Raw genomic sequence first — 144,179 nt, 5'->3', positions numbered from 1 at the left:
CGCTTTGTACTGCATCGGGTATGAAGACGGTCGAGATGCGGTCGAAAAATTATATCCAAGCCTTGACTTGAGCAGCATCGTCTCTCCAAGATCGGAAGATGGAGTTATTGAAGAAGAAGCACTGACTGGGCCCGAAATCATTCAAGTCGACGATGCTATACCCGAGCAAAGGAACAGGAATGATGATGAAGCTTAGTCGGTGTATTCTTTTTTTTTATTTCTGTAATCTGATACTTGTAGTCGAACTTCGATCCAATTTTGTAACTCCTTTTTTTGACAGTGAATGAAAGTATTCTTTTTCTAAGTTTAGGCTCTTGTTTTACTTGTTCACAATGCTTGCAATGTAGAATAACTACCGAACATTAATCGGTGACCGATCATTCGATAGAACTTGTAGAATATCCATCAGTCACGTAGTCATTTTGATGTACTTAATAGAAATTAGGATAATGATTATAGGTCGAATATCTCGTGCCCGATATTTGGTCGGGCTTGTACGTTGAATTATTTGATAATCAGTGGCAAGCCGAATATCTTTCGACTGGCCGTAGCCTAGTCGGTATAATTTCTATCCGACCTTGATCATTTTGATATTTTTTATTCTGTTTAGTTGGGACTAAATCGGTATATTAGTCTTTCAACGATAGTCAGCTTTTACAATGGAGAGCCAACATTAAGAATTGAAGTATAATCGGCGATTCGACTTTTGTGGTGAAAGCCTGTGTAGTCGATGTCGGTTGAGATTACAGTCGGTATGTCAGTTTTTGCATGAGAATCGAAATACAGTCATCACCGAAGCAATTGATTCTTCAATTTTTATAGTGGAGGCTGAGATAAACTTCGTGTCAAAGTACAGTAGATAGCTCGACTTTGACAATGAAAGTCGATATATAGCCAGTAGTTGATAAAACTTATCAAAGACTTGTGATTCTAAAATTCTGATTGTATTTTAAATAATGTACATATCGATGACTTTATTGATAATACATTTTCAGATTGTCGGTATTCTATGTTCGAAAAATCGTCGATCCTTCGAGAGTTTCTAGTCGATATGCATCCGGTCTAAGAGTTTCGGATATTTTGTAAGGTCCTTCTCAGTTCGGAGATAATTTTTCTTAATCCAAGGATTTTGAGACTTCTACTTTGCTTAAGACTAAATCTCTTGATCAAAAGACCTTCGGCTTGACTCTTGTGTTGTAATACCGGGCTATCATTTACTGATATGTAGCCATTCGAACTTGAGCTTGCTGTCGGAGTTCTGAAAGGAGATCTAAGTCAGCTCTCCGATGTTCGGAGTTATTCGGCTCACTATATTGCTTCATTCTTATTGACGGCAATCCGATTTCAAGCGGTATCATTGCTTCTATCCCATAAGCTAAGTTGAAGGGGGATTTCTCAATCGATATGCGAAGAGTCGTTCAATACGTCCATAAGATCAGATATAATTCTTCTATCCAAAGGTCTTTGGCTTCATTCAGTCGGATTTTTAGCCCGTGTAGGATTGTCCGGTTGGTTACTTCCACCTTGCCATTTGACTGTGGATGGCCGACCGACATGAGTTTGTACGTAATATGAAACTTTGCACAAAACTCTCTAAAATTTTGGTTGTCAAATTATCGACCGTTGTCGGTGATGATGGTGTGTAGTAAATCGAATCTGTAAATGATGAATTTCTGAATGAAGCCTTCTATCTTGCTTTCAGTGATTTGCGCTAGAGGTTTGGCTTCTATCCATTTGGTAAAGTAGTCGATGGCGATCACTATGAATTTTTTCTGACCAGATGCCGGAGAAAAAGGATCAAGTATGTCAATCTTCCATTGTACGAAGGGCCATGGTGCTACAATCGACGTCAGTTGACTAGCCGGTTGATATTGTATATTTGCATACTTTTGACATGGTTCACATTTTCGGATGAGTTCAGTTGCATCTTTTTTCATAGTGGACCAATAATATCTTTGTTGTAAAACTTTATAAGCTAGAGACTTGCCCCCCAAGTGATTTCTGCAAATTCTTTTATGTACTTTTTTGAATGCATAGTCGGCATCTGTAGGTCCTAAATACTTCAGCAAGGAAAAAGAGAATGATCTTTTGTAAAGATAACCATTCATTATTACATATTGAGAGGTCATCCATCGGAGTCGTTTAGCCTCTGAGGAGTCCACAGGAAGGGTCCTATCGGTTAGGTATTGAACGATCGGATCCATCCAGCTTGGTTCGATAGTGAGCCAATACCTCCTCGACTTTATCAATACTCGACTGTTCGAGGCATTCAACAAATGTCCGACCCAGTGAGTTGAAAGCGATAGTAGCCAGTCGTGAAAGTACATCGGCTCGAATATTTTCGACTTTGAAAATATGAAAGATCTCAAAATATTTCAAGCTTGTCGTAAAATCTTTCACCTTCTGAAGGTACTTCATCATAATGGGGTCGCAGGCCTCAAATTCATCCTTGACCTATCCAGCGATCATTTGTGAGTTGTGAAGACCTTCAAACTATAAATCTCAAGCTCCTTGGCTATCTTCAAGCCGGCCAAAAGTGCTTCATATTTGGCTTGATTATTTGAGGCTTTAAAGTTGAACTGAAAGGCGTACTCGGTGACTACCCCTTCGAAATTCGTGAGTATGAAGCTAGCTCCACTACCTTGTGCATTAGATGCTCCATCAATGTGCAGCACCTAGGTCGACTTTAAGTCAGATTTGAGAGTTGTAGCCTCTTTTATTGTGTTGTCATCTGTATCTTCTGGCTTATTGTCGAATATAGTACATTCGGTGATAAAATCAACTAGGACTTCGCCTTTATGGACGGTCATGGGCGATATTGAATGTCGAACTCGCTAAGCTTCACTGCCCACTTTGCCATCCAACCTGACGTGTCAGGTCGATGTAAGATTGTCTTCAGCAGCTGATCTGTCAGAATTACAATCGAATGTACTTGAAAGTATAGATGAAGGCATTGTGCCGATATGATTAGGATGTAGATCATTTTCTCCGTCCTTGAGTATTGGACTTCGGCATTGTGAAGTACTTGGCTGGTATAGTAGATTGATCGATGGATTCAATTCTCATCCTCCTGGATGAGCACTAAACTAACTGCTTCTGCTGAAGTTGCCAAGTAGAGATACAATGTCTCTCCGACCTTTGGTTTTGTGAACAAAGGTGGAGAAGCCATGCATTGTTTTAAGTCTTCAAAAGATTATCGGCATTCATCCGACCATGAGAAATTCTTCATCTGCCGTAAAGTTTTGAAGAATGGCAAGCATCTCTCGGCCGACCTAGAAATAAATTGGCTGAGCGCGGTAATCCTTTCATTGAGTTGCTGTATCTCTTTCTTTGAACTCGGGTACTTCATGTTGATAATGGCTTTAATTTTTTTAGGATTAGCCTCGATTCCTTATTGTGAAATAAGAAATTCAAAAATTTTTTTGAAGGTTACCCCAAATGCACACTTAGTCAGGTTTAATTTCATCTGATGCCGTCGGAGTATGTTGAAAGCTTCTTCCAAGTCCCGAACATGATCTAAAGTTTGAAGACTTTTCACCAGTATGTCGTCCACATATACTTTCATGTTCCATCCGATCTGTGTCTTGAAGATCTTGTTGACGAGCCGTTGATAGGTAGCGCTAGCATTTTTTAGACCAAAAGGCATTACTTTGTAGCAGTATATACCTTTGTTGGTCACAAAAGCCACGTGCTCTTCATTTTCTAGTGTCATATGGATTTGATTATATCCAGCGAAGGCATCCATGAAACTCAGAAGTAGCATCAACCAATTGGTCAATCTTCGACAATGGGAAGCTATCCTTCGGACAAGCTACATTCAGCTTGGTATAGTCGATGTAGATCCTCCACTTTTCATTGACTTTTCTTACCATTACCATATTGACAAGCCAGTCAGGATATGTAGCTTCTCTGATGAAACCTGCTGCAAGAAGTTTGTCAACTTCTTCATCAATGATCTTTTATCTTTTAGGAGCAAAAAATCACTTCTTCTGTTTCACCGGCTTAATATTTGGATTGATGTTGAGTCAATGAGTTATTATTTTTGAAAAAATTTCGGGCATGTCGGTGGCTGACCAAGCAAAAATATCGGCATTGGCTTTGAGTAATTTTATTAGTTGTTGCCGCTTTGGGTCGGATAATTGTGATCTAATTTGGATCATTTTTTTGGGATCCTCTTCTTTTAACGGGATGGAAACCAGTTGTTCAGCTGGTTCACCCCTCTCCTGATTTTCTCTTTGGTCCAATTTATCAACAGACAAAGAGTCTTCAGGTTTATTATTTTAGGTGGAGACAAAGAAGCAACGTCGAGTGAGTTGTTGATCTCTACGCATCTCTCTGACTCCACATCTTGTCGAAAATCAGACTAACAAATGGTATATCGAAACCACTGCTCTTAGAGCATTAAGTCCAGGTCATCCGAGTATGGCATTATAAGCCGAAAGTACTCGAACCATCGTGAACGTTATGAAAATAATGCTCTATTGTGGTTCGGTCCCAATGATTAAGGGGAGAAAAATTTCTTCCTCCACTGTGATAGCATCTCCTGTGAAGCCGACCAGTGGCGTCGAGACTCTTCTGAGTCAGTCAGTCGGCAGTCGCATTCGGAAGAAAGTCGAATAAAATAAAACATCAGTTGAACTTTCATTATCTACAAGGATTCTTTTTACATCATAGTTCGCTATTATTATTGAAACAATAACAGCATCATCATGGAGAGTCTGAATTTTCTAAACATCTTTTTTTAAAAAAATTATTACATTGTCGAGTCATCGTCGCTTTGTCGACTCATCTTCGAAAGTTGCCCCTCCATCTAGTCGTCCCAAGATTATGTTGATTACCCCTGCAGTCGGTTGATTATTTACAGATTCCTCAGTTTGCAGTTGAGGTAATCGATCAGCAGGAGGTTGAGTCGATGAATTTCTCTGATATTTTTTGAGATAGCCTCGTCGAATCAGGGTTTCTATCTCATCCCTGAACTAGATGCATTATTCAGTATCATGATCATGATCACGATGGAACTGACAATACTTCCTCCGGTTGCGGTTCCTCGATAACACTTTAATCGATGGGGGGTGTCATAGATATTTCGCTCCTTCGATCTCCATAAGGATCTGCACACGAGGAGCGAAAAGAGGAGTATAGGAGTCATACCTGCCGTAATCCGATCTTGGACTCTGTCGTCAGGGTGAAGCTTGCTTATTGGACGGTGGCCAACTTGATTCAGCCAGAGCTCCTCCCTTCTTCTATTTCTTCTTCTTCTGACTTTTGCCTTCTGTCTGGCACCGGTCAGAAGCTCCTTCGTCTGCGCACACATATTTGTATGCACGCTCCAGAAGTTCGGCATAAGTCCGAGGGAGAGTTCTATCCAAAGAATATGTGAATCGAGATCCCCTCAGACCTCTTTTCATGATTGAGTTAGCCATATTTTTATTGAGGTCTTTGACCTCAAGTGTGGCCACATTAAAACGAGCCACGAAATCCCAAAGTATTTCAGTCTCTCCTTGCTTAATCGAGAAAAGACTATCAAAAGTTCGTGGCGGCCTTCGATTGGTGCTGAAGTGAGTCACAAAAGAATGTTCTAGTTGTCCGAAAGAATATATGCTTTCCGACTGAAGTCCGGAGTATCAGGCTCAAGCAGTTTTCTGAAGAATTGCCGGAAAGCCGATGCATAAGAGGGCGTCGGTCGTCTCCTGAATCGTTATGAGAGCCTTATAGCTCTCAAGGTAGTCGATCAGATCGGTGGATCTATTGTATGGCTCCACCTGAGGTATCTTGAATCGAGATGGGGTCGATTGGTCTAAGACGTGCCGAGAAAGCGACTGGGCGGTGTGAAAGTCGTAGTCATTGGAGGACTTCCGACCTTCCACTTGAAGCTGAGTGAGTTGGTGATTGATCTCCTGAAATTTACGTCCATAATCATCGAATCATCGTTGGAAAACTTCAGAGGTAGGACCACCTGACGAGTTTGAAGGAGACACGGAGGGCGTTCGCAGTTGTTTCCCCTTCCTAATACTATTGAGATGGAAAGGAGAGGAGAAATGCCGGGAACGATGAGTGGCATGCCAAGAGTGTCGAGAATGTCGTTGTTCGTCTCAACGGAGAAGCTGAGATGGTCGCTCTAGAGAAGGAGATGGTGATCGCCGTGGATGACAGCGGCTGTGCTTGGACGGCACCGATTGTGCCTGGACGGCATCGATTATGCCATCGGTTGCTCCGTTGGTGGCTATTGCTGTTGGGTTTGTTACTGTTGGAGGCTTTTGACTGCCTCTGTGAGGGCTTTCATCTGCTGCACGAGTGCAATGATCTGGATGTCCGTGGTGATCACAGGATGTGAAGAACTAAGCTCTGCTACTGGAGAAGGGGGAGGAACCTCTTTTCGATGGGAAAAGTGTCTCACCGACCCGATTGCAGTAAAATGTTGGGTCTTGATTTTTACCATAGTGAATACGATTGCTGTCCCCCTACTTGACGCGCCAATTTGTTGCGGCCAACTCTCCATCACCTGTCGTCAGAAATGAATACCTGCAAAACAACATTCACGTAGATCGAATTTATGTCCGGTGGAGATCCTACGATGCCTAAGTCAGAGAGAAAAATTGGTGAACAGGAGTTGAATGTAAGCAATAGCAGAGTTTTGGCCCAGAGTTGGCTTACCAGCCCTGTTTCTCTTATCCCTTTTTATAGATGAGATTTTCGTAACCGTCGGACGTGGTTCCATATTTTATGATGCTAAATCATCGGGCCATAATCGCATAGTGAATCGTTAATTCTCACTGATCATGCCGTGATATGCGGTCGGTAACTGTTCGTGATGGTTATGGTATATCTGAGTTGATTGGCCGACCATATGTCGGTAGAATCTGTGGGCGACTGTCGGTTATTAGTTCTGTTTTGCCAACGATCAAATTGTCTGTCATTGATCGGTAGTCGGTAGTCGAATATCAGTCAGTCGATCGATCTTAATTGATCAGCCGATAGTAGATCGATGTAATTAGTTCGGTCGGTCAATGAAAAATCAGAGTTGTCTGTTCGATCGATGCATAGTCGGAGTCATGGAGATTGAAGTCGGGGTCGATCGGTTTATCCCAACAGGCACAAATAGCCATTGTCTTTGCTTCACCTTCTTTGTGCTTGCCTCTTGCTAGGACTACGTAAAACTCAGCCCAAGAATAAAATAAAAACCCTGTCTACAAATTTAACTAATATAGGGTCTTATATGCAAATAACCACAGTGTCGTTCTTAACTAGTTCATTCATGGCACCCGCTGGTACTAGTTCAGGAATGAAATGAGAACCTATCCATAATTGTAAACATAACTAGATCTTATATGAATAAATATCATCCTTTTTTGATCACATCAAAAGGCCTACCTCAAGTAGCTAAAAATGTGCTGGACATGGTCGGAGAATATGTAGAGCTCGATAATAAGGGCTCGATATAGTCTTTGGCTTGTGGATGAGGAGATCCGAGCTAGCTAGAGTAGCTCTTTCTTTTAGAAGGAGATTTGTCAGTGAGCCCCCAATATAATTTCTCAAATAAGATGGCTTGTGGGGGATGGTAGGTCTGTAGACCTTCTATGAGACCCATGGGGGGCTGACTTGCTGTTGAGCCATTAACCGACTTTTCATTGCCTTGAGGCTGCTGCATCCTTGAGGGTTTGTGATCTTCTTCAGCCTGATGGCATCGAGTGAAATCAGGGGGCTCTCACTTGCTTTCATCAAGTAGATGGGGGAGCGAGTACGTTCCATTATGATTCCCATGCATAGATGCCATGATGTCAGAGTCTAAAGATCCTCTTGCATCCCGAGAATGATGACCACTGATCCATATTACCTATTTTGGCAAGAGACCACTAGGCATGTGGATGCTGGTTGAATTTGGAGGATAGGAGTGCATCTGAGGATGAGTCTATTTTTATAGAAGGTGACCTGGGATTGGCTTCCGACCAGAGTTATTATGAGAGATAAAGACTTGGATCTTCTGAATGGATGCCCGTCCTGCGATGCTAGGGATGAGACAGTGGAGCCTGTCCTCCTTCATCTTCTGTTTGGTATGAAGGATGGATGGAGGAGGTCCTATCATATTTGGTAAAATATGAAAAAATAGATGAAAATGATTCCTTCATTTATTTGGTATAGGAGGGATGAGAGAAAAGATGGATGATTTTTATATAATATTTTATTAAACTATCTTTAATAAAAATAATATTATTATCAATTTATAACACTTATTTATACTAAAGAAATAAAAATTTATAATCTTTATAATCTATAATTATATAAAAAATTATATAAATATTTAATTTAATATCTAATTTTATAAATTAATTATTAATAAATTAATTATATAAATAACTAATTAATTTATAATTTAGTTTAAATAGTTAATTAATATTATACAAATAGTTAACTAAAAAATAGTAAATATAAATAAAGAAATAAAAAATAATCTAATTATTTAATTATAATTATAGGACTTATATACCATAATTAAAATAATAACTAATAAAATTAATAGTATATGATTAATAGTATATATAAAAATATATATAAATAATATGAATGAAAAGTTAAAGAAGTATTATATTTTTATCAAAAAAATTAATGAGAGATAATTTTTTTAGTACCAAAGTCCATCCTTCAATGCTCCATCCATCCTTTCTTTATTCTTCTAATTTGAGAGGATGCAAAATGGTGGGCCAGGATGGATGGATAATTTTCACTTTGTCATCTATCCTTCTTGTAATATTTTGAGCCAAATAGTTGATGGAGGTCATTTATCTTTCTAATCCCATTCATCTACCCTCTCATGACCCCAACCAAACACAGGATCAGTGTCTGAAGGCTAGATAAGTATGGTATCTTGTGGGCCAGTATCATCGATTTGTTCATGTTGGGGCTTCGATCCAGACTTTCCCAGAGCTTCTGAGGTAGAGTTTTGGAAGTGAGGCAACTAGAGCGACTACCATCCAAGTCATTTATATTGCTTACCACATCTGATTAGCGAAGAATGGAGTGATCTTCAAGTTCAGATGGTGTCTGACGAGATTTATTTTGGAGTGAGCCCTCATCTCGACTATGGAGTTAACTGAAGTGACCTTGAGAACTCCAGAGATTTGGAACTCCCATTTTGCTCGTGAAACGATCCATCTGATTTTCATTTTCTGGGAACCCCCACTTCTGGTTTACTTCAAAGTTAACTTCGATGGTAGTGTCAAAGACGGATGGAGTGGTGCTGATTTTGTTATCCGGAGATTGGGCTCGGACCTTGCTGTAGCTGGAGGGAGCAGATTGGATGAGCCTATCATCCTCAAGGTAGAGCTCCATGCAACTTGGGCCAGGATTGTTTATACTCGCCAAACTTTGCATGCCAACCATCTCATTATCGAGAGGGACTTAGCCACTATAGTGACCTAACTATAGAATTGCAGATAGAGAGCCATTTTCCACCCTCTTTTGCAGGACATTACAATCTGGATGCAGGGCAGTGTTGGTCTTATCATTCATCATATTTTCAAGGAGGTTAATATGATAATTGATTGGGTGGCCGCCTATATTGCTGAGCATACTGAGAATATTTTTTGGATTTGTCTGGAGTCAGTCTCTCGATTTTTTAGGGATGTTATATTTTCTGATTCTTTTGAATACATTCACATAAGAATTGTATGAATGCTCGATGTTTGCTAAAAAAAAAGAAAAAAAGAAAGCTAAAAACGAGACATGAAATAAAATCAATAAAGTTGGGACTCTTTTGAAATTTTGCACTCCAATGGTGAACCATCCTCTCATCAGTTTTAGCCAGTCCCTGCGTTATGGGTAGGGCTAAAATCGGATCGGATATCATCATATCCATATCCATATTTGTTTTGTCCGATGAATATAAATACGGATATGAATATCATTCGGATACAAAAATTTATATTCATATTTATTTTGAATGGATATAGATACAATTTGGATATTTAAAATATAGATATAATTATAGATATAATTTAGATAATTAAATTTTATGATTATAAAGTCAAAAATATTATTAGATATATGATAAATCAAGTTAATAATATGTTTATATGATTGTATATTTTTTTTAAAAAATATTAAGTACTATATAAAATTATATGTAAATTTGAATATTCAGATATGGATCGAATAATTATTTATTTATATTTATATCTATTTTTTTTAGATGAACATAAGCACATGGATATAAATATAAATTAAATTTTTAAATTTTTATTTATATTAAATTTATTATTAAATCGAATATAAAAATAAATACGGACGGACAATATTCATGTTATTTTCATTCTGGTTACGGGACAAGTTTGGGCGGAAACACCGAACGAAATGATAACCCATTTATAAATTCATCCCAATACAGGGAGCTAGCGAAAATGGTCATCATCTCAGTTCGAGCAAGTATCGTTGGCCGCTCGCCGGAACTAGTTCGATCTTTGACAGTGTATATCTTCAAATAACCCTCTAAACAAATTTTAATTTACGTATCGATCTCAAATTTTTCTCCGCGCTCCTTTCTGCTTGTTCTCTCCGTCTCTCTTGTCCTCCTTTAAATCCTAACCCTAACCCTCGGCGGACGTACACTAGGAGCCCAAATCCGATTCATTGAGGATCTCATTAGCGATATCGAAGTGGAGCAATCTCGAGATTCTCGGAGGGATCGAGCATTTGGGGCGTCATGCCTCAAAGTATTAATCTCCTTTCAGAGCTCTTGTTCTTCTCAATGTCTTAATTCTTGGGTACATTCGAAGGTAAAAATTGAAAATTGGCATATTTCTTTGATTAGGAGATAAAGTCCGGCTTTTTAATTAATTTATTTTTTCCCCCATTCTTCAGTTCAAACAAGGGAAGTGATTCTGTTTATTTTTTGTATCTGTTGGATACATGGCCCGAAGACTACCATTCTACCGTTAAAAAGATCGTTCCTTTTTTTTTTTTTTTGGCGTGTAAGAAAAGAGGGATAGTGACAAAATTGGATTAGCCCTAGAATTTTACTCTCCATGATGAGGGCATTGATTGGAAAAACTACCCAATCAATAAAAGTAGGCTTTCCTAGGTTTTTGGCTGTTCACCCTTTTACATGAAGTTGCCTTGCCAGGAATTTAATTTGATGTTAATGTTGCAAATTGGTTGGAGGAATGCACAAGTTTTCGATAGTTTATACCTTCATCTGTAGTTTTTTTTAGTTAAGGTTCATACTCTTGTTCTAAGGTTCCGAAGTGATTATTCCTAACTCTTAATGACATTGTAGTTCATAAGTTGTTGAGAAGTTTAAGCTGTCTAGGTAAAAACATAACTTTATTCGACTTCTTCATTCCAGTGGTAAATTGCCGAAAATGACTGTGCCAGGTTCTTGTGACTGGTGATCTCCAATTAAATTATTTTGCTTCGGCGTCCTTGGTGGTTAGCTGAATGGATGACCATAAACTATACTAGGAATGTTATCTTCTAGCTGACATGATTATTGGTTTACTTCCTGCTTGTTTTGTCTGGGATCTGCATTTGATTTAATTTGGAAACATTTCATAATTAAACCATACACTTGCAGATTTTTCATAACGTAACATTACAGAAAAATCATAAATATCACATTAATAAGTGAATTAATACTGTCAGAATTATAACAGAGAGTGAGAGAGAGCGAGAAAAAAAGAGAGAACAGAATAACTGTGTGTTATTGTACTATCAATACAAGAGAATACAAGGCCTATATATAGGTGCAGGAAAAGACTATGCAAGGAAGGAGATCCTAATCTAATCAAATCAAATCAAGTCAAATCAAATCCTAATCATATCCTAGATTGATACAAAATGATATAAAAGTAGATATTGATATATATACATATATGTTAACATAAAATATTCTAACAAATACCATATAAAACTTTTGTGTTGAAGATCTCTAAGTGCCTAGAACTCCATTGCTCACTATCCAGCTTAAGTTTCATCCCTTTTGTTTTGCCAATTTAGGCTTCTATTTGATTAACTTGTATTGTTATATTTGTTTGTTATTTGAATTGTATATGAAATCCAAGACCTGCCATTCTAAATTCAATTCCTCTTAGCTTTGTTACTATACGTGGGAGAACTGTAACTATGTTGATATACTACAGAAAAGAACATTATCTTTTTTTCACTTGATCGTTCAATACCAGGGTCGGAGATTTTTTGTCAATAACAACTGAAAGCCACTGGCAGAAACAGAAGAAAAGGCTAAAAAAGGCTATTCCATTTGTTGGAGGGTAAAAGATAAACAATGTGCAATTGAAAGTCTGCATAGATCCTAAAATTAGCTCTCTCAGATGCTTTCTTTGCTGAGGTTATGCCAATGACACTGTGGTGAGTTCTCTGTTAATACTCATCTTGATCATTGGTACACTGGAATTTTTGGGCCTATTATCTGCTCCATTGGATTTAATAGTGTCAATTGACCCTTTCTTTTGTCCTTGAGTACAAGGATTCAAACAACAGGCTGTGTAAGGGAAAAATGTCTATGATATATTTATCTACTGTTTGAGTGGTTGCTGTTTTATAATGTTAAGTCATTAACACACATTAGAAAATATGCATATGACTGGATGAGTCATTGCAAATGTACATATAAACACATGCATAAGAGTAAAAAGAATTAGTTTATTTACATATTTACTTATTTCTATATTTGAAACTTGACAACATGCATTTCATTTTGAAGTTGGACAGTCTACTCAGAAATGAACTCTCTAAAAATACCGGAGTTCCTGATATTTTACACTGAGAAATAAGAGGTACCAAGCAACCCTGTTCTAATTCACACACTCCTACCTGTTAACTCACATGAATATATTTTATATATGCGATGAAACAAACATTCAAGTAGATACCGCTTCTTCCCTATATATGAACATACATAATACCAGTAGAAAAACCATATAGAAAGTTCCCTCAGTTACAGTTGGGCCAACTGCTGCACATTGACTGGGTACATGTCATTAGGAGGTCCAGTGAAAGCCCTTTGTCCGAGGATTAAGTTCACAGCTTGTGTTGGGTGGAAAGCATCCCAGAAGATATGTTGGCTCCTGTTGAGGCAAGGAACAGAAAATGGAAGGCAGGTGATCTGCCCCTGGAACCTTCCCAGCCCACAGCAACCCCTTTCAATGACCGTGAAACCTGCCTCCAGCAAAACTCATACATCTTGATCAGACCATTAATAAGCTTAGTAAATTTGAAGCCCTTCTTCTGGATAAAATCTTTTTAACAGGCTATTTTTAGATTATGCTAATTTGTTTTATTTAGATTTACATGCACTATATTCTACATAAGCTGTTTAACAAATATTTTGAGTATGCTGCTATGTTGTTTTATGCAGTGACTTACCATAAGTGCTTGGGTTGTTGAGGATGTCTCCAAGAGCACCATATGTGTTGCCATATACAAAAATTGCCCCTGGGTGATTGGTGTTCAGCTGTTGGACCAGTGATCTCAGCCCCCCATTGAAGAGACTAACCATCTGATTTACCTGATCAATGCATTGGTCAGCTGGGGCGAGCCCGGAGGCCCGTTGGTTGGGGATGCATCCTAGGGGCCCTACCCCTGACAGGACAAACTTCCTTAGACCTACACTGTATAGTGCCTGCAACAAAGAACAGCTTGGGAGACAATTGAAGACATCCTACTATAATGCAGGTATGCCTTGAAAGAGTTAGGCGACATGTTTGCTACAATGTTTTAAAGCACCAGTCTTCAAGATGTTCCACAGATATTTAATTTCTGTGGACATTTGTTTATCCTATCAGTTTTGAAGCATGTAGTTTATACCTAATTTTATCTATTGTAACTTGGAACCGGCCCTATGATCAAATTGTTAGTCCATAAAACATTGCTATCTGAAATGACATGCATTCTGTTGCATGACTAATAAATAGCTGGATCATGTTGTTTTTCGATACCAGTATCTGTCTGGTGTAGTGGTTGAGGAGGAGGTTGGCATACTCCTCGGGGGTGTAGTTGTAGCTGGTAGGGTATAGAGGTGGCAGAAGGTAGTTGTTGATGTAGTCATTGCTGCCAAAAACCATCACCACGATGGACCTTGCAAGGTATTGGCTCAGGTTTCTTTCACCACCCATCAGTGTCCTCAGTTCATCTAAGTTGTTTTCGAAGTTCAGCACCTGCTGATTTAGGCTAAACCTCTCTCCCTGCCATTCACAAATGAAATCATTGAGATTAATGTAAAAAATATAAGATAACACCAGCACGCTGCTGCACATAAAGGGTACACTGTTTTACATGGAGTCTTAAAGGTGACTGGGGAGTGATCAGGGCTAACATTGGTGGTTGACCTACCATGCAGCTTACCTTGTAATGGTCTATTATCATCCATTAGCAATGTTAGGGCTGCAAGTGGGTTGGCTAGCGTCTGGATCTAGCTTCACGTAGATCCAACCATACTGCCTTCAGGCTAAGATTTAGACCCATATCCAACATATCACTTTGGCGGGTCCAAGTGGATCTCAGTCAGGTTGGTTCAAGATTTAAAATGAAAATTTTCGTCTACGTTTTCTCAGATCAACCAGGTTTATTGGAGTTCAATTATGTCAGTTTAATCTCGCGAGCTTCATATCCAATTTGAGCTCATGCATGATAGATAAATCTTTACTTTAGGCATGGATCAGGTCTAAGTCAAATTGGACCTGGTTCTGCTTAAATCATAGAAAAGTCTGGATCAAGAAAAACTGCACTTTGTACATCCAGGGTTTTGTATGCTGTGTCCATCATTAAATAACTTATTCATCCAAGAATTGAGCAAGAATGATACTAGGTATTCGCCAGTCTCATCAAGGATGCCCCCAGCTGCTGAAGCATAGTTCACTCCACCAAGCAATCTCGTTCCATTCAAGCCAGGACTTGTGTATGGTGGGAGATATGGAAGACCCAGAAGATCACCTGGAAAGATTAAAGGGATCACATTCCAAACCATAGCCTATGAAAAAATCCACTCAGTAGTATGACACAAATTTATAAATTTATATTATGCAGCTTGAATGCTTTTTTACTTTTGGGCCCATAGAAAAAATGGTTGGTCTGCATGCTTTCATCTGATCTCAAGCCAGTTTTATCCAAATTTGACCCAAATTGGCCTTGGATTCTACTTTGTAGATCCATATCCGATCTATCACTTGGCCTAAATTGGGTTTAAAGTAACGGCATGGATCTAGACTTTTCAAACCCCCCACCTCCTCTTTCCCCTTCTTCTCCCCCTTGTTTAGGGGGATGGAGTGTCATATCAGGCATTGCCGGTTAGATCTAGTGAGTTCCATGGATGATAAATCCATATCTTAACCTAATTGGGGTCAGAACTTATTTCGGGACTCAGTCCTAACCTGTTCATAGCTTCGGGCATGGATCAGGTTTAAGTCAATTCAGGTATGGGGCAGAACTGCCCATCAAGGATGGCTATGTTCAGTTTGTCATCAACTAGGCCTACAGTGCCAGGGACTAACTTGGGCTAAAGTTTTTCTAGATAGCAATTGTAGACTGGGATGGGGAACTATTTTCGCTTAAACCAGCTAGGGCCACACTAAGTGAAATACACCCAATGTTGTGTTGCTCAAGTTTTTTTTTCTTTTCATATGTTTTCATTTTTCTTCTAGGAAAGGAAGATAGTTTCAAAAGTATGATTTTGGAGCTCTTGTGAGTTTTGACAAAAGAATCTTAGTTGTATAGCTTCATGTGAAATAATAAGCAATTCCATGATGAAGATGGAATTTGTTTGTTAGTAGCAAAAAATCAAGTAGAAGTGAAGACATAAAAACAATATCTAAGTGAAATGGTTTGAGTATTTAAAAATATTGAGACTGGATTATTGAAGGCAACAAATGATTATGGAATAAAAGCTGAAAAACAGACTTACACAATACATCTATTACGGTTTTCCCATTAGAAAACCTCCCTGTAGGCCCTTGAAAGAAATCAATCCCATAAGGGTAGTAGTTGGCCTTCGCAATGGAGCTTAGGTAATTGTTGTTTCCATCATCAATCAAGGAGTCTCCGAAGACAAACATGGCTGGGACCTGTAGTTCACCCAGCACTTGGCTTGAGCACTGGAGAATCACAGAAGTGGCGATAAAATGCCAGATGGGAAGCCAGTGGACAGTGTTCTTTGAGCTCATCTTTACCAGTTTTTCTTGATCTATGACAGCTAAAATCGATTATCCTGTTAATATGCTTAGTATCATGCTGTGGATATATACATATAACAATAAGGGACAAGAGAAGGTCTATCTGAAACGGCTAGCATGGAAGCGGTGCAGCTCATGAAATGCTTGTTTCTTGGTAAAACTTTTCTCCTCCTTTTCCTACTAGTTTTGGCCGTTACATGAGCAGATTCTTGCTTTTTCTATGTCATGTTGCTCTCCCCTTCTACAATGCTCTTTGCAGCTTAGCAGTCCAAGAATAGTGAATGACAAGCACAGGTCGTGAGAGTTCTACCTTTAACGTACTCATATCTCATGATTAAACACAAACACATGAGGGGTGTGTGTGTGTGTGTGTGTGTGAGAGAGAGAGAGAGAGAGAGAGAGAGTCTTCACCAGTTTGGAGTTGATAGAAGTGTAAGGTGGCCATGGCCTGATTTTCTTCTTAATAATGATGAGAGACATTTCAAAATTTGGAATGACAAGAATCTTGTATATTTTTTAGCTAATGATACTTTTAAGTCAATACTGAATGCAGTTTCTCAGTTCTTATGATGAGGAAAGATTGAGAGCATAAAGCAGTCTTAGTATGGTTGCTCAGTTAAAAAACAAACTCTCTCCTACGAAAAAAAAAAACTCTCAAATTTTGGTAATGGCATGAAGTCTTCATGATATGGTGCTTGCCCCTCCTTCATAGATTCTTTTCCAGTGCATGCTGTGCTAAAGTTGAAATCAGCCCTAAAGAAACAGCACCATCTCATCTTGTCCTCTAGTACTGTTGTTGGTGTGAATATATGGTCTGAATCATTGTCATGCTTACCCCAATCCATGCTTGATATTGCTAGATTGTGGATGGATGTATTGTGTGGACTATTACTCCATCTGTGAATTATTGGTGAACAGGGGAAGAATCATCATTTCAGTCATGGCTTGTAGGTCTCTCTAGGTAAATCAAAGTCATTTCAACCTCTGGTGGGGTTGTAACTTGTAAGCTCCATGGAATCTGATTGCAATGCTTTCTTTGCTGTTAAGCAACTCCCCAGTGTCGAACATTGCAGGGTTTGAGCAATGCCAGAACCTTCTTCAATATCCTTCATTTGCAAGAGAATTTGAGCTCAAGGATTCAAGCGAGGGTGGTTATTTCTGAGGAGATTGAGAGTGAGATGAATTGGCGAAGCAAAAACGATCTTGCACTGGTTTCTGAATAGATTATTCCTAAGGTGGAGAAGCGAAAACGATCTTGCATTGGTTTCGGAATGATCATTTCTCAATTACTCTAATCACATTGTGTTCAACAATGTCTACCATGCACTTTGGTTTGCTGAATGTTTGTATATGGCTGTAAGATCGATGGCCATTAGTTCCTTGATAGAAACTTTGAACACATACATAATAGTCCAAAGACTATAGAGCCAATATAACCAATACTACTAAGATCTTGCACATTAACCATACATAAACAATAAAAACAGAAAAGGTATTTGAGTGACAGCTGATTTGAACCTCCTGAATGCTTTACTTACACCAGCTGGAAGGATGTGAGTCCACCGATGAAGGAAGAGATTCTTTACAAGTCAATGGCATCCTTTCCATGAATTCCATCCTTGACAGGCCACCATGCACTCAAATGGTAGGTAGATATCTAATCAATTTGATGCTATTTCTACACAGTAGTCAACATTAAGTGTGACCACCAACATATTTGTCAAACAAAGATCTCTACCATCGTCTTCCCAAAGAAATGGTACTGATATATTCCACGGATTCTCGTCTAGCTAAACGAAAGGATAGCTATATGAAAAGATATGATAGTGGATATAGATAGGAATGGGAATTTCAACAACATTAAAGATGGCAGGTGTCCAGTTGGCACGTAGAAGCCTAAATTTCAAGCCAAGTTGGGCAATGCATAGGTCTATCAGTGGGCAGATCGAGGAAGGTGAGACTTCGCCCACTTGAGGAATTGGAATGGAGAAAGTGGCACCTTCTTTTGCATGATAAAAACTGAAAGAGGAGGTAAAGACATGGAAGAAACAACCCACTATGGGCATTCCTCACTAGGGGCCCAAAACCCAAGAAAAAGAAGAGTGCTGGGTTTCTACTCAATTGGCTATTCCCATAAGAAAGAGATGGAAGTGAAAGTTGCCCACCATCACTTACCATGGTTGGAGTCAAACTCGAGTATTTTTTTTCCAAAATAATACAATTTGACAAGGTCTTTAGACCTTATACAAGAATTCAATGTCTGATACCCCTCTGAATTCAATTCAATGCGCAAAGGTTTTGGTTTTGGTACATACTGTGACGAGTTCACCAATAGCTGGGCTTTTAGCTTTATCGTTAGTGCTGCTTTCCAGTCTCCGTCTGTATCCTTGAGATAAGAGTAGTGATTAGCTATCAGGCTACCTGTGGCTGTGGACAGAAGAGCTTCAAAAGCCTTTGTTAATTTTAAGCTCTAGAAATGGCTTCATGTCCAGTTGTTTTCTGACACTAGAAATCCATTTTGTAGGCCTATTCTTTTTTGGAGATCTTATCTTTGCTTAGCAGGCACCTTCTTATTTGAGTATGAAATGTAGAATACACAGTAAAAGAAGATCCTTGGCTATATTTTTCGAATTTGTCTATGCCACTGCTGAAACTTGTAAAGAGCTACGTAGATTCCAAAAAAAAAAAAGGAAATACTGCAATAGATAAACATAAAATGGAGCTAAGGGGGGAAAATCTTCTGTTGCACCTGAACAAATACAATTTGTGTTCAAGTTTATCTAGGACTTTTCTTTTTACTTTTATCTTAAATTAAGTAGGATTAGTGCAGCATCGGACTGATGTGATCACTTGACGAACAGAGTGAGGTCATCTTGGTTAAGTGATGATGAACTTTTTTCTTTAAGTATTGTTGGGATAAATCGTTCGATCTCGATAAACTGACTGATCTCCAATGCAGACCGAACCTGACTCTGCCCCCACAAACAGACATGATCTTGAAAGCAACTACCAACTTCGACTCAACAACAGCCGACCGACCGGACATACAACTCCGACTCTATATCGACTGAATATGCGGTTCCGACTCTTCATCGATCAACTGAGCAAACCGTATCAACTATTGCCGGCTGACCGACTAATGATTCGACTACTGCTGATCGACAACGAACGACTTAGATCATCGCTATAACAGAACTACTAGCCGACGGTCGTTCATGGATTCTACCGACATATGGTCGGTCAGTCAACTCAGATATATCATAACCATCACGAACGGTTACTAGCCGTATATCACGGTGCGATCAGTAAAAATTAACAATCCACTACGTGATTATGACCTGATGATTTAGTGCCATAAAATACGAGACCACATCCGACGGTTACGAAAACCTCATTTATAAAAGGGGATAAGGAAAAAGGGGCTGGTAAGCTGACGCTGGGCCAAAACTCTACTACTGTTTCTATTCATCTACTATTCACCAACTTTTCTCCCTAACAAGCATTGGAGGGTCCCATCGGACACAAATCCGATCAGTGCGGAAGTTATCTTGTAGGTGTTCGTTTCCGACGATAAGTGATGGAGAGTTGGTCGTAACAGATTGACGTGCTAGGAAGAGGAGAAGAGTGACAATATTCATCATGATGAAAATTAGAGCCCAACATTCAACAGCAATCGGATCGGCGAGGCACTCTTCCCATCGGGAAGAGGCTCCTCCCCTGCCTCCTGTAGCAGAGTTCAATTCTCCACGACCCGTGGTTACCACGGACGTTCAGATTACTGCAATCATGCAGCAAATGAATGTTCTTATGGAGGCAGTCAAAAGCCTCCAACAGCAGCAAACCCAGCAGCAACAGCCACCGGTGGAACAACCAATGGCACAATCGGTGCCATCCAGGCACAGCCACTGTCATCCACAGCACAGCGATCACCATCTCCTTCTCTTGGGCAACCATCTCGGCTTCCCCATCGAGACGAACAACGACATTCTTGACACTCTCTGCGTGCCACTCATCGTTCCCAGCGTTCCCCCTCTCTTTCCCATATCAATAGTATTAGGAAGGGAAACGACCACGAACACCCTCCATGTCTCCTTCAAACTCGTCAGGTGGTTCTACCCTCAGAATTTTGCAATGGCAATTCGATGATTATGAACGTAAATTTCAGGAGATCAATCGCCAACTCGCTCAGCTTCAAGTGGAAGGTCAGAAGTCCTCCAACGACTACGACTTTCACACCACCTAGCCACTTTCTCGACACATCTTGGACTAACCGATCCCATTTCGGTTCAAGATGCCTCAGGTGGAGCTATACGACAGATCTACCGATCCGATCGACCACTTTGAGAGCTACAAGGCTCTCATGACAATCCAAGAGGCAACCGATGTTTTTCTATGCATCGGCTTTCCGACCACACTTCGAAAAGCTGCTCGAGCCTGGTACTCTGAGCTTTGGTCGAGAAGCATCCACTCTTTCGAAAAATTAGAACATTCTTCGTGGCTCACTTCAGCATCAGTCGAAAGCCGCCATGAATTTCTGATAGTCTCTTCTTGATTAAGCAAGGAGAGACTGAATTACTTCGGGATTTGGTGGCCCGATTTAACGTGGCCACGCTCGAGGTCAAGGACCTCAACGAAAATATAGCTATCCCAGCCATGAAAAAGGTCTGAGGGGATCTCGATTTACATATTCTTTGGACAAGACTCTCCTCGAACGTATGCTGAACTCTTGGAGTGCACGTACAAGTACATGCACGTGGACGAAGAAACTTTTGACCGACGCCAAATCGAAAGTAAAGGTCAGAAGAAGAAGCAGAAGAAGAGTGAGGCTCCGACCGAATCAAGTAGGCCCCCGACTAATAAGCGAGCCTCACCTCGACGATAGAATCCAAAGCTGACGTATAACAGGTATGACTCCTATATCCCTCCTTCTGCTCCTCGTGCATAGATTTTCATGAAGATCGAAGGGGCGGAATATCTACGGTATCCTCCATCGATGAAAATGAGGAACCACGATCGAAGGAAGTATTGCCGATTTTACTGTGACCACGGCTGTTAGGTATAAAATACCCTCAGCCGAAGTTCTTAACAGGATTGACTCTCCCAAGACTCCTCCGGCTTTCAACTACGGATGGTATCTCTCCGGACCTCTCCAACAGCCGGATTTCCACAGTGCTGACTGAATTCCTCCGACGGACGAACTCCCACTGCACCACCCGAACTCCTTCAACATGAGTTCCTCCAGTCATCTATTAAGCCGCCCCAAGTGCTCACTGAGCTCCGCCGCCAGCTGACCTTCTACGACTATCAGCTGTTCCCCGAATCCCTTCCAGACTTCTCCCAGCCAGGCTCAACTCCAATCCGAACTATCCCGGACTTCGTCAACGGTTGAACTTCACCAACGGTAGATTCCTACAACTACCAGACTCTGTCCAGACTCCTACGGGAGCCGGACCTCATCCCCAACTCTGGTTGCAGGAAGACTCTGCCCGGACTCCTACAGGAGCCGACATTCGTCCCCAACCTCAACCGCTGGAAGGCTTCGCCCGGACTCCTACGGGAGCCGGGCACCGTCCTCGACCTCGACTGCTGGTAAGCTTCGTCCGGACTTCTAAGGGAGCCGAACTTCGCCCCTGACTTTAATTGCACGTAGACTTCGCCCGGACTCCTACGGGAGTCGGACCTCGTCCCCAACTCTGGTTGCAGGAAGACTCTGCCCGGACTCCTACGGGAGCCGGACATCATCCCCAACCTCAACCGCTGGAAGGCTTCGCCCGGACTCCTACGGGAGCCGGGCACCGTCCTCGACCTCGACTGCTGGTAAGCTTCGTCCGGACTCCTAAGGGAGCCGGACTTCGCCCCTGACTTTAATTGTAGGTAGACTTCGCTCGGACTCCTACGGGAGCCGGACCTCGTCCCCAACTTTGGTTGCAGGAAGACTCTGCCCGGACTCCTACGGGAGCCAGACTTCGTCCCCAACCTCAACCGCTGGAAGGCTTCGCCCGGACTCCTACGGGAGCCGAGCACCATCCTCGACCTCGACTGCTGGTAAGCTTCGTCCAGACTCCTAAGGGAGCCGGACTTCGCCCCTGACTTTAATTGCAGGTAGACTTCGTCCGGACTCCTACGGGAACCGGACCTCGTCCCCAACTCTGGTTGCAGGAAGACTCTGCTCGGACTCCTACGGGAGCCGGACTTCGTCCCCAACCTCAACTGCTGGAAGGCTTCGCCCGGACTCCTACGGGAGCCGGGCACCGTCCTTGACCTCGACTGCTGGTAAGCTTCGTCCGGACTCCTAAGGGAGCCGGACTTCGCCCCTGACTTTAATTGCAGGTAGACTTCGCCCGGACTCCTACGGGAGCCGGACCTCATCCCCAACTCTGGTTGCAGGAAGACTCTGCCCGGACTCCTACGGGAGCCGGACCTCGTCCCCAACTCTGGTTGCAGGAAGACTCTGCCCGGACTCTTACGGGAGCCGAACCTCATCCCCAACTCTGGTTGCAGGAAGACTCCGCCCGGACTCCTACGGGAGCCGGACCTCGTCCCCAACTCTGGTTGCAGGAAGACTCCACCCGGACTCCTACGGGAGCCGGACTTCGTCCCCAACCTCAACCGCTGGAAGGCTTCACCCGGACTCCTACGGGAGCCAGGCACCGTCGTCGACCTCGACTGCTGGTAGACTTCGCCCGGACTCCTACGGGAGCCGGATCTCGTCCCCAACTCTGGTTGCAGGAAGACTCTGCCCGGACTCCTACGAAAGCTGGACCTTGTCCCCAACTCTGGTTGCAGGAAGACTCTGCCCGGACTCCTACGGGAGTCGGACCTCGTCTCTGACTCCAACCACAGGAAGACTCCGTCCGAACTTCGTCTCCAATTTTGACTACTAGAAGGCTTCGCCCGGACTCCTACGGGAGCCGGGCTTCACCCTCGACCTCGACTGCTGGTAAACTTCGTCCGGACTCCTAAGGGAGCCGGACTTCGTCCCTGACTTTAATTGCAGGTAGACTTCACCCGAGCTCCTACGGGAGCCAGATCTCGTCTCCAACTCTGGCTGCAGGAAGACTCCGCCCGGACTCCTACGGGAGCCGGACCTCGTCCCCAGCTCCGGCTGCAGGCAGACTTCGTCCGGACTCCTACGGGAGCCAGACTCCGCCCGCGACTCCAATTGCAGGTAGACTTCGTCCGGACTCCTAAGGGAGCCGGACTTTGCCCCTAACTCCAATTGCAGGTAGACTTCGTCCGGACTCCTAAGGGAGCCGGACTTCGCCCCTAACTCCAATTGCAGGTAGACTCAGCCCGGACTCCTACGGGAGCTGGACCTCATCCCCGACTCCGGCTGAAGGCTGACTTCGTCCGGACTCCTACGGAAGCCGGGCTCCACCCACGACTTCAATCACAGGTAGACCTCGTCCGGACTCCTATGGGAGCCAAACTTCGAGCTCCTGTCGCAAGCGACCCACTCCAAGTCACCGCTGCTAACAAACTACTTCAAGTCTCTACCACGAGTGGCCTTGACCGAGACTCCTTGGCAAATGATTCCCGTCCGGGCTCCTACGGAGATCGGACCCCAACCGAACTTCGGCCGACAGGCCTGGGCCCCTTGGCAGGCCGCAGTGACGGCCACGACTCTGCTTCGCTCCCTGCGATGGATTCCGCACGGCTCCATCACTCCCTGACAGGCTGCAGTAACCACCACGATTCTGCTCCACTTCCCGCGATGGATGCTACGCAGTCTCTCCACCCTCTGGCAAGTGGCGACAACGGACGCCGCTCTACTACCTACAACAGGCTCCACATGGCAGGCCATAGTAATGGCCACGATCCCGTCCACTACTCCTCGTAACAGACCCCTTCTGGCCCTGAATGGTGCACTGACAGGCGGTTACAAACGTCGCCATCAATCCGTTGCCCCCTCCGCTTATAAAAGGAAGATCCCAGATACGCTATTCTCTAAGCTCTCATTTTCTACCTAGAAACTCTGCTAAAATTTTCGTTCGAGTGCTCCATTCTTGTTGAGGCAGAGAACTGACTTGAGCGTCGGAGGGTCTTGCCGGAGCAACCCCACCTCCGGTTTAGACTTTCTTTGCAGGTCCCGACGGCGATCACGACTTCCTCGACTCCAGCTTCTCCGACGCAGGTGAATTTTTGCACCAACATGATTGGCGCTAGAAGGAGGGCCGTATCTTCGCAGTACCCATGTTCTTAAAGGAGCGCTCAACGGGACCGCCTCCGATCGTCTTCTCTGGCATCCTCTCCTCCTTCCTCCACTCGATCCTCGCCCGATGCCTCCCCGCAGAGCATCCACATAACGATCCACGGCCTCCACTGCCAGATCTCAGGCTCCGGCCTCATCTCCAGTTTTCCAGCCTCTTCCCCCTCCCCCGGCTACGGCGGTTGGCGCAGAACAGTTCGACTTGCTGGCCCAGCAGGTCAAGGGCCTCGCTGAAGCGGTGCAGGCCATACAACAGCAGCAACAGTCACAGGCGTCAGTGCGGCCGGAGAGAATATCGTCAGAACTCCAAAATCCGACGGCAGGATGGGCCACTTGGGCCAGTCGCCCTGTCTTTCCTGGAAAGATGAATCCGAAGGTGGAGAGCCCTCAATCGGATCACGATTCCACCCCTGGGAGATCTCTACCTCCATTCTGCCAGAGGACCCTCGAGACCAGTAGTCGAGAGGATTTTCTGGACCGGAGACTCCAGGAGATAAACCGGCGGATCAAAGAACTCTGCCACGCTCCCCCCGCTTATGGTGAGGATATTTGTACTGACCCTCCCTTTTCTCAAATGATCATGCAGGAGCTAATCCTGCCGAACTTCAAGCTCTCCCAGTTTGAAAGCTACGATGGAACTTCAGACCCGGTTGACCACCTAGAGGCCTTCCGGACGATGATGCTGCTTCATGGCGCACCCGATGCCATTCTATGCCGAGCCTTCCCATCCACCTTGAAGGGAGCGGCGAGGAACTGGTACTCGGTGCTGAAGCCGGATACCATCTTTTTCTTCGATCAGATGAGCCACCAATTTGTGGCCCATTTTGTCAGCAGCCGGCACCCCCGGAAGGGTTCGGAGTCCCTCATCAACATCAAGCAGAGGGAGGGGGAGTCCATTCGGGCCTACATCAACCGTTTCAATGTCGCCGCACTGGAGGTCCAGAACTTGAACCAGTCGGTAGCGATGGCCACTCTGAAGGGCGGCCTTCAGAAGAACGACCTTTTGTTCTTCCTGGAGAAGAAGTACCCCAGAGATTTTGCTGACCTATTGGCTCGGGCTGAAGGGTACGCCCGAGCGGAAGAAGCCTTTAAAATGAAGGATGAGGAGACCGCGAGAGAGCGGCAGGCGGGAGACTCGAGTAAGCCCGCAGTCGAAAAAGGGTCGAGAGAAGCTCGGCCACGTTCTCGAACTCCTCTCGGGTACAAGCGTGTCCATACTCCTCTCCGGATATGCAGGCAGGGAAGCCCGGATCGTCGGGCTCGGCGAGGTTCTCCCCCAGGAAGGTTCCGCAAGTATGCCCCCCTCAATGCCTCGAAAATCCAAGTGCTGATGGAGGTCAGGGGGCAGCTGCCAAGGTCGGAAAGGATGCGCACACACCCTGGGAAGCGCAATCCTAACAAGTTCTGCCTCTACCATCGTGACCATGGCCACGATACAGAGGAGTGCATTCAGCTCCGAGACAAGATCGAGGAGCTCATCAGACGAGGTCGGCTTGACAGGTTCATTCGACACCGACCTGAAGGCAGAGAGGATCGGCCAAGGGCCTTGCCGCAACCTGAACCGTCGATGAGGGAAGAGCAGTCCGGAGATCGGCCTCCAATCGGGATCATCAACTCTATCACCGAAGGACCTTGAAGAGGAGCAGACCTTCCACGACCATGGGACTCGAAAAACCTGTAAATGTACTACTAACGACTTTGCTTTGAATCAAAATTCCTTTCGACTTTGCATGTCTTTTCCTTTTGGCATGGACTTGTTACGACTGGGGATAACCCCTTCAAACAATCAAAATAAGGTCATGTTAGAAACAGGAGAAGAACCTCATCCTAACATGAGCAAAATGAAAGTCCGATTATTTTAAGATCGGATGGGGGGAGAGGCCCATATAACGGCCCTTATGCGCCCCACAGCCATGTTAGGGACAGAAGGAGAACCTCGTCCTAACATGAGCAAAGTCAAAGGTCCGATTCTTTTAGACTAGATGGGGGGAGAGGCCCTACAACGCCCTTATGCGCCCCCACAGCCATGTTAGGGACATGAGGAGAATCTCGCCCTAACATGAGCAAAGTCAAAGGCCCGATTCTTTTAGATCGGATGGGGGGAGAGACCCTACAACGTCCTTATGCACCCCCACAGTCATGTTAGGGACAGGAGGAGAACCTCGTCCTAACATGAGCAAAGTCAAAGGCCCGATTCTTTTAGACCGGATGGAGGGAGAGGCCCTACAATGCCCTAATGTACCCTCACAGCCATATTAGGAACAGGAGGAGAATCTCGTCCTGACATGAGCAAAGTTGAAGACTCGATTCTTTTAGACCGGATGGGGAGAGAAGCCCTTGCAACGACCTTTATGTGCCCCCACAGCCCCGTTGGGAACAGGAGGAGAACCTCATCCTAACCTGAGCTGAGATCGACTACGTCAAGAATATAAGGAGAACCTCGTCCTGACGATGACAAAAATTTGATCGCCCAACATGATCGGATAAAGAGAAAAATCCCCTCAACGGCACCTCTACACCTCTACGCGACCCCGCGAAAAGTAAGGGGAGGATCCTCACTCAAGAAAGAGGAGAAAAATTGAAAAGAAAAGCGACGAACTACATCGACAACAGATGAAAAATAAACTACACCAAAAACATAGAGAACTTCGTCTCAATAAAGATGGGAGCTCCTATCGAACATCCCCGGTCTCTAAGAAGGCTCTCGACATGAGTCAAGAAAATAATGACTCCTTCAAGGTAATGCGAAGTTCAGACCACGAGCTCGAGCCCACGGCCATGGACGACAAGAAGAGCAAATCAACGTGGCGATGATTGGGCATCTCTGAGCGACACCGACGCCAAACAAGTCGAAAGACAAAAGAAGTTCAACGGACGATAATTTAATGCAATGCGTGGATGAGGTAACACAAAACCTCCTTTTCATTTCATTCACAAAATATACACTACAAGGCCCAGCAGGCTAAAGGAAGAAGAGCAAAACAACAAGAACAAGATAAAATAACAAAAGAAAAAATATATGAATGGAAAGATGGAAGGCAAAAAGAGCCCTAAGGGGGCCCGGCTTCCTCCGACCTCGAACTTTCGGCTTCGACCCTCGCTAGGGAGCGTCTTAAACTTTCGACTTCTGCCTCCAGTTCCCTCTCTCTCATTAATATCTCCATGTATCTACGGTGAAATCGCTGGCTTTCGTTCTCTGCCTCTCGATGCCTTTTTCTTAGGACCTCAGATTCTGCCTCCACGTCCTTGACGTCCTGCTGCTCGCATGCCAGCTGGATCTTCAATTGCTGCAGCTCGATCGTCCTCTCTCCAAGGATGACAGACAGCTCTTCTGCGGTTCTTCTCAGGGATTGGAGTTCGCTGGAATCCCGAGCGGAAGCAGGCTGAGCCCCTCCAGCTAGCTGCCCTTGAAGGCGGGCAACTTCGTCAGTCGCCATCCTGAGCCTCCCTCTGTATTCGTCCACCTGCTTGCGCCAGCCAGTCCGGTATGCGTCATAGCTCGCCTCGGCATCCTGGAGCTGTTGCTGGAGGGCGGAGACCTTCTTCGACCTTTCTCGGTCGCTGGCGGCCCGAGTCAAAAGTCGGGATGAGCTTCCTTCCAACTGGCTAATCCTCCCCTGAGCGGCCGACAGCTCCGCTCGGAGGGAACTGATCTTGGCAGCTTGAGCCCAAATTCGATCGCTGGCGCACTTTCTGTGTTCCTCGAGCTCCCTCTCGAAGTTCGCCTTTCTCCGACTGTACTCCATGATCCCCTTCACGTGGAGGTTTCGGAAGTGGGTGGCCTCCGCAGTGGCTTCGGAGTTACCCTCCCTCAACCTGCGGAGCTCGCCTTCCATCTTCTTCGACCTTTTCGTCAAATGAAGAACTTTCTTCTTCAGGCGCTGGATCATGGACTTCAGCGGAATCCCCTGGGGCAAGGGAAGCACCTTGGCAGGGTACTGCCATCGGGAGGTCAACGCGTTAAGACGCAGCTCATTACAAAGAAGAAGAAAGAAAGAAAAAGAAGAGAAGAAAAGTCTCCAATAAGGAGGAGACCAATTTTATTGACTGAATGTTTCTTGAAGACAAAAGAAAGAAGAAAAATTGCATTAAAGGAAGAATACAAGGTTAGAGGTCTCGGACCTCTGGATCAACAGGGGGACTCGGCACCTCTGGGAGGTGGTCCGCTGTGGCTACGACGGTGGTGGAGGGTCCGGCTTCATCCTCGGATGCCTCGTCCAAGAAGCTAAGGTCGAGCTCGAAGAATTTCTCGACCATCTTCTCCTGGCAGAGCTCGAACCCCCTATTGAATGCGGCTTGGCCGAACTCAACCTTCAACTTCTTCATTTCGGTGGAAGCCTTGAACTCCTCCATCGCTTGACCCCTGGCTTCCGAGACCAGGGTCGGGATCTGCTCCGCCATGTTGGCAATCTCGGCCTCCACCCTCCTCACCATCTCCTCCAAGGCGGCCTTTTGTTCCGTCGAGGTCTGTCTCTCTCTCTCAAGCACTTCTCGGAGGCCGGCCGCCTCGAGGGCCATTTCCTTAAGGCGGGCAGCCTCAGTTTGCTGACCTTCCACCGCCTTGTTTGTTGTCTCGATGTTAGCGAGGAGTTGGTGTCCGAGCTGCAAGGACGATCGGAGGGTCAGAATGGAAGCTGAGAAGTTAATTAAGTGAAGAAGCGAAAGGAAGGAAGGAAGATGAATCTGCTTACCTCGAGGAAGGCCCCCAGCGAGTCCCAGACTCGTTGTGCAGGATCGACGCGGACGATCCTCTGGACGACTTCGGACAGTGAGCATCCGTCAACCCGCTTTTTTATTAGGTCCCTGTCACTAAAGGGATCATTCCCCTGCTCCTCTTCAGAGCCGTGGGATTCTTCGATAGCAGCCCGGCGACTGCTGACCCTGCGGGCCAAGGTCTTCCTCCTCTTCCTCCTCTCACTCCCTGGCACCTCCTCAGGACGGGACTCCGAAGCGGGGACCTCGGTAGGAGAACTCAAACCCCTCGAGGAAGCCCGGGCAGCTGGAAGCTCAGTGTCTGCAAGGACATCGACGGCTGAGGTCGCTTGGGCGGGCGCGGTCGAACTCATCCCCTCCACTCTGATCTTCTTCACCAGCCCGGAGGTCGCGGCGCTCTTTCTTTTGAGAGCCTTCAGGCCCCTGGCAAGCATCTGTGCTTCTTCGACGTCCATGCCTAAAAAAAAAAAAAAAAAAAAAAGAGAGAAAAAGAAGAAAAAGAGAAAGAGGGGTGAAAAAGGAGAAAAAAAGAGAAGTAGGAGAAAGAGAGGAAAGGAAAGGAAAAGAAGAAAAGAAAATGAGAGATGAAATACTGGCGGAATCCAGGGGGCTCAAGCCGATGTTGAACAGAAACTGCTCCTTCAGGAGGTTGGGAAGAGAAAGAGTTGGACATTTGAGGAGTTTCTGAGAGGCTTGAAGATCGTCCCCCCCAGGCTGGGCGCCCGACGGACGAAGTCCCTCGAGGAGCCCCAAGGGGGCAACCCTAGCCTCAAGGTCGGGCATCGAACATAAAAAAACTTTCCCTTTCAGTTATGGATAGAAGAGGGGGCACCTTTCAGCAACCCCTTTCTATCGAACTGTGGGAAGAAGTACCACCAGTCCTTTATCGTGGGATGACGCTTGAAGGTGTAGAAGTATCTAAACAAGGAAAGGGTGGGCCGGACTTCGACTATATGACAAAGAGAGAGGAACCCTATAAAAAACCTAAAGGAGTTCGATGCAACCGAAGCCAAAGAAATATCCAGAAACTGAAAAAGAGCAATGACAAAAGGCGGAAGAGGAAGCCGAAGTCCGACACGAAAGGCCTCCTGGTACAGACAGAAGCAGTCAGGGGGAGGGGCACTAGCCCGGTCGGACGGGCCAGGAAGATCCAGTTCGTACTCCAGAGGAACCCCATACTGAACTCTTATCAGTTGGAGTTCGTCCGGAGTCAGAGAACAAGGAATGGCGTCCGATGCAAAAATCGGACGAGGTTCAGCTCTAGCTACCGATTCATCTACCGCCTGAGGATTCTGGGAGACCGAGACAGACGAACTCCTAGAGCCGCTAGAAGAAGAAGCCCTGGAAGATATCTAGAATCACACGGAGACCACTTACAGAGGCAAAATCCCTAAAAATTGGGGAAAATCGCGGATAAGATCTCGGGGGACTGATGTGCAGAGCAAGAGGAAGAAAGATCGAACGACAAAAGGAAGAACAAAAAGAGGAAGGAGTTCCGAGACTAATCTAAGCGATTCGGAGAGGTGCAAAGGTGCAGAAATGGGGACGGCTCGAGGAATGCCTAAGGCTGGAAAGGGCGCTGAGAAAAATCGGAGTTCTCAGGGAGAAGAAGGGCACCAGAACGAGACTGTCGGATAGAGCAGGACTCTTGGGGGAGGAGTGCGAGTTTAAATAGACCCCAGGATCTGGCATAATGATGATTGCGAATCCCCTCTGACCGGTCTCTTTTCGCCGCGTGTCCCACTCACCACAACGGGCGGTTAAAAAGTGGCAGACGGCCGACAGAGCCTTTATTGCGCCACACCTTGAGCACCGTTCCGCTGCAGGTTCCAAAAGAGTCTCTTCGGATCGCCTCGATTTGAAAAGACTCCAGCGCACGTGCATTGAATGCCAAATATCTGAGGACGATTGCGCACGGGCATCAAGGGAGCAACTTCGGCTGTGAAAATCTCTCTGTACTTCCTTCATTCGAAATTCGAACTCGGAAGTAGGGGGACTGGTGTTAGGTATAAAATACCCTCAGCCGAAGTTCTTAACAGGATTGACCATCCCAAGACTCCTCCGGCTTTCGACTACGGATGGTATCTCTCCGGACCTCTCCAACAGCCGGATTTTCACAGTGCTGACTGAATTCTCCCGACGGATGAACTCCCACTACACCACCCGAACTCCTTCAACATGAGTTCCCCCAGTCATCTATTAAGCCGCCCCAAGTGCTCACTGAGCTCCACCGCCAGCCGACCTTCTACGACTATCAGCTGTTCCCCGAATCCCTTCCAGACTTCTCCCAGCCAGGCTCAACTCCAATCCGAACTACCCCGGACTTCGTCAACAGCTGAACTTCACCAACAGTAGATTCCTACAACTACCAGACTCTGCCCGGACTCCTACGGGAGCCGGACCTCGTCTCCAACTCTGGTTGTAGGAAGACTCTGTCCGGACTCCTACGGGAGCCGGCATTCGTCCCCAACCTCAACCGCTGGAAGGCTTCGCCCGGACTCCTACGGGAGCCGGGCACCGTCATCGACCTCGACTGCTGGTAAGCTTCGTCCGGACTCCTAAGGGAGCCGGACTTTGCCCCTGACATTAATTGTAGGTAGACTTCGCCCGGACTCCTACAGGAGCCGGACCTCGTCTCCAACTCTGGTTGCAGGAAGACTCTGCCCGGACTCCTACGGGAGCCGGACTTCGTCCCCAACCTCAACCACTGGAAGGCTTCGTCCGGACTCCTACGGGAGCCGGGCACCATCCTCGACCTCGACTGCTGGTAAGCTTCGTCCGGACTCCTAAGGGAGCCGGACTTCGCTCCTGACTTTAATTGCAGGTAGACTTCGCCCGGACTCCTACGGGAGCCGGACCTCATCCCCAACTCTGGTTGCAGGAAGACTCTGCCCGGACTCCTACGGGAGCTGGACATCGTCCCCAACCTCAACCGCTGGAAGGCTTCGCCCGGACTCCTACGGGAGCCGGGCACCATCCTCGACCTCGACTGCTGGTAAGCTTCGTCCGGACTCCTAAGGGAGCCGGACTTTTCCCCTACTTTAATTGCAGGTAGACTTCGCCCGGACTCCTACGGGAGCCGGACCTCGTTTCCAACTCTGGTTGCAGGAAGACTCTGCCCGGACTCCTACGGGAGCCGGACTTCGTCCCCAACCTCAACCGCTGGAAGGCTTCGTCCGGACTCCTACGGGAGCCGGGCACCGTCCTCGACCTCGACTGCTGGTAAGCTTCGTCCGAACTCCTAAGGGAGCCGGACTTCGCCCCTGACTTTAATTGCAGGTAGACTTCGCCTGGACTCCTACGGGAGCCGGACCTCGTCTCCAACTCTGGTTGCAGGAAGACTCTGCCCGGACTCCTATGGGAGCCGGACATCATCCCCAACCTCAACCGCTGGAAGGCTTCGCCCGGACTCCTACGGGAGCCAGGCACCATCCTTGACCTCGACTGCTGGTAAGCTTCGTCCGGACTCCTAAGGGAGTCGGATTTCGCCCCTGACTTTAATTGCAGATAGACTTAGCCCAGACTCCTACGGGAGCCGGACCTCATCCCCAACTTTGGTTGCAGGAAGACTCTGTCCGGACTCCTACGGGAGCCGGACTTCGTCCCCAACCTCAACCGCTGGAAGGCTTCGCCTGGACTCCTACGAGAGTCGGGCACCGTCTTCGACCTCGACTGCTGGTAAGCTTCGTCCGGACTCCTAAGGGAGCCGGACTTTGTCCCTGACTTTGATTGCAGGTAGACTTTGCCCGGACTCCTACGGGAGCCAGACCTCGTCCCCAACTCTGGTTGCAGGAAGACTTTGTCCGGACTCCTACGGGAGCCAGACCTCGTCCCCAACTCTGGTTGCAGGAAGACTCTGCCCGGACTCCTACGGGAGTCGGACCTCGTCTCCAACTCTGATTGCAGGAAGACTCCGCCCAGACTCCTACGGGAGCCGGACCTCGTCCCCAACTTTGGTTGCAGGAAGACTCTACCCGGACTCCTACGGGAGCCGGACTTCGTCCCCAACCTCAACCGCTGGAAGGCTTCGCCCGGACTCCTACGGGAGCCGGGTATCGTCCTCGACCTCGACTGCTGGTAGACTTCGCCCGGACTCCTACGGGAGCCGGACCTCGTCCCCAACTCTGGTTGCAGGAAGACTCTGTCTGGACTCCTACGGGAGCCGGACCTCGTCCCCAACTTTGGTTGCAGGAAGACTCTGCCCGGACTCCTACGGGAGCCGGACCTCATCTCCGACTCCGACCGCAGGAAGACTCCGTCCGGACTTCATCCCCGATTTCGACTGCTGGAAGGCTTCGCCCGGACTCCTATGGGAGCCGGGCTTCGCCCTCGACCTCGACTGTTGGTAAACTTCGTCCGAACTCCTAAGGGAGCCAGACTTCGCCCCTGACTTTAATTACAGATAGACTTCACCCGAGCTCCTACGGGAGCCAGATCTCGTCTCCAAATCCGGCTGCAGGAAGACTCTGCCCGAACTCCTACGGGAGCCGGACCTCATCCCCAGCTCCGGCTGCAGGCAGACTTCGTCCGGACTCCTACGGGAGCCAGACTCCGCCCGCGACTCCAATTGCAGGTAGACTTCATCCGGACTCCTAAGGGAGTCGGACTTCGCCCCTAACTCCAATTGCAGGTAGACTTCGTCCAGACTCCTAAGGGAGCCGGACTCCGCCCCTAACTCCAATTGCAGGTAGACTCAGCCCGGACTCCTACGGGAGCCGGACCTCGTCCCCAACTCCGGCTGAAGGCTGACTTCGCCCGGACTCCTACGGAAGCCGGGCTCCGCCCATGACTTCAATCACAGGTAGACCTCGTTCGAACTCCTACGGGAGCCGGACTTCGAGCTCCTGTCGCAAGCGACCCACTCCGAGTCACCGCTGCTAACAAACTACTTCAAGTCTCTACCACGAGTGGCCTTGACCGAGACTCCTCGGCAAATGATTCCCGTCCGGGCTCCTAAGGAGACCGGACCCCAACCGAACTTCGACCGACAGGCCTGGGCCCCTTGGCAGGCCGCAGTGACGGCCACGACTCTGCTCCGCTCCCTGTGATGGATTTCACGCAGCTCCATCACTCCCTGACAGGCTGCAATAACCGCCACGACTCTGCTCCACTTCCCGCGATGGATGCCATGCAGTCTCTCCACCCTCTGGCAAGTGGTGGCAACGGACGTCGCTCTACTACCTACAACAGGCTCCACGTGGCAGGCCATAGTAATGGCCATGGTCCCGCTCCACTACTCCTCATAACAGACCCCTTCTGGCCCCGAACGGCGCACTGACAGACGGTTACAAACGTCGCCATCAATCCGTTGCCCCCTCCGCTTATAAACGGGAGATCCCAGATACGCTATTCTCTAAGCTCTCATTTTCTATCTAGAAATTCTGCTAAAATTTTTGTTCGAGCGCTCCATTCTTGTTGAGGCAGAGAACTGACTTGAGCATCGGAAGATCTTGCCGGAGCAACCCCACCTCCGGTTTAGACTTTCTTTGCAGGTCCCGACGGCGATCGCGACTCCCTCGACTCCAGCTTTTCCGACACAGATGGATTTTTGCACCAACAACGGCCATGACACCGAACAATACATCCAGCTCAAGGATGAAATAGAGGCCCTGATATGATGAGGCTACCTCAAAAAATATTAGAGCAATCCGCCGACTCAACCTCCAGCCGACTGAAGAAGCTGTAAATAATCAGCCGACTATAGGAGTCATCAATATGATCTCCAGACGACTAAACTGAGGGATAACTCCCGAAGAAGAGTCGGCGAAACGATAACAACTCAATGTAATAACTTTCTTGGAAGAGGATGTTTGGAGAATTTAAACTCCTCACGACGATGCTGTTGTTATTTCGACAATTAGCTAATAAAAGCATGACAGATGTTTTATTCTATTTGACTTCCTTCCGAATGCAACTACTCAGAGAATCAACTGCTTTAGTGTCGACTATATTTCAGTCCTTTTGCAAAAATCGACATCCCGACTGTGATTTTAAAACGACATCAAGTATGCAGGCTTTCACTGTAAAAGTCAGAAGATCAACTATCTTGACACCGAATATACTTCGGCTTTCACTGTAAAAGTCAGAGGATCGACTATCTCGACATCGAATATATTTTGGCTTTCACTGTAAAAGTTAGAAGATCGACTATCTCGACATCGAATATACTTCGACTTTCTTTGTAAAAGTCAGAAGATCGACTATCTCGACATCGAATATACTTCGACTTTCACTGTAAAAGTCAAAGGATCGACTATCTCAACATCGAATATACTTCGGCTTTCACTGTAAAAGCTAGAGGATCGACTATCTCGACATCGAATGTACTTCGATTTTTACTGTAAAAGTCAGAAGATCGACTATCTCAACATCGAATATACTTCAATTTTCATTGTAAAAGTTAGAAGATCGACTATCTCAACACCGACTACATTCTGGTTCCCTTGCAAAACTGACTTATCAACTTCCACTGAAGGTTAGTGCCGGCGACGCAGACTTTCTCCACAAAAGCCATGCTGCCCTTATAGTCAGCTCTCCATTGAAACAGCTGGCTAATTTGCCGACTTAGTATCAACTGAGAAAGGTAAAATGCCAAGACGATCAAGGTCGGCTTGGAACTATACTGACATGGTCACGGCCAGTCGAGAGATATTCGGCTTGCCACCGATTATCAAACAATACGATGAATAAACTTGATCAAGCTTCGGATAATGGATATTCGACTTACCATCGTTATTCTAACTAAATATGTCAGAAACTACGTGATTAGCAGATTCTATAAAGTCTGTAAAATGGTCGGATCTACAATCTACATCCAGAGAATGTGGTGGCAGAGTCGGGATTCGATATGACAGACAACAACTCCTTTCATTCAAGGTAACTAACCACGTGGCGATGCATGCGTCGACTCACCATTGAACTCAGAAATGAGGGGGGCAATTGTTGGGATAAACCGACCGACCCCGATAAACCGACTGATCTCCAATGCAGACCGACACCCGACTCTGCCCCCACAAACAGACATGATCTTGAAAGCGACTACCGACTTCGACTCAACAACAGCCGACCGATCGGATATATAACTCTGACTCTACATCTGCTGAATATGCGGTTCTGACTCTTCATCGACCAACTGAGCGAACCACACTGATCTATTGCCAGCTGACCGACTAATGATTCGACTACTACCGATCGGCAATGGATGACTTAGACCATCGATATAACAGAACTACTAGCCAACGGTCGTTCATGAATTCTACCGACATATGGTTGGTTCTACCGACATATGATCGGTCAGTCAACTCAAATATACCATAACCGTCATGAATGGTTACCGACCGCATATTACGGTACGATCAGTGGGAATTAACGATCCACTACATGATTATGGTCCGATAATTTAGCGCCATAAAATACGGGACCACATCCGACGGTTACGAAAACCTCATCTATAAAAGGGGGTAAGAAGAAAGAGGCTGGTAAGCTGACGCTGGGCCAAAACTCTGCTACTGTTTATATTCATCTACTGTTCATCAACTTTTTTCTCTAACTTAAGCATCGGAAGGTCCCCGTCGGATACAAATCGGGTCAGTGCGGATGTTGTTTTGCAGATGTTCGTTTTCGATGACAGAGATGGAGAGTTGGCTGCAACAAGTATGATATAATTTAGTAATCTGGAAGAATTTAGAACATATAGTTTCTCATGATGCATATCATAGACAGTATCATAAAGCAGCACTATAAGTATAATTAGAGACAAGACTTAAAATGGTTGGCATGTCTGAAGCTCCAAGAGCCTTGGTAGCTTCTTTTGCTAGTTGAGGATCTAGGAACAAAGGGGTTTTTGAGTGGGCACTAGGTCCTAGGCCCTTGTGGGTGCTCTTCTTGCACCTTCTATATAGGTATAAATTATCTTATCAGTGTCTCCCAAGTGGACCGCTTAAGCCTCATCAATATCTGTGGTTCCTATTGATCCATATGGTATCTTCTTCTTCTTTTTTCCTTTTTTTTGGTTGAACCATCATCCACAGGGTTCTCTCAGAATCCATCCTTACCCCTAATTAGATGGATAAAAAATAACCTCATCAAGTGTGGAGATGTTGTGTGATAAGTGGATCATGATGAAAGGCTAGGGTATGCTTTAGTCATTATGCGGTAGAAAATCACAGAAACAATATGATGGATGCTTTGTCGATGCTAAAACTAGCAAGAGATGACTCTCCACAGAATGATCGTTTGATAAAGCATATATACTTGCATGCAATTCCAAGACACACTTATTAGCATCAGGGTCTTTTCAAGCTACTGTCAGGTAAGTTGGCTGCATATCGCTGTTCTGTTTTTTGAGATAAAGATTGCATACTCGAAGCATATGCTCTTTCACATATCTTGCCTCATAGCAATACCAACTAGAGAGAGGATGGATGGGAATTCATAAAATCGTTCCAAAAAAAGATTTTATTTAGAAAATAAGAAAGAAATGGTGATGCACATAACTTGTGGAATGGATTAAATGATGGTTCCCCTGAGTAACAAGGACTCCGTCGTTCACATGACTCTTATTTTTTTCTACAAAACAGACACATGAATCCTTCCACTTTGATTACAGACATGTAATATATGATGTTGAATCTCGCAAATGTACAGTTCTCTTTCGATTACTTAGGTATTGCTATGTGGGGCATATTTTTTGTTTTCTAATGTGTTGAGAAGTATGGGAGGTGTCGCATCGAACAATGCATCACACCCCTTGATTATTCTATGGACCATGTCAGGAAAAGCCAGTTCAATTGGACAATATATCCCACACATGTCCAACCATTGTATTTGGCACCTACAAACCCATCGCCAACTTTGATGCACTTACGAATATCAAATACAACTGAGAGACGACTACTAGGAGGGCATGTTGTCGGCAAACGAAGGATGGTGTTTGTCCCAAGTGTCGCATCCCAAGAGGAACAGCGTGGCTTAGAAAGTGGTAGGGGACCCAACACCACTTCAGAAAATCTACAAAGCAAAGCAACGAATCCAGGGGGTGGTGACATATCACAAGATCCAGCCAATGAGAGGATGTGACGGCGGCGACTGGTGTCTTGATTCATCCTCTTATTAGAGTGCACGCACGGGTCATGAATGTGTTTGACATGCATTCTCCTTCTTCTCTTCACTTTTATTTTATCCCCAGATGTCCAAAAACATACTTTCAAGCAATGTCCACCTCTTTCCTTGGTCTCCTAGCTAGCTTAATGGAGGCGTGTGACATTGCTTAATTGCCTTCCCCTATTCTCTCTGTAAGACATTCTTGTTGAAACCAAGGTGGAGCCCAAGAGACCCCAGAGAGAGAGAGAGAGAGAGAGAGAGAGATGCATGCTATACATCAAGGTATGGGACCATAAGTGACACCTAATGTCTACAACACCAATGGTTGCCTTCCATTGTTAGCCGCCATATCAAACCAATATATGTATCATTTTTCAAATGGATACTCTGAGGTAGACTTTAGCTTAAATAATGCATCACTACTTGAAATAAAAGAACTTCATATGGTCTTGGTATACCGTTACCTTTGGCAAAAGGTCAAACGCCTTTGGAGAAAGGATGGCGTGCTGAAAGAGCCTCTCAAGATCTTCAAACAAGGATGGTTGGCACGCTTGGATATCAATCTATTGTGGTTGACAAGTCTTAGCCAAATCTAGTAGCAATGTCGCGAATCTATGTTGTCCATCGCACGTACCGACATGTAGAGGGCCCACCCATGCATGCAGCAAAGCTTTCCACCTCACGCCAAAGATTGTTTCACAAAGTCTCGACAATCCCACTAAATTACTTGAATCTTTTACTTGCTTAATCACCTACGTTTCATCCAATTCAATGCTGCCTTTAAGTGGAAGCCAGCCATAAAACTCCATTAATACAAGTGGATGCCACTCCACGTGGAATCTTATGAACCAAGTTAGAGAGAGAGAGAGAGAGAGAGAGCTTTTCTTGGAAAGACAGAGCACTATGAGGGAAGCCAGCAGGATCCGAGGCTCATAGAACAAGAGAAGAAATTATAAGAAAACATTATGTGGTACTTCTTGGGGTGCTCAACGACCAGTTAATCCGATTGGCCTCTGACTTTCTGGGTGAACAAAGCAATGGATACTGGAAAGTGCTCTTGGTCGGCAGAATTGTTCTCCAATGCTTGCTTTTATTTTATTTCTCCTTCTTTTTGTCTGCATTTAGTGGGTGGGGGAAAAAATTGGCCCCGCAGACTTTCTGAACTTGATGAGGTTGCAAGATTCAAACTAGTGTTGACTTCGAAAGAGGTGGTAATGATGGTTGGTAGCACACCACAACAGAAGGAAGGGGAAAGCCCCACCATTTCTATCCTATCAAGCCTAACCATGCTATAATTCCGCTTCCATTTGGAATAAAATATTCTAGAGTCCTCTTGATCTCTTTATGGTGACTATAACAGCAAAAAGATTCGGCCAGAACATCATGACAGCTGCACATGATGTTATATTTGCCTTTTTTTTTAAAAAAAAAGGCTAAGAAACATGAAGGAAACATCATCCTTTTGTCAGACAGAGCTGCATTAGTTTCTCAAAAGAAAAGAAGAGGACAATAATAATAATAATAATAATAATAATAATAATAATAATAATAATAATAATAATAGTAATAATAAATGGAATGATTTCAGTATGATCAGAGATATGAGCATAGATAAGCCTTATCCTTTCATATATTCTATGTTTCTGCTTAGTGGTCTCTATTCTGGTTTTGTTCTCTGAAATTGGAAAGAGTAATTTTAAATTCTTAGCAGTCTTCCCCTGCTTTCTTCACCCTGTGTACAGCATCTCCTCTAGATCAGTCCATTACATCATTAATTTTGAACCACCTCTATTATTTAATCCGCTCTCTAATCTAAACAAAGCTAATTCCTTCTCCTTTTGTTTGCAACATGTTTATCTCATTTTGCTCATTTTATATTATCATGCCTTCCTGGTGATTATCTTAGTGCGTGAGCATCCATAAACCAAACTGTATTAACAACTATCTTAATTCTGTAGTTACTGCTTCGTTAATAATCATGGAAAGACTACAAGTTCTATCAATTTGTGAAGTCCATGACATTATTAGGACATAATCAGGGAATTAAAATCCTCTTCTTGTGCTGGAGAGGTCTAATCTCCCATCATGAAGTCATTATGTTTTGTGAGGAAGTTGATGACCGAGCAGTGTAGAGACTACCATGTGGGGCATATATTTTGCAGGTCTTACCCAATCATCAATTATCCTACAATGCACAGGAGGTTGGTGATGGAAGGTTGGAAATCCACTGTTTAATCTTGAACCAGAGAACATTATGTTTCACACCACACTTGTGACACAATGTGTCATTACCAGATTTGTATTCTCACTTCTATTCTCAATATTTGCTTTCCCAGCATCTGGGCCATCTTCAATCTATTTTGCTATGTGTTAGTGCTAAAATTCATTGACGCCGGATTCGCTGGAGTTGTAAATGTGAACAGGGGCCTCCGAGTGGTGTATCTGCAAAAAGTCCAAACTGAAAAATGTTCCAAAAGGATCCTTCGACGCTCAAGTCAGCTAGTAGAATCAACAGATAGAGAAACGTGGGGCTTAGAAAAATTGTATACTTGGAGTCCCTCTTTTTCTCTCTTTTTATAGACGGAGGTCGAAATCATAATCGGCAAGTGGGCTAGCACGATTATGCGAGATTTGAGACAGATTTTGCATAATACACCAACTGTTCGAGAGATTTTCACGTTATGAAGATCATGATTGCCTTATCTGCTCCCTGATGGTTGTTATCTGAAGGCGCCAGCTTTTTAAATTTTGATTTGGTCGGTTCAGGCCGATCAAAGCTCGATGTTGGTCGATGATGAGTCGGAACTGTATACTGGCTAACTAAGAGTCAACATCAAATTATGGACATCAAAGGTTGGCGCTGAGAGCTGCTTGATGGGGGATCGAATGCAAGGCGATGGTCGAGATTCCATATTGCGGACAAATCAAACAAGAGTAAAAGAGAGGTACACCCTGGATACTAGTTGGCTTAAAGTCGTACTACACTTTATCCCACTAGAAGTCATCAAAATTTACAGACAACTAACAGTTGAGGGAGAGGAAGCTGTTTAATCAGAAATCGATCTAAGGTGCTGGTCGAGTAGCTGTTGGAACTAAAAGTCAGATGATTAGAGGTCAGACCAAGCGCTAGCCGATCAAGGATCGGATATCTGATCGGATAGCTTTTAGTTGAAATTACCGAATTTGGACGAGCGAGTTATGGTCAACCATTGGTGTGGTTGAGGCATATTGGCACGGGCTTAATGGGCTGGATATCTATCAATTTTTTCATATTATCAGTCCACTTCAAAATTTTCCCAAGACTATGTATAGAAGGCTAGCCTACCATAATTGCATAATTACACAAGATAGGCTGAAAGGAAGAATATTCTTTCTAGTTTTTACAAGTGGTTGGTCCATGGATCATATAATGGCTAATAATTGCACTTTTATCTCTTGTGACAAGGGAATTCATAAACACACCCTTCTGATAGATGCACTCTTTATCTTAATTTACATAAGTTTTGGAGAGAGCAAGACACAAAGTGAATAAGTGTACTAAAAGAATGTGTTCATATATCCATTTCCTGATCAGATGGTATCCAGGTTTGCCTTCTTGCCCTAAGGAAGGGAAAAAGAGAGAGGTGATGAGGTAATTGGAGCCTTTTACTTTGACAACCACTCACCGTGTTGTGAGGATTATGGGCTTACATGCCCCACATGATCATATGATCAGATGTTTCATTTTCTACAGCCATACCGAACCCACGCTGACACCGCAGCATTTTGACCGTACACCTGTTGCCAGTGTGGCCTCCTTATCCACGTGATTTGGGCTGGGCCCGAATAGGGCCCACCTGACCCACTGCTCGTGCGCGCCGATTCCGACCCTGTTCAGTCACTGTTGTCCAAATTTAAGGCATACATGGTTTTGATTCCATAATCAATGGACCATAATTGTTAGGGCACTCATCTTATCCAGCTAAGAAGAGTCCAAGAGCTGACTGTTGTGCAGAATTAGACTTTTTAAAAGGAAGGCCCAATGGACCTATTTACAAGCCCATGTTTTATCAATGGGCCAATGTTTCATGCTTTATATATTGCCGACATGTCTGATATTTTTTTTTTTAAAGAAAAATCGATTATGAGGTTTTATTATATGATAACCATGGCATGCCAATTGTGTGTAGGACTAAGATGGTGCGATAGAAGTTGGCACAGCAATAGCAAAAGTAGTGAAGTGGTAACTGGAAAGATAGGACCACTAAATAGTGGGCAGTAATTGGCAAACAAAGACATACCAACAACTACCAAGGGTGGTGGTAAATATCCGCAGTGGGAGTAATAGTGATCCTATATTTTGTTAGTAGGAGCAATAGCAGCAGCTTTAATTCGGCACTATCAAGCACTAACCAATGCTTTAGGGGTTGGTGAAGTTTGTATATATAAGATCATTGGTTTAGCAATTGTTAGATTGTCACACCCATCTTTTAACTTTAACATGAAGCAAAACATGTTTCACAAGTGAAACTGTTTCTAGCATTCAACATCAGTAAAAAATAAACAAGGGTAGAAAGCATCATATGTTTATGCCTCCTCATTAGCCATTTGGAGGGTTGAACTTTTTTCCTTATGGCCAGGAGAACTTTTTATGATGTAGAAGGATCCATTAATGTATGGAAGGACATATGAGGTCATGCTATTACTCATAGGAGCTAGTAGCGGCAGCACTACCAGCCAATACTTCAAAAGGTTGTCCAAGTTTTTACTAACCTATTTGTTCAGTATACATTGGATTTGTCACTTCATCCAAGCTGACATGACACAAAAATGTTTCATGTCTGAAATGCTTTCCGACATAGATAAAATAATTAAGGAAAGAGTATCGCATATCTAACACCTTCCTAGGAGAGGCGATCAAACCAATCCACCAACTTCTCATGTCACCATATGGTTTTAGGAAAAAAGAACTTAAAATTTTAGTTAGGTCTTAATGTATCTCCATCTATCATCCTAGCCTTCATTTTTTTTTTTTCCTTTTTCATAATTTTTTTCTGATGGAAGATGTAGCCAAATTGATGAATGAGACATTACACCACTCGACAACTAGATTCTCCATTCAGACAATATTCGCAAACGCAGAGCCGGGAGCCTTTCTTTTGTACCATTAGATGCCAAGCCTAAGAACAAAGTTCCACTGGGATATGAATCTGTGCCAAAGGCTTCCCTGCAGCCACAACTTGAAGCATGGTCTCTGGAGAGGTCTGAAAAAAAATGACCCAACCCTCAAAGATGCTGACAAACAAAATGTGACACGCATCGAGGATACAAACGGGAAAGTTATGGAGCAAATTATTGATCCCTTCCCATAGAAAAGATGGTAGATGTAACCAAGAAGACAAAGGAAAAGAGAGTGCAAAGGTGCCGGCCAACAATAGTGGCCAGGAGAGGGGAGTGCAGACTGTGGACACACGACTTTTAAAAGGTTAAGTCACATTGCTAGAATTTTTCTGGCTTGGGAGATTTGTTCTTGAGAAAAAAAGATTATTACCCACCCCATGCACTGTCCAAAGGAAACGAGCTCATACATGAGCAGGCGTTGTCATCGGAGTAGTGCTGAGAACACTAGTAATGCATTCAAGAGAAAGAATGAATGAGTGGTCGTGTAAAAAGTCATATAAGTGATTGAGATTCTCATCGAATAAATGCATTCCATTATTTTGTTTGTATGATCTTTTTGTTTCTCTACCTTGAAATATAAATTGAAATAGATAACGCCTAATACTTCAATTATTCTCATCAAAGAAAAAAGAACATATATATATACTTCAATTAATTTGAAAAGGAGCATGCAGGAAGAAGCAAAACAAGTGGCAGTCCTTTCACACAAGTGGAAGCTCAAGTTCATGGACAAAGGCTCAGAGCATCTGCATGATAATAGTAGACATTCTTTAGCAGTGAATTTTTTTTAAAAAAATATACTGAATCTAACTTTGCATTCTCATATGAAAATGTTGATCGATATACAGACATACATTATATATATATATATATATATTAACAATCCATTTCTTAGCAGCTTAAACATTTAGAATCAATTGATTCATTGACAAAAAAAAATGAATTTTGTGACACTTAGGATATGTGTTATGGTTGTAGAAATAGGTCAGGTTCTAACTTAGGACACACTTATATAAGATATGTTCAAGTTACCTGTGGAAAGTGCTTTGCATTCTGTCCTTTCCTGACCCATAAATATGTTTTTATGATCCTTGCCGCGTTATGTTTAACCGTCATTTTGCATGGAATTACTAGATACTCCTAACGCTTGCTTTTTTGTCCATTAATCTGCTATTCAATATTTTATCTCTCTTAATTTTTAGTCTCACCCATTCTTAGCAAGAAAAATGGTAAGACCCATGCATTCCCGTTATAGTAGCAGGATAGCAACATAAGCACGTTGTTAATAGAAGATAAAACCCATGCATGTGTTGACAAATCTGAGAGTTATATAGAAAGATGTAGAATGAATAATTCTGAATGGCACAAATTTCTTGTTTAGGGGCATGATGTGAGTTCACTTCCTTTTAACAAAGAATATGATACATGTGTATTTCTTTCTGTATGTCATGCATGAGGCATGAACATGCAAGCAGAGTTTCTGTGCTCAACATTCAACATCTATTATAGTCCATTGTCTCGTATTTCTTTATCTTCTTCGCATAATCTTCTCTCCCTATAGATCTATTTATAAAACTATAATTTAACTTTATCATTTTCTCCTCACAAAAAAAAAAAAAAAAAAAAGACAATTTAACTTATTTCTTGTCTTCCATGCATGGGTTAGACACCATTAATTTTTTTGCAAAAAAAAGAAAGACTATAATTAAAATTAAACTAATTAATCTAACATGTTTTATTGGTTGGATCAATAATTAGAAACATAGATTCCTATGTTCCATGTTAGACACCTTCTTGGTTGCCACCACATTAGATCATGTACATCATCAATTCATGATATGTCTGATATATACTTTTTGAGCAAAGGTACCATACAAAAAATAATTTACTTTATCTGTGCACACGTTTTTCTAAATTTTTAATGGATACGTAAGTGCATCTTAGTACATATGAAATTACGTATTAGGGCTACATGTACATATTATTTACACGTGCTTGTAGATATGTGTGTATCATGAACTCAATTATTTAATGTATGCACATGTACATGCAGCTTAGTATATATAAAATTAGGTATCAGGGATACGTGTACATAATATTTATGTAGCGTACTCAATTATTTAATTAATGTGTGAGCATATCATAATTGGTCCCATGGGAAAGGCCAACTTTCTGCGTTCCACACCACTTACATCACCACCAAGTTTTAGTTTTTCATCAAAATTTAGTTCATATTAAACAGATGATTGTGAAAAGATATGGGTGAAATGGGTTTTTGGGTGACTAAGGTTATTTCCTTAGCATCCTTTTCCTCAAAAAAAAAAAAAAAAAAAAAAAAAGATTGAAATGGATTTAATACAGCTGTCCGATTACCAGATTTTCTATGTCAAAAGTGTTTTTTTTTTTTTTTTAAATCATTATTTAGTTCATAATAATAAGAGAATAAGAAAAACAGATGATTGATAAAAGATAAGGATGAGAAATAGATTTAATAAGCCCTCCAATTCCAAGATTTTCTATGTGGGAGACCAGCGTTCAGCTATCCCCTCCACTTTGCTCCCTCTAAAGCACAACAGTCTCTGACCGTCCAACAGAGACTTGCACTATCCATTTGACTGTTCACAATCATCATTCCCCTCACCATGGGCTAAAGCATACCACACCAACCATAACATTTCCCCACCCTTCTCCCTCTCTCTCTCTATCTCTCCCCTCAGCTAACCATTATAAATAAGAGCATCAACTTGCCTTGGATTTACCAAGTTCTCTTGGAAGCAGAGCTTTCATTGTATAGTTGTTTGTGAGCTTTCCAAGAGATTCTTCCCACCTGTGGCAAATAGAGGAGAGAGTGTGTGCGTGCGTTTGTGTGAGAGGAAGAGGATATGGATGTTGAGACAAGACAAAATTTCAAAGGGGACTCGGTGCTTGCTGAGGTCTCTGTTGATTGGAGGGGCAAACCCTGCAAGCCCAGTAAGCATGGTGGCATGAAAGCTGCTGTCTTTGTTTTAGGTCTCTCTCTCTCTCTCTCTCTCTCTGTGAGCCCACACACACACACTCTCTGAATTTTGACTGGTTTTCTAACTGCTTTTTTTTCCAGAAGGCTTTTGAATTATTGACATAATAAGAAGGCTCTTAAGCTTATCCAAATGTATTTAATATGCCTATGTGTATTATTTTTCATTCATTTGTTGGGTTATTTGAGGGTCAATATTGCTAAAACACTATCTTTTGGGCAATTTCAGCTGCCTGGGAAAGCTCCACTGATTTTTTTTCCCCATCTCTCTTTGAGGAGCCGTGCTAAAGTTCTCCATTTTCTTTAAATTTAATGCTTTGGAATTAAGATAGTAGATTACATCTCAAACATCTTGCTTATTCCTGCTTTTGCTTTTCCAGGCATTCAAGCATTTGAAATCATGGCAATTGCTGCTGTGGGGAACAATCTCATAACATATGTATTCAATGAGATGCACTTTCCTCTGTCGAAATCAGCAAACATAGTTACCAACTTTGTGGGAACTATCTTTCTCTTGTCTCTGCTTGGGGGATTCCTTTCAGATTCTTATCTGGGGAGCTTCTGGACTATGTTGATATTTGGGTTTGTGGAGCTCTCTGTAAGTCTTGTGTTTCTTGTTCATTGAATTGTTCCTAACATCCAACTGCAACATGTCCACATGAACATCAAATTGAGCAGAGAGGACAGAGATAGATAAGAAGAAGAATCTGCAGGCTGTTATTAAACAGACATATATAATAAACTTTTCTTAGTCCTTCCCTAGTCACTTGAGAAAGGTGAAGAAAAGGAATCAAATCATCAAAAAAGGAAATTGTGAGCTTTCAAGATTCATATTTAAAAAATCAAGGTAAAACCATACCGTAGCTATCCATGATAAATAAATTTTTTCATAAGCACCCACTAGAATTGGAGAATCCTAAATCTTTTTCAAAGAAAAACTTTGTAGCCAAATTCTTTCTAAACAATAGGAAATGATACACCAAATATCAAAGGAGGAGAAAAGAAAAATGGGAGTTAACAAAGGGGAAACGAAGCTATTCTTTCACTGACATGGTGAGTATTTGTGTTGATTATATCCAGGGGTTCATACTACTATCAGTCCAAGCGCATCTCCCCCAGCTGAGGCCACCTCAATGCAACATGATGTCCATAGAAGAGCATTGCGTGGAGGCCAAAGGCTTCAAGGCCACTATATTCTTTATTGCTCTCTACTTGGTGGCCTTAGGGAGTGGATGCCTGAAGCCTAACATGATCGCCCATGGTGCTGACCAGTTCGGGAAAGATGACCCGAAACAGTCTAAGAAGCTCTCTACCTACTTCAACACAGCCTACTTCAGCTTCTGTGTTGGTGAGCTCATTGCTCTGACCGTGCTCGTTTGGGTCCAGACTCGGTCGGGGATGGATGTCGGTTTCGGAGTGTCGGCAGCTGCCATGGCAATGGGCCTTATCAGCTTGATATCTGGTATGGTCTTCTATATGAACAAGCCACCTCAGGGTAGCATCTTTACCCCAATTGCAAGAGTAAGTTTCAATATCATCGCTTTCCTTGCTCTTCACTTATTGGCTTCATAAGTTAAATTGACAGGGCTTGTTAGTTGTCATAGTGCATAGTACCTAGAGTTTCAATTATTAGCAGGTAATTCGGTCGATATCTTCTTCTTTGTTTATCATCCAAGATGTCATCAAAGCAATTGGATGGCCCAGATTGATTCTATCTAGGAAAACTCTGGTGATAAGCAAAAAACATGGCATGATTACCACTAGTAAGTGGGCTATTATGATGGTACTCATGTTTTCCTGGGCGTTAGGTCCACAAATTTTCATGAGGTGTACTCCTTTGGAGTTAAGTGCTTAATATGATTGCAATTATTCTATAATTACTCGTAGTGAGTGGGTAATTTCTCTAGGGTGTTGCTCAAGAATCCAAGGAATATCTTTTTGGTGCTACTGTGCTTGGTCAAACTAGTGGCCTTGTTATTTCCTCGAAACTAATAGAAATCTTCTTCTATTTTACTCGGAATTCATGGAATTAACAAATAAATTAGTATCTCTTTTATTTGTTGTGCTGTCTGCTTGTCTGCTTGCATCTTTTAGTTTTAATTTATATTAATGAGGAAATAGTTATATATTAGTGTTCCCTGTGATTGATTGTATCATATGAATTACTTTAAGCTTATTGTGAACAAATTTCCATCACTTGTAACAATATTATATTCAATTATAGGTGGTTTTTTGGACTGATCGATATTTTTTTAATGGTCAAACAGTAGAAACTCATGAGCATGCTTCTCTCGAGTCCTTAGGTTTGTACTTACATGAAAGTTCTTAATATATACATATATATATTTTATATGTGTTGGTTGTGGACATGCTTAGGTTGTTGCTGACGACACTGATCTGCTTTGGTCTAAATGAAATTTTGGTCGGTTTATAGGACTATTCTATGTTAAGAAAGATTAACTTTCGTTATAAATAAATTCCTCCCTCTAATGATTATTAAAAAGCCAGCTTGTATCTCCTGTTACCTCTATTTCAGCTGATGGAGAAGGGTCTAAAAAATTTACTGTAAGAATAGTTTGGGTGTCTGATTTCTCCAATTAATTAGAAGGGTGTATTCGCATCATATATAGATAAATAAACAAACATTGAAGTGTGTATACTGTTTAGTTAAGATTTAAGACTTCTGAAGACACTACCTTCTTTCTACCAACTTTATTCGGAATAAGAAATTGTAAACTCTGTGCAAATTCTTATCCTTAGATCCATTGGCTATGGTATCTAATACAGTTTGGAATTAAAAAATTTTGCAGGTCTTCATAGCTGCGATTACTAAAAGAAAGCAAGTTTGTCCATCTAGCTCTGAAATGCTTCACCGGCACCGAAACAATGCACCTGATCACCTCGTAGTGAGTGGCCTTCGACACACTGACAAATTCAGGTTTGCATTTCTATATATAATGTAAATCCCTCGGAGAGCAGTGCCTGCATTAACAAAGATTAAAAGCTGCCCTGAATTATTTAAACCCACTAGTATTAACAATGAAAACAAGATATATAGTTTAAACATCATGAACTCGGTTGCATTCATTTGGCTTTAGGGCTTTACTGCTCATGCGGATAACTTCAGGATAGGCTGCTCTCTCTCTCTCTCTCTCTACCTATGTTTCATGATATGTATAATAACGTGGCTAGCTCATTTCTTTTTTGGAAGAGAAGAGGAGGAAGTAGGCTAGCTAATTCTTTAACTACAAGATCTGTAAATTTCATACTTATTATGATTTTGTAATGAATGCAGGTTTCTAGACAAGGCCTGCATCAAAGTTCAAGATGATTCTAACATGGAGGAGAGCCCATGGAGGCTATGCACTATTTCTGAAGTTGAGCAAGTGAAGATAGTCCTCTCGGTGATCCCTATCTTTGCATGTACCATTATCTTCAACACAGTGTTAGCTCAACTTCAGACCTTCTCAGTCCAACAAGGAAGTGCCATGAACACCCAACTCACGAAATCCTTTCATATCCCTCCTGCTTCTCTCCAAGCCATCCCTTACATCATTCTCATTGTTCTTGTCCCCATCTATGAAATTTGCTTTGTCCCTCTAGCTCGAAGGCTCACTGGAAAGGAATCGGGGATCACTCCTCTCCAGCGCATTGGCATCGGCCTCTGCACCGTGACCTTCTCGATGGTTGCGGCAGCCTTAGTGGAGAAGAAGAGAAGGGAGGTTGCTATTGGTACAGATGAGCTTTTGTCCATCTTTTGGATAGCCCCACAGTTCCTCATCTTTGGAGTCTCCGAGATGTTCACTGCTGTGGGCCTCATCGAGTTCTTCTACAAGCAGTCATTGGGTGGGATGCAGTCCTTTTTGACAGCCATAACCTATTGCTCCTACTCATTTGGATTTTTCTTGAGCTCGCTTTTAGTCTCACTGGTGAACAAGATCACCTCAAGCTCATCAAAGGGTGGCTGGCTCAGTGACAATGACCTCAACAAGGATAGGCTGGACTACTTCTATTGGCTCCTTGCTGCCCTCAGCCTCCTCAATTTCTTCAATTACCTTTACTGGTCAAGATGGTACTCTTGCATTCCATCTCTATCAACTACTTCAGCACATGGTCCCAATGGTGAAGAGGACCACCTCAGCTTCAGTTCCTCAAAGCATGTAGAAGCTGAGAATATAGTGTGAAAAGGCTAGCTTCACCACTTTATTGGTTTTTTTTCTTTTCTTTTTTTTTCACTTTTATCTTGACCTTGTATTAAGCTAATGAAAGGTAGAATAAAGGAAAGCATAAATATATGATCATACCAAACTTGTTGCAGTGGCAGGTTAACATGTCCTCTAATGATGTCGGTCTTTGACTGGATTACAAAGATATTTAACCAAACACTACATTGTAAAAGTCTCAAAGAGAGTTATAAAGGAGTTAGGTCTAACAACATAGTCAAGATGTTTATTAGGCTCTGCTTTCTTCCTGTCTACCCTACTGTTGTTGTCATCAAAGTCCTTGTCACATATTGTTGTGTGAGAAATTAAGAGATGGATTCCTCTCAATAAAGAAATTGAGAGAAGGATGTGGTAGAGTAGTAACTTGTGTTGAGGTGGTTAAAAAAGGAGAAAGGTCCACCTAGAAACATTTCATGTATTGTGATTTGATGCATTATGGAAAGGTGAATGAAACCTGCAACACAGAATAAGATGGTGGATTGGAACAAAGCTCCTATGCCTCTGTCAGGTCACTTTTCTATCCAAACATGCCCTACATGTTCTGGTGGGAACATAGGCCCTCTCAATCAAAGCACATAGAGTTGAGGTTGGCATTATAATTGACACCCTTATGCTTGCCAAACAAAGATATTATGAACTCAATGGACCCCATGATTTACATGATCCTAAGCTCTGGAGTTGGCTTTTCTCTTGAAAGCTACCACATCTAGAAGCTGGAATTGTTAGTGAAACATATTTAAAATGGATCCTTTCCCGGAGATGTAGCTTTAAGAGCTTGGAGGGAAAAGAAAGATGCATGCTTTTGAGCTTTGTTCCCAAGGATATAATTGCAACTTCCATTGTCAGAGGAAATTAGAGATGAAAAAGTCATCCAATTATTTTATATGTTGTGATGCCACCATCAGATTCTAGCTACTCTTAGCAGTTTAAGCTCTTGATAGTCAATTATTTTGTTTAGAGTGTTCAAAATTGAGGTGTCTTAATTATCCGAAAGGCCCCCTTCAAAAATAAATTAAAAAAAGTATATATATATATATATATATTGGAAAGGCCATTGGACTGAGGTCGCCAGTGACCGAGTGAGGGGAAAGACAGCAAGGGGTCCAGCGTCGTCAGAAGCACTACAGAAGACTAGAGAGGATGTGACAAAGGATATGAAAGCCTAGTAAGTAGAAGCAATTGATGTTGCCCTGGAATTTTGAGCAGAGGTGGAGGATGAAGTAGTTTGGATGGAGCATTTCTTTGACAATATCTTGAATATTTTAGATAAAACATTTAAGTGAAATATTTGAAGTAAACAAAATTATTGTTTCTTGTTCATGGAAGAAAGAAAGAGAGCAGAAGTGACATCTACATATCATGAGGCATGCTCTGTTTTTTGGGATTTAGATAAGAATGAAACGAGTTCTGTATGGGCCCAGGGCTAGGACAAACTTAACATAGACATTAGACTAGCCTTGTTCTATTTAGATATCATGAGGCATGCTCTGGTTTTTGGGATTTAGATAAGAATGAAACGAGTTCAGTATGGGCCCAGGGCTTGTTCTATTTGGACCGTTCAGATGTATGTTTAATTCTACATTAGCTATGTAATGAATAGATCCTAAATATTTATATAAGATCAAAAAATTTAAATAATATCTTTTGACTATTTCTGAATAGTTATATATTTTGTGGATTAATGAATAAGCCACATGTATCTGCACTAATGCTAAGCTGCAGGTAAATTATGTTCAACTGCAAGAGTCTACATCTACCTGCACTGGTGCTAACCATGCAAAATTGAGCCAGTCTACATTTTCTGAAAGAAGCCTCACTAACTTCTTCTTTTCTTTCAACTGGACCACAGTATTAATCCATGCCCAGCTGCCAACTTGATTTAGCTGCTGAAAATTAACTACATATGTGCACTAAATACAAATATATCACCTTCTTTTCAACAGGGAGAGTTGTCCAAAGGTTGGGGCATTTCTCCATCAAGCAAAATCAGCTCGATCCATTGTATCTAAATTGGACTTACACAAAGCTTGACATGTCAAATAAAAATAATTTTGGTCAAGGCTAGTTGGATTGTGCCACATTAGTTGCTGCAGATTTTGGTGAGGTAAGCAGATTTCCTTGACAGTGTACCTTCCTTTTGTACTTGTTAGGGCTTAATGTCCTGAGCTAAGTATGATGCTCAGTTAGTTACAAACACTGCTAGATGGACCCAAGTGTAGGATAAGTTACATGGTATGGTTGATATGCTATGTTATAGAACCATTTTTCTTTGGAGAAAATCTTTGTGCACTGGTGCGGTGCAATAAAAGTGATGTGTAGCACACCATTTATCCATTTTGGAGTACGTAGCTACCACTTTCCAACGAGCATTTAATAGAGCATTTAGTCTCTGCAGTTCTATTTTTTCGTTTAAAATTTTAAATAACAAAAATATCTCTCCTATTCTGAAAAAAATTATGATATCTTGTGGCCATATTATGTCATCCTGCGATCAAATTATGACTTTCTGTATTTAGGAAGCCATAATTTTTTTCAAAAGTCATAAAGAAAGAAGGATATTTTTATGATTGAAAGTTTATGAAATTTTTAAATAATAAAAATACTCCTCTCTTTCTTATGACTTCCTAAGCTAAATTATGAATAGAAAGTCATAATTTAACTGCAAGATGTTATGATATGACTATAGGATATCATAACTTTTTCGAAAAGAAAGGATATTTTCGTCATTCAAAATTTCAAACAAAAAAAGTAGAATTACAAGCATTAAATGCACATTAGAAAGCGGTGGTTACGTGGCCCAATCAAAAGGCACAGTTATTTTTTTCTACATTGCATGTATGTGGTGTACAAAAAATTATTATTTTTCTCTCGTGTATGTCTCATAGGGTCATCAGCAAGATAAACTGAGCTGACCCAGGCTTGAAAATTTGGGCCAAGGCCTTCTCTAAATGTGGACCAACCTTTAAAGGTTATCAGCCCGGGCATGCCTCAATGATAGGGGTGCAAGGAGCTCAGATTGACCTAGCCTGGGTCTAATCAAGCTTAATTTCCAGATTGAAAGTGGAGATCGGGCTTGAATATTTTACATTGGTTCGTTTCAAATGAAGTCAGGACAGGTGCCTAATTGATCAGCTTTAAAAACTTAAATCAAACTAGAAAGCAATTCAAGCTTGCATCAAACTCAGTTCAAGCATCAATTAATGCTTTGTTGAAGCTTGGTTAGATGTTGGTTTCAAGCTCGGTACAAATTTTAATTGATATTTAATGAATTCAAAAACTAAATAGAAATGATCCTAATATTGTACGCTATTGGATCTAAGATCAAAGCAGAGTCCATTTTTGGCTCTTCACAAACTTCATTTCGAGTCTAGATTTCTGGTTCAAGCTTGGTACATTTAGTATGAAATGAGATTATACAATTTTAATTTACAAAAAGTCATACTCTCTTACCTTGATGAAAGCTCTAAAGATACTAATTTCCCTGCTATATCCTCTCCAAGTAGAAGAGTCCTTTAACATTCCTGATTATTATTTCTTTCACATTGCTATATTTTGATAGAAAGCTTTTGAGGTGAGTATCATTTCATTACATCTTCTAAGAACATCTATATATATATATATATAAATATATATTATATATATATAGAATAGTTATCTATCGTATTTCTCTATTTAGTTTCCTTATATAAATATATATTCTATATAAATTTTGTCTTGATTATGATATGTAACTTGAACATTTTGCCTGTTTTAACCATCTCGATGGCTCCACAACCCAAACACTATTTATTGGCTTTTTGCATGTGAAATATAGAGTTCCATTCAAAAGCGAGGGGGGGGGGGGGGGGCGAAAAAAAAAATCTTGAACAATATTTTTATTAAAAAAATAATTTTATTGTGGTAAAGGGAGGGGTTAGAAAAAAAAGAAAATAATAATAATAATAATGACAAAGACAAACCCTGGATTGAGCCACATCTCTAAAGTTTGTATTACAATAGCAAAAATAATGCACAATAAGAAAGGAAAAACAAAAATGAATATATGTATATATATATATATATATATATATATATCACTTTCTTGTTTGATGTAAGAACCGCGGGTAGAAAAGACCTCCTTCCTTTGATTTATTAAAACATAATACAAAATATAGAGTTTAGAAGTGGAAGCAAGAATTAGGAAGAAAATAGAGTGATACATGAACAAATATTAATCCCCAGTTTTCAATAGGATCTCCATTCTTCCTCCATTAACGCCCTTGCACAAATAGAATAAATTAACATCTTTTTTATAAAAATATCTTTGAGTTCTTCTCTTTTCAAATTTACGAAAACATTACTAGAACGTGCCAATCTCAAACTAGAAGCTGGCCATCCTCTCCAATTAAGGCAAGTTTTAACATCTGACCATTATTAAAAATTGTCTTGACTGGAGAGATAATGAGCTTCTTTACGGTCACCCTGGACATTTTTTCATTTTTCAATACCCTTCCATTGAGATGATTAGCGATTCTCTGAACGGCTCTACATAAGATGAAACCAAAACTCAAAAGCCATCCTTTTCCAGCTCAAAAGTCCTCAGCATAGGAGAAATTATTGGCTACACTGCATACACCACGTTTCCGTGCATATGGGCAATAACAACTATTGATTCCTTTAGGCCCCACTCATCAAGCACTTATCTTAGCGTACTACAAACCAACAGCCATGATGGGCTGCATGCACGTCCACGTTAGTGCACACATTATAGGCAATGATTTCTCGCAGTATGGATCCCTTTTCCAAGACGAGCTACAAGGACACTTTCACTTTCTTCAGTGCATTTATCTTCTATAATATTTTATAGCAGCGTCAAAAGAGTCCTCCGTTAATTGTTTAGAAAAGAGTAGAAGGAGCTCACCGAAAATTCACCGAAGTTCATGAGTTTCCATATCGGTGCATCTGGAATTCCAGAAGCTTGAATCAGGGTTATAAAGAAGAAGAAGGAGCTCTTCCAATGCGCTCTTCTCCTTTGAAACATACCCACTTTCAAAAGTCTTTAGACTTTTTTTATTTTAGATTTTTTTGGGGTACGATGTTAGAAATTTAATACTGACACCTCCTTTATATTTAGGCATACAATATCCTTTCCAGTTGATCAGACAAAAGCCACCAGAGATTGAATTAGATCTTTGGATGCAACCAACGCAGGAAAAAGCTTAATTTATGATAGTGCAAAGACGGACATATTATAATATTATGGTAGGGGAGAAAGAATTGAGTTGACTAAATTAAGCTGTCAACCTAAAGAGGATAGATACCATGTTTATGGTCAAGATGGTTAATTAATAAGTGGAAGTCCATGTTGCTGGATGGTGTGTGATCATGCAATGGCAAACCAAGGTGGTTGATTGGGTGCTTTTCCAATCTATGGTGAATAATTTCAGAAAATCTTTGGTCTTTAGCGTGACTGTTTCCCAGAAAAAATCATTGCTGAGTTGAAGAGTATTTGACGTGCAGGTACCTGAGAAGTTTTTAAAAGCATCTAGGTAAAGTATGATGGTGGTGAGCTGTTGAGTAGATGCTTTACAGAAGATTGTGTTTTCTGTAGATTAGACAGCAGATTCGTGCATTTGGAGGCCATGGACTGAGAGCAGTAATAAATCTAACATCTTGTCCTCTGGAGAATACATGGCCGATCGAGGATATCAACAACCGGCAGAAAAAGTTGAGAGTGGAACAGTACCTTGTCTCGGCCAACACTATTGAGATAACCAAGAACTTGGCTGGTTGTTTAGTACAAATATTGCCCATCTGGAAAGAGAATTGCACACAATAACCATGAGCAACACCTGGTTGTAAACCGTTTCTTTTGGAGAAATGTTAATAGAAAGTGAAGCTAACTTTGTCAATAGCTTCTTGAAATCAAGCTTAAGAAGGATTCCATTTTGCCGATAAAACTGATCCTTTCGTGTGAAGAAATAAACCATCCAGCATCAATTTGTCATGGAGGAAAATAGATTGTGATGAGTTTTTACTTGGTGGCAAACACTCTAAAGATTATTTTGGTAATTCCATGGATGAGACTAATAGGATTATTGTCCTACATATATATAGACAACTGAAGCACCTTTTTCAGGAAGTAAAAGATTAATAATCCACTGTTTCAGTGTATGTACAAAAGGGGAGAGGAGGGAGGGAGAGAGGAAGCACATTTTTTTAATAAACAGCAACTAAAAAATGTATTATAAATCTTTTATTGATTTATTTGTATTTCAAGGTTGGTCAAGCCACAAATGAAAAGGTCTAGCAGGTTGACAGTGAGCTGATTTTTGAACCAATCACAACTCGCTCCCAAGCAGCTTGCAAGCATTAATTATAAATGAGATTGCAATCATCCTATCAGTACTCTTTCTTTTTATACACACGTGAATGTTCGGACAGTCCTGGTAGGCCAGTACCATATAACAACAACTCTTGCCTTTGGATTTAGGGTGAATAAGTAAAGCCTCAGTTGCTGGTTGCAAGAGATCTAATTATTAAATTGTTCCAAAAACATACATGCAAAAAAGAAAAAAAAAAAAAAAAAAAAGAAGAGAGAGAAAAGAAAAATTATCTTTTAAGAACAGGCTAACAAGAATATAATTTAAAGATCTATTTTTCCACTGGATAACAATTGACAGTTGGACACTGGTTGGCATGTCACCGTATACCCAGCATTACATCATTATCCAAAGCCAAGATACCCAGCATAACATCATTATCCAAAGCCAAGGCCAAGGTTGTCATAATATGCACTGCATGCATATGTAGCATGGTCACGTGTATATCTTCGCTATCTATATTCCTCCGACCTAAATCTGGTGACACTTCCAGAGGACTTTATATCTTATTCCCTGTCACAAAGAATAGCATATCCGCTTGGATCCCGGATATCCCACCACCAAGCCCAGCTTCCCTTCTCCACCACCAAACCCGCCCAACTAACCTGCTCTAAAATGGGACAGCTTCCTCGCAATTAACGGGTCCAGAACGATACACCACCCGATACCCAAACAACTAACTGATCCTTATTCCCGGACTAATCCTAGTATAACTCGGAGACGATACACCAACCTAAACCCAAACAAGAACTGATCCTTATCCCCGGCGGAATCCCGGTAGAACTGGGAGCCGTGTCCAAATTACTATAATACCCTCGCCTAAGACTATTTAGACAGATATCACGCTCAGTAAATATGCGAGTCCTCATGGGCATCTTCGTAGATCCCCGTATTCAAAAAAAGGCAACGAATTATTCGCACCGCTGAAGGCCTCAAGTTCTCCCCCGAAAATACGGTGGGAAACGAAAATAGGGCTCCGCTTATCTCGTTTCCCCTCTCTGGTTTGGCAACCGCAAACCCAAATTTCTTGCCCTAACCCTAGCTTTCGTTTAAAATTATGGGAAAGCGGAGGGATCAAAGCCTAGGGAAAGCGGATCCAATCGCGGTCGACCACGGCCGCTCCGTCAAGCGGACCAACAGGCGGGTGACGGCGGAGATGTACGACTTCTTGACGTTCCCGGCCACCGGCGACGAGCCCTCCAGCGCTCTCGAGGGGCCGTTCCGGCGGAACGTGCGGGAATTCGTAGCGCGGTGCGGCCGGAGTGTCCCGCCGCTGTCGGCGCTGCTCCGGCCGACTCTGGCGACGTGGCGGGTGGCGTTTCGCGTCGGCGGCGAGGCGGATGACGGCGGGCGGCCGGACGTCGAGCTCGACGTGGTGGAGGACGACGTCGCCTGCTCGAAGGATGTCTACTGCGACGACTGCCGCGTCGTTGGTAAGAATCCAATCTCGGCGCATCCATTGCCGATCTTCATTGTTTCAATATATTAATGGCTGTGATTGCATCTGATTAAAATTCCCGGTTATTAAATTATTTGATCTTTTTCAATTCAAAATCTTACGATTCTGACGCACGAAAAGACATGGCGTCTATATCACGGCTCGTGCGCGAATCTCCATGCATACTATATCCCACTGGCCCTGATGGACTATTAAATAATTTTTACTTATTTTTTTCTCCAAAGTTAAAAAATAAAATTTTCTGAATAAGTTTTTATTCTTGTTCTTCGATTCAAGAAGCACGTAGAATAGACCTGTTTGATGGTTGTTATTGTTCCTGGGTCAATTTGATCACAGTTGCTAATAATTAGGGTTACATATGTTATTTTGTGGTTCCTTTAATCAAGATTTTTTTTAAAAAAAAATAAAAGTTTCGTTTAATTACGTAATAATTGTTGGTGTTATTATCTTGACAGGTTGGAGCGGTCATCCTGTTTGTGGAAAGCGATATCACTTCATTATCCGGCATAACGTTATGCGGATAACTGATTACTGGCAGGGATGTCCACGCTGTCGGGCTGTGTTGCCGTGTTCTTGCTTAAGGTGGGAAGGACTAACCTCATACTTATCCTATGCTAAAATAATAAAGCAGAATTCCGGCTTTTCCTGTGATAATAAGAATACATGGGAATAGCAATAGCAATTTGAGATTATACTATCCCAAAACTTAATGTAGCATTAATCTTGTATGATCGTGGGTTGTTTCACAGATGCAATACATGCAATTATGAGATTAAATCTGATGATGTAGAAGATTGGATGCATTTTTGCCTCGATGATCCTACTCATTTGCTGCATGGTGTGGTGCATGCTAATGGTTATGGCCATCTTCGTCGGATCAACGGCCGCGAAGGCGGCTCGAAGCTTTTGAGTGGATGTGATATAATGGATTTCTGGGACAGGCTATGTGAATTCCTCCGAGTCAGGTATATTTCAATCTATTTGAAGGTAATTAGTTGAATATTTGCATACTTTCAACGTGTTTAGACCAAGAATCACATGGGATTGCACCTTTAATTCAGTAGGTCATAAGACTCATACCAACGTTCTGTCAAGTTTTCACCATCATGATCATCATCAATCATCACTACAGCTAGAATTGCATCAGCTTGCACACTCAATTCAGCAGGTAGGTCATAAGACTCGTAACAACGTTCTGTCATGTTTTCACCATCATGATCATCATCAATCATCACTACAGCTAGAATTGCATCAGCTTACACACTCAATTCAGCAGGTAGATAGTGATAACGTTTTGTCATGTAAAGGTTTAGCTCGGAGAAAGTCAGTACTATCCGAAAATATAATGCTCCTAATAGCCAAAATGAAACAGTGTCCTCTCCATTAAGGCTTCCACAGTAAATATTAGTAATTACTGTACATAAGCAGGGTGATCACTCCTCAATTATGACTACCATCAGTGTCTCTGTTCAAATGGGACACAACCATCCGTCTAATACGGCAAACCTTCACTGGGGCTCGGATGGATGGATCTGTTGGTGGGATCCGGATCCTTTGGGTCTCTCAATTTATATTTATCTTAAAAGTGAAGTTGGTATTGCATGGGACCCAGCAGATATAATTTATATCTCCTTCCGTTGGTGACCTGCCACATGTGTTCGAAATGCTGTCACCTACCTACCTATGTGGAGATATAGATGAGAGAATACAAATGTGGTAGTCAAGAAATTAATATTATTATTTATAAGTAATGCTGCTCCTCATAGTTTATGCATCAATAAGAAAAGGATGGACGAGTGTACGAGGCTCCCATCATTACGAGTCTGGGAAGGATCAGATATACTGTTTTTGTGTTTCGAACCTGCCACCCTTAAATTATAATGAAGCAATTTTATCATTGTGCTGACGCTCATCTTCATAGTTTATATATCAATATCAAAAATAATTCAAGATGCAAGTGAGTTGGAGTAGGTTTTGGATCCAGCTTAACATTTGGACCGGGATTCAACCTTTAGCTTCGTAGGTCTGTTGCCGGTCAGCTATCCTTTTAGGTACACATCAAAGGTTTTAAGGGTGGGCCCGGATTTGTGATCTAAATTTTGTAGTTCAAAGTAGACCTATTAGGGTGTTTGACTGGGTCAGGTCTCAATTGGAAGTCGATAAGGACCTAACATGGGGACCCATGTCTAACCCATACATCTTGACTTTGACCAAGTCAGCTTCAGTTCCAATCTAGATCTACCCAATCCATTTTCACCCATGAGAAGATGCTAAATTCTTGCTAATTATGATTATGCATGATTGTCAGTAAGGACTCATGCTTAAAGTAATATTATTTATCATCATTAACTAAGGATGATATGTCTGTTGTTATGACAGAAAAGTTACAGTCATGGATGTGTCCATGAAGCGAGGCATGGTGTATCGGCTCCTCCATGCAGTCACTAGAGGCAGATCATGGTATGGAGACTGGGGATACCAATTTGGTTCTGGAAGCTTTGGTCTCACCGCTGATGTCTACCAGAAGGCAGTAAACACCCTCTCCAGCACGCCATTGTCTCTGTTCCTCCCCCACGACCGACCACCTCGCACCCAACTGCAAGGCACCATCTCCTTCTATCAAGCCCTGTCCGACCGGCCCCTGAGGACAGTGAGGGCCCTCTTCAAATACGTTATTCAGCTGCATCAGGATTCCCAGGAGCAGAATCATTCAGAATTTACAGAGAACATGGCGTGGACAGAGGAGGATGCCATGAAGGCCGAGGATGCCATCATCAAGGTTTTACGAGCAGTTGGTGGGTGCCGGTGGGTCACTCAGCGTTCTCTCAGGGGAGCCACATGCCGGATTATACGGTCACCCCAGCTGCTTGATTACTGCCTCAAGAGAATAGGTGGTAAATCGACTGATGATGGTGCCATTGTTGCGATCAGATGCACTGCTGGGACTAATGTTATCGAGTACAGGTTAGCCTCTTCTTCTTGGTTGAAACCATAAGATAAAGTTTCAAACCTGTCATTAGTAAGTGCTAGAGGGCGAGCCTTGGCACCATGATAAGATTGCTCTATTGTGACCTGAAGGTTATGGCTTCGAAATATGGAAACAGCCTCTCTATACTTGGTAGAAGGCTGTGTAGATACGACCTTTCCCAAATCCCACATGATGGGAGTCTCATGCACTGGACCATCTTTTTCTTTTTCTTTTTCTTTTTTTTTTGTCATTAATATGCACTGCTTTCTCAAGCTAGTTAGTTCTCTGCTTGCCTCTTTACAGACTTGAAGCTAATTGACCAAGCCATTGCCTGCTCAATACCTCCGCAGGCCATCAGCCCATCACCTTCTCCATGACATGAGGTTCCTCTATGATGCACTTCTTAACCCTGCAACCATGCAGCCCTACAAGCCTCAATTGAAATGGCAGCACGCCCGAAGAGCTGCATCGAAGCTCCTCGATTGCAAGCGGTTCGTTAAACACTATGACAAGATGGATGATCTTGGGGCTTCAAATCCATTTGCAATCCACGTATGTTGTCGCATCGAGGTGGTCGACTGGCCTAAGGATTACACCGCTCCCCCACCGGAGCTCCTGGTCCTTCCTGCAGCTGCTACAGTTGCAGACCTGAAGTCTGAAGTGTCCAAAGCATTCCAAGAGACTTACCTGATCTTCCAAACTTTCCAAGCTGAGCAGCTTCTAGTAGATCACAAAGGTGTGAATGATTCCACTCAAATTAAGCATATACTTGGATCGGACGAGAGTGTCCGAGTTGGAGGGAGGTGCCTGGGAGGTGAGGATAAGCTTGAGCGTTACCGGATGGAGAGGGGTATGGATGAATGGCTGGTGGACTGCATCTGTGGAGTCAAAGATGATGATGGTGAGAGAATGCTGGCTTGTGACATGTGTGGGGTGTGGCAGCACACCATATGTTCTGGGATCAGTGATTTGGATGAGGTACCTTCACAATTTGTCTGTAGGGAGTGTGGAAGCTCCAGTGAGAGCGCAGGCAGTGGTAGCACAATTTCTGGGGACACCACCACTTTGGGGAGGTGCCAGAATGTAGCAGTTTCATCGGCCACCATAGAGGGCAAATATAGAAGCTTGACCCCAGTGGGGTGACAATGTTAATAGAACTATACGAAATGATGTACATAGACAGATTATGGTTACCAGATTTGATTAATTACAATAGTTCCTATAAGATTCTTTTTTGATTAATGCTTTGCTCCAAGTTTTTTACTCTCTTCTTGCAATGGGTAAAAACAGCATAATATATCATATTCAGTCAATTCCGAACAACTAGGTCATGAAGTTTCTAAAGAAAGGAACAAGAAGATGAGAAAAAAAATGTAATATATTAAATTTAACTCTACGAGTCTTGGCACATTTAGATTCGAATGTGATGAGTTAGCTGCATTATAGGAGGTAAGACTGGAGCTATACATCCATTTTGAATAATAAAGTCCAAAATATTCATGATTAGCTGAAGTTCAAGTTAAATTAGAAAAAAAAAAAAAAAAAAAACTTTTAATGGGTTTTTTTGTTGAATCAGAAGGATTGTTGTAATGCTCTTATTTGGCAGGAACAGGTGTTCATTATTGGTCTAGGAGTTGCTATGGTGGGGAAGCCATGCTCATAAATTAATTGTGTGGTTCCTTGGTATAAGAATAAATGATCTTGTATTGGATTGTGCAAAACTAAGCGTGACACTAGGGCCCCATATCGGCAACGAAGTTATGCTCGTATGGCCATAATATTATGGACACAGCCGTGTTGCCTGCCATGGCGGAGAAAGTGATTGTTGGGGCCCATGCATCGCTGCCGTTGATACGGTCATGAGTTATGGTTTGGAGGTCCCAAGACTTGGCGCTGACTTTCTTTTAAGAAAACAACTAGGTATTAGAAGGAGCTAGTCGCAGAAATATGTGAGACTCTTATGTTATTTTTGGTTCACTGAAATGAGCATTGGAATGGAATGGAGAATCCCATTTCAGCCTTATTCAAAAATTTGGTGTTACATTAAAGGTTGAAATAATAATTCCTTTAGAATCATGACTTATTTATTTAAAGAATGACAATTCCACTCGATCACTCACATAAAATAGAAATGAATGATATCTTTTATGATTTACTAAATTAATAATATTTAAGGTATAAATAGTAACAAAGATATTTTACATATAAGTCGTTATCAATCATTATGGTAAAAATTTATAAATAAAGGATTAAATAAATATAAATGGATCAATATTACTGTATAAAAATAATAAAATATCAAATACCATGCAATGTAATATCGTATTAACTATGATTTATAAGATTATTTCGTACCATGTACCAGCAAATGGGCAATGCATGTTAAAACAAATAGAACAATAAACTACTACATATTATCTAATATAAAAGATAAAATAGATAAATATTAAAAATCAAAGAAAATAAACAACTAGAAAAAATAAAAATAGAAAAAACACTAAATAAAAATTAGAAAGAAAAATAAAATATTTGGTTTAAGATATAAAATGCAGATAAAATAAAAATAATTAAAATAAAAGAAAATAAAAGTCATAAATCACATTAAATAAAATAGAAATCTAAGCTTAAATTTAATTGAATAAAAAGATAATAATAGATTAGATAAATATTATACAATAAATAGAGTATACAAATACAATAATACATATTAAATTATTATTAAAAATATAAAACTAATCACATTCTAATATATAACTAGATAAACTAAATATTTTAACCAAAATTAATCGCCAAAAAATACTTAAACCAAAATTATAATTCTTCTTCCTTCCATTCTCCATCCCACTTCGATTCTTTTTTCATTCCTGGGAACCAGATATAATTTTAGAGTTATAACTGTTTCACAGGTATTCATTCAGCTCCCTGGGACGTTCAGTATCTTTTGTGGAAAGATACGTAGATATAACCATGTCCTTTTACATTTTATTCAAGCTTTAAGCCCAGTTTGTGTCCAACCCCGCCCACCCCCCCCCCCCAACCAAAAAGGCCAAAAAAAAAGCTTTAAGAGTTACAAAGTGGTTTTGCCAGAATAAACAGAGATTCACAACTGAACCATCTTAGAATTTCTGTTTCCTGCAAATCGTCTCGAGGTAATCTACAAATTCCTGGGAAACATAAGCCACAATCAAATCAAGCAACAATAATGCCTTAACTTCGAGGCTAGAACAAAGAACTCTCTAGCATAGTGAAGAATCTATAATCTGCGGAGTCCAATCATACAGTCGTACTAGATGATATTTGAAAAAGAAAAAGATAAGCCATCGCCCAACCTATTTGAAACATTCTTCCTCTGGCCCTAAGTATCCAGTTACTCGTTAAGGAAGCAGTGTCCCAGTAAATAGTTTATTTGAAGTTCAAGAATAATGACAAAGGCCAATTTACAAACAATTTATAGCTGTAATTTCACTCTCCAAATCAAGCAACCCTATAATCTTCATGAAGGCAAAATTTCAAATCCTACTAGCTAAAGATGTGAACCAGAAAAGATATATTATATTCAAGGGAACATAACTTCCCTGCAGTTCCAACATGCGATTTTACCAAAGCACGTAGTATGTATTCCGTTGGTATTTTGTTGAGGGTGTGCTCTTATCTTCCATTATTACTCGCTCCGCACAGAGTTATACTTCTCAGCTAGTGGAGCAGACTTCATTATGTCATCCATCAGCTTCTTGAACTTCAAGCTACAGTCACCTCCACTGAAGAAAATAAATACAAGGAACAAAAATCTGATTGTAAGAAAATGGCAAGGTGAGTAATTAAAAAGGAAATCATCAAATTACATATTGTACGAAGTACAAACTCATGGCGAGCTAACTAACTTAGATTGTAACTAATATCTCAAATTTATTCAGAATGTCAGTCAGCTAGTTTAAAAATTAATCACTGACTTGCTCTATGATTTGCAAAGGCAGTGCAATTTGTAGATTGCAGGCTAGAAGAGAATACAGAAACAGGATTTGTTATTCTGAGGTGTGTATTTTAATGCACATGCCTTAAAGCCAACTGTGGTTACAGCTGAAACTAGCATTGAGGGGGGAAGCGTTAATTTAGGAATAGTCCACCTATTTATTTTTTTGAAAGTTGTGAGTGCTCATAGATTTTTACAAACATCAAGGAAAAACATTTCCAAAGTCAAGCAAGAAATCAGTTATATATGAGTGAAATTTAAAGCATGAATTTGCTGGTTATAAGAAGTTTAAGAGATATACTGTTCAAGTAGACCAAGAGTCATGAAACAAAAGAAAAATACGATATAGGAAAAAAAATGTGTGCACCTTTGAATGAATTAATGAAACGTTAAAACTACTGTTGTTCCAACTGAAAGTACATGTTAATGTGTAAGAATCTCACCAAATAACATAATTATGATTTAAAAATGGTGCCTAATCTACTTCTGCAGCTAGTTCTATATATATTCTATTTTCTTATTAATTTTTGAAACTTTAAAGTGCTTAAAAGATGGCAGGCCACTGAAATTGGAGATAACAAAGCAAAGACAAAGCAACATCTTCTAAAATAAATTCTATAACTTTCTTATGTGTTTTCCTTTTCCTAACTTTTATCATTTTCTTAATGTTTTCCACCAAAACTCTGAACCTAAACCGTCAAAGCTACGAAAAGTGGAGTCAACTGACCTAGCCCAAACCAAAATCTCCAGCAAATTGTGAATCTTATTTAAAAAATAACTTGCATTCCATACACATTAGTCATAACAACCATCCATGTCAAACATGATAGCACTATAATAAGCATCTCTACATTCAGCAAGCAACATGTCTGCATGTGTGAGCACATATCCACAGCCAGCATTTATATTTCCATCCCCAATAAATACGTAGACCATAGCCTATGATAAATGAAAGATGATAAGATGAAAATTAACATGGTAAATGTGCTAAAACCTGATTCGGCTCAAGGAAGCTATGGCTCGAAGTGCACTTCGGATCATGTCCTCATTACGATCTACTTCCTGCTTCACAGCATCAGCCTTTGGCTTGTGACTAACAGTTTTGTTGAGAGGATCAACCAAGGAGTCCAAAACTGCTAAGCAATAAATTAGTTAAAATTTGCGTTCTCAAAATATTTACAATGCTCTGTGGAATAGCAATCACTGTAGAAGAAGCAACCAACCTGCAAGGACAGCAGAAGGACACTTGTCCGCAAGTTTTGAGAGAATAAGATGGCAAGGCATCTTGACATCATAATGATCTGATGATAGCATTGTAAAATAAAAAAGAATAATTAGAAACACTAGGAACAATAAATTTCATTCTAGCTTGCCACAAACTTGCATACACAAGCCAATGAATACTGAATACAGATCATAAGATTTAAAAAGAAGAAGTGAGATGATAGACAAGAATCCAAATGAGGACATTTCAAGGCAAATCACATTTTTCCCAGCATAATTGCTCAAAATAGTTTTAGCTTTGGAAGGAAAAAGTACATTGTGCTCATAAAATGACAGATTAAACAGTACACATTTAAGATTAAACAGCCGCCTTCATCATGCCTAACAGGTCAATTATTTCATAAACCAAACTCACCAGTCAAACCAGATATAAGGTAAGGAACAATAAAAGATGATGGGTTCATTTGATCAAGACAACTGTCCAGCAATGTGTCAACACATTCAAAAGCTGCTTTTCTAAGCTCAAGACCATCATCTACAACATGCTTGAAAGGTCCAAGATCAACTGTCCTGATCAATTCTTGCTGCAAAAAAACAATAAGTTAATGATGACACAACAGATAAACTATCAGTATTTTCTGTTAGTATAAGAGCTCACATATCACTAATCAGAACGCAATGAATTATCTTAAAAAAGTAAAGATCAAAAACATGGCATCTGTCACAATGTTCTCAACAGAGTGGGTCATAGTATGTGGGCCTATGGTACCAATATAATGTCAGACACGATGCAAGAAGACCCAATTAACAAAGTCCAAAGGAAATTAAACATTAAAGAAGGCACTAACCAGCAGTAGCACATTATTGTAAAATAACTGCTACCACAAAGAGGTGAAAAGTTATTGCACATATTTTCCAATGACTTGAAAAGAAAACATCAAGCATGTTTGGATGGTCATGGTTGTACTAATGCTAGAAAAGCTTGGAGATGAAAGCAAATCAAGATGGAGATATGGATAATACTGCCATCAAAAACAACAGTACAATCATGCTATGCTGTGATACAACAGCCATGGGAGCTTGTGCTTATTGCTTAATAACAAGAAATATACAACATACCTTAACAACTGTCTGATCATAAAGAAGATGCAATAATTCAGACTTGTGCTTATTGCTTAATAGCAAGAAATATACAACATACCTGAACAACTGTCTGATCATAAAGAAGACGCAATAATTCAGGAAGCAAGAAATATACAACATACCTTAACAACTGTCTGATCATAAAGAAGATGCAATAATTCAGGAAGAAGCGCCTTGATTAGATTTGGTTTATTATGAGCAGCCGTACTCAAAGCCAGGACAGCTGCACGTCTAACATGCTGTGTAACAGAAAAGAAATGGATTAAATAAGTAGTTCAAATGAAGAACAAGATGGTATATTTAGAACTAGTCAGACTTGTAAGATTACCCTGTCATTATCTTTAATTAGCATCAGGAATGAAGAAATCTCAGGGTATAGAATTTCATCTACTTTTTCAGGCCGTTCAACAATAGAATATTTCACAGCAATGACAACTGTTGCTCTTGTAAATGCAGTTGGACTTGCCATACGGTCCTAAAGAAGTCAAAAACACCTTTATGTTACCAATGGGATAACTCAAGTCGGCTGGCATTTTATAATTGTCCAATGTGGTATACCTTGAGTGCCGGAATGAGCTTCCTAGGTTCAATAAGTGCAATTTTACCCAGACACTCCGCAACTACATTGCGAACCCCCTCTTCTTCACTTTCGCAATGATTGAAAAGTAAGCTCAGTATCTTCTCAACGTATGTGTCCTGGAGTTCGCCATGGCCAGCTCTATCAACAGATTGTCTTGCAATAACCTACAAGGATGTAGACAAACAGCATTAAAAGGAAAGTTAAAAGGATGAGCATAAGCATTTCAGTGGAATTTCCAAATCAAAAACACACCTCTTTCAATGAATGAAGCAAAAGGTATTGTTTCTTCTGTCGATGATCTATTTGATCCAAAATGAACGGCAAGTACTTGGACAGATTGCCCACAGCTATGTTTCCAAGAGCGTAAGATGCTGCGGATTTTATCTCCTCAAAAGGTGACTGGAAGGACTCGATAACAATATTCTCAATGTGTGCATGCATGCTAAGATCTTTTCTTCGTCCAATTTCCCCTAGACATAGCAAGGCCAAGTGTTGTTTAGCCTGAAACAAATGAAGCTCAATTATTTACTATCTTTAAAAAAAAATTGATGCTTGCATGGAATCTGAATCAACAGAACCCTCTTTGTAGATTGTGAACTATCAAAAACCAAAAATTATCAAAACAATAAAAGGCAGAAAATATGTGCAAACTAAAAATGGACAGATGAAGGAGATACTCAGAAAAGAACTTACAGTATTAGTACCACTATCATCTTTCAAAATGCCTTTAAGCATTTCTACTGTAGATGCACATTTCTGATCACCTGCTGCTAGGCAGAGTACAGCAACACACTGAGCAACTGAATATAGAGCCTGTTTAGCAAGGCCACCCGACTGCGGGGACGGTTTCACACTTGAAAGAAGAGAATCCAATAATGTCTCAAAGCTTGTATTTGCTGAATGAACTAATGAAGCAAAGAATCTCTGCAATGTCTGCAGCATGATAAGAATACTATCTTAGTATTAAGCCGGAAAAGGAAACTCCACATTCAAGCAACTTAAATCATGAAGCATACTTGTAGAGCTTGACCCTGCAATAGAGAGCTTCTAATTAATATGAGCGCTTGTGGAAGGACTTTATATCTAATAGTCAGACCAACATTTTGGCTGCATTTCCGATCAATCATCATGGTGCAGCAGAGTTCCAAAGCAAGTGCAGTCATATGCAGGTCTGTGTCACTGCCAAAACAATAACAAAATTAGTTGCATTGATTTGTAGGCATGCAGTAACATGAGGATATGATCAGTATGGAGAACCAACCTTATAAGAGTAGAAAGTTCTGCAATTATAATTTCGTAAGCAGATGATCCAAATTGATCACCGTAAGCCACAACAAGGGAGTTCAGCGTCCCCAGACTTGCCTGCCTCAATGCTCTGTTAGCCTGTAAAAGAAGTATAATGATCAAAATATGTTAGAAAGATACTTCTCTAGTTTCTTGATTTTACCAGAACATCTATTACAATTTACAGGAATGTCATTTGTCCTACTATTTTCAGTGTACCTTCCGCAGGAAAGTTGTTAATTCTGAAACTACTTGCTCCAAGACACATGAGAGATCAATCCGAAGAGGTGAATTAGCAATTACTGCAAATGCCTGGATTTATAAAACATCAATGTTGATAACATAGAACAGGAAAACATTAGCATCCCAAATCAAGATAACAAGCACCATAAGAGTGTCATGTTGTAACTTTTTAACCAAAATATTGCAATCACTTAAGAAACTTGTACCGACCATCAAACCTCCATGGCATTAGGGAGGATATGATTCCCCCTGCTACCGCTAACAAGAAAAAATAAAGAGGAAAACAAAATCATAGCTAAAAGAAAACCAAGAGGAGCAGGAGGGGTCTTTTCCATGTTTTTGCCCAGTACAAATTGATACTGAGCCAATATGACCAATTTCATGTTGGGAAGCATGTGTAGTCATCCCAACATGGTGGAGATGCTGATCCTAAAACTTTTGCACCACTTCCTCTAATTTTATTGAGTTTCTGCTAGATTATTAGGCTTAGAATTAGTCATTCCCAGCTGGCATCATAACTATTTAACGGTAACAATTGTTTATGATGATGGTTTCTCTAATAATAACTATCTGTATCTAATTCAAGACCATCCAAAACAACATATACCTCTTTTTATCTCCATAGCCATTTTCATCATATCCCTGGCCATGGAGAACCATGTTCTCTATGGCCATTTCCAGTTTTCCACAATACCCTTAGAAGCAATACAAGATTTACAATATAATGACAAGTTTTTTGCACTTCCAAAATTAGAAGAACCTACCTATTGCTCATGTGAAGAGTTGCCTAGAAAACATTGGGGAATCACAATAAATTGAACCAAAGTAACTTTTTTATAATTTGATATAGGAAGCCTTACAATAATTAACAAGCCAAGTGGCATGCTTCTACATTGATTTTAGAAATCATCCTTCTCAGTTATGTTGTTACAAGATTCACCTATTACCATAGCAAATTATTATATTTTCTATCAGAACTATCATTCATGTTTTCCTACAGCTTCCTTGCCTCTCACTTTACTGGGGCCCCATAGATCTTTGTCACATACACCAATAGCATGTTAACCAGTAAAAAGCAATAAAATTCTTATCCCTAAACAACTAGAAGATGTATTTATATGATGACAAAAGCTACATAATTTAGACAGCATTAAGGCATAGACAAAGAGCCATATCAAGCACCTTAAATTTCTCTGGTACAACAGTTTACAGCAATAAGATTCTTTTGCAGTAGTTTTTCTTCTGTGAAAATCTTTAATGGTTTGGTTCATAGTAAGACATTCTAAAGGTCAAAGGAAAGTGGCCCCCTTTCAATGGAGAAATAATACATGGGTACTCAGATCATTTACCTTTACAGCAGTGAGTCGGGTTATCTCATTACCCATCCGATCAACAAGTATGGGGAGGCATGCAGGTAGTTCCAGCTGAAGGTTATCACCAAAAGTTGAAATTATGAGGCTCATACAAGATATGGCACATTCCTTGACCTCCTGGTGAGAAAACAATCAACTTGTCGTTAGATAGAAATGGTGACATTTTCAGAATTATCAAATGCAGTTTGACAAACCTGGTCTTGATCCTGATTTGCTAAACGTGCCAAAATAGCATTATAAATCGGACTGACATAAGGTCTGAAATCCAGAGCAGATGTCTGCATCACAAGGCAACTAATCTCAATAAAGTTCTGGTGATATTTGCAAATAGTAAAGTCAGCTAACAACATTCTCACTGATATAGTCAGCTAACAAGTAATTGCCTCAAAGTTTGGGCGAAGAACGCGAACAAGCTCTCCACAGACCCGTAATGCTTCAGCAGTGACCTTATAATATCTCTCACCAACAGCAGATAATACAGGACTTGAAAGAGCCTGCAATTCACATCAGTCAGAAGAAAGATGCATAAAGGAGCAACTCATGACAGCATCTAAAAAGTTATAGGATAATGCCAGCAAGGTAATTAAATCAATCATAAGTTCAAAAAATCTCCCTTGAGTACCTATAACCGTAAGTACTACAGATTTTTAAACAAACTTGGAGAAATAAGCAAATTCCATATGCAAAAATAACTTGAGAATGGAATGCATTTTGCCTATGTAAACAGCCAAAATACCAATTCCAAATAATAGCTAAAAATGGACATGTTAGAACTTAGAAGAGTGTAATTCATAATAATTGTAGCATCCATTGCATGTAGTTTCTTTACATGGTTAAAGGGAAGAGAGGTGAATTGATGTCAAACAAGCAGGTTTCTCTAAATAGACATCGGATGATTACTATCCGGTCATGTATGATTACTTGATGAAAACCAACTTGTCAGATCAAAATGGGCATTAAAATTGAAACAATCTAGAAAGAGATGGCCAATATCTGGCAGTGATTTTGTATTGGATTGTGCACCCAAAATTCTTTAAGGATCTTCTATCTAGCAAAACATTTCACTAAGTGAACAGCACTCTCATTACAACATCACCAAAGAAGGTCATAGATGATGCAACATACATAAAACATGCACCTAACATATCCCATTCATCCAAACAACTAACACAATAGCATGTAAATGCATTAAGGTGCAGTTGTCAATTTAAATGTCCTCAACTAACAGCATTACTTTGTATATCATACCCCCTCCAGATAACAAAAAAATTAGCCATAGTAGTTTAGCATATATTGATAGTTTTAAGCTTTCAGTTGTAACATCTTTGCCTGTAGCCTTTTGGAGGAAGCGACAACTTACAGGTTACAGCCAAATCAAACTCAAATGATACTACTCCAGGAAAGTTTCATGATAAGCATTAACAATGTATAAAAAGGCAATAGCTTCTTTACATCAACTTCATGCAAAAAAGGACAAAGATACAAGAAATCATCAACTTAATATCACAATATCATATCAACATACATATAACATAAAGGTCCATAATCTCATGATAATATCATCATCCATCAACCAGAATAACATGATAACATCACTCATAAGATAAAGATGTCCACAATCACATAACATCAACCATAAAATAAGGATGCCCACGATAATATTCATACAACATAATGCACCAAACAAAACATCATCATCAATAAATAATAAAGACCATTAAAGTCCAGATAAAAAGCAAATGACAAATTGATAAATCACTAACTGCGTGACCAATCACTATCTGCCATTCTGGGCGACAAGCTCCTTGAAAATCAGAACTAGAGGAGTCCAAGTCATTCATTTGAACATCCTCCTCCTCACTTGACTCTGACGGCTCAAACTTAATCTCATCAATGCATATCTTTTTGATTCTTTGCTTTCTTTGCTTGTGAAGATGAAGCAACTCTGCAGCTTCAGCTTCTTTAGATCTCTTCTCTTTGTATCTCTTAGATTCACTAGTAGCTCCAGTTGCTTCCTCAATCATCCTCCAAGTCAGCCTTCACCATGAAAATTTCTTCATCCCCAGGCTCATTTGGAGAATTCTTCACCAACCACTCAACAGCTTCACCATCATCAAAATCTTTCGCTATTATGGGATCTCTTTTCTTCTTGAAATGCTTCTGATTGAGCCTTGCATTGAACTTGATGAAGACTTGGTCTTAATTTTTTTGTTTCTAATTTGTCCCTCTCCTTGAGTGTATACACAAGAAAAGATTGTGTATGAACTTTTAAAGATTCATTTATCCTATCACAGTTTAATGATACATATGACTAACAATTTAGATATCTACTATCTCAAATGTGCTTCAATTTCATTCACACCAAGAAGAACTACAAAGTCAAGTTCAAAATTCTCATAGTCATCACCCTTAAATTCTTTGCATCAATTCCATGCTTGAACCACCTTTCAGCTACATGGGGATTATGATATTAGTGGTTGGCAACATACTCAAGCAGTAAATGTAAATTCCCTGGAAATAATCACTCACAAGTCACTAAGCTCAAGCAGAGAGCTATAAATTCCCTGGATTAAGCTGGGACCATGAACTTTGTTTAGTGGTCATGTCCCTTCCAAATGCCACAATAGAATTGGTGTATAAGGGACCTCCCTTGAAATTTCATCCTGCAAAATTTGGTCATTATGATAGAATTTCAAAATACACTCAATCAGCTCATCCATATATCACCTATCATTTTCTATTTCATTCTTATTGTCACAGAAAAGTAGAGGTTCAAGAAGTAGCCCGCACTATGCAGCGGCTTGTAAGTTTGCATTCCATCATGAAACAATAACTTTCCAAATTGGAAGATACTTCTTCTCATCTTCATTCAAATGCAAGGTTATCTCCGCCTTTGCATTCATCAAATTAACCCTAAATAACCCATGGCCAGGTTCGCTTCACCATTTACACGCCTGAGCACATCGATCGACAGCTCCCACAACTTCAAACCAAATGCCACATTCTTCCAACATTTGGAGCTCAAAACTATACTCTGGATTTTCTTTTTTTGATCTTTGTTATACCATTATAAATCCTCCCAATAGCTGAGGTAAACATGTTCCTTAAAATCTATATGCAACATCTTGATTCTCTATCTATTTTCTCCACTAAATACCTTAGGGCATAACTAAAAGCCTGCTCAAGCATTATTAAAATCAATTTCAAACAGATCTAAAATAAAATTGATTTAAACAAAGTCAACATTTCACATTATCAATGATTTAATCCGAACTCAACATTTTGCATTTTTAGATTCTTGTATCTTGTGTAACATTGTGTTGCAGGAATCAAGTTCTCTAATGAAAACATGAATTTTGCCTAAACTGCCCAAGCATATCTTAATGAACAATTAAAAAAACATAAAATTTTATAACTCCAAATCTTACAAGAAAGAAATCATGAAAATCAAATATAAAAAACAGTATGAAACACAAGGAGCAAAATACTTAGCTAAAGACTGCCATACAGGAATAAGTAAGAAAAACATCTTGAAGGATGTCGAAAAGAGACTAATATACTGCAAGTGAACGTTGGTGCTCATAATACTGGATGTGTATAATTTCTATGTCAACTATATTCACAAACTTGCAAAGAAAGCATGACCATCCATACCAAAAATTAGTGGAAACATACTCAGAGATACACCCCCCATTAATAATGCACTAGAAGAAATTATAAGTAGTGCACAAGGAGGACACGACAAGTATTATTTGTACCTGGATGTATGGGTGGAAAACAGAAGGTGAATGTGATGCCATCACTAATTTTGTAAAAACAAGGGCTTCGATCTTCAGATTTGAGTTAGAGGTTTTATCCTGGGAAAATAATGATGGATAGTTGTGAGGATCAGAAGAAAATTCTACAAGAATTTCTAGTGCAAGGAAAGAGTAAAAATAATGAAGAACATTGAAGAACTAACTCACATTCAAAGCCCTTTCAATCCCAGAAACAAGTGAACCAATATGATCAGCAAGGCAGTCTGGTAAGACAACAACGAGTTCTTTTAATACAGAGAATGCCCCGACCTGAAAATATATAGAACAGAAATCACTTCGGCCAAACTATTAAACCAGACAAAGACAAAAAAAAGGGTACAAGACTACCTTCGTTTTGATAGATTTTTCACGCAACTGCCGATTAACAGATTTGACAATTTTTGGCACTTCTTGTTTCAATAACCATCGTGGACTGCAATTCACAAAAGAAAAAGGAATCAACAGAATGCCTTATTCTCTAACTTCACTTTAGAAAAACAAACACTTCAAAGAAAAAGTTGTACATGAACATCCATGTGGTCTTTTTCTAAATGCGAGAGCATATATCTTTTTGTACAGTTATCTATTTACTGATGTAAGTTGCTTAATTGCCACTTAACCTTCACCAGTGTTGGTCATTAAAGATGAGAAGCTGGTGCAGCCACTGCAATATATATGAAATGTTAAGAGGTTCAGGTAAAAATATTAACATGTTTTGAAGAAAACAAAGACGTTCATTATCTGCAAGGAGCATCAAACTGAGATTCTCAAAGCAGCCTGGCAATTCCAACACATAGGAGATCCAAAAGGAAGAAGAATGGAGAGCTTTCACTTCTGTGTGAGCGTGCATATGCATGTGTGTGTGTGCGCGCGCATGTGCCTGTGTGACACGCACGCACGCACGCACAGAGAGAGAGGGAGGGAGAGAGAGAGAGAGAGAGAGAGAGAGATGAAAAATGAAAATCAAAGAGAAAAGGCAAAAGGGTACAAGGAGAAAGGAAAATAAGAAATGATAAGGAAAAGGGAAAAAAGAGAAGAAAAAATGTCATTGCTCATGGTTGACCTGCAATATAAAATCAATGTCAATGTTCCTCCTGTAATGTACTTTGAATCAATAAACATATGCACACTTCTCAGTATTGCTTATTGATAATCTTTTTTGAGAAAATATGTTGACAATTAAAAATCATGAGTTAAAGAACAACACTCCAACAAAAGAAAATTCATTTGACCAAATAGCCACCAGCACCACAAGCAGGATGGGTGACGGCTATAACTTTAAAACACACACACACACAGAGGGAACCTTCCCAATCATGATAGGAGGACATTATAACAACAATGATCTGTGCACATAGAATCTAAGATTACTCAATTCTATTTATTTCATATCATTGCACCATGTGCCAAGAATATACCCGATAAAGTTCAATAAATTATCATGAAGCAGCAACAAGATGCCATTCTAATTGAAACTATAACCAATTATCACTACCTTGACTCATCGATATCCATCTGTCCCTTTGTCACATTTCCAGTTTGGCGTAACAACTCAATGAATGTATTAAACACATCCATCTGAAGAAACAGAAAACTTCGTAAGGATCCAGATGAGCAAACGAGCTTATACAAGTACTTCCATCAAATAAATTCACAGAACTGGTAGTACCTTTACATTCTCCTCCCTTTCTCGAAACCTCTCTATCAACTTTGGGCATGCCTGCAGTACCATAAAACCTTATAAACTTCATGCTTTCACGTTTGCATATCCAAGAAACATGAAAGTAAAGTCAAAAAGTTGATGTTGCACATAGAACCGGTCAACAGAATTAACTTAGATTTTGAGGGAGGAAATCATCTCTTAATTCAAAGACCATTAGCCAATCAGATTCAATAAAATATATATACATAATTTATTCTAAATTTATAATAAAGAAACAACTTAATATGGATCTATTCACTAAAGGAAGACATATATCATGATCAGCATCAACACAAAATCAAAACAATTAAAGGTAGTTAACATGCCTCCAAATACATTTTCGAAAGCATCTCTGGCCGTGAAATAATGACAGCAGCTAAGCACTTTGCAGCTGCTCTTCGAACTTTCCAGCTTATATCCTCATCGTCCGTATACTCATTTCCACTTTCACTGCCAAAAATTGTTTTATATGTCTCAATAAAATGCGTTAGAAATGTTCTAAGCTACCATGTGAACATACAAGTAACATACTCATCTTCCTCCTCCTCATGCCCTTCATCATCAGTGTCCTCCTCCATGTTATCTGTGAAATTCGGGTCATAACATATATACTCTAGAGTAAGATTTAGAATGTCATCACAATATGCAGATATATCCCTTGGGCATCTAAGTAGGAAACTTTCCAGTGCCTGCAAGAAATTTTGAAAAGAAATGGATTTTTTGAGAAAGTCAAAAAAAGTACAACTAAGACTACTTCAAGTTTATGTTTCTAATTACCTGCATACTATATTCACGAAGTTCTTCTTCAGTTTCTGATGCACTTGTGCAGTAATCAATAAGCAAGGGAACAGTTTCACCAAGGTGAGGCCCAAATCGATATCCAACAGAACGACTGCGACATGACAGAGTTTACCATGGTTTTCTAGAAAATCAAAAAAAAAAGAAAAAAAAAAACTTCCTATGGTGATGTCAGGACAAGAGAAACTGATTTAATCCATAACTATTTTAAGCATGTTCATTAAGTATGCTCCGATTTAGTCCATAATCATTTTAACTATGTCCATTAAGTCTGTTTTACTCGATAATATAATGCCAAAAGAGCCAAAAAATAATAATAATAATAACTGGAGTCAATTTAAGGTTAACGGAATGAGTCTTTTCCAAAGTGGAAAACACAGAAAAAAAGATGCATCATTTACAAGATAACATATTAAATATTTGACAGATTTGATGTGTCATCCATCAATTGTCAAACTTACTTCCCCATTAATTCAGACAATGAATCCTATGGCCACTGATCTTTACTAATTAGCCACATCCATTTCCTTCAGCAGGCTTCAAACACCTATTAATATATGAACAATAAACTTATCTAAACACTGTTCAATTAATTTTACTTAGAAAAAGAAATAAAAGATATGGCATCTTGAGGCAGTACAAGACTAGCTGGACTCTACAGTCTGAAAGAATAGCTATTGAATGTGATAGAGCTAGAGAAGGGACAGCCCACAAAACAATATTACTGGTGGACATAAAGATAATGACAGTAAGGGAAAATGTTATACATTTTAGAGAACTTGCAACCAGGATGTCTTGCCCACTTCCAAATTTTTCTCCCACAACTGCTTTCTAACACATGTTTTCAGTGAAGCATCTTCTTTCCCAGAGCTATGGATGCGGCCTTCAATAAGATTGCATTTTTACTTGCAACTTTGGCTTCTTTTTTAAATCCATGTATCATACTTCTGTTTCTTTCAGAGGTTCCTACTTCCAATGTTCTTGTGAGCAACCCTCCTAACTTTTCTGGACATCATTGCATGGATGCACTTGCATTAATCCCTATTACCCCCACAAAAACAACAAAAGAAAAGAAAAAAGATTGTGCCACTGTGGTATCCCATTCTCACCTTGCCATGCTATGTGGTCAAGTCCCAAATAATGTGACAATGATGAAATTAATGTAGAAAATATATTAAAGGTTTAAAGAGAAACACCAGGAAAAATATTACATTGCATAATGCTAGATTTTTCATTCAGATATTCATTTGGGAGGAAAAATACTAATTACACATTCTTTCTTTCTTTCTTCCTTCCTTGGGTGGGGGTTGAGGGTTAAGAAAGCTTTCATTTTGACTTCTGGTACTTTAGATGGTTATCTTTCTTAGTCATTGGTGGTTAGCTAACAGATGATTGTGATTCAATGATTAGGTGGCAGACTAAGTCTATTTTTTAGGCCAAGCCTTTTTGATGTGCCACATCAGCATGGGAAACCCACTCCTATAGATGGTAGAAGTTGACCAGGACAGCCAACACAAGAAGGCCCTTTATTGCTGGATATTACAGATACACCCAGGTGAGCATGAAATGTAGAGAAAAGCAGGGTGAGGCCGTTTCTAGGTGCCGACCAAAGGAGAGAAGTTGATTTCTGGCTGAACCCTGATTCTATCCTTTGTTTATCAGTTGGTCTCTCATATCTCTTTCCTTTTTATTTTCTTAAAGCTTAGAAAATAAACAAAAGTAAAGTCCTTTTGCAGGTATGAGTTCTATTTTAGGAGAAAGAAGAGGATAGCCAAGGTTCAAAAAGGGTCATTACTCTTGACATCTTTTTCCAACGGAAATAGAATACAAAATTTTTCATCTTTTCTATTATTTTCACTCTCTTCTGTCTTAGAGTTAGGAATTGCCCTTCAGATTTACAGGCTTGATCCCTGTCAAAGTTTTGCTCACATTTGATGTATTATCAAGCCTCATGATTTTTGAAATGTAAACATACATGTGGCCACATAACCACAAGTGATAGACAAGATAGGGATGTGATGCAATAGTTTAGGACCACAATAATATTTGCATGACCTGTTGAGCCTATTTGAATTATTAATTAGTAGGTTTTAGCAAGGTTTTACGTCCACACTAATATTTGCATGAACTATTGAGCCTATTTCAATTATTAATTAGTAGGTTTTAACAAGGTTTTACGTCCCAACGGGATGGGGGTGTCTTGGCTATCCTGCCCCATTCCTATGAGAAAGCAAGACCGGGATGGGTCGGGACTCCAAAATTCATCCATGTAGGAAAAGAAGAAAAAAGAAAGAAGAAAGAAAGAACAGAAGATAGAAAAAGAGAAAAGTGAAAGGAAAGAACAAGAAGAAAAACAAAAGAAAGAAAGAAATGGAGTAGAAAAAGAAAGGAAGGAAACAAGGAAGAAAGGAAAGAGAAAAAAGAAGAAAAAGGAAAGAAAAGGATGACGAAAAGAAAGGAAAAAAAGGGAAAGAGAGGAAGGTAGAAAAAAGAAAGAAAAAAGAAAAAGAAAAAAAGGAAAAAAAAGAGAGATAGATGGAGGATATCTACCTGGATGCATGATCAGGATGGAACGGACGTCCCATTCCATGGAGATACCAGGATATCTCTGTCCCACAGAATTTAAAGCATTAGGTTTTAGTTAATATAAAATTTTATTTACATAAAGAATTATGGAGCCTAGGGACCTATTTTTCAGAGACTTCATCATTTGAAATGAATCCTATGGAGGGACGAGAGCTGGGCACCTTGGCTGCCACGATGGTTTCTCTTGTTCCAGGAAAAATAATTTTGTTTTTAATTTTTTTCTTAAAATTACCTACCTGCAAACCTAGGTTCCTTTTTCTCTTCCTTTTCTCCCTTATCCAATTCTTTTTTTCACTTTCTACTGCATTTTCTTATTTGCTTTGGCTTTCTTATTCCTTTATTCCCATCACCCTTAAACCAATACCCTACAGGCTTCCATAACAGCCCTCCACCCCATCTATTTTAATCTCTCTTGCGGCTGGTCACACAGCCAACATCTGAAGACAACCACCACAACTAAAAGGAACAGACTTCTACAGCTGACAGCCGACTGAGTCACCAAACCTAACAGGAACAGACTGCTGCAGCTGACAGCCGACTGAGTCACCAATCCAGATCAGCCTGCCAGGCCCTACTTTGACTCCAAACCATACTCCATATATGCATTCAGCACTCTCTGACTTCATATCCATCCAGACCACAATCATACCTCCCAAAACAACCCAGCCAGCCACCAAGCAGCCCTTGACCTGCCTTCCCACAGTCCAGGAATTCTTCTTCATTTGTTACAACCTGCTTCCACAAAAGCACCAAAAAGACACTCAACTGGCTTTTTATAAAATTCCCAATATTCCGTCTCAGAATCCTAAAATAACAGCAACTCTTGTTTGCATAACTCAGACATTCGTATGAGTCGGCGTGTCATTAGATCTATAGTAAAATCAATAATTGACTACTTCAGTATTTCTAGCCTATGCTCCTCAGATACTCTAAAGAGACCCTAAGATCAGCAAGAAATTGTTGCAAAGACAGAAGATTGCAGCAGTCCGAAAACTGGTGTCAAGAAGCCATCCGCATGTTTGAAAGAAGTCCTCTAAGTCATATATCCTAGATTTGCATCTAGCACATCTCACCATCCCATCTTATATCAAGCTAGCAGGTTGCAACAAAAATCAAGTCCAGAAAACAAATCTAAATAAAAGGAAGTACCAACAAGAAAACAGATGCATTTTTATGCAATGAAGCGATCCTGTTTGCTTCAGTAAATTTAGATAGAACTGAAGTAAAATGACCAATCTTTTCAACTTGATGGTGTTTATTCAGCAATCTTTGACATTTTATGTCTCACAGGATTTTGCAGGATGAGTGGTTTCAAAGATTAAGAACTAGCATTTTAGAGGTTACGGACTTTCATCACTTAATGGTGTTGGTCAGATATTCCTCCATGTCACATATCTGATAGAGTGGTGAAAGATTGGTGCTTTTAACAATGGAGATATAGCAATCAGCCCATTGCACAAACCCAGATGTTCTTGCCAAAGGAAAAAAAAAAAGAGTTCATAGGACGTTGTTACAAGAATTTGCTGCCTTGCCTCATAGACCAAGAGTCTGACAAGTCACAAGATTCCAAAGATAAACTATAACAGCAGAACCATTCTGCTTCTTCAGGTCCTAGGTTGAATAAATTAAAAGCTTGGCTGGTTGCATATTCAGCTTCTGTTGATTATTTTAGTGCAACTGGGACTAGCTATGCTAGCAAGATATATGCATACATCCTCACTATTACCAGAACTCCTGGACTTCTAAGGAACTTCTCAGAATCCAAGTATTACACTGTATCCAGGGATAGCCATCAAAGTAACATTTGTCACCATCCTTCCATCTTAACTGCCATTCCTTTAGTAACAAAAAGCCCCAGTTTTATGCATGTCTTATAACAAAATAAACAAAAATGTAACATTAAGAATAACACTCAAAGACTGCCAAGCATCCATACATAAATAGATCCACTTTCAAAACCAACAGATGTATACAGATGTATCAAAGGGTATGCAATATGCATGATGATGTACACCATATTAATAGGCAAACAATCTAGCGGATTAAAACCTAGGAGTCCAGGCACTATATAACTTACCTTAAAGCTCCAATCATCTGAATGTTTGTCCTGGTTATTTCAGGTTTTATATTCTTATTCTTCAGCAGTTGTACAACTTCAAAAGTCGCCTTCGCGAGTAAATCATCCGACAAACTTGAAGCAAGAGATGCTACAACAGACATGTTATTTATATATTGTAAATGTTAAGTTACAGGAAAGTCAACACAAAAGATGGTGCACTGACAAGACCGACTACCATAAATATGCAGTTATATGACATAAAAGCTATGACTGAAAAATTCATCTCACCAATGCACGAAATTGACTTCTTTCTGACAATGGCTTGATTGGAACCCAACTGGGACAGAAGTGCAGCAAGCAATTCCTCATGATCTTTTGTCATCAGATTGCCAAATCTATGGAGCACATCACATAATATATCAAGACATTCACATTTGATTTCAGTACTCTTCCCCTGGCAAATAAGAAAAAAGAAATTAATCAAATTCTGCAGAAGTATCTTGAAATGAGGAAGATCAAATCAAACTCACATTAAAATGTACACCTGATCATTATAAAGAATGCTATAACAGAATTAGTTCACATGCCAAAAGAATATAAATTAGACTGGTATTTCAATAGGGCAATCAAATGATATAGTATATCCGAATATACAACACATGTGAGCAAGACATCAAATTAAACCAGTTGATGATATTTAGAAAAATAAAAGTACTATGCTGATCAGCACTTAAGAAATATCCTCAACAGTACAACTGTGAATTAGATGAGTGAATTGTTCGAAACAAACACAGAAATGTTCATTAGACGCTCATGCCCAAGAAAGCCAAAATCATTTCCATATTTTAGGAAGCATGATACAAACTTATATCAATAAACAACAACATAACCAATCTAAATGGGCAGAATATTATACGTCTACACAAAAAACTACCAACAGAACTATCTCCAGCATGGCCCACGAATTTTATATATGTGCGTGTGTGTGTGTGTGTGTGTGTAGACACACGTGTAGACACAAACACACACACACATATCCGTACATATATATATATATATATATATATATATGTACGGATATGTGTGTGTGTGTGTACATACATACCTACATACATATGTACATACATACATACATATGCATACATACATACATACATATCTATACATATACATACATAGTACATACATATCTATACATATATATGTATATACATATCTATACATACATATGTATATACATATCTATACATACATACATACATATATACATATATGTGTGTGTGTGTGGCGTGTGTGTGTGCATATATATATATATATATATAATATATATAATATATATATACAGATGTATATTATCAGTAGGAATATATTTAGCAATCAGCAGGAATCTAAATATATATGCAAAATCCAAGAATACTTTATCAGCAAGGATCTAAATATAGCAATCAATAGGAATATATTTAGCAATCAGCAGGAATCTAAATATAGGATGTATTTTTATAGTTGTATTACTATCTTTGGGGCTGTAGTATATTATTGATTATCCTGTTTTGTATAGTTGTTGGTATAGGCTGTATTATTATATTTTTCTCTATTGAAGATCTATATAAGGAGGCTCTCTGATCCCAAGGTGGACGGGGCAATTTTGGCATCCCAAATCATCTCTATATTCTTGTTCTTGTGTTTTTGTCATGGTATCAAAGCCAAGGGCTTCTGAAACTGCCCCCTCATCTAAAGGGCTTTCTAGAGTCCGCTGCCCTCATTCAAGGATTCTTCTGCAGCATCTTGAGATCGTGGGAATCTGAGGTCTGGTATTTTTTTCTGAGAAACTTCTGTCAAGTTCGTTGACTATTTCTGTTTTGATCTCTTTAGCTTTCGAAATCTCTGTTCCTAATGGATACCAACACCAAAACTGCTAAAATTCATGTATGTTTTAATGGAAAAAACTATTTTTTATGGGAGTTTCATTTAAAATGTTTCATTATGGGTTAAGAACTTTGGGATTTTGTTGATAGAAGTGAAGGCCAGCCTAGGAAAGATAAAGGAAATGAAAAAGAAGTAAAACAATGGCAAAAAAACCATGCAAAAGTGATGAGTTGGATTGTAAGTTCTGTTGAACCTCAAATTGGAATAAATTTGTGGGCACACACCACTGCTGCAAGCATGTGGAGTTTTTTGAAGAGGTTATATCATCAAGACAATGATTTTAGAAAATACAATATTGGGATTGAGATTGGTGAATATACTCAGGAAACAAAGACTGTTCAGGAATACTATTCTGGTTTTATGAATTTGTGGTTGGAATGCAACTCTATCATATATGAAACTGTTCCTACGGAAGCTTTGGTGACAATTCAAACTTTGCAAGCCAAAAATATAAGAGATCATTTCCTTATGAAGTTAAAATCTGATTTTGAGACCGTTAGAGGGACATTGATGAATCGAAAACCTGTACCTGATCTAGATGAGTGCTTTCAAGAGGTTCTTCGTGAAGAACAATGGCTTCTCTCAAAAGGAACTACCAATAATCCTAAGGCTGTAAACAATTCAGATCTTACCTTTCTTTCTAGGAAGCAACCTAGAACTAAAGATATCTAGCAGTTACAATGCTATTCATGCCAAAAATATGGACACATTGCTCAAATTTGTAAGGAGAAATTCTGCAGGTATTGTAGGAAGGGAGGCCACATCTTAACTGAATGTAGGCGGAGACCTCAGAACAAAAGAGGAAAGGCATACCACACCACGGTTGGTTTAGCTGAAGAATCTTCTCTTCTTGCCACATCTGCTGGTAATCACTCAATCACTACTGAATCAATTCAAGCTATGATTCAGTCTGCCTTGTCTGCCATGGAAATTTCAGGTAAAAATACTTCTAGGCCCTAGTTGTTAGATTCTGGAGCCTCCAATCATATGACATCCTCTTCACAAACCCTTTGTTCAATATCTCCTTACCAATGGTCAATCTAAAGTTCACATTACTGATGGAAAAAATCTGCCTATTATGGCAATGGGTAGAATTCAATCCAAAAATTTTAATGTTTCTGATGTTTATCTTGTTCCACAATTGTCCACTAACCTTCTTTCAGTTGGACAGCTTATAAACAATCATTGCAATGTAACATTCTCTCCTTCTGGCTGCATTATTCAGGACCTGAACTCAGGGACAGTGATCGGGAAAGGGAGTAAGCATGGACGTCTCTTCACTGTGGATCACATATTCCCGCAACCCTCTGGTTTGTCTGCATCTAATGAAATTGTGTCCAATAAATAGCTACTTTGGCATCGTAGATTAGGACATCCAAATTCAAATAAATTATTGTTAATGTTCAAGAAAGATTTAATTCATAATAAATCTGAAATTCCAAAGCAATGTCCTTGTTTTAGTTGTTGCCAAGGGAAGAGCAAAACTCTTCCATTTTCTTTGAGCAATCGTGTATCGCAATCATCCTTTGAAATTATACATTCTGATGTCTGGGATTTGGCTCCAATTATATCCTCTTCGGGTTACAAATATTTTATCACATTCATCGATGACTTTAGTAGGTTCGCTTAGATCTACTTCTTGCGTGCAAAATCTAATGTACTGTCTTGTTTCAAAGCCTTTGTGTCGATGGTTGAAACTCATTTTGACAAACGTATACAACCCTACGATCAGATTCAGGGGGAGAGTATATATCAAATTAGTTTCAATTATTTCTTCAAGACAAAGGAATAACCTCTCAACGATTTTGCCCCTATATTCCTCAACAAAATGGTGTTGCTGAGAGAAAACATAGACACATCCTTGATGTCGCTCGTACTCTGCTTGTTGATGCTGCAGTTCCTCCAACATTTTGGAATGAGGCTGTGAGGACTACTGTGTTTTTAATCAATCGTCAGATCTCGAAAAAATTAAAGAATGTCAGTCCCTATTTTAAACTTTTTAAAGAACAACCAAATTATAAAAGTCTTCATCCCTTTGGTTGTCTTTGTTTTGTTCACCTTCCTCCACTTGAAGTCATAAAATTTTTGCTCAAGCTGCTCGCTATGTATTCTTGGGTTATGCAGTGAATCAAAAGGGGTTCCGATGTTATGATCCTCACAATCAACGCATTCGAGTGTCTCAAAATATCGTATTCTTTGATAAACATTTCTTCTATTCCCACCACCCATCATTATCTCCCCCAGTCTCTTCCTCCATTGTACATTTATTTGACACAACTCATGAGGCAGATTCCTCAGCAAATTCAAACAAAGGATGGTCTACAAGCGAAGGGATACACCCACAGCACCAGGTGCTGGTCAAGCTTAACCTCTTAACCCTGCTGTTGATCCTGATCCTGAATCTGCACCGGTCTCTTAATTTTTTTCACTTCCCAATATTAGGAGATACACTCGCCCCACTCGCCCACTTGACCGCTATGGCTTTCCATCCACTTCCACAGAAACATCTTTTCTCTCCACCTTGTCCACAATTCCCATCCCCAATACATACTCTCAAGCTGTGAAGCATGAGTGTTGGCAACAGGCTGTGGCAGAGGAGTTAGATGCTTTGGTCAAAACCAACACATGAGATCTCATTTTCTGTCCTTCAGGCATCCAGCCCATAGGATGTAAATGGATTTACACTGTCAAAATAAAATCCGATGGATCCTTAGAGCGCTACAAGGCTCGATTGATCGCCTTGGGGAATCGTCAAGAATATGGAATTAATTATCAAGACATTTTTGCCTCTGTGGCTAAAATGACAACTGTTCGAACTCTTGTTGCATTGGTTGCATCAAAATCTTGGCCTATATTTCAAATGGACGTCAAGAATGCTTAGATTTGCCCGGGGTGGGAGTTGCCGGATGCCCCGCTGGAGTGGTAGAGGATTCTGCGTCCCGATTTGCCCCGGCTCGAGACATCGAAACGGGATGCGCGACTCGACCGCTTAGATTTAAGTCCCTCACGTGCGGAATGCGAGGCCCAATCGTCCGCCGCCTGAAGCCCACGAGAGCGGGACGCGCGTCGCACCCCACCGCCTTACGCCTGTGGCCCGCGTGCTCCACAACCCCACACCTTGCGCCCCGCGGCCCTGCATGCACCCAGCGGCCCACGCGCCTCCATGGCCTACGTGCCCCATGACCACCTGCCGTGCCACGCCCTTGGCCCGTGTGCCTTTTGGCCTGGCTTGAGTGCATATGTACATATATATAGAGATATACATATATATATACACACACACACACACATACATATGTGTGTGTTATAGATATATATATATATATATATATATATATATATATATATTGTGTGTGTGTGTGTGTGTATCTTTTGCAACAAAAATGACAGAGCAACCATCACGTAGCTCCACCAACAGATACAAAGGAAATGAAGAACAGAAAGAAATAAGAGTGACGAGTCGGCAAACATACTAACAGAATTCAACCATGTCTACTTAAAAAGTGGCCCAAGCACAAAGCCACATAGATAAGCAAGCAAGATAATTAAGGACATCCAACCACGATAAACTGACTGCCAGCACCATCATGCATCATTATACTTTGCTAAGAAGCTAGTCAATAAGGATCAAATGCTGGTGACAGGGAACTTCGAGTTGCAAGTTGAGATAACACTGCAATGTCCAAAATTCAAAAGCGAGGATGAATGCCACGAGCAAGAAGACCCAGCAGGGGCATGGGCACCACAGCAGAAGTTATGACAATCTAGAATTTGGCAGAAATCATGAGCAAAGCTGTAAAGATGCAAAGTGAGGCAACAGATGCAGGTAGGCAGAGGACAACAATGCATCATTACAGATAGAATCCTGAAGAGCTTCAAACATCTATTGAAAAGGAGAGACTGCCATCGAATTAAAAGAACAAGAAAAACAGTATGGTAACTGGAGATTAATTCAAAAGATTGATAGAGGCAACGGCTTCAATGACTGATGCAAAGCTAGTAAAAGTTATTCTCCAACTGCAGGCAAGCTTTGGCAGTGGTGAAGAAGGTTGCATAAGCAAGCAGCCCAATGTGCAGTGCAACACTGAGGAGGATCCAACCAATAAAACAGCGTAAGGCATGAAGATAAGCAAGAAAAGGATGACAGTCAGCCCTAAAAATCAAACAGAAATTACAAGATTGGAGAAAGAAGTTACAAATGGCAAGGACACAAGGAAAGAAAAAGCCGATTAGGAAAAAGAAACCATACCAAGCTATTTTTCTCTCTCCCTTTCTTTTTTCTTTTTTTTTTCTTTTTTTTTTGGGGGATGGGGGGAGGGTTTACGCCCCAAATCCGGGACATAGCATGGCCATGATACCAAAGGGACTCGCCACTCACGATAACACGAAGCTAACATTCATCACCTCAAATAAAATAAAATATCTAAATTCATTATCCATTAAATAATTAAATAAATACTAGTTCAGAGCGACAAATTCAAATATAAATATCAAAATCCATAACCTCAAATTCATAAAGTCACTAATTACAAATTCATAATCCAAGAATTAAACTCCAAGCCTAGATCATCCTTCATTCCTAATCTTATTCCTTTAGAAAAAAAAAAAAAAAAGAAAAGAAATATGGGCTACACCAACTCAATAAGTAAACCTTACACTACCTTACCAAATCAAGCATAATTTTGTACATGCACCAATAAATCATTTAAAGGATATGATTATCCTTAGAAAATAAAATTTCTCATATAACAGCATAACTATAAATCAATCATGCTCTTGCATATACATAAATCATGCAACTTATATAAATATGGTTTCCAATGAATGACAAATAAATTCACAAATCATGCTAACCTTATAAATAAAATCATAAATCATTTATCATTTTGCCACATTATAATTCTTAATTATTCTCTTAGACTAAATGCTAAAACCACTTTATACCCATGATAGAGCCGTACTCAATATTATGCAAACTACTATAATCCACCAACGAGGGCCATATGTAGAGCTACTGTGATCCACGGCGAAGTTTGTATGCCAAGTTACTATAACCCGCTATCAAGATCGTACATAGCTATCTGAGAGCCCATAGTCATATTTTTTAAATCATATTTTCTTAAAACATATATTCTTATATCACAGATAAATAAATATGTTAAAAGATATTTCATGACTTTATAGAGTTCATAATCCACAAAGTGAAACAATCATAAAATCATTGTTTTCATAATAGCTATGCAGATTTCTATCAATACGGGGTTCATAGTTTATAAAAAAGTCATTAATATTAAGATTATCTATAAAACCATCCTTTTCATGACAATACATGATTTGTATAAAATCATATGCTTGATCCTAAATTAAAAGAACACAAAATCATCAATGTCAAATATTCTTTTTATATTTCATAAAGTCTTAACCATTGAAAATAACCGATAATTCAAAATATCGAGTGTCAGGGTTACTTACCTCTTCCGCTTTGAACTTTCAAAATTCAACTATACAAATCACTCAAACCTATTCAAAGCCACTGAACTCCATCATCATTAACTTCGAAATCCAACATAACTTAAATTAGGCTAAAATTGGGCAAAAAATCCAATTTGAGGCACTGTAGGGTGTACGACTTCATGTTCAAACTAGCATGAAGGATAGGATCGACCAAGTGAGTGCCAAACTAACCATGTCAGTCCACACAAGATGAACTCAACTGGTCATGATATATTATGGTTTAGGTAACTCAACAACAATCAATGATAACCAGATTCTAAAGATTCCCGACAAAAATCAAGATGGGGTCGGCATGTTGCCCAACTACTAGGGCTGTTCAGGGCTCCTCACTAAATCAACTTAGATCCATAGCAAAAGAAACAGGCCTTTTCTTGGGTCCCTATATCCACTTAGAGAGAGAAAGAACAAGAAGTGAGAAAAACACAATAGAGAGAGAGACATGTCCTCTTCTCTCTCTTCTTCTTACTCCTTGTTTTCTTCTTGTTTTCTCCTTTGGTTGAATAAGGGTGGCAGAATGGTCAGTGGTCCGGCAACCAGAGGTTCGATAATGGACGACAACACGTCGGCGGGCAACAGTGGATAGCCATCAGTGAGGACCGGGCAGCGAGAAATCAAAGGGAACTTTGAAAAATAGGGGACCAAGCGGCCTTTTCTTGGTTTTGGCCGTTGGCCGATCACCGATGTTCATGGTGCCGTCATGGGAGAAAAAAGAAATTCCAGGAGCTCAGCTAGAGGCTCATTAACGGAGAATAGGGACGGCAATGGCTGAAGAAAGAAAAAGAACTTGGAGAAAAATAGGGGATGAAGCCAAGCTCTCTTTTCGGTGGATTTCAACTGAAATCAGCAGCTGGTGGTAATATCCAAAGGTCATGAAGGAGAAGCCAAGGGGAGATAGACTGAGCCCTTATCTTGGCCCCTGTAAGCTCTCCGACTCCGATTTCTGGGGGGCATGATGCTAGAAATCGGTGAACTCAAAAAGAGAAAAGAGGGAGAAAGAAAGAAGAGGAGGCATGATGCTTTTTGTTCGAGGGTCCTAGAGGGGAGGGGGTTCTTGTAGAAGAGCCCTAGGCTCCTCTCCCTCGGGTGGCCACTTGTTTTCCACTCCCACTTAGAGTCTTTGAGGAATGGGAGTCGTTTTCAAATCTTTTTTTTTTCCATGTGGGCTTAGGCTACTTTAGAGATGGGCCAGTCCAATGGACCGGACCATCACAAGGGGTAGAGAACAAGGCAATGCAATAAGTGAGATAATGATGGTCTAAGAAAAGAAAGGACTAATTAAAAAAGAAGAAGAAGAACATAAGCAGAAAACAATCAGAAAATGAACAAAATTTTGATGATTCTATCACAACAGATTATAGAGTTTGAAGAAAATCAATGACAACCTACACCAGCAATTAAGCTATTCTTGAACTTTCTGTACTCATTTTTGATGTGTAATTCATAAAATCCCAAGTTTTTTATCCATTCCAAACATAAGAATGCATTAAATAAAATCCATTTTTAGGTCCAAGATGAAGGTAAAATACTGAAGTTAATAACAGAGAACACTCATTGCAGGCATCTAAAAGTGCCATATAAGAGAAGAAAAATATATATCTTGGAGATACAATATGTTATAATCACACAAATTAGATAAAACTTATGTCTTATCTTCCTTAATATTGTTTCTTTTGTGTATTGACACACGGGAGCACACGGAGGCGCATAAAAGAAAGAGGTAACATTCATCAATATTTTAATTTTTTTGAGTTAACTATTATGCCTGATAATCCTATTCTCAAAACACTCGTGTTATTTTTGAATACTCATCAAGTTGTCGAGGCAGCTATCAATGGTACAAAAGCGGAGTAATTAAACTTTCCATCAGCATGAACTTTCCAGAAAGTGATATGTCCCATAATAAGTACATTATTTACATGCCTTCCCATGTCAACTATTTACAAACATGACAGAAGAATGAGCTAAAAACAAAGAACGGGGAGAAACATTATATAATCTCCCTTCTCCTCCTCAATATAGAGATATTACAAAAACCATTTCCTTTAGTATATTAGATGACAAAGAGGCACAAGATAACCAAGTTCATGAATCACAATACATAAGTCAGGAAATGAGGAGAAGACAATATGTTTCAGAATGCCTGCAAATATAATCAAAATAAACTAAAAAACACTATTCAGTTAAAGAAAACCAAAATAGACAACTTTAGTAAGAGAACAACAGAATTGCATTTTTTTTTTTTTTGGAAAGTTAAATTTATCACACAAACATCACAACAATTTATAGCTCATGAAAAGCAATGAAATAACTTATAGGTACTCACAGAACTAGTTATTCCCTTTATTAATTGGGGGACGAGAGACATTAGAATGCATTGAGCAAGAGATGTTGTAGTAACTTCTGACACGATTGCCTTCATAGCTATACTAGCAATATCACGATGCTGGTCCTTTCCGTTTAACAATTTGTCACCGAGCTTGTTTGTCATGTCCAAAATTCTCTCCTCACTGACCTTCTTAACAATTGGAGCCAGGCTACATTCAAGGAAAACCCAAAAGAAAAAAGTAAATAAATAGGTACACTTCAATGATACTATGGTGTAACTGCAAAATTAGGAAAAAATGTCTAGAGATATTGCATGAATAAACTGTCAACTTATTCACATAAATATTCACTGAGGCAGATAAAGAGTGCAAACATATGCCCTTCTCCAATAGCAAAAGCCCCATTATGCACTACTAAAATACTGTTTAAATTCTGAAAATGATTACCTAATAATGTTTAAGATAGTACAATTACTTCCAGAGCTCCAACTTGAGTCCAACAAGGGTCATTGTTTTATTTGACAAGGAAGAATCATGAAAAGAGGAAGCTCAATGTAGCAAGAATTAATTAATAAACCACTACTTCAAAAAACAAAAGGAAAGAAAAGGAAAGGTAAAAAATACTGTATTGGCAAACAAATTACAAGAATGTACTAAGAAATATGCAGCATTGATCAAACTGTGTGGCAGTGGTTCTTTTTTTCTTTCCCTGTTTTTTTTGAGTTGGGGAATTGGAGCAGGGCAAGTTGCCCTCCATGAAGATGAGGTTTCTCCAATATAGTAAACCGAGAGCCATCTAAATTGGGTCTTTGCACCATTCAGAATTTAAGAAACAGGATATTCACTAGATAAAATTTAGGAAACCAATTACATATTTCCTATTGGGTCTGCAAGTCAGGTAAACAATATATTCAATATAATGCTTTGATCTTTGGATATGAAATCCAATATCGAAGGTCTTTCTTTTTGTTTGCACGCACACGAACATAAGTGCACATGCCTGTGCACACATGGGATTCTTTTATATGTGTCTTTTGAAATTCTTTTCTGCCCTATATGGAATGTTCAATTGGGCTTTTGGGACCTATGGTGGTTGCCTTTGTTCAATAAGTCATTTCTAGTTCGAGAAAGTTGGATTTTGAAATACATTTTCTCCCTTTTTATTTTAATGATTATCCCATATTATTTGACATCATAGGATATTAAAGATTGGGCTTTTAGGTTGCTTAAAACATGTTAAGAGTGGTTAGATTAAGTTTGGTGTTTCTTATAAAAGTTGTGATATCCACAATAGTCACAATACACTTAGGAATTCTAACGAATTTGATTTTTCACACAAAGATTTTTCTTTATTGATCTTTGCTTCATTTAGTTTCTCTTTATAGTTTGATCAAGTATCAGCTCTGTATAACATAGGTAATGGTTATTTCCGAGTATTTCCTTCTTTTTTTTTTTAATTTCAGATTTTACATGGACAAAAGTTTCGGGTTTTGAGACCACAATATGATCTTTGGGACAAATGGACATCAAGCTTGTTAATTGATTGCCCCTTCACCCCCCACCAAGCCATCCTGGCTCTACCATTGTGCCATGATGCAATCAAGAGTTTTGAATGTAGATTAAGTTATTTTTCTGATGCAGTCGATGGTTAGATAGGGTTTAGTAAAGTCGATTTTCTTCAATTTTTCCCATTAATTTTTTGCTGTTTGTATCTTAAAGGTGAAAAAGAGAGTGCCAGCTGATGAGACAGACTGAAACCCCTCTCTTTCACTTTTCATAACTTCCTATGGATCCTATTATCCTCTCAAATTGTAGAAATTAGATGCCCTCATGCTCACAGGATTGATTAAGTTTGATTTCTGGAAGAAAAAATTGAAGCAAGGGACAGTGATTTTGGTGATGGTTTACTAAAATTCTGTTTCTTGTTTCGTTGCTATAATCTTCTCTCTCTCTATCTTTTAATTTAGACTTGATAGGTCGACGCACATGTATTTGAACCTCTGACAATTATGGCATCAGAAACTACAAACTTTTCAAATTTACTCATGAAAGTTAGATCCAAGGTGGATTTCAGATCTAGATCAAGTGATGACTGATCCACCCCAACCATCTCATCACCAGTGTCAATCAGTATATTCATAACCAATGATTCAAATCCCTATAGGACATCCCATGGGACATCAGAAAGGGATACCATCCTAGGTGTTGGGATAGGACTGTCCTACGATTGTCCCAATGTCTCATTTGGCATGTCCCAGTATATCCCCTCTTCAGAGTGTCAATTCTTGGTAGGATAGCTGCACGTCCCATTCTACAAAAGAAAATCGGGATAGCTCTATCCCATGGGATTTGAATCATTGCATCATATCATAGATTATTAAAATATTCATATAGATTGAGTATTGCCATCACAGTCATGATCATGGAATTTCATACCGATCCGAACTGACTGGTACACCCCAAATCGAACCGGTCAGGAGCCATCCGGTTTGGCCCCAAAATTCAGAAAAATTAACCCAAACCACACCGGACCAGTCGGTTCGGTGTGGTACAAACCTGAACCGTGCGAAACCACGCGGTTCAGGCCGGTTCAGCTTGGTTCGACCCCGAACCATGGTCAAGCCGAGCCGCACGTGGGTGGGGTGTGGGTGGGTGGGGTAGGATGTCTGGAATCTCTAGATGGATAGCATTTCGAAGGAAAAGCAGAGAAGTATTTTCTTCAATCTTTTGTTCATTTGATTTTGAGCCGAAGAAAAAAAGAAAACCATCCTAACAATCATTTGTAAAATTTATCTGCAACTTCTATCTGAATCTAAAGTTCCAATATAGCATATCTGAGATTAATATGGATAACGAGTTTTTGATTGCTCTCCATAATGTAATATATAAGATGGTGTCCGATCCAAAAACCACGTGTATGTGTCTATAAGAGGTATATTAGGTTAATTGAAGTGCCACATACCATTTAACTAAACTCAGTCTGCAATCAACAGCATATTTGTTAACTTACCAAATATATTTTCTACAAACGAAACAATTTAGAGATAGGACAGATAGCTTTGGAGTCTTATGGACCATCGCAAGTAAAAAAGGATGAATCCAGATAAATTAGATATCAATAACGATAAGACTTTATTGAAATTACATGCCTATTAATTTCATATAATCTGATACGTAATTTTACTTAATATTTTTGCAGCTGAATGATGGATTCATTTTGGACAGTCCATAGATAATTTGAAAGGTATGGCTATCCGCATTTTTTCTCAGACAATCTCCTCTAATGGTTGTGAATGCAATTGGTCAACTTTCATCCTCATACATAGCAAGTAGAGAAACTGTCTGATACAGAAGCGCCTCAACGATCTTGTATACGTTCATTATAATCTGAGGCTGAAATCAAAAAGCATTCAAAAAGAAGTGCAGCTGAAGTATACGGATCTGACGATAAATAATTATGCTGTTATTGACAAGGATCCGATAATCAGATAGCTTGTAGACCAGCAGCAGAAGTCAAACCTTGATGAGTCGGAATCCCCTCCATGACTAGTCAATTTGGTAGCTAAAGAGATTAGAGTGGATCCAAGGCAATGGGCTAGACAAATAGAAATATTTCCACATAAAGTTTCAACTGATCAGCCACAGCATAAGGGGCTACAGAAGAGTCATTCATAAAATGACTCCATGTCCGAGATGTCCTCCCAGAGACTTGAGCAAGAATTGTTGAGATGAAGCCGGTTATATCAATCAGAAAGAAGACATCCATCCTCCCAAGAACAGCAAAGTCAGTCATAAAGGAGCATATAGGGAGGTCAAGCAACTACTCAGCAAAAATATAAAGAAAAGACAGTTGCAACATCATCGAGAGTGGAGAAATTAGCTCACTCAGATTCAGAGACCAGGGACAGTGATGATAACAGTAGTCATGGATCTGATGACCGAAGAAGTGGAGGACAAGAGATTATCATTCGTAAGACGTAGCCGCAGGATGGTCATCAATTCACCGATGAGTTTATGTTTACGCATGCCATACAAGATAGGGACCACAATGCACAAGCTAGTAAAGGCTACGAGAATACGATTTCATATAGACGATGGGTTCCTAAAGATCATTCAGCACACAATGCAGTTGCAGATGATCTTGCACGTAGAGTAGAACCAATAGATGTATCAAATTCACCTCGCATTATAGATCCTATTATCCTCAGACAGCTTATGATCCATATAGATATGGATATGATGTGTCTAAAGTATCATCTTTCAGTAGCTACTATTCTATGCAGTCCAAAACATCTTACGGATCGGATTTTGCTGTCGGCATATTTGGATGGGTCCTTCCACAGCCATACCATCAATCCGAAGATACATCTCAGAGCCAGAGCTTGAGCGAGAGATCTGAGATGTCTTACAATCCAGAGAGGATGCATTATGAGATGAATATTCAGGACTACAATACTGCTTGGTTAGAGAGATGCGTTGATATTCCTCCTAAGTATGTGGATGATTTAGATATCTAGGAGCATCATAAATGCTCGACAAGATATTAGATCAATAGAGATCTTGGAGTTAGTACATTGTTCTTTATAGTTTGTACTTTAAATATATTTAATGCATTATTTTAGATTTTATTTTATTTTATTTCGGAATGATAGAACCATTATATGACAAATGAACATTAATTTGGATCTAAAATAATTCAAAATTTCAAAAAAAATTGATTAGATTCAAAAAAATGAAAAAAATTTGCATGCTGGTACAGGATCGGCATGCCAGGCCGTATGGACAATCAGTAATGGTAGCGGTACTGTACCATACCAATCAGAAAATGGTACAGATACTGGTACCAATTTCAAAAATCTTGATCATGATGTAACATATCTAGTACTGTCAAAATGGGCCAGCCCGGCCCATAAGGGCCTAAAATTTGATGGGCCGGGCCGAGCTAAGCCCATCCAAAAAATGGGACATAATATTGCTGGCCCCGCCCAGCCCCGTGGGCCAGGCCGGGCCAGCCCATGAGCTTTGGATCTCAATATTCATGCCGACTACCGAAAGGGAGAGAGATCGAGGAGGATGAGGAAAATCGTCCGATCGACGGCGTTGGTCGTCCGTCGGTCGGCGACGGTCGGAAAGGAGGAGGGGCGTCGATAGGTGGAAAGGAGAAGGGGCCCGGAGGAGGAGGGGGATCGTCCGATCGGTGGTTGGAAAGGAGGGGTATCGATCAGCAGAAAGGAGGAGGGGCCTGGAGGAGGAGGAGAATCGTCCGATCGACGGCGGCGGTCGTCCGTCGGTCGGCGGCGGTCGTCCGTCGATCGGCGGCGGTCGGAAAGGAGGAGGGGCGTCGATCGACGGAAAGGAGGGGGCGTCGATCGAGAAGGAGGGGGATCATCCAGACTCGGAGGTTGGAGGGAGGGACGTCCGTCGACAGAAGGGAGGAGGGGCCGGCGATGTGGGGCTTCGTGATCGAATTCGAAGGCCGGAGGCAACGACACCGACGACGAGGACGAGGAGGGGGCGAAAGGGTTAAGGGAGAGGAACCGACTGCTCGGCGTCCTGCTGCTCGACGGAGGCAATCGTCCTGCTGACGAGGAGGAGGCGGTCGTCCTACTGCGATGTGGGGGTAGCGGGGTGGCGGCGGCGGCCGGCGATGTGGGCAACGGTCGGGAGTCAAATTAAAACCCTTAGGTCCCAGTCTCCCAGTCCCAGAATCCAGATAGATTAAAAATTTAGAATTGGAATAAAACCTAATATTAATAGTAATAGAATTTTTTTTTTAAGATTTTTTTTTAATTTTCATGTCCCACCTGGGCTAGCCCAGTCCAATCCATATAAGCCCTTGGGCTGATGTGGGACAGGCCAAACAGGCCCAGTTGTTATTTGGGCTACTCATATGGTAGCCCAGCCCATCCCATTTACAGGGTTGGGCCGGAGCGGTCCTGTGGGCCAAGCCCATTGTGACAGCCCTAAACATACCTTGTCTTAACTGCACCCTAATCTATGTAGAGACCCGCTCCTTTAGAGTCATGGTGGAACCAAAGGAAGATATAAGGTAAAAGAATGGCAGGGCATTACAAACATATATGTCTAAACAACCAATTTATACAATCTAATTATAAGCTCTAATATTAGTGATAAAGTCAAAAACAATAGAAAAAATGTCGATGGTATCACATGGCATAAGGAACAGGGCAAACCATTTCACGGCTAAACCAGAAACATCCCCAGATGCATCTTCAAGCTGTTGAAGGACGATATTTGACAATTTCACTTCCAAATCAGCATCAGCTTTAAATCCTTCCCTGTTCAACTCGTTAAGCAAATCTGACGTTGCCATATATCTATAGTCTTTATCCTTGCCCGTCATCTGTGACATAAATCCATTGAAAGAGCCAGTATCAAGACAGAACACAGGCATACGATATATTGTAGAATATCTTTATTGCTAACTTTGACAAAATTAACACCTTTTCCAACATGTTGTTTATATTTGTATTTGCCATCTTTTGTTGTTCTTTCCAACTTCAGGATGCTGACTCGACTTCTGCAGTATGCCTGCAGCAATGGACATTACAAATAATTCCGGCAAAATTGTCCAGATGTTTCTTAGATTAAATTTTAAAGGAAAAAGGTGACAGTCCATGTGTAAAGTATAGAAAACTCCTATAGACCATCAGGAAACATCAACGGAAGTTAAGAATGAATTAGGATAGATGATCGCATGAAAGCATCACAGCAAAAATACAATTAACTTCTGCATCCAGGTCAATAAGTCATCCTAATTCTTTTCATTCACACATCACTTCTACAATACACAACAAAAGAAGCACTAGCACTGCAATCACAAAATAACATATTCAACATGGCATTAATGCTATAAATCACTTTAGTCTAATACAGTAATCATTAAAAATTGTTAACAATGCGAGCCAAATTTCTGCTTTAAAACAACTATCAAACAATTTCCATCGACCAGTTCGATCAATTAAACCAATCAAAACCATGAATTAAAGCTTACCAAAAAAAAAAAACCAGAAAAAACAATGTTTCAAAATTGATATCAAAAGCAAGTACCATAGTTTTTTAGCTCACATGTTTGTTTCTTTTTTCAACCAATGTTCAGGAATCAAAATTATAGCTAGTTTTCTGAAACAAGTCCATAAACAGTCTCTATCAGATTTAAAAGTCTCATAAGAGAAGAAGAATCCTTAAAAAAACAAAAATTGAGCAGACCTAGAATCATTTCACCAAGAAAACCAAACAAAACCCAACAGAAAAGAACGTGATATTGAAAACAAGGATTCTGAACAAAAAAAAAATCTAAACTGCATGAAATCGAGAAAAAACTCTAAAAAAGGGACTCCATGCAAGAAATCGAAGAGACACGGAAGCACATTAAAGCGAAAAGAAAAGGGAAAAAGAGCAGCCGAATCGTGCATCGATGGTGAAGAGAATCAAAACCCTAGAAGAGGAGAAGAGAAGACTTACTTCGATAGTCTCCTCTGGCCAAAGACCGACGCCCAGAACCCCAGAATAAGAAGAGAGAGAGGGCGAGATGAGCGATCGAGGGAAAGAAAGCGGAGAAGCGGGAGAGAGGAGTTCTCAGGGCAGTGGAGCCGCATAAAAATACGCCGGTCTATGCCAACTTACACAAAAGCCCTCGCCATTTGCTTTATTTACTAGAGTAGCCCTGCTGGGAACCAGTGGTGAGCGGTGGTTTGGCTTGGGATGCGGGTCTGGTGAACATGACCGTTGTGATGGGATCGGACGGCTGTTAGTGTCGACATTCGAGGACCGTTAGAGCGGTTGCAGTGGCACTACGGTGAGGCGCTGCAGTACAGGCAACGTGTACAAGGTGTTTTTGGATGGATGTTCGTGGAAGTTTGCTGCCGATTTGATGTTCATTTCCAGGGTGTAGAACGTTGCTAGTTATTACTTAAAGATTCAAGTTAGTTTTTTTCTTACATTTAACAAAATAATGATATAAGGTTAACGATGTTATTTTCTTGTTACTGTTAGAATATTATATTTAATTTTAAAAATATATTAAATATTTTATTTAATTTTTTAAAAAATAAATATCCAATCAAATACAAATCATTTTGATTTTAAATACTACATTATCATAATCAACTAAATATTTAAAATTATATTTTTAAATACCGTATATTTGGACATCAGTTCCTACAATAAATATATTCCGATAAGATAAATTTTTTTTATGAATAAACTGTTGCACCCATCAAGATTCGGTACTATACGGATGCAACAGGAAGAAAAAAAATAAAATAAAAAATATAATATAAATACATGGATCAGCCTCAAGCCTATCTCCACGGGACGTGCAAGCTTCACTACGAGAGAATAAAATAAAATCAATACAAGAGGAACTCAACACTCAACTCTTATACAAGAATTTCTGATAAAAAAAACTCCAAAACTCTCACAATAGCTCTCTAAAATCTTTGTTGAAGCCTTTCTACACCTCTAGGACGTCACCAGCTCCCCGACGTAACTGACGGCTCGTCAATCGGAGTTTTATAGACTCCAGAAACTCTAAAATACTGTTACATTAGGAAATAGAATCCCAATCAAGCCTAGAATCATCCGTAGCCATCCGATCGTGATCGACTCGCACCAAAGCCGTCCGATCATGCAAAACAGTGCCACTGATCATCTGATCAAGTCCGAATTCGTTCTCAACCGTTCGATCATGACCAGCTGCGATTTGGATTGTCGGATCGTACAAAAATCCACCTGAACCGCGCGTGGACCGTGCGAGCACTGGGCCTGGGCGCTCGCGCACGCTAGGACGGCCAGCGCCTAGGCCGCACGCATGCGTATTTGCCGAGCCCAGCAGTGCTCCACCGGTCTCTGCCGGCCCACCATCGACCGTCGCCACCTCGTGCATCGTGCCATCCTCTTTCGCGCGTATTTCCTCCATCTGGACTTCATTTGGACTATTTTTGGGCTCGTTGGACTCCATTTTTTATCCTGGATCTCACTATGGGCTCAATGTGGATCGAATCTTGAGACATATTTTCTATCAATCTCCACCTCAATTCGATATTCAGCCTCCATCTATCTCTAAGAGCCTGTGATCCGTCTCATCCCCATGCCCCGGGGCATGCCTGCTGTCTCATGGAGGGCAAATGTGGGAGTCGAGCCAGACTGCTCGATCCCATCTTCATCATGAGCTGTGTCCATTCTGATCAAAAATCTACTCGGGATATCATCCTACAGCAATAGGAATCTCACCATGCAACGTCACCTCTCGTCCTTCCGAATCTCCGGTCTAGCGCCTGATCCACCTCCACCTGGAGCTCCACCCTGCTCTGGGCTCTTGGCTTCTGAAGCTCCACCTCGCACTGGGCTTTCTGCCAAGTAGTAATGTCCTCTCATCCTCTTCTTCTCCTCTAGAATAATCCTATCGCCGTGCAACACCTTCAAGATTCCTCCACCAGCTACTGTCCTGTAACCTCTCGAATCCAATCTGCTCAGTGAGATAAGATTCCATCTGAAATCGGATATGTATCGGATCTCCCTTGATCTCCTCACTGCACCATCATGTGTCCTCCAGCTGATCGTCTCGATGCCTTTGATCGCATAACTCGATCCATCTAGCAGATAAACAGTGCCCTCACTGTTCTTCAGGGAGTCAAACTGCTACTCTCTACAACATATATGATAGGTGCATGCAGAATCTAAAATCCACTGCTAGAAAAAAATAGATACCTCGTCAGATATTTCTAGGGTATCATCTTCTGAGTCGCTACTGGCCGTCGCTGCAGTAGGCCTAATCTGATCCCTGAGTTGAGGGTAATCTCTGGTTAGATGTCCTAATTCATCACACCGATAATATCTGGTCTTGCTCAGATCTCTCATCCTGGACTTGGACCGCCCTTGTCGTGATCTCCTATCGCTCTGTCTATTACCTCCTACTCCTTCAGAAACCATCAAAGCTGAGCTACCACCACCTGAACTCGAAGCTGGGTTCTCTCTTCTGAAAATCTCGTTCTGGGGAATCACCTCAGTGACCTCGTCTATCTTGATAGTGCTCTTCCCACTAAAAGAGCAGTCACCAAGGACTCATACGAAGGGGGAAGCAACGCTAGCATGACCAGCGCTCTGGTCTTCTCCTCAACTTTCTCTCCAACGCTGAGGAGGTCGATGAGGATCTTCTGGAAGTTGCTGAGATGCTCCTACACATTATGCCCCTCAATCATCCACAGCTAGTAGAACTGCCTCCAAAGGAAAAGAGTGTTGGTGAGAGATTTCGCCATGTACAACTCCTCAAGCTTCGACTATAGCACCATCGAGGAAGTCTCGCTAAGCACATAAATTACCATCTCATTTGTTAGGTACATACGGATGGTACTCACCGTCTGCATCTGTAGCCGCCTCCAATCCTGCATCTCCATAATGGTCGGCTTCTCATCATACAAGAGAGCATCGATCAACCCTTGCTGGATGAGCACGTCTTTCACCCTCGCCTGTCAGAGGAAGAAATTGCTCTTTCCATCTTCTCCATCTTCTATCTCGATCATCATTGCTGCAACCTATGCTCTGGCACCACCTTGCTCTAATACCAATTGTTGCGCCCACCAGGATCCGATACCACACGGGTGCAGTAGGAAGAAATAAGAAATAAAATAAGAAACACAACACAAATACGTAGATCAACCTCAAGCCTACCTCCACGGGACGTGCAAGCTTCACTACGAGAGAATAAAATAAAATTAATATAAGAAGAACTCACCATTCAATCCTTATACAAGAGTCTCTCATAAAAAAGCTCCAAAACCTTCACAAAAGCTCTCTGAAATTGAAGCCTTTCCGCACCTCTAAGACGTCACAAACTCTCCGATGTAACTGATGGTTCGATAATCAGAGTTTTATAGACTCCAGAAACTCTAAAACACTGTTATATTAGGAAATAGACTTTCAATCAAACTTAGAATCATCTGTGGCCGTCCGATCGTGACCGACTCGCACTAGAGCCGTCCGATCATGACCGGCTATGATCTAAGCCATCAGATCGTGCAAAAATCCACCTTAACCACACATGGACTGCGACTTCGGTCCACACAACTCCCTCAATGCCCCGTGGTCCATGATGGACCCCACGAGCGCTGGGCCTGGGCACCCGCACGCATTGGGCCAGCCCGCACTGGGCCCACTCACTCGTTGGGCCGCGTGCGCATGTCTCCACCGGGCCCGTCGGCACTCCACCGGCATGCCGCCGCTGCCTCGTGCATCATGTCGTCTTCTTTCGCATGTATCTCCTCCATCTGTACTCCGTTTGGACTGTTTTTGAGCTCGTTGGACTCCATTTTTTATCTTGAACCTCGCCGTGGGCTCAATATGAATTGAATTTTGAGGTTTATTTTCTAACATAAACAATCTTTAAAAGTGTGACCACAACAAACTTAGCCCTTGAGGCCAAGCTTTGTGGTGCTTGAGAAGGAATTAGAGCAACTCAAAAACTGCATATCCAATTTGCTAATTATTTTAATTTAAAAAAAAAAGAAAAGGGAAAAAGCTCAGCCCAATTTGCTATTCTTATACATTGATATCAATCATCAAGGCATCCCAGTGAATCCTAAAGCTGAAGAAAGTCCCGCATGCATGAGGTGGCTTGGCTTATTATATAAGTAGCAATTAAGAGAGCTTTTTTTGATGCGGGACAATCCTAAAAAGAAAATCAATTCTAATAATCAAGCTCTCTTCTGTTCATCAACAACAAATCACGTCCGGCCAGGAGCTCATTATTCCCAGGACAGACAGTATAGTTGCTTATACTCTGCTCAGGAGGCGTGATTGATTGATACGAGACTAAAGCGAGATCAATCTAAATGATACAGACGAATGCCATTCGAGAGATCAGTAAACAATTAGTAATAGAAAATTTCATAAACAGATAGCAGAAATTAAACATGCTCACGAGTAAATGCAAAAAAAGAAATAAGAATGGAACGAGAGAAAATAAAATATTAAACCCGTGAGAAAATCCAAAAAGATGATAAGAATCCGGATCGTGGTAGTTAAGAAACTACTCTGATTAGGGCTCTTAATCTTTTAACCAAACAGATCCATCGATAAAGAACTAGGTCTTTACCAACATCGGATTAAAAAAAAATAATCAAAGATCAACTGTTAATGAACGAAGGTCCTTGACAGCATATGATCTGTAGAATAAGAAATCACTCCTTCTCTCAGCACGACAGATGAAAATTCTGGAGGAGACAGATCTTCTCTTGACGGAATAGGCTTGCGTGGGTAGATGGTGGAGTCGATCAAAGTCGCAGGAACACTGAATCTTAAGTAGAAGGAATAGGATAGAAAGTGAGCCTCACACCCTTCCCTTGTGGGGCGATTTTGGGTCTCACACCCTCTCCCTCTAGGAGCGATTGACACAAGTATTTGTGGAGTTTGTAAAATCATTCATTGTTTTCTTTCATGAAAGATACAAGGATTTATATAGGACTCTAAGGGTCCTATTTGTTTAGGAATCTCTTATTTTTACAAGAAAAAAAATCAACCCTCCACAAAAAAGTAAAGCATTATAATCTACCATAGGAAAGAAATCAGCCTTCAACAAAATAAGTAAGTAGCCAAGAACTCTTAAGGAATTCTAAAGAAGAAATGGAATTCCATGTGGGTGCTTGATGCTTAACACAACTTGGCATGAGCACGGCACATGCTGGCATGCATATTTCTTCTCTTGGCATGTGGAGAGTGGTGGCTCCAAAGGTGACGTGGACAAATCCAAGTATGGCCCTATGGACCCAAAGCCAAATGCATTAAAATTTATTGATCGAAAATAAATAACTGAAGTAGAATCACTTTAATGAGGCTTCTTCGATCCAAATCGAACTTAAATTATGTTGCCGATTTTTGATGACTCTGGTGTCTGCACCATTTTTGCTTCTGATTAGCTTATTATCTATTTGTATGAGCCATTGAGCTATAAACATTGGTATTGACAGGAGTGGTATCAAAATCCTTCCTAGAAACCTGGGTTCATATCTTACCTTCACTTGAATTTGATTTTTCCAACCTTTTCTAAGGTTAGAGATGTCTAGAAGGGATGATGGAATTTTAAATTTCATTATCTCTACTCTTAATCCAATTCCATCACATTTTCAAATTGCTGACACTTCCTTTTTTTTTTTTTTTTTTTTTGATGAAAAAATTGTTGACACTTTCCTAAATGAATAATCTGGTGAAAAAGGATTCTCTTTTTCACTGGCTCACTTTAATCCAATTTCCATGCAATTCAAACCTTGCACCACCAAGAGTCTAAAAAAACAGCAAGGGTGACAAAGATGGTGAAAGAAAGAACCTCAGAAATTTATTGACTGAATGATCGAAACATAAGAGAAATTTCAAAAGTTTCCCAGTTTCATTGGGGAAGAAACAAGATAAACAGAACAGTATCCTCTACTTCTAGCTCTCCTTTCTAGAGATCCATCTAAATGCGGAGGAACTTAGAAGAGTGATGCACAATGCACATAAAGCTCCAGCACACCCTAGCAAGCAAACATCATCCAAGCATTAAAAAACAACAGGTTACTATAATCAACTATAAGCAAGAAGTTACCTTCATGTTACAACTAAGAAGAGAGGGAGCATCTAGAGGTTGCTCTAAAAAGCAGATATACATGTTGCCTGTATCTCTATAGACACATTTAAGGAACCAAGAAAACCACTTCCATATACAAAAAATCCACAACACAAGCAAGTACAGTATTAATTCTGTGGAGGGTTATATGCCTAGGACATCTTAAAGTAACCACTGAAACAAGATAATATCCATCATATACTTATATGACAGCAGATGGAGTGAAACTATCAACAATGGACTAACACGGTAGCAGGCAAAGCATAGATGTGTCTCACAGGACATACATTGCTTTATAACCAATCAAGTATTCATGCTAAATATATATATAACTAGAACAGATAGTATGGCCCACAAACTTGAACTGTTCCGCATTAAACCTACCAAAATAAAAATTCTAAAACTTCTGCTCCATATTGAACCTACCAAAATAAAAATTCTGAGTATCACTCTATAAACAACCATGTAACAGTATTTATAATCGTCCGATAAAATGTTGTCACAGGATGGCACACTTCATGCTTTCAGCGCGCTTTCGGTATTCCTCATGCTCCTTTTGAGCTCTCTCCAGACTCTCCCTAAGCATATGAATCTCATCATGTGATCTCATTCTGGCTTCCTGTGATAAAAGCTCGGCTTCTAACCATGCAGCTTGTTCTTCAGCTAGCTGTTGCTCAAGTCTATCAGTAGTTTGTTTTAACTTCTGCTCCACCTGCAGACATAAAAATTCGATTTCAAGCCCACATTAAGATATCACCAGATAAGAGGTGAGACAACAACGCATCAAACATGAGCAGTTCAACTATATCACATGAAAGCTGCATTCCACATTCAAAACTGAATTGTGTGTAAAGTAATTGAATGCCCAAGCTGCAAATTACCCCTGACTAAGCAAAATCAATCCAAGGCGTACTCTGGCGCTGATCTACTTCAGAAAAAATTTAGGTGCTTCTTAAATTCTAAGGTCAAAAATGCCATGGACGTATAATTGACATCATGGTTTGTTTGGCAGAAATAGTGGGAACATCGAAATTGGACCGACAAAAGACAATCTTAATGCACGACAAATGCAGTTACCTTTTGATTTGGGAGAACTGGTGATTTAAAAGATGGCATAACGGCCCATCATTTGCAATTATGATAAATGGCCTGTTTCTTTTTAGAAAATAAATGATAGAATTAATCAATTAATTTGGAGAAGCAGGCACTGGGAGAACTATGAAGGTGAAAAGATGCAAGATCTATATTCAAAAGCCCAATATGGATAATCGCATCAAGCCACTCTTCACATATAACCTATGCATATACTAAAAATTATGCATATGATTGACAAGATACAAAATCTATGTCCATATGCATACATATGTGAATATATCCATACATAGATATATGCATACGAGCTCAAAATATTTTTTGAATATATTTTGAGTTATCACAAAAATCATTGTTTGAAAGAACAATGAAATCGTATAGTACTAAAACAGAATACATATTTTTGAATTAATATATCCTAAGAAAAGAAAATATCTTAGCCATTAATATAGGCAAGTTATGAAGATAAATGTTTTCCACATTTCGAAAACGTATTAAATCATTGATGTGCTCCTGAAAATGGTATACATAATTAGCTTTGTCGAACGGAAACAACCAAGTCTCCTTAACCAACTCATTTCTGCTGGGGGGGAAAAAAAACTGACACGATAATCCTTCGCCAAGTTAATCAACCATATGAGTACTTCACAAATCCTTTAACCTAAAGCCATAACTAAACCTAACCAACGTTGCCCGAACATGTAACCAAACCCATTGGTTAAAACTCAGCAGAATACCAGAACCTACCATGACTCATCTAAGGGGGTATTTGGTTGGGAAGAACAAGGGTCTGGAATCAGAATCGGAATGGATGACTCCCATTCCAATTATTTGATTGGGAGGAGTTCCATTCTGATTTCGATTGGCTCAATATATATAGAACTCAATTTCTACTCTCCTCTATGATTCAAATTTCAATTCCAATTTCGATTCCGGTCACGAACCAAACACTTCGGAAGATTTGGCCATTTCGATTCCGATTTCGATTCCAAGCTATTCCGATTCCCATCCTATTTTGATTTCGGTTACGAACCAAACACCCCCTAAAATAAAATCTAAAGTTAAACCACAGAAATCAACTCATGTGGTTCCTAAATTCCACATTTAGAAAGATTTCTGTTGAGTGTTTGAATATTATGTAACCCATAAGATAAAGGTAAAGTTTGTTTGAAACTCCCTGAGACTCCACCACTTATTAGCTTGCAAATTTCCATTAGCAAAGTATTAGTTCTTCAAGAATATAGCAAGGTATAAGTTATTCGAGAATAATGCGAGTATATGTCATCGGAAGCAATTAGTTAAAGAGAGTACCATATCTGTTATTCGTGCAAGTTGATCATCATATGATTTATAGATCTCTTCCTTCAACTAAGATATCCATTGTTCCAAATAACCCTTCAAAGCTTCAACTTCTTTCTCTCTATCATGCAACCCTAAAGCTCCCTCCTGTTAAACAAATAGTTGTGTTAAAAATCAGTAATGCAAAAGACATTACCTACAATCTTTTAATATGGTAAGAAATGCCCTTACCTTAAGTTCAACAAAAATCTGATCTGAAAATAGTTGTCCACCATTACTCATGACAACAGAATCTACAAGGAAGAGCAGCCGCTTCACCTGCGCAGCTCACTTAATCTCATTGTTGGTCTTGTTATCAAAAAGTATATTTCTGTTTTTATACAGCTGGAGAATTTTCTGAAGCAAATTGCCAATATTGGATGTTTAGAGTCATGTGATTAGATGAATTGATCTATGAATTATGCAGTCATGATTCTCAACTTTATTCATTCATCAAGTCATTTTACGAATGTAAAATACTTCAGATGGTATGCTTGTATTATTATATGTCATTATGTTTTGACTGATTTCTTATAAGTTTTACCATAAAAAAGATAAAAGTTTCCTTAAAATTATTTGAACAATTATAGTAATAGTTCATGCTAGTTTATATGGATGCTTTCGCGCTACTTCCTGATCATTCATTTCTGCACCCATCTTTGACCACATGGATCATTTTGAGTGCTGAATATAGGCAAACAAGAAGTCCTTCCTTGCTTTAATAGCAACAATTCTCAAACAGTTCCCTTTTAAAGAACAAGAATTCAGATGAGTGAATAAATTTCATCAATTTTCAAGGAAGAATAACCTAATACATAAGCATGACACAGAAGTGGTGACAGATAATGTTGTTATGCTCTCCTCAATGCGAGGAAACGTAGAACAGCTCAAAGTGTGTATGCACTTTATAGTACATGGATTTCAGAACTGTCTCAAACCAAATGGTTCGGAGCGTGCGAAATCGGACCGACGATAAATCAGGACGGTTCTAACTTGAAAAGCAGCACACGCCAGCACCGAAAGAAAAAAAGAGGAAAAGAGAGGAAGAGAGAGAGGAGGACGATGTCGGAGGCTGGCAGTGGCCTGCTGCAGCCGTCGGAGAGCCACAGAAGTCTTTGTGGTTCAATCATCATTCGATAGAATTTTTAAACGAGAGAGAAAAAGAGAGTGAGGATGCTATTTCCAGTTGCACTTTTGCCATTTCTAATTTTTCCAACCAAAACTACAGTACTAACACTATTACCCAATAAAGTCAACTCTCAGTCATTATCTATGTTGCTTTGGTCCATTATGTAACTAAAAATCTCTGAAAAATAATAAGTAATTTCAAAGCTACAGACAAAGCAACAAAAATCAATAGGCAGGCATTAGCCTCGAGAGCAAAACTGTTATGCCACAAACCAAAACCTTCGATTCTACAAACGATAACAGTGTTAAGTAAGAGTCCTCATGACCACCAAACATATATATAAAACAGCTGTTATTGTTTTGCAGTGATATTCTAGAGCAAAACTGATATGTTGCAAAACCCCAATGACCTCTTCCTGAATTAACCTCTATGTATGTTCAAAACACATAGGTGCTCTAGAACTAGTAAAAAGGGTAAATACATTGTTCAAAACCATAAAATACATATATTGAGATGTCAAATATCTTGCTAGATACATGCATCGGCCAGTTCGTTTGATGCATACATATTACTACAGCATGCCATGCCTATTAATGCAATGAAACATACATACACATTTTGATGCATATATGCAGGTAAAGATGTTAAAATATGATGTTTGTTCTTTTTAATTTCTAAGTTATGTAAGTTTTTAGTTTAGTTGTATGTTGGATTCATGTATGGGCTCATGTATAGTTAAGCTCATATTATCATAGTAGTTTATGTATTGATGTATGAATTTTTATAGGGTGTGGTAACCTCACACATAAGAAACCTTATGTACTAGAAAAAGAAAAAGATAGATATATATGAAAACAAAAAAAAAGAAAGAATCCGATATCTATATTCTCCCCTAATTTTTCATCTCATTCTCAACTTCAGTCTCCTCCCAAATTTCATCAAGTTGGTAAACAAAGCTAACAAAAATGATATCAAAGTAAGGAAGATCAATAAAATTTGAGTTTGAAGACAACAAATAGAAAAAGAGCACCATTCAAGAAGATCTCCATGAGAAGTTCAAGCAATATGCGTATGAGCATCAATCAACCTTCTATTCCTATTTTTGATGGAAAAAATTATGATTATTAGAGCATCAAGATGAAGACCCTCTTCATTTCACAAAAGATTTGAGATTTGATGGATAGTGGGTACGAAGAGCCGTCCATTCTAACCAACTAATAAAGGGGGCAAATAAAAGACTACAAAAAGAAGAATGTCAAAACCCTCTTCTTCATATAACAAGCAGTGTCTGACAAGATTGTTTCAAGAATCATTAGAGCCACCAAATCAAAAGAGGTATGGGACATCTTACAAGAGAAATTTTAAGAAAATACTAAGGTAAGAACTATCAGACTTCGAACTCTAAAAAAAGAATTAGATAATTTGAGAATGCAAAAGAATGAGAGCTTGAAGGATTACTTCTTCAAAATAATGGAGATTATTAATCAAATGAAGAGCTATGGTGAAACTATCATCGAGCAAAGAATATGTGAAAAAAATTTGACTAGTTTACATCTAAAATTTGATACTATAGCTACTATTGTTGAAGAATCTAAAGATTTTTCTACTTTAAGTATTCATGAGTTGATGGGATCTCTTGAAGCTAATGAGCAAAGATTGTTTAAGTACAAAGAATCATCATTAGAAAGTATCTTTCAATCTAAGTCCAAGATATTTGACAAAAATCCTCAAAGAGAACCGTCTAATCATGCATAAGTTAAAAGGGAGTTATCTAGAGATAGAAATCAAAGTAGAAAAAGAGGAAGAAATATGAGAAGAAGAGGAAGAGGAAGAAATAACTTTCAAGAAGTCAAAAAAATGAGAGCACTCAACCTAGGTGCAGCATATGTAAAAAATCTTCTCATATTGAAAAAGATTGTTGTTTTAAAAAAAAATCTTCTCATATTGAAAAAGATTGTTGGTTTAAAAAAAAATCTCAATGTTATAATTATAAAAAATTTGATCATTTTAAAAAAATTATAGGTACCAGACAAATAAGCAAGCACACTTCTTCGAAAAAAAGAAAGAGGCCAAAGCACATTTTATACATGTCAAATCGTAGAGGAACAAAGAAATGATGTGTGGTACTTTGATAGTGAATATAGCAACTACATCACTAGTGACAAATTCATCTTTATTGACATTGATAATTCTTCAATCTCATAAGTCAAGATAGAAAATGGTGCATTAGTCCAAGCAAAAGGTAAAGAAATAATTGCAATTGACACAAAGAAAGGGTGAAAGTTTATTTATGATGTTCTACTTGTTCCAAACTTGATACAAAATCTTCTAAGTGTTGGACAATTAATTGAGCATGAGCACTGATGTACTTTGAAGATAATGAATGCAAAATATATGACAAAAAAGAGAAATAGCAACTTATAGTAAATATCAATATGAAAAAAAATAGAAGCTTTCCTCTCATTTTGCACTATGCAAATAATGTTGCATAGAAGATGGAGGTGAATGATGAGTCATAGCTATGGCACAAAGATATGGATACTTAAACTTTCAAAGCTTGAGAAGTCTACGTCAAAAGAATATAGTGTATGGTCTACTGACAATACAAGATAAGAAAGAAGTTTGTGAAGGATGTGCACTTGAGAAATAACATCGAAAGATATTTTCAAAGGAGCATCCATGGAGAGTCAAAGCACTGTTGGAACTTGTTCACATCGACATATGTAGATCTATGAAAACTTCTTCTCATATCGGTAACATCTATTTCATTATCTTTATTGATGACTACTCAAGAATGACATGGGTGCACTTTATGAGACATAAGTTCGAAGCATTCATTATCTTTAAGAAGTTCAAAAATCTTGTAGAAAGACAAAATGAGCACTATATCAAGATGCTAAGAAGTAATAGAGGTGGTGAATACAACTCAAATAAATTTGAGAAGTTTTGTTAAGATGTTGGTTTGCAAAAATAATTGACCATTGGCTATACATCGGAACAAAATAGAGTTGTTGAAAGAAAAAACTATACTATTTTTGAGATGGCTAGATCTATGCTCAAAGACAAAGGCCTACCAAATTTTTTTTGGATAGAAGTAGTGTACATGGTGGTATACTTGATGAATAAATGTCCAACAAAAACTCTCCAAGATAAGTCACCATTTGAAGCTAGGTCCGACAGAAAGCCTTCGGTAAAGCATTTCAAAGTCTTTAGATGCGTATGCTATGCAAATATTTCAAAAGAGAGGAGGCACAAACTTGATGAAGTAAAAAATACATCTTTATTGGCTATAGTTCTAAATCAAAATGCTATAAATTTTTTAGCTTGAAGCACAATAAAGTGATCAAAAAAAAAAAATTCTTTTCAATGAGAAGGCTACTTGAGATTGAAAGAAAAAGAAAGTTGAAGAAAATATTGTTACTTTTGATGAAAAAATTCATGATGCCCAAAAATAAAGAAAATAAGGATGAAGATTCACTACAAACTTCTTCAAGTGTAAGTCTATCACTAACTTCAAGCTCAAGTTCATCTTCAAATTTCACTCCCACAATAATGAGAAGCCTAAGTGATATTTATGCCACTTGTAACTTTTGCATGATTGAGCTCAAAATTTATGAAGAAGCTATGTACGAAGAAGTATGGAATAAGGCAATGCAAGAAAAAATTAATGTGATTGAGAAGAACAAAATTTGGGAGCTAGTGAAGAAACTAAATGATAAAAAAGTCATTGACTTGAAGTTGATCTACAAGATAAAACACAATCCGGATAGGTCTATTCAAAGATACAATGCAAGATAAGTAGCAAAAGGATACTTTCAACTATCTAAGATTGATCATCAAGAAACTTTTACACCGATTGCTCGATATGATATAATTAGAACTCTCATTTCTATAACAGCACTCAAAGGTTAGAAACTACACCAACTTAATGTAAAATTGACATTCTTGAATGGGATATTGGAGGAAAAAATTTATGTAGAACAACTTCAAGGCTTCATCATCAAAGATCAAGAAAGTTAAGTATCTAAGTTAAAGAAAGTATTGTATGGATTGAAGCAAGCACCTCGAGCATAGTACTCTCAAATTAATGTCTATTTTAATGAGAGAGGTTTCTAAAGAAGTCAAAGTAAACCAACACTTTATGTGAAGAAATAAGATAATGATATATTTATTGTCTCTCTTTTTGTTGATGATTTGATCATTACCGATAACAATGAGAATATAATTTTAACTTTCAAAAGTGATATGATGAGAAGATATGAAATAAATGATATGGATTTGCTCCATTACTTTTTGAGAATTGAAATCAAGCTAATAGAAGATGATATTTTTATTTATCAAAAGAAGTATGTAGAAAGTATTCTCAAGAAGTTCAAAATGGAGAATTGCAATATTATAGCAATACTTTTGGTGGTAAATGAGAAGTTCATGAAAGAAGATGAAAATGGTGAAGCCAATGTACCACTATATAGAGATATTTTTGAAAGCTTATTGTATCTTATAACTATGAGACCGGATATAATATTTGTATCAAGTTTACTTTCTAGATTCATGCAAAAGCCAAGCAAAGTTTACTTTAGGATGGCAAAAAAAGTCTTGAGATATATCAAAGGCACCAAAGATTATAGCATCATATATGAAAGAAGTATAAATGACAATGTAAAGTTATTTGAGTTTTGTGATAGTGATTGGATCGAAAGCATTGATGATATGAAAAGCACATTGGGCTATGCTTTTTTTTTTTGGATCCGATGTCATATTTTAGGCCTCAAAGAAGCAAAATATCATGGCATTATCAGCCATGAAAGCCGAATATATCTTAACTATCTTGGCGGCACAACAAATAATTTGATTGAGAAGAATACTAGAAGATGTGGATGAGAAATAAGAAGAAGCCACTATACTACTTTATGACAACAAGTCTACCATCTTTATGATAAAAAATTCTATCTACCATAGTCGTTCCAAGCACATCAAAATCAAGTACCATTTCATTAGAGATGCGGTATAAAAAAAAAGTTGAAGTGAAGTATGTGAAGACTTAAGACCAAGTGGCGGACATCTTCACTAAAGCATTACCTAAAGAGAAATTCATTTACTTTGTTCTTTTTAATTTTTAAGTTGTGTGAATTTTTGGTCTAGTTGTATGTTGGGTTCATGTATGGGCTCATGTATGGTTGGGCCCATATTATTATAGTAGTTTATGTATTGATGTATGAACTTTTATAGGATATAGTAGCCTCACACGTAAGAAGCCTTATGTACTAGAAGAAGAAAAGGTAGACATATATGAAAACAAAAAAAAGAAGGAAAGAACCCTAGATCTATATTCTCCCTCAAATTTTTATTTTATTCTCAACTTCAATTTCTTTTCAAATTTCATCAAGTTGGTAAACAAAGCCAACAAAAAATACCACCTTGACACCGAACTACCAAGTAATCATATAAACTATAAAGCACTTCTATTGATATATACAGCAACCATAAAAAAGCACAGTTGTAGACCATTATCTCTCAAAAAACCATTCATGACCTCAACAAAAAGATGCTTTGGAAAAGAAAAAAAAATAAAACAAAAGAATACATGTTGTTGCAACTGAAATCCATCCTAGGTCGGAGGTGCTGGAGCGAGATGATGTCCGGTGGGTTAACGGGTACTGGAGTTAGCTCCGACAGAGATCTTTCAATGCTCAAGTCAGATTTTTTACAGCAGGTGAAAAAGAGCGAGAGTTTACAAGTGAGATAGAAGGCGTACTTAGAGGGTCCTCGTTTACCTCTTTATATAGATGAGGTGGAAACCTTGAAGAGAGAGAGAAAAGATCGTAAAGATCTTTTTATCCCTCAATATAATTCTGAGCAGCACACCTAGTCCTTTAGGTTGGTAAGTATTGTCACCTCATAGTACGTGGGAGCCATCCCCATTTATGTAGTGAGTTGACAATTGAAAGTTTTGCGGATAGTGTGATTTTATATATGGCTCTCTTTCTTATTAAGTAGAATGATATGACAGGACCATGGAGGGGCTTCTTACAGTCATTATGACGAGCTGCTATCTTTAATGGACTGATGTAACAATCGTTTGGGGGTTTCGAATCGAGATCATTAGATGTGTCGATCAAACCAAGCATCAGAAGGAAAGGCCCCCATAAGATTTGTGTTTTCGGTATGTTCATTGGGTCGACAGCTATTGGATCTATAAAAAAATCCTCCATCGAAGTTGACTCCGATGGAGATCCTTCGATGCTCAATCAGATTTTTTGCAGCAGGTAGAAAAGAGTGAGAGTTTATAGGAGCGATAAAAGGTGTACTTGGAGGGTCCCCATTTACCTCTTTATATAGGTAAGGTGGGAACCTTGGAAAGAGAGAGAAGATTGTAAAAGACCTTTTTACCCCTTAATATAATTATGAGCAGCACGTCTGGTCCTTTAGGTTGGTGAGTATTGTCACCTCACAATATGTAGGGGTCATCTCCATTTATGTAGTGAGTTGATAATTGGAAGCTTTGAGAGTGATATGACTTTATACCTGGCTCTCCTTATTATTAAGTGGATGACATGACAGGACCATGGAGGTGCCTCTTACAGTCATTATGACAAGCCGCTACCTTTAATGGACTGATGTGATAGTTGTTTGGAGGTTTCGAACCGAGATCATCGGATATGCTTATAGAACCAAGCATCAGGAGGAAAGGGCCCCCATAAGATTTGTGTCTTCGATACGATCGATGTATCATCTAGATCTGTCAAAATGGGCTAGCCCGACCTTAGCCCACATAGGCTATGAGTATGGGGGCCAGGTCGGGCTCGGCCCACTTGTTAAAATGGGCTAGAAAAACCCAGCCCGACCCTAGCCCACATGAGCTATGGGTTAGGGCCGGGCCAGCCCACTTATTTTTTTTTTCCTTGTTTCTCGGTTTCTCCCTTCCCTTCCTCCCAAGTCCCACCCCCCAACCCCAGCTGATTCTCTGCCCCACCTTTCTCTACCAGTGGCCGACCTGCACCCACCCCCCTTCGGCACACCACTTATGGGGCGGAGGCGGCAGTGCCGGAGAGGGAGGCACTGATGGGGGGAATATGTTTCAACCCTTGACTTCTCTACTCAACAACCAGATCCCTCTCCATTCTAGCAATCAAGCCCTTGACCTCGCTCATCCTACGGTTGCCGGTGGCATGAATCCACCACCTCCGGTAGTGGCTATGTCGTTCCTCACAGGGTCTTCTATCTCTTTGCTCGCCATCTCTGCCACCCTCCTCGTCGGTGCTGGATGCTTCACCTTGGGTTACCTCCTTGCCTCCACCTCGCCGTCCTCTCTTGGCGGCGACCACAACAAGAGGAGGAAGATGGCCGGACTCTGCTTCCTCTCTTGGGCCCAAACCATTGTCTCTAAGGCTAGTGCGTCCATCGTGACAGCCGCAGTCAAGACAAGGGACATGGAGAGAACTAGGCAGAAGAAGCCCACCCTCCTTGAGATTGAGAACCTCGCCGATATTCTCAAAGACTTCAAAATGGTGATCTATCCTTCCAAAGTCCTCGAATAATTTGAAGCTTTTTTGAAATTTCTTTATCGCGCCGGCAGGGGGAGGCATGGAGGAGGTGGGACTGCCGGGGAGGAAGGGGAGGGCGTAGAGGAGGCCGAGTGCGACGTGTCGCTGCTACTGTATTGCGGTCAAAGTAGAAGGAGGGGGAGACTGGAGGAGAGAAGAAAAATCCAAAAAAAAAAAATCAAATGGACCGATCCGCGGGCTGACCCAGCCCTAACCCGATTCAGCCTATGGGCTACAGGGGCTGGGCCAGAAAGCCCACTTGCAAAAATGGATCAGAATTTTTAGCTCGACCCGACCTATTTTTAGAGCCAAATAGGCTAGCCCATGGGTTCTGGCCTATTTTGATAGCTCTAATATCACCCCCAATACATGTGAATATAATATTTCAAGAATCTACAAGCTTTGATAGGATAATATCCAGAAAAAAAAAGGAAAGAAAGAAGCAAAATACATATACTACGCAAGTCCTTATGGATTTAAGTGGTTATGAACAAGAAGTTCATATTTTACTCTGGAGCAACGAAAGAAATCTCAGAAAAAAAATGATCTTTACAGCATGATTCCTTGCAAAACTTCAAACAGAATAACTCAAAAAAATCAAATCAAACGTGATATGGGTACAAAGATATCGATCAGAAGTCAAAGAATTGATTACCTGATATTGATTTTGGACCATTGAAAAGGGAAAGAGGGCTGGGATTCTTTCTTGGAGCTTTGGTTGAGAATAGCAGGAGGGTGTAATTTTATGTCAAGACGAGACCGATTTTATCGAGTTCGTTACACTGTCCCCGTGACTCTGCTTATTCCACAAGGTAGCGTCTTGCCTGCGAAAAGACTAATTGCTTTAGTTGATTGGTTGGTTGGCTGGTTTGCTAAGAAGAATGAAGGAAAGTCCATATATATATATATATATATATATATATATATATATATATATTAAATAAAAAAATTTATATTATTATATATCAAAAATAAGAGAGCCATATATATTTTTTTAAATTTATATTTTTTCTATCTATAAAATAGAAAAAAAAATTATCTACCTAGAGAATGGCTAAATCATTTTTCTATCAACTAAAAAAATAATTTTTTTAATTTATTCCTAATATATCTTTAATCTTATAATAATAATAATATATTACAATATAATATCATAATAATATATTTATATAATATATTATTATATTTAATAATATATATTATATTATATTAATATAAGATATTAATATTATATATTATAATATAGCACTGCCTGTTTACTAAGATCATCATATGTAATTAATGTGTGCATTCCATTATTGCAGAAATATTCTCCCATGGCACATCCAAAATATAGGACCAGAAATTGCAGAAGAGCAAGATTCGAAGCGGTGACTACTACAATAATGAAATATTTCAAAGCATTCGCTTTTGAAAGAATTTGAACTGATTGTGCCACAATAGAGTATTTCCGTCGAATCACTACATAGATGCAATACAATATCTCACTTTTGGAGGTGCCCTTTGGGTTCATTTGCAATAATATAATAATAAATAATAATATAATAATATAATATATTACTATATATTAATATATTATAATATAATAATATAACAATATATTATATTATATAATACTATAATCATAATATAATAATATGATATGTTTATACGTAATAATATATAATATTAATATAAGATATTAATATAATATACTATAATAATAATAATATAATAATATAATATATTAATATATTATGATAATATAATATAATATATTATTATAATAATATAATAATATAATTATAATATAGTATATTATATTATACTATTATATATTTTATATAATACAGGATATTATAAAAAAATAGATAGAATTTAGCAATTTATTCAGAAAACTAGTAATGCAAATAAATATAGGCTATAGATTTTTAAGCTATTTTTTAATGTATAAAAGAATATGAGTAAATTATTTTACTATCTAAATATTGCCTGAAAAATATTTATCCAGAAAAATATAAATATCTGGATAAATTTTTTATCCTCAAAAGAGTGAGGCCTTGAGGATAGCAAATAGATGGATTCTGATCCATTTCGAATCCAAGCAATTAGCAAAATCCTAGAGCTTGGGAAGGATTTGGAATTACAAATTAAAATCTATTAGAATTTGCAAAGGATTTGGGATTTGACTTTGAGATACTCAATATTTGAACCTGATGTATTATTAATGTTTACTTGATATAAGCTATATTTAGGTCATCATACAAAGATCTTTTCCTCTGGTCCCTTCTTCCCCTCCTATCTTTTATGTTTTTTGTAATTCTGGTTTAGATATCTGATCCGATCCGAATAAAGATTAATAAGGTAGGTTCGAATACCTGACATGTTTACTTTTTTTTATGGGATGAATTAGAATATTTTTGAAAAATTTTGAACATATTTAGATATGAGTAAGGTAAATTATACGAGTACCTTACTCATTGCCATTCTTGACTTTAGAACTCTGATAGAATATCTTTTAAACCAGCCTATCACCATCTCCACAAACTAACATTCTTAAAAGAAAACTAGATGCTAATTAAAACTTAACTCAAAAACCTCTTAAAAAAAAAAGAGCTCGTGAGATCCCAAATGGAAAAACTTGTTTGTGGAATTTGGTACTGTATCATAAATAAATTGATCATATTGTTGCTATAAGTGCTATTACTTAATTCGTCAATCTCACTCATAACCGCTATGGTAGAATTACTTTTGAAATTTGCTTTACATTAGATTAGAAATTTTGTTATTCCTCGTATACAATTTTTATTAGATCAAAACATGGTCGGAAAGCTTGAAACAAATGAAAGTTAAAGGTTGCAAGATCGAAGTTTAAAATATTGAAAGAATTCCTCATTCTCTCTGATTGAATCAGCTCATAAAGCTATTTCATTTCAATCTGGGAAGCTCTTCCTCATAGAGTGATTTCTCCCCATATATCGCGATCGGATTGCTGCCAACATTCACCTCTTCCATCTCTAAATATGGCCGACTGGCTCTCTTACCCCCCTCCATGTCTCTCTTGTTCCTCTACCTTCCTTTCTACCCTTCCAGCATCGGGGTAGAAAGGAGATCCTCTTTCTTCTTTCTCTGGTTTTCTTTTTTCTAAAGTCTGATAGTCGTTGGATCTCTCTTCTTCCTCCATTATTTAGACCCTCTTCCTTCCTCATCTCTCTTCTATCTTCCTGAAGTTGAATGGCCATCGAGCCTGTTCTCCACCTCCTTTCTACCTAGCGGCATTGTTAATATCTAAGCAGGATTATAGCCAGTCGATCCAACCATGGGCTAATCATGGGTTACCATCTGTCGGATGCCTCCTTCTCTATCCCCCTCTCTCTCTCACTCTCTCTATGGTGCTGGTGGTAAAAATCCATGCAGAGTTCCTTTCTTTCCATTTTCCTCCCCTCTCTTCGTATCTTCTTCGCTCTCCATCTCCGAGGGAAAGCTTACGTGCAAAAAGAAATAGCCGAATATGGTGGCAAGAAGGAGGTTCATGCATTTTAAAATTTAAAATTTAAATTTGAGAGACATTTTATTTGTAAGGGAATTTGAATTTCAAATGTGAATGAGACGTTGGGTGGGAATTTGAATATTAATTTCAAATATTGATGGAATGTTGGGGGCATTTTGTATCCGTTTTTTCTTTTTCATAAAAAAAAATATAAAATCTTCATCAAACAAGAAGCAAGCAGCATCACCTCCATGCCCGTGGAGGAAGGGGTTCTCTTGGACGATTGGGAGGAGCACAAGCACCTCACCTCCATGCTCGTGGATTTAGGACCATTTTCATTGGGATCACTTTCACAATTGCCCCGGGTTGCTCCCGAGCATTAGAAATAGAAGAAAATCTAGATATAAAAATAATGTTAGCATTAGAGGTTTGGCTACGATTCGAGTCGAAGAGGCACGGAGAAAGAAGAAGAAAAAAAAAAGAACAAACCGTCAGCCAGATCGAATTAGTATAACATGAAAAACAAAGAAAAAGCCACTCAAGCCAAACCAATTGGTTCAAAGAGAGTCTGCTACTTGGGTTTAAAATTTCAGGATACGTCATGTCTCAAATACGCTTCCCACATGCATGTACCTGAACACACATTACTTTCTCAAACTACTAGTTAAACAAAGTGCTGCGGCTGTGATAAATATTAAATAAGCTCTGCAGTGATATAGTTTCATGGAGTTTGAACCTGCATTTACTTAAAATTATACACTCCCTCTGCTTGTTATTTATAATTCTCCATATAAATATTTTATTTTCCATTTGTTCATATAATTTAATAACTATGATTTAACTTTAGATTTTTGTGTTACATGATAATTGGAATCTAGCTAATGCAACCCATGTGGAAATTAGGGATGCGATATCGGATCCGCCGGCCTTGCCAAACCAAATAGATTGGGTTTGGTGCTAGCCCACCGACTTTTACATGTCTCCATGAGATGAACAACATCTTTAGGATCTATCACATTTTTTTAATTTCTTCTTCTCGATTTTTACCTTATCCGGACCCTTGGGCTTAAAGTTGTGCCTCATGTCATTTTCAATTGTCACCTAAGCAATGAAGTGTAGTTTTTTGGTACCATGCTTCGGCCTCTACCATTACTCTTGCTAAAATATATAATTAATAAGTGAGCTACCAATTATTTGGTTATTAGCTATAGATTTATGCAAAATAAATAAGCTAAAGATGAGTTTATTCTTTTTACTCCGGTTATAAATGGATTGGATATGCATTCCTGGGATTATTAACTAGACTATAAATAGATTCGATCCAATGCCAAACCCTTTGATGGGAGCATGTGAGAGTGGACAAACAAGCATGGCATGTGGGCCATACCAGTGTATCACAACCATCTACATCACATTGACACGGCTGACGAGCTTGTGTTTCATTTACTGGGCAACCAAATACTATTAATCTTGTGACAGACACATCTTCCATCAAATCCAAAAGCTTACATCAAAAGGTAAAGAAAACAAAGGTAACTATCCAAAAAAAAAAAAAAAATCTGAGAAGTACATGCTTATTCTATTTTTTTTATTTTTTATAGATCAAATAAAAAAATTTTAGCAATCCACCGTGCGTATGATAATTAAACAAAAATTACTATTAAGTTGAGCCTATATTATATAATTCTTCAATTGATATTTCAGTTTGGTTGTTAAAAAATTTATTTTTTAATTCATATATATATATATATATACACATTCAAATGATTTAATTTATTAATTTTATTAAAAAATATGATTTAAATTATTACATCATCTTGTAACATTCAGTATATTAACTGCACGTGATCAACTCAAAAGAAAGGACACCGATGGATTGAATTATTAATGCGTAATTCTATAATAATTATTAAATCACTATAATCTTGTATTAGTTAGTAGCCATCACTCTGGGGACCCATCCAAATCTCTCCCTTACAGTTATTAAATAGAACTGTTCTACGTATGAATTTTAAGCCATCCGATAAAATATCATCATATCATTTAATAAAATAAAAAAAATAAAAAATAGATTGAAAATAATTAATCATCATCAATTATATATTTTATTTTTATTCATATTTTTTAATTAAATAAAAAAATTTAAAATTTAAAATCACTAGATAATATGATGATTTTTTATTGGGCGGTCCAAATGCACATGCATGGTGCGAGCCTATCCCGATTCTTTCATCCTGAGATCACATCCATCATCAGATAGCCGAACGAACGGTCCAGATATTCCCTCTGCCAACTGGTACGCTAACTATCAATCACGCCCCTGCATTTGTACTCTGGTGACCTCACGTGCACCTCAGCAAACGGCACATATCCATATTTCCACGTCACTTGCATGTGGTGTCCCTCCCAACGCACAGCAGATCAAGCCATCAGCCAATAAGAAACAACAAAAACACCGGGCTCCACCAACAAGTCCCAGCACACGTCATCCTTCCGGGGGTACAGCAGAACGATATCTTCGAAGCTTCAAACGTGCGCCGAAGGGCGCAGTGCGCACGCCTACTTTTATGTAATCCTAAAATAAATTTTCTTTATTTATTTTTCCCCCTCGGCCTCTTCCGTTAGTTGGCACAAGTTCTTTGCCCCTTCGGTTCTCTCTGACCGGATTTCTGACCCAGTTCCGCCCGCGGCTTCAGATCGAAGGCCTAATTGTGTAAAAACCCTAACCCTAGGCCATGCGATCGGGGTCGCCGGAGGAGGAGATGTGATTCGTCGAGGGATTCTTGTGCAATCCACGGAGATTCCGTGGGTTTTCTTCCTTAAGCCGTGCAAGAATTTTCTAGGGTTTCTTCCTCGTCTGGGGTTTTCGCACATGAAGGACCCGTTTGATCGGACGAAGGTTGTGCTCCGGCACCTGCCGCCGTCGATCTCGCAGTCGGCGCTGATGGAGCAGATCGACGGGAGGTTCGCGGGCCGCTACGATTGGGCGTGCTTTCGCCCCGGGAAGGCCAGGTTAGGGTTTCGTTGTCTTTTTTTAATCCTTCTTCAGTGTCTCTGTGGTTATTTTTTTCACTAGTTCAATTCGCTCGAGTGGTAGTTGATCTTTAGTCAGGGTGATTCCGGGTGGACTGAGGATTGAAACATAATCTCGAAAATCAAAATTAGGGTGTTTTAGTTTTCGTCACTGTTATTGTCACTGGATTGTCAACATGGAACTTGGCTTGTTGACGAATCGAGATTTTTTCAAGATTCCTTTTTGGGTGCCTATATTGGGGTTTTCGGGTGCATTTACTTTCTGTTTATGTTCTTGTCACTGGTTTGTTAACATGGAACTTGGCTTGTTGACGAATCGAGACTTGTTAAAGATCTTTTTTGGGTGCATATGTCGGGGTTTTCGGGTGCAAACCGATGGTTGTTTCTGGACCCTGTTTCAGTGGTTGTATTTTGGGCTCTGAGCGTAAATTTTAGTTTGTAAACATGTGATTAGAGCCTGTCGGGATTTGGGTGTACCACAAGAACTAAACTTGCTAGTTCGAAGGGATATATATATATATATATATATATATATATATATATATATAAACATGTGATTAGAGCCTGTCGGGATTTGGGTGTACCACAAGAACTAAACTTGCTAGTTCGAAGGGATATATATATATATATATATATATATATATATATATATATATATATATATATATATATATATATATATATTTTAATTTTTAAAAACCGATGTTATGCAAGTTTTTCTGAACACTAAACTTTGTTGCTTTGAGGTCGTTCATAGTGGTTTTGGATTGACTGTCAAGGCTATGAACCCTGTCATCTGGCTTTCAGATGCAGGTTAACTTTGAGATTTCTGGTGCTCATATTGCAAAATCCATTGATTGGATGACTGCGTAGCGAGCAATAACCGATGGTTACTTACATTTTCTCTTGAGATGGCAGAAATAAATATTATAGATGTTGGTTTTTGTCTAGGGGATACAGGTTTAACAAGTGAAGGTTCACAGGCCTGGATGATAGTAGGTTGCCATGAAGGGAGAACATCACCTGTATGGTGGTATAGTCATTTTATCTGTATATATACATCCAATTTCCTTTTGTTTTTATTGGGAATACAATGCTGTCCTCATTTCTCTCACATGTTTAAAATTTTTTAGGAATACTTCAGATATCCTGCTCCTGGATTTTTTTTTTCCCTTCTTCCCACGTGTGGTGGTTGTGATTGATTCAAGGATGTGTTCTTATTCATTGATAAAGTTTTTGGGTTAAGGTTTTTTTATGCCATTATTTACATGTATTGGTGATGCTGTCAGAATTGTTTGATTTCTTTCTTTGCTTTTGTTTTTCTCCATAATGTTATATGTAGAGAGGTTCAGTATGGTCTGTCTTATGAAGTAGAGAGTGTCTATAGAGGCTTCACTTGTAATTGCCTTTGCCCAAGGTTCTCATTTTATTGATTGTTGAGTCTTCGTAATATACGCATACCAAATTATTTTAGTGAGTACAGTAAGTTAATGCGAGTCATGATGTTATTCTTTGCGTTGCTTCTTTCTTAATTCTTATCATAGTAGGTGAAAACCTTATTCACCCACTTAGCAAAATACCATAAAACTCGAAGCTGAGCCTTCTTTCTAAATGCTTCCTTTAGGTGTTTTTTGAAATATGCACTTCTCTACACTTGGATGCGTAAGTGCTCCTGAACCTGCTTTTTGGTTCCGGTAACTAAGATTCCAATATCACCCCCTTTTAATTGTTCACTTAACCCGAACCTTTATAAGCAAACTTTAATTTACCTGTGTGGTATTTCTCGAGGATCAAAATATGGTTAATTAGATTTTAAGGATATTCTATGATTGGCTCTTACCTGACATCAACCTTTTGTGAGCATTTTTTTTCCTCAAGAATATGTTTTGGCCTCTGTAAAGGGCATCCAGTCTGTTGATTGTGCAGTACAAGCTGTTATTTAGGGTTTATTGTGATAATTTCTCTCTTTTCCTTTTTGTTTTTCTTTATTGATAGTCAAAGTTTGTTTGTGTGATTAGCTGGAGCATGTTAATCCAATAATTTTTTGGTTTTGGTCAATGTCTGCAAACCCACCCCCTGTGGAAGCCAAACAACAATGGAAGGCAAAAGAACTACACCTGCGCACAATTAACAAGACTCACAAGATGTATTACTCCTTTTTTTTTTTTTCAGTTAAGATGTTTTCTTTATTTTGTTACCGCTTCTTTTCTTCAAGAGTTCGATCAGAGATTAATTTTGGCTTCAACTATCCATGGTCTTGGTGTTTAGTTTCTCCAAATATCTTTATTTATGTGTTAAAATTTAGCATCTTAATGCCATACAAGATAAAAGTGAAGACGATTTCCTGTACAAGTAGAATTAAGTCTGGTTTTCTATATGCAAATTATTGAGGCAGCTGTAAGTTATTCTTCATGCTAATCAAATGCAGTTTGAATATTTTCTGCAGTCACAAAAATCAGAGATATTCTCGAGCCTACCTTAACTTTAAGCGACTGGAAGATGTGGTTGAGTTTGCTGAGTTATTTGATGGACACATCTTTGTCAATGAGAAGGGTAAATAAATGCAATTCTTTCTTATTTTATTTCATTTTATTTTCAAGTAAGCTTGTAAAGTATCATTATGCTAAGTAGCAAAGGGGTTTGTTCATATAACGGCCTGGCTAATAGAATATTTGACTCACTTTTTTGGCTAAGAGTTCAGCTGCTGATAACTACATTCTCTTATATGTAAATTATTATAATGCTAAGTAGCAAAGGTTTGTATTTGTAAAATGAGTGTGAATAAAGTAAATTTACCTCTATTTGGTAAGCATATGTGCATTGGTGTGTTTATGTGTGCATGTGCTTACCAGTATGCATGTTTTGATGCACATGCTTTTCTGTGCATGCACATGCGCCTACACGTTTGATATGTTAATCAAGAGCAGAGTGCAGTCGAGTCTTGAGATCCTAAACAGACATTTGCTTTTATACCAATAATCCTATCCTTGGAAAATTCAGCTATTTGACTGGCTATGGTTTTGTCATCCCTGATCTGCCAGTATCTTTCATTTTTTTGGAGGATTAAAACAATGTTATTGATATTGATGGCAATTTCATCACTCTTGCCAGGTGCTCAATTTAAGGCGCTTGTAGAATATGCACCTTCACAACGTGTTCCAAGGGCATGGTCCAAGAAGGATGGCCGTGAAGGGACTATATCCAAGGGTATGCATCTTTTACATTTACTTTGATTCTGCATGTACTTGTTTAGCTTGAGATGCTGTGGCTTATTATGTTACTTTTCTCTGTTTTAATTACAAACGCTCCTTTGATGAATAACTAGATCCTGAATATCTGGAGTTTCTTGAGCTTCTTTCAAAGCCTGAGCATCTTCCAAGTGCTGAGATTCAGCTGGAAAGAAAAGAAGCAGAAAGAGCAGGTATGCTCTGATATTTAGATGTGGAAGGACACATTTAGGCTTATCCTGCTAGAATCACCAGATACCATATTCAAGGGTCTGTAATGCGTTGGGGCAACAAGCAGATATTTGTGCTGACATTTTCACTTCCTGTTCTGTAGGTGCTCCAAAGGAGACGCCCATAGTCACGCCTTTGATGGATTTTGTTCGACAAAAAAGAGCTGCTAAGAGTGGTATTCAGGTATCTTATTAATTGTGGAGACTTGCTGGACCTTTTCTTTTGTTGTCAAAGGCACAGCGGGTAGCAAGTTTTTTTCTGCCATAGCTCTCCAACATTGGCCCATATTTGTTGGTATTTCATTTTGATAGCTTGCATTTTCATGATAAATCCAAGTGTTAAATCATGTTGGATGGCTTAGAATTATTGTTCCTACAAGTGAGAGGAAATCTAGCTCTTGGATTCTTTATATTTATTCAGGAGAGATCTTTTAGAAGTTCTCACTTGGATCGATGAGTTGCATGAACAGATTAAAGTTACATGATGATTTTCTGACTAAAACATTTCATGGGTGGTGTTGCGGCCAATCGCCTCGTCGCCCGATCGCCGGGGATCGCGCACCTGCAAAAGGAAGTCCGCACTGACCGGAGGCGGCTCCGGTCGGGGACCCTCCGACGGTCAAGTCAGAGAGGTGACTGGGCAACAGTGAAATGTAGACAGAGAGCTCTGAGGGGGAGAGAGAGAGAGAGAGGAGCGAGCCTGCGTATGAGGGAGAGACGGGCGGATCGATCCCTTGCACTGTTGCCTTCCCCGGTTTATATAGTGGAGCACGGTATGGCGCCGTCATTAATGGCGCGGACAAGTGAGGAACTGTCAACTCACTGTAGACTGTCAGAGCCGCCGTGAAAATGTCATGTCGCCGTGTGGCCGTCCAATCACCAGGGTTGACCCGGCTCTCGGCGGGACCATGTCCCTAGGTAACTGCACCGCATGTCCGTGTCAGAGCTGACAACGTCTGGCGGCTGTACGGTGGTTGGAGGAGCCGACCGACCCAAAGTCGGTAGCCAGCTGAGTGGTGTCGGGCCCCTCCATTGGTCGGCGAGCATCATGTTGCGAGAGTCGGCCATCAGACTTCCTGGCCGGAGTCGGCCCGTCGGTCGGTCGGTCGGCCAGTCGGAGTCGGCCGTCGGGGTCGGCCGTCGGGGTCGACCAGTCGGAGTCGGCCAGTCGGAGTCGGCCAGTCGTCCGTCGGGGTCGGCCAGTCGGTCGGTCGGCCAGTCAGGGTCGGCCGTCGGCCAGTCGGTCGGTCGGCCAGTCAGCCCCTTCGACCGTAAGTCGGTCGGTGGGGATTCCCCAACAGTTGCCCCCCTCCACTCCTGAGCCCGATGTCGTGTTGGCTCGCGTGAACACGTGGGCGACGGCTTCGGACGAAAGGAGTGGTGTTCCATCTTTTCCTGCCCCGACTCTGGCGATCACATCAACGAACGATCCAATATCGGTCGTCCCGACTGTAGGTCGAGCATGCACGTCGGATCGGAGGTCGGCCAACCTCCGAACGTTGCTCGTCGACACGATCATTCCGCAGAATCTGATAGTCGAGTAGCATCCGACGTATTCGGATAGGATAACGATGGCAAGTCGAATATCCATTGTCCAGTCCTTGGTCGGACGTATGCGTCGGAATGTATGATAAACGGTGGCAAGCCGAATATCCTTCGATCGGTCGTGACCAGATCGGTATGTCGCGAATGCGACTGCGGTCATCTTGGCGTTTTGCCCTTCTTAGTCGAAGCTAAGTCGGCAAGTTAGCTAGCCGCATTAGTCGAAGCCCTTTGCCTTCAGAGGCCGAGGCCGTCAGTTTCGGCGATCAATGATCGAGCCGTTGATTCGGCGATCGACGATCGGCCATGTTGGTCGAAGCCTTTTGCCTTCAAAGGCCGAGGCCGTCGGTTTCGGCGATCGATGATCGAGCGATTGATTCGGCGATCGACGATCGGCCATGTTGGTCGAAGCCTTTTGCCTTCAAAGGCCGAGGCCGTCGGTTTCGGCGATCGATGATCGAGCCGTTGAGTCGGCGATCGACGATCGGCCATGTTGGTCGAAGCCTTTTGCCTTCAAAGGCCGAGGCCGTCGGTTTCGGCGATCGATGATCGAGCCGTTGAGTCGGCGATCGACGATCGGCCATGTTGGTCGAAGCCTTTTGCCTTCAAAGGCCGAGGCCGTCGGTTTCGGCGATCGATGATCGAGCCGTTGAGTCGGCGATCGACGATCGGCCATGTTGGTCGAAGCCTTTTGCCTTCAAAGGCCGAGGCCGTCGGTTTCGGCGATCGATGATCGAGCCGTTGAGTCGGCGATCGACGATCGGCCATGTTGGTCGAAGCTTTTTGCCTTCAAAGGCCGAGGCCGTCGGTTTCGGCGATCGATGATCGAGCCGTTGAGTCGGCGATCGACGATCGGCCATGTTGGTCGAAGCCTTTTGCCTTCAAAGGTCGAGGCCGTCGGTTTCGGCGATCGATGATCGAGCCGTTGAGTCGGCGATCGACGATCGGCCATGTTGGTCGAAGCCTTTTGCCTTCAAAGGCCGAGGCCGTCGGTTTCGGCGATCGATGATCGAGCCGTTGAGTCGGCGATCGACGATCGGCCATGTTGGTCGAAGCCTTTTGCCTTCAAAGGCCGAGGCCGTCGGTTTCGGCGATCGATGATCGAGCCGTTGAGTCGGCGATCGACGATCGGCCATGTTGGTCGAAGCTTTTTGCCTTCAAAGGCCGAGGCCGTCGGTTTCGGCGATCGATGATCGAGCCGTTGAGTCGGCGATCGACGATCGGCCATGTTGGTCGAAGCCTTTTGCCTTCAAAGGTCGAGGCCGTCGGTTTCGGCGATCGATGATCGAGCCGTTGAATCGGCGATCGACGATCGGCCATGTTGGTCGAAGCCTTTTGCCTTCAAAGGCCGAGGCCGTCGGTTTCGGCGATCGATGATCGAGCCGTTGGGTCGGCGATCGACGATCGGCCATGTTGGTCGAAGCCTTTTGCCTTCAAAGGCCGAGGCCGTCGGTTTCGGCGATCGATGATCGAGCCGTTGGGTCGGCGATCGACGATCGACCATGTTGGTCGAAGCCTTTTGCCTTCAAAGGCCGAGGCCGTCGGTTTCGGCGATCGATGATCGAGCCGTTGAGTCGGCGATCGACGATCGGCCATGTTGGTCGAAGCCTTTTGCCTTCAAAGGCCGAGGCCGTCGGTTTCGGCGATCGATGATCGAGCGATTGATTCGGCGATCGACGATCGGCCATGTTGGTCGAAGCCTTTTGCCTTCAAAGGCCGAGGCCGTCGGTTTCGGCGATCGATGATCGAGCCGTTGAGTCGGCGATCGACGATCGGCCATGTTGGTCGAAGCCTTTTGCCTTCAAAGGCCGAGGCCGTCGGTTTCGGCGATCGATGATCGAGCCGTTGAGTCGGCGATCGACGATCGGCCATGTTGGTCGAAGCCTTTTGCCTTCAAAGGCCGAGGCCGTCGGTTTCGGCGATCGATGATCGAGCCGTTGAGTCGGCGATCGACGATCGGCCATGTTGGTCGAAGCCTTTTGCCTTCAAAGGCCGAGGCCGTCGGTTTCGGCGATCGATGATCGAGCCGTTGAGTCGGCGATCGACGATCGGCCATGTTGGTCGAAGCTTTTTGCCTTCAAAGGCCGAGGCCGTCGGTTTCGGCGATCGATGATCGAGCCGTTGAGTCGGCGATCGACGATCGGCCATGTTGGTCGAAGCCTTTTGCCTTCAAAGGTCGAGGCCGTCGGTTTCGGCGATCGATGATCGAGCCGTTGAATCGGCGATCGACGATCGGCCATGTTGGTCGAAGCCTTTTGCCTTCAAAGGCCGAGGCCGTCGGTTTCGGCGATCGATGATCGAGCCGTTGGGTCGGCGATCGACGATCGGCCATGTTGGTCGAAGCCTTTTGCCTTCAAAGGCCGAGGCCGTCGGTTTCGGCGATCGATGATCGAGCCGTTGGGTCGGCGATCGACGATCGACCATGTTGGTCGAAGCCTTTTGCCTTCAAAGGCCGAGGCCGTCGGTTTCGGCGATCGATGATCGAGCCGTTGAGTCGGCGATCGACGATCGGCCATGTTGGTCGAAGCCTTTTGCCTTCAAAGGCCGAGGCCGTCGGTTTCAGCGATCGATGATCGAGCCGTTGGGTCGGCGATCGACGATCGGCCATGTTGGTCGAAGCCTTTTGCCTTCAAAGGCCGAGGCCGTCGTAGATTCTTCGCTCCTTCGATCTCTATCAGGATCTGCGCACGAGGAGCGGAGAGAGGGGTGTAGGTGTCATACCTGCGATGCGTCAGTCTCGGACTCCATCGTCAGGGTGACTTTTGGATTCGTCGGGGTGGCGAGACCCGACTATCTGTCGGGAGCCTGCTTGGTTCGGCAGGTTCCCGACCTTTCCTCCGCTTCTCCTTCGGGCCTCTGGGCTCGGCCAAGCGTCGGTCGGACGCTCCTTTGTCCGCGCGCATATACTTGTATGCGCGCTTCAGTAGCTCGGCATATGTTCGGGGGAGGGTCTTGTCCAGAGAATAAGTAAATCGGGACGACCTCAGGCCCCGCTTCATGGCTGAAACCGCCATGTCTTCGTTGAGGTCCCGGACCTCGAGCATGGCCGCGTTGAATCGCGCCACGAAGTGTCGGAGCGTCTCGTTTTCCCCCTGCTTGAGGGAGAAAAGGCTATCCGACGTTCGCGGCGGCTTTCGGCTGGTGCTGAAATGGGCCACGAACGAGTGCTCGAGCTGCGCGAAGGAATGGATACTGCCCGATCGAAGACCGGAGTACCAAGCCCTGGCAGCCTTGCGAAGTGTGGCGGGGAAGCCGATGCAAAAAAGAGCGTCGGTTGCCCCTTGAATCGTCATGAGAGCTTTATAGCTCCACGTTCGGCATTTTGAACCGACTGGGAATCGGTTCGTCGAGGACCAGTCGGGAGAGAGGTTGGGCGGTCTGGAAGTCGACGTCGTTCGAAGACTTCTGGCCGTCCATCTGCAACTGGGCGAGTCGGCGGTCGATTTTCTCGAACCGTCGCTCGTAGTCGTCCGCTCGTCGATGCTGGGAGACCCCAGGAGTGGAGTCTCCGGAGAATTCCGAGAGAGAGGCCGACGGTGTGCGCGGCCGCTTTTCCTTCCTCGCCCGTTCCAACGGGGAAGGAGAGGGCCGCTGGGACCGTCGGTCGTCGCGCCGTGGTCGCCCCTCCTCCTCTCCGTGGGAGCGCTGTTGGGAGCGCTCGCATGGAGGCGACAGGGGTCGGCGCGGCCGTCGGCGGCTGCTCCTGGAAGGCATAGGTCGGGCCGCCGGTTGCTACTGGAGGCTTTTGACTGCGTCGGTCAGTACGGTCATCTGCCGCACGATGGCCGCAATCTGGGCCTCCGTGGTCACTGCAGGGCGCGGAGAGCTAGGCTCCGCCGCCGGTGGGGGCGGGGAGGCTTCTTCCCGGCGGGAAGAACGCCTTGCCGACCCAGTGATTCTCGATCGTTGAGCTCTTGTCTTTGTCATGCTGTCCCCTACCTGGCGCGCCAATCTGTTGCGGCCAATCGCCTCGTCGCCCGATCGCCGGGGATCGCGCACCTGCAAAAGGAAGTCCGCACTGACCGGAGGCGGCTCCGGTCGGGGACCCTCCGACGGTCAAGTCAGAGAGGTGACTGGGCAACAGTGAAATGTAGACAGAGAGCTCTGAGGGGGAGAGAGAGAGAGAGAGGAGCGAGCCTGCGTATGAGGGAGAGACGGGCGGATCGATCCCTTGCACTGTTGCCTTCCCCGGTTTATATAGTGGAGCACGGTATGGCGCCGTCATTAATGGCGCGGACAAGTGAGGAACTGTCAACTCACTGTAGACTGTCAGAGCCGCCGTGAAAATGTCATGTCGCCGTGTGGCCGTCCAATCACCAGGGTTGACCCGGCTCTCGGCGGGACCATGTCCCTAGGTAACTGCACCGCATGTCCGTGTCAGAGCTGACAACGTCTGGCGGCTGTACGGTGGTTGGAGGAGCCGACCGACCCAAAGTCGGTAGCCAGCTGAGTGGTGTCGGGCCCCTCCATTGGTCGGCGAGCATCATGTTGCGAGAGTCGGCCATCAGACTTCCTGGCCGGAGTCGGCCCGTCGGTCGGTCGGTCGGCCAGTCGGAGTCGGCCGTCGGGGTCGGCCGTCGGGGTCGACCAGTCGGAGTCGGCCAGTCGTCCGTCGGGGTCGGCCAGTCGGTCGGTCGGCCAGTCAGGGTCGGCCGTCGGCCAGTCGGTCGGTCGGCCAGTCAGCCCCTTCGACCGTAAGTCGGTCGGTGGGGATTCCCCAACAGGTGGTATTCTTTGTTATATTCTTTTTGTTGTATTAAGGATTATTTTCGAACAATGTTTTCATACAGATGTATGAAGTGTAAGGAGGATGTGGATGGCCTAGACTTGGGATCCAGCTGGGAAAGGTGCAGCCTTTACATTAGGAAAAGGAGTGTCATGGGAGATGAGCTTGTGTCAATATAACTTCCAACTAGAAAAATATTAATTCTTTTATTTTTGTTCTGTATATAAGTCTGAGCTTTTAGTCTAGCTGGTAAGCTGGTTGTGTAACCCTGCGCACTGTGGAGGATGGAATTTGGGAACTTAATTTTTTTTATAGGTATCACCTTGTACGAGAGCAAAAGTGTGGATTTTGACACCAAATTGTCAAGGCTGGCCAGTAACCAAGAGATGCTTTAATTATTTAGGCGACAATCGTACCAAAGTAGCTGAATTGTTAGATTGAAGTTTTGAAGTGAAAAATTATACGGTTTGTAACTTGAGGAAAAAGAAGGTAGCTTACAGACAAGGGAAGTTTTAGATGTCCTTGGTTTTTGATGAGTTGGGGATATATTAAAAAGGAACCCTCTATATACTTGGGAGTGGAAGAATTTTTTTAGGAGATGGGTGATAAGATTTCTAGAATGATTTGTTACTTGCTTGTTGTTGTGGTTGATCACATCTACTACATACGATTCAAAAAATATGGTCCAATGTTGGTATTAGTCATGCTTCCACTGAAGAAACACTTTTTCACAAAAAAAAAAAAAAAAAAAAAAAAAACTTTATTGTTGAGAAGCTAGAACTAGTAAAAGCACTTCCATTATGTGAGATTCTCTTTGTTTGTTCATGTATATACTAGCTTTGGTTGAGTAGATCTGATGCCAGATCTTGTCAGGTGAAGTCCGAAGACGGGGTTCCAAAAGTGAAGATCCGAGCTGCTAAATTGCTTACAAACAAAAAATCATGCATTTTGGAGACCCCTTGGCTATGCATCAAGTGGTCAAAATGAACAGTTTACATAACCTGATACAATGCCCATTAGCAACCACTTGATGTGGAGGCAAGGGGTCTCCAAGATGATGGGTAGGCAATTTGGAGGTAGTGGATCACATTTGCTAGTTTAGATCTTTGTTTTCGACCTCCATCTTTCGATTTGACTAGACATGATCTGGTTTCAGATCGGGTCGATTGGAGCCTTATCTACTTCTGTCTATCTGATTTGTATACACATATACATGTATATAGAAAATGTATGTATGTATGTATTCATGTTTTATTCTCTATTTTTAGAAGTCAATTTCATTATTTCTAGAAAAAAATGAAACTAAGAAATCCTTATTTTTATTTTTTTTCAAAAACAAGAAATTTATGTTTTTACCACCACCAGCAAAAATGCCTTCACCACAGTCGCCCTCCTGCTACTGCAGCCACCGTTATTGCTGCGTTGCTGCCCTTGCTGCCACCATCGTTGTATGCATGGTTCCACTGTTTTACTCTCTATTTTTAAAAGTCAATTTCATTATTTCTAGAAAAAATGAAAGTAAGAAATCCTTATTTTCATTTTTTTTTTCAAAAAACAAGATACTTATGTTCTTACCACCACCATCAAAAATGCCTTCACCACAATCGCCCTCATGTTACTGCCCCCCGCTGTTATTGCTGCGTTGCTGCCCTTGCTGCCACCATCGTTGTTTTCGCTGCCTTTGCCACACCACTGTTGCTGTCATTGCGAACTCTGCCACATTGCTGGTGCCTCTACCTTTGCTATGCCGCCATCATACAGGCGATTAATACCATCATCGCTTCCATTGCCACCGTGTCTATCACTGTCGATGTATTTATTTTTAAAAATAATTTATTATACCAAACATGGTTTTATTTTTTGAAAATAGAAAAGAAACTAACAAAATTTTTATTTTCTATTGCCAAAAAAAGGAAAAAAATGAAAATGATGAAAACAGCACCTTCATATATTTATTTCTGTTATTTGTGTTGCCTCACATAAGCATTATTTTTGATATTCTGTTTGCTAGTTATAAGTTCTGCATGGCTCTTGAGATTTTAATGATGATCAGCCCATTCAATACTTTATGATCCATTCTCCCCTAATTGGTACATACAATTATACAAAATGGTCAGAAAAAAATGTAGATATTTGGCATGCATACTATTTGAATTTCTAAGCTTTTTCACTTTTAACTTAAAGAAAATTTGAATTTATATGGACTATTTTTGGCACTTTTACTTCAGTTATCCAGGCAGGATGATTTCTGTAAGAACATGGCTATAGAGCTTACTTTTTCTAGGTCCTCCAGTCTTCTTATGTTTCTGTCCTTTGTTGTGTCTAATGATTTATATTTTGTGAGACTTTTGCTGGTTTCATTTTAAGCCATGCTGTTCTGCATGATTAGTCCACAGTAATGACTTTAATGCATATAATAATTTTTTGTGAACTAGTTTTGCTATCTTTCCTTTCTTGTTTATCCTTTTCTTCTCAAAAAAAAATTGAGTGCACACTGTGTTTATATCTCTAGATTATTGGCCATATTCTAAGTTATAACATACTGCAGAGATTGCCTGGTAACGGAAAACTTAGCAAAAGAGCTGGCGGAGTTTCTAAACGAGGTTCTGACAAGCGTAGATCATCCACTTCAATGGTATGCCATTTATTAGTTTAGGTTTTCCTTTTTGGATATTCTCTCTGTGTGTGTGTGTGTGGACACATGCTTGAGCTTGTTCTGTGCATGTGACTGTGCAGATGGTTGTTTGTGCACATTGTTGTGGGGTGGGGGGTGGATGGGGTGGTGTTGGTATGTTATTGTGTTTATGTGAGTGTGGGTGATTTTGAGGTGAGTGGTTGAGGGTGGGTGTGGGTGTTGTTGGGGCGGTTTTATGGGGGCGTATATTGGTGGTTGCGATGGGTTCGTGGGGGGCAGGGAGTGCTGTATGTTTGTGGGGGTTCATGAGGTCCAGGTGGGAAGGGGTGAGGGGTTGTTTAGCAGTTGTTATTAAATTAAATCCATGGCATCCTGATCTGTTTCTGTGAACTCCTAGTAGCTATAGTGAGTTAATACTGATGATATTAGTTCTTCTGCTTGAGCTGTAAATTTCATTATTTAAAATATTTAAGTGTTACTTTCTCAATTTCTTTTCTTTGAGGGGCCTTGTTGTTTCGTCCTGAACCACTGGTTCCTGACTTCCCTGCATACTCTCACACAAGTATTAATCTACATAGTCTGTTGACATCACCTGCTTTTCTATCTGCAGTATGTCCTAAGGGATAGTACCAAGAACGGGGGTGCCAAAGACAAATCAACATACATTTTAGGGTCAAGGAGAGAAGACCAGCAACTTCCAGATAAACCTATTGCTGTAGCTTCTGCAAGTGGTGCAGAAGCATTAGAAGATGAATTTGGTATGCTTTATCTAAATTTCTTTACTTGAAGATATCCTGTTCCATTTCAGTATGATATTTCAAATGCCATATCATAGGATGAGCATCAATGTGCATCGGTCCCACTTTAAAAGAGGCAGAGGCTCTGCTAGAAAGAAGAAAAGGCTGAGGGATGCAGCCTTGCGAAATTAGCAACGAGAGCAGGCCGCCGAACCGAGCTGACATGCTTTGGTGTACCTTGCTGCGAGAGAACCATCAAATTGGGAGACGCAGAGAGTGATTGGGAGCACCTTGCTCTCGTTTGCACCACTTGAGAGAGATCGATGGTCCTTAAGAGCTTACTCATGAGGGGATTGGGAGTGGGGAAGGGCTTTACTGCCATGAGCAAGGGCAACCTAACTGGAGTTGCCCCCATGGTCGGAGGAAGAGAGGTGGAGGACATGCTTCCTCCACAAATTGGAGACCTAGCTGGTGTTTCCATGGGACGGGAGCCCTGCATGTGATTGTCCAAGGGCTTCATTTCCCGCCCCAGTCCCAAGTCCCATTTTTTCAAAGGAATGGAGCAGGATGGCCCGGACACCTTCCATCCCACTGATTGTTGAACCCTTGGTCACCACATCTACTAAATCATGTGGCCCATTTAGTAGACCTTTATAAACTCTTGAGATGTAGGTTAAAAAGCTTTCTAGTAGTGCTTCTGGGATGCAACATACAAATTAAAAGATAATGTTATATGGAAAGAAAATTGAAGATGCAATGCTGTTGTCACTTATTAAATCCACTCCAGAATTTATAAGAGATGTGAGAATAAGCAGTTTTTTTTTTTTTTTGATAAAAGAAGCTGGGTTGTTAATGTGTTAAGATACAAATGAGTTAGTTGCACGTGCAGTGGATACAAACACAAGTATGAATATGGGTATAAATCGATGGTAAAACTTGTGTTTGTGTCTAAATAGATTTGGATATAAAAATGAATTTGAGTGGATATTATCTGATTCATTTTCATCTGCACCTGCCCAGGTATTTGTTGTAGTTCATATTTTTCTGCTACTCTGGTAATCTGTTGACAGTCATGTTTAGATTCACATATACTAATCCTTGTTTCTTTTTTTGGTTAAAAAGAAATTAACAATAATGGTTAACATCCCACAACGACGCTGAGTAGTCTAGCTGCCTCTCTTCAGAAGCTATCTTCCATATTCTGGTTATGTGATTATAGATGTCCATAAAACCTGTATCAACAAAAACTTGTTTCTTTGAGGGATTAGATAGATCAATTTTCCTGAAATTACATACACATAGACAAAAAGAAAGTCGATGGAACACGAGAAAGTTGACTTCATGTTTGCATGATGCTCTTTTATTGGTGTTTTGGTCTTTTCTTTCCATGTTTAATTTTGAAAATGTTCTTATGCATCCTTACTCTTTTTGTGGGTGTACGGGTATTTCACTGCGCTATCGTTTGTCACAGTCCGATGATGTGGTTATCTGAATATAATGACTCTATATGAAGTATATTTCTGGGGTTCTATCCAAGGAACATCTTCTTATCAACCGCTGTCAATTCTGTTTTGCGCGTTATGTAGATCACTAGAACTAGTGTGCTTCTATTTTATATAATTAGCATATACTGATTTGCGGCTGTTCACTTTGTTTTCTAGTGTCTGGCTCAAGTGGATCAAACGCCGGACCTGTTGAAGCTGGGAAGAGCAAAATTGTGCTTTTGAAAGGGAAGGGGAAAGAAGGTTCTCATGTAAGCAACCGACTGCATTTTATGAAAACTGTCTTGCTTGTCTCTTTAAATCTTGTGTTGTCACTTGATTTTACGTCTTTGAACAGGCATCTGGTGGCTTAGTGCATCAGCAGAATGTAACATCTCCAGTAAGAAGCTCACCTACCTTGACTTCTAAACAGAGCCGGCGACTCGAGTCTGGTGGGAGAATAATTAGAAGCATACTTTCTAAGGAAGCACGCCAGACTCAGTCGTATATCGCTTCTTCCCTATCTGAGCAGCAGATGCAGACAGCAAACATGGAGAAGGACAAGCGTCCCCTCGGCCCCCCAGCACACGCTCAATTTCAAGGGATCATGTTTCTAGTGGTTCTCCACTTCCATCTGTTTCTGATGGTGATGACAAAAGATATATAGATGACAAGGTTGGTGTAGGCTACAAGCATGGTTCTGTATCCATTAGTGACAAACATGATAGGCGTACTAGGAATAAAGATAGACCTGATCGTGGTGTCTGGGCTCCTCTTCGTCGCTCGGACAGATCTCAATCAAATGATGGAACTCATTCTTTGTCTTCTGAGCCTGCATTAATTTTGGCGGATTCTTTAGAAGATATCTCTATTTCTCAACAAGCGGCTGGTATCAAAGTAGCAGATGATGGAGTAGTGGTTCAGAATGCTCTTATAGGGGGTGGCAGTAGTTCACTGGCTGATCGTGGCATGCCATTGGGTCAAGGGGAGAGAAAATCTGATTCACCTAGTGCAAGCAGAACTGAAGAAATGAAAAGTCATGGAGGTGGACGAGTCAGTCTTTCTACGGTAGAAAATGGTAAGGCCCTGTTCCTTGATTGTAAAATAATTCTGGTGTCTGTACTCTTCTGCACTTTGTTGGTCAGGATGTTTGATGATTGCTTGACAAATATCTAGGTTCACATAGGCATGCTGGTCGCCGAGGACCTGCGCGTGGTTCAAAGGAAGCAGAGAGCTCTTCAAGTATATCTGAGGGGAAACATTCCAAGAGGGGTTCTTCTGGCTATGGTTCCCATGAGGTCAGCCATGATTATGATATTGTTATTTATACACAGATTATTTTTTATCATCAATATGTAATTGATATACTGCTCCATATGCAGAGACAAGTGTGGGTTCAGAAGTCAGGTTCAGCTTCATAAATTTTCTATTGAACTGTAAGTTCTTTTCATTCTTAGTTCCTCCATACCGATTTTTTAATTATTTCCAAACATAAACTCTATAGTTTGAAGGATACTTGTGTGGAGGAGGGCGGTAACCATGAGCTGATGCTCTCGTCATTCCAATACAAAATTGCATGCTAACCCTAGATTATAGATGGGCATGCTCCGATGTATAGTTTGTTTCTGATAACCTCTTATGTAAGCTGCAACCACCACTTACCTAGTCGATTGATCCATTATTATGTGAACTTGATGTGCTTGTACTGGTTCTCCTGAATTATAGAAAGTTCTTTGCATCAGGTATTTTCTAAGCATTTCTAGTGGAATAACATTGTTATGGTGACAGAATACACAAACATGCATGTGCACATGTTTGCACCTGGTAACACGTATATCCCTCAAGTGGTTCCCTTGTTAGTGAGAACTTAAAAGCACTTCCATGCACCTGTAATTCATTTAAATTCCATACTAGTCATTTTTGTTTGCACAAGAAAGTTTAGTCATGTTCATATTCATATCAGTCCGAATGCATCTAATCATCCTCTTTGACAAATATTCCATCATGATCATCTACTTTTATACTCTTTGGATGCAAAGAGTTTAATGCATCAAAGTTAGATCATATAGGTCCCTTAATAGTTGATCTTGTTGAATCTATATTTACTATTTTTCCTTTTTATAGCAAATAATATTTATTTCAGAAATCTGCAAAAAGGAAAATTGCTGTGATTGATAAGTTAGATGCATGATCTGGATTGCTTACTACTACAAATAGGGAGTATGAATTACTTGTGTCTAGTGCTATTTTGTTTTGGGCACGAGTCCTTTGATTTTGAGGATATGTATGTTATTAGCCTTGTCTCAACGCTATGGGTTGGGCCTTATGAATCTGATTATATGTGGTCGACTTTAACAAATCCATGTCTGTCAAGCATACTAGTTGTGCATATGTTTCTGCTCAATGAATGGCTGTTAATCATCATTGTGCTGCACTTATGTATTTACTGTATTTGTCTCTTTCAAGGTAGATTCCTGATTCGTGTGATGTAAGTTAAAGTGAATTCATGTGAATTAAAATGTGGTCGTTATTGATTTGAAGTTGTACTCGTCCAAAAATTTAACAAAAATGAATTAGAGGCGATGTTTTCTGTCTGTTGCATCAGGTGTCTAATAGGTTCTTACATGTGAAGTTGCTAGAATTTATTGGTTCACCTAGTTTAGAATTATGTCATTGTAAGTGTTTCTTTTTTATCAACACCCTACAATTTCTTGGAGATTGTTTTGGGCAGGCTTTGTAAGAAATTGAGGTTGTATGCATTTTTTTTCGTTTCATTTCATTTTATTGTTCTTTATGAATCTCTTGGTTCTGCAAGCTAGTTCTTCTGTGCTTGTTTTGTGCTGTAATATTTTATTTAGTCAAATGACTGTAAGTTGTCTCTCTCTGCATGACTGCAGATATACACTGGTGCATCTTCTGTGAAACTGTGGAAGCATTTTGGTTTTGCTAATGAGTCTTCTCCATCCATTTTTGATCACACAAGGTACCATAACCTGTTTGGTACATGCTGTTGGAGTATGCCATTGCCAAATTGTTCCCATTAGAAACCGCAGCTCCAGACAAATCAAGAGCAGCATGATTGTTTATTGGTAGCGAATTATGCTCTGCAAATTGGAGGGAAATCTGGGTTAATTAGGTGGAATTTTAAAGTTATCCGCGTAGATAGTAGTAGTTATATGACAGTGCTGTGATTATCTGTTTGAAGTTGGAGTACCTCCTTCTATCCGCAAGCAATCAAGGAATCCTTGCGGGCTAGATGTTTTGGCACGGTCGTGAAGACAGGTCTTCTAGCTGCAGGGTTGTCGAACAGAATTTCTTCTCAAGCCTTTTTGGCCGAGGAACCAGGAGGCTGTGTTGCGTGAAGGTGCTTGACAGGGATGTAAATATATTTGGAGAAGGGGTGAATGCAGCTTTTGCCGCTCTCTGCTTTAGGTTTGAAAACAATATATGAAATGATATAGCTGTGGAATTTGGTCAAGCAAATAAAAGTTGGTTTTGTAGTAGTTGGAAATTCAGTGTCATCCCACTGAAACATTGGCCAATCAGCTGGCTGGAGAGGAGAGGTGGGAATGTAGCTAAAGGAATGGATTGGGTTATCGGCTAAGTCCTTTATTGTGTGAATGCTTTAAATATCGTTGATCATATATATATATATATATATATATATATGACCCAGATGCAGGTGTTCTCTTGTGCCTTTTTCCTGTCCGTGTTATATGTGTATGTGTGTGTGTGTTATTGATATGTTGATGATAGACATGTTTGCTTGAGTATGCATTGCTGTTGATCATTTTGTGTACAAGTGTGGAATAGAAGTTCTATAGCAGGTATTATATAATAGATCATGTGGTTACCTTATCATCTTTTCAGATCTTGAAGCATAGTTATGACTAATAGAGAAGAGAGGGTGTCTAATTAGTTTTTTGAGAAAGACCTCTCGTTATTTGACGATGGCCCCCTTCTCCCAAGTCCAACAGGTGGCAGCACCATTGGTGGTTAAGTAGGATGCGTGACAACCTGTGCGGGGCATGTGTTTCATATTTTTTGATTAGTTTTCTTAGACGAGGTTTTGTATTATCATGAATGTATTAACTCAGATTTGTATAGGGGTTTTGTGAATTGTGGGATGGAGTATTGATCCACGAGCTAATCGTGGTGTTTGAGGCATTTGCGGGCTGATCACGAGTTAATCATGGTGTTTGAGGATTTAGATGTTGGCATGTCGACGGTGTTTGGGCTTAGAAGGAATAATATGCGAGGATCTATGAGAATATATGCAGGTTCTCATATTGGTTGTGTTAGAAGATGTTGTATACGTAGGACTAAAGAATCGTGTAGCCGATGAGGTTCGAGGTCAATTGAGGAGGGGATGGGGGGGCCATGTCGGGGAAGGTGGAAGCTCTCGTAGTTGGTGTGGAAGTTGAGCTAGTTCAGCTTGTAGTAGGTTATTATCGGGGATGAGTAATCTAGAGGTACGCTCAAAGTCGACGAGCTTGAGTATCAGTGGCGACGAAAGTAGAGAATGGAGGGTTTGGTGAGTTTGCCGGTGAAGCAAAGATTCCCGGTATCCACTTGTGATAGAAGATGGTCTTCGCAGGTTAATCGAGAGCTAATCTGCTCAACCTCATCGATGGTCTTTGCAGGTGAGATGTTGAGGCTCTTATCTATCTATTTTCTTCATTAGCTGTGCTTTGTGATTTGTAAAGATGCTGAGGTGGTGGCTTATTTTGAACATATCTGCATATGTGCTCATTTTTCTTGTAATGTTTATTTCTCTCGACCATTCAATTATGGTGATTATTGGATCACCTCAAAATTGCGGCTTCTCCATCGGGTTCGGGCGGATGAAGCGGTGGACTTCTAGTAAAAAATATCCGACCTACATAACACACTTTCAAAACGAAAGGCCCGTGGCCGGTGGGCAAAGACCAACCAAGAGGATACATCCTTTTGTTGGTGGCTGTAGGCGAGAGACCCAAAGATGATAATATTGTTACTGGATGAGAAGCATTCACTCCTAGCTATCAAGAGAAAAGGAGGACAAAGTCTAAGACCTTTGCATTTCGATGGGAGTGACTTTAGCTTCAGATGCATATGATTTTTGAGAACCAGATGCATGCGGTCAAGTGTGACAATGTTTAATAACACTCGTAACATCGAGAGGAAACAGATGGAGCTTTGCAGAATTCCTTGCAAGACTATCGATCACATGGGAGTACGATGTGTGATAAATTATTAATGTTCAGAAGACGGAGCTGCTAGCCGTTATGTGGTTGCTCTCAAAGCACCAACATGGACCGAGTTGAATTTAGAGGTCACAGCAAGAAGATGAATGTTTGCTAGTGCAGCAAGCATATGTAGTTTCAGTGCTTGGAGAGTGGTGGCTTCTTCATATGTTACATGATTAGTATTCTTTTTCCCTTTCATTTCAGTAGGTTGGGAAACAAAATTATAGAACAAGTAAGTTGGCCTTCAGCACAATAGCTGGAACAATTTCATACGGGCTTCAAATGAAAAGACAAGATATCCAAAAGTCTTCGCCACATTTTTTTTTTTCTTGAAAAGAAGACCTACTAATTAACATGAAATTTCCGCAACTTTAGTATTAAGTCATGTTTACCTTCTTCTTCCTCTATATGTATGTATCCAAAAACGAAAGTTTGTTTTTTTACATGCAGTTAAACTAAAGCGTCAGATCTAGTGAGAGCTCGTCCTCTTTCATCTCTTCCTTTGTTTCGATATGGTAATTCAATTGCAGGTGGTGGTCCTGTAGAGACATTAATTCAAGATTTGTCATGTTGCTACCAGATCCTCGAGTACAACTCTGTCAACAATTAGCTATAGCATTAGTAAAACAAAAAAGAAAAAGAAAAAAAAAAGAAAACTAAATATGAAGTAAACTTTAAAAAAAAAAAAAAATCTAGTAAAAATATTTGTTGATTTTGTAATATGTAATGTGTTATATGGGATTAATTATCTTTTCATCTGAAGCTCAAAATCGGAAATGGGACGTCTAAATCAAGATTCACAAACCATTGTAATATATACTGCTGAAAATATTTAATTTACCTTGTGATCCATGGCGTTGTGGTGGTGGAGGTGCGATCGATAGATGGTGCCATCCTCGTCGACGTGCCACCCGGCCTCGTTGCAGAGCGCCTTGAGGACGTCGTTCTGATCGGCGTGCCTCGGCAGCTCGTAGTTTCCATGCTTTCTGAGCCCAGCAAATATTCTGGCCGCAACCTGCCGCCGGCGCCGCTCTCTTTGCCGGTTGTTCTCCCTCTCCCGCTCCGACGGCCTCCTCCATGATGTGACCACCGATCCACCACGCCCCTGCCTCCGGACCAACCATGGCCCTCTCGTCCTCTTTATGCACCCCCTCCTCTTCACCACCCTCTCCTCCTCCATTCTTTTCTCTATCGGTCAAATTAACACACCCTCTTAGCTAGTCTCACGATGTGAATGAAG

The 144,179-nt window shown here is 40.6% G+C and overlaps 5 protein-coding genes, 1 long non-coding RNA gene and 1 pseudogene across 6 annotated transcripts; 4 read left to right on the top strand and 3 right to left on the bottom strand.

Annotated features, from left to right (window-relative positions):
* Positions 1 to 10,337: 10,337 nt before the first annotated feature.
* On the top strand, positions 10,338 to 13,945 carry LOC105051694 (uncharacterized). Its single transcript, XR_833256.4, has 3 exons — positions 10,338 to 10,769; positions 12,174 to 12,357; positions 13,367 to 13,945. It is a non-coding gene; the product is annotated as an uncharacterized lncRNA (long non-coding RNA).
* Positions 12,478 to 16,198, bottom strand: LOC105051693 (GDSL esterase/lipase At1g71250). The gene is made up of 5 exons (XM_010932248.4): positions 15,908 to 16,198; positions 14,813 to 14,940; positions 13,947 to 14,192; positions 13,375 to 13,630; positions 12,478 to 13,167 (listed from the first exon to the last, which is right to left on the bottom strand). Exons 1-5 carry the CDS (start codon positions 16,164 to 16,166, stop codon positions 12,947 to 12,949), a joined length of 1,110 nt encoding a protein of 369 aa, XP_010930550.2. The 5' UTR covers positions 16,167 to 16,198; the 3' UTR covers positions 12,478 to 12,946.
* Positions 16,199 to 46,085: 29,887 nt separating this feature from the next.
* Positions 46,086 to 50,680, top strand: LOC105051695 (protein NRT1/ PTR FAMILY 4.4). Its single transcript, XM_010932249.4, has 5 exons — positions 46,086 to 46,368; positions 46,753 to 46,970; positions 47,453 to 47,893; positions 49,183 to 49,310; positions 49,668 to 50,680. Exons 1-5 carry the CDS (start codon positions 46,242 to 46,244, stop codon positions 50,554 to 50,556), a joined length of 1,803 nt encoding a protein of 600 aa, XP_010930551.2. The 5' UTR covers positions 46,086 to 46,241; the 3' UTR covers positions 50,557 to 50,680.
* A 6,843-nt stretch (positions 50,681 to 57,523) lies between these two features.
* LOC105051696 (PHD finger protein At1g33420) lies at positions 57,524 to 62,626 on the top strand. Its single transcript, XM_029266671.2, has 5 exons — positions 57,524 to 58,390; positions 58,872 to 58,998; positions 59,166 to 59,381; positions 60,796 to 61,380; positions 61,735 to 62,626. The coding sequence occupies exons 1-5, from the start codon at positions 58,015 to 58,017 to the stop codon at positions 62,525 to 62,527; spliced, it is 2,097 nt and encodes a 698-aa protein (XP_029122504.2). The 5' UTR covers positions 57,524 to 58,014; the 3' UTR covers positions 62,528 to 62,626.
* A 2,132-nt stretch (positions 62,627 to 64,758) lies between these two features.
* Positions 64,759 to 99,532, bottom strand: LOC105051697 (cullin-associated NEDD8-dissociated protein 1). Its single transcript, XM_010932253.4, has 29 exons — positions 99,393 to 99,532; positions 98,372 to 98,459; positions 98,102 to 98,271; positions 91,907 to 92,117; positions 82,432 to 82,597; positions 82,162 to 82,291; positions 77,478 to 77,592; positions 77,232 to 77,389; positions 77,027 to 77,150; positions 76,668 to 76,718; positions 76,494 to 76,576; positions 75,347 to 75,431; positions 75,167 to 75,268; positions 74,960 to 75,058; positions 71,585 to 71,695; positions 71,396 to 71,479; positions 71,178 to 71,318; positions 69,805 to 69,897; positions 69,563 to 69,684; positions 69,318 to 69,480; positions 68,995 to 69,234; positions 68,554 to 68,802; positions 68,280 to 68,465; positions 68,050 to 68,196; positions 67,844 to 67,960; positions 66,994 to 67,162; positions 66,578 to 66,655; positions 66,349 to 66,487; positions 64,759 to 65,142 (listed from the first exon to the last, which is right to left on the bottom strand). The coding sequence occupies exons 2-29, from the start codon at positions 98,405 to 98,407 to the stop codon at positions 65,046 to 65,048; spliced, it is 3,666 nt and encodes a 1,221-aa protein (XP_010930555.1). The 5' UTR covers positions 98,408 to 98,459; positions 99,393 to 99,532; the 3' UTR covers positions 64,759 to 65,045.
* Positions 99,533 to 106,027: 6,495 nt separating this feature from the next.
* LOC105051892 (immune-associated nucleotide-binding protein 13-like) lies at positions 106,028 to 116,673 on the bottom strand (annotated as a pseudogene).
* Positions 116,674 to 122,718: 6,045 nt separating this feature from the next.
* LOC105051698 (regulator of nonsense transcripts UPF3) lies at positions 122,719 to 141,412 on the top strand. The gene is given in 13 exon segments (XM_010932254.4): positions 122,719 to 123,112; positions 125,580 to 125,686; positions 126,245 to 126,340; positions 126,459 to 126,554; positions 126,695 to 126,774; positions 135,407 to 135,493; positions 136,104 to 136,251; positions 137,892 to 137,983; positions 138,070 to 138,277; positions 138,280 to 138,789; positions 138,888 to 139,009; positions 139,094 to 139,147; positions 140,609 to 141,412. Coding segments are annotated over 12 exon segments (1,725 nt in total). The 5' UTR covers positions 122,719 to 122,972; the 3' UTR covers positions 139,133 to 139,147; positions 140,609 to 141,412.
* Positions 141,413 to 144,179: the final 2,767 nt, after the last annotated feature.

Source organism: Elaeis guineensis, chromosome 9 (assembly GCF_000442705.2).
Source record: "Elaeis guineensis isolate ETL-2024a chromosome 9, EG11, whole genome shotgun sequence".
In the NCBI taxonomy this organism is placed as follows: Eukaryota; Viridiplantae; Streptophyta; class Magnoliopsida; order Arecales; family Arecaceae; genus Elaeis; species Elaeis guineensis.
Note: the sequence above shows the minus strand (reverse complement) of the source record. Positions and strands in the feature narration are given on the sequence as shown.

Excerpts from the sequence above, each read along its gene's own strand:
- LOC105051693 (XM_010932248.4), bottom strand. The coding sequence starts at position 16,166 with ATGAGCTCAAAGAACACTGTCCACTGGCTTCCCATCTGGCATTTTATC. Across the intron at positions 14,941-15,907 it reads AACCGTAATAGATGTATTGT|GTGATCTTCTGGGTCTTCCA; the intron begins GTAAGTCTGTTT and ends TAATCTTTCCAG. Across the intron at positions 13,631-13,946 it reads ACTACACCAGACAGATACTG|GCACTATACAGTGTAGGTCT; the intron begins GTATCGAAAAAC and ends TCTTTGTTGCAG.
- LOC105051695 (XM_010932249.4), top strand. The coding sequence starts at position 46,242 with ATGGATGTTGAGACAAGACAAAATTTCAAAGGGGACTCGGTGCTTGCT. Across the intron at positions 46,369-46,752 it reads AGCTGCTGTCTTTGTTTTAG|GCATTCAAGCATTTGAAATC; the intron begins GTCTCTCTCTCT and ends TTGCTTTTCCAG. Across the intron at positions 47,894-49,182 it reads TCTTTACCCCAATTGCAAGA|GTCTTCATAGCTGCGATTAC; the intron begins GTAAGTTTCAAT and ends AAAATTTTGCAG.
- LOC105051696 (XM_029266671.2), top strand. The coding sequence starts at position 58,015 with ATGGGAAAGCGGAGGGATCAAAGCCTAGGGAAAGCGGATCCAATCGCG. Across the intron at positions 58,999-59,165 it reads TTGCCGTGTTCTTGCTTAAG|ATGCAATACATGCAATTATG; the intron begins GTGGGAAGGACT and ends GTTGTTTCACAG. Across the intron at positions 61,381-61,734 it reads ACTAATGTTATCGAGTACAG|GCCATCAGCCCATCACCTTC; the intron begins GTTAGCCTCTTC and ends ATACCTCCGCAG.
- LOC105051697 (XM_010932253.4), bottom strand. The coding sequence starts at position 98,407 with ATGGCAAATACAAATATAAACAACATGTTGGAAAAG. Across the intron at positions 77,151-77,231 it reads CATGAGGAGGAGGAAGATGA|TGAAAGTGGAAATGAGTATA; the intron begins GTATGTTACTTG and ends AATTTTTGGCAG. Across the intron at positions 75,432-76,493 it reads ATGGATATCGATGAGTCAAG|TCCACGATGGTTATTGAAAC; the intron begins GTAGTGATAATT and ends TGTGAATTGCAG.